Source organism: Mesoplodon bidens (assembly GCF_964165515.1).
Source record: "Mesoplodon bidens genome assembly, chromosome: 9".
NCBI classification, from domain to species: Eukaryota; Metazoa; Chordata; class Mammalia; order Artiodactyla; family Ziphiidae; genus Mesoplodon; species Mesoplodon bidens.
The window spans coordinates 77,131,968-77,276,146 of record NC_138166.1 but is presented as its reverse complement, the minus strand read 5'-3'; the positions used below and the strand labels follow the sequence as shown (position 1 = coordinate 77,276,146).

At 38.2% G+C, this 144,179-nt stretch overlaps 2 protein-coding genes across 4 annotated transcripts in view; one reads left to right on the top strand and one right to left on the bottom strand.

The window, feature by feature from the left end:
• Window positions 1-35,868: 35,868 nt before the first annotated feature.
• TSPAN12 (tetraspanin 12) lies at window positions 35,869-101,306 on the top strand. 3 transcript variants are annotated; one of them, XM_081243864.1, is made up of 9 exons: window positions 35,869-35,887; window positions 36,129-36,297; window positions 37,270-37,405; window positions 48,796-48,878; window positions 50,323-50,458; window positions 72,186-72,260; window positions 76,004-76,111; window positions 81,822-81,965; window positions 99,696-101,306. In XM_081243864.1, the coding sequence occupies exons 3-9, from the start codon at window positions 37,340-37,342 to the stop codon at window positions 99,999-100,001; spliced, it is 918 nt and encodes a 305-aa protein (XP_081099990.1). In that variant the 5' UTR covers window positions 35,869-35,887; window positions 36,129-36,297; window positions 37,270-37,339; the 3' UTR covers window positions 100,002-101,306. The 3 variants fall into 3 exon arrangements, with proteins under 3 accessions (XP_081099990.1, XP_081099988.1, XP_081099989.1); XM_081243863.1 differs by lacking the exon at window positions 35,869-35,887 and adding an exon at window positions 35,939-36,031; XM_081243862.1 differs by lacking the exon at window positions 35,869-35,887 and having other exon boundaries at window positions 35,931-36,297.
• A 30,186-nt stretch (window positions 101,307-131,492) lies between these two features.
• The window catches only part of KCND2 (potassium voltage-gated channel subfamily D member 2), a gene marked incomplete at both ends in the record, with an annotated part of 483,187 nt that continues 470,500 nt past the window's right edge, over window positions 131,493-144,179 (bottom strand). The window contains 5 exons of the mRNA XM_081243947.1: window positions 131,493-131,670; window positions 133,335-133,582; window positions 136,479-136,571; window positions 137,651-137,746; window positions 143,756-143,918. Of these exons, the coding sequence (XP_081100073.1) occupies window positions 131,493-131,670; window positions 133,335-133,582; window positions 136,479-136,571; window positions 137,651-137,746; window positions 143,756-143,918 (778 nt within the window). The remainder of the gene's footprint in view (window positions 131,671-133,334; window positions 133,583-136,478; window positions 136,572-137,650; window positions 137,747-143,755; window positions 143,919-144,179) is intronic.

The following is a 144,179-nucleotide window of genomic DNA, read 5'->3' as shown; positions in this document are numbered from 1 at the left end:
TAAGCTCAACTTCATCATTCTAGATTGCAGTGCCTACTTCACAGGATTGCAAAGAAGATTACATAAAGGGTGGCTTGCAAAATACTCAGCAAAGTTCCTGGCACAAAGTCAGTGGTCTACATATGCTGGCCATTAATTATATAAACTATGTTCAGGGCCATTTCTTGAAGCCACTGAGCTAGAAAAATTGTTTTATTCTCTTTCTGTATGCTTCCATTTTCTAGGTCCAGTAGTAAATTTAAGAAAATAGATTTAAGACCAAGGTAATTTAAACAAAATGATAGCTAATTCTCAGACCAATTAGACCTAGGGAAATTGTGACCCTGAAGTAAACATAATGGAAAATACTCTTCAGAACTGCCATGGTTCTTAAGAAGTAATCAAAGGTGAGAACATCAAAAAAGAAAATATTAACCCAGAGAGAACTACTCTTGCAGCTTCTGAAAGACAGAAATAGCAATTGCAGGTAATTTTAAGCAATCGTTATTTTTAAAAATAAATTTATTTATTTTATTTTATTATTTTATTTATTGTTTTTGGCTGTATTGGGTCTTGGTTGCTGTGTGCGGGCTTTTCTCTGGCTGCAGTGAGCGGGGGCTACTCTTTGCTGTGGTGAACGGGCTTCTCATTGCGGAGGCTTCTCTTGTTGTGGAGCATGGGCTCTAGGCACGTGGGCTTCAGTAGTTGTGGCACGTGGGCTCAGTATTTGTGGCTCGTGGGCTCTAGAGCACAGGCTCAGTAGTTGTGGTGCACGGGCTTAGTTGCTCCGCGACATGTGGGATCTTCCTGGACCAGGGATTGAACCCATGTCCCCTGCATTGGGAGGCAGATTCCCAACCACTGCGCCACCAGGGCAGACCTTAAACAACCTTTAAATTCTCTTTCTTGATACTGCCACTATGAGGAGTGAGGAAATTGTTATGAAGTACTTTTTTTTTTTACCTCTGCCTCTAATGGCTGGTTGTTGTGAATCAGGGAAAAGAGGCAGGAGAGGTGATAAGGTAATAGGAAATTATGGAAGGAGTGAGGGGAAATCTTTATTAACTTTGTATTGTTATAAATAAGTTTATAACAGCAGCTTCACTTTTTAAAAAGTGCACAAGATTGAAGAAAAAGAGAAGGAAAAGAAGCAGTGTTTTGTTTTTTTCTTAACATCCTTATTGGAGTATAATTGCTTTACAATGGTGTGTTAGTTTCTGCTTTATAACAAAGTGAATCAGCTATACATATACATATATCCCCATATCTCCTCCCTCTTGCATCTCCCTCCCACCCTCCCTATCCTACCCCTCTAGGTGGTCACAAAGCACTGAGCTGATCTCCCTGTGCTATGCGGCTGCTTCCCACGAGCTAGCTATTTTATATTTGGTAGTGTATATATGTCCATGCCACTCTCTCACTTCATCCCAGCTTACCCTTCCCCCTCCCCATGTCCTCAAGTGCATTCTCTACGTCTGTGTCTTTATTCCTGTCCTGCCCCTAGGTTCTTCATAACCTTTTATTTTTTTTTAGATTCCATATATATGTGTTAGCATATGGTATTTGTTTTTCTCTTTCTGACTTACTTCACTCTGTATGACAGACTCTAGGTCCATCCACCTCACTACAAATAACTCAATTTCATTTCTTTTTATGGCTGAGTAATATGCCATTGTTTATATGTGCCACATCTTCTTTATCCATTCATCTGCCAATGGACACTTATGTTGCTTCCATGTCCTGGCTATTGTAAATAGTGCTGCAATGAACATTGTGGTACATGTCTCTTTTTGAATTATGGTTTTCTCAGGGTATATGCCCAGTAGTGAGATTGCTGGGTCATATGGTAGTTCTATTTTTAGTTTTCTAAGGAACCTCCATACTGTTCTCCATAGTGGCTGTATCAATTTACATTCCCACCAACAGTGAAAGAGGGTTCCCCTTTCTCCACACCCTCTCCAGCATTTATTGTTTGTAAATTTTTTGTTGATGGCCATTCTGACTAGTGTGAGGTGATACCTCATTGTAGTTTTGATTTGATTAGTGATGTTGAGCATTCTTTCATGTGTTTGTTGGCAGTCTGTATATGTTCTTTGGAGAAATGTCTATTTAGTTCTTCTACCCATTTATGGATTGGGTTGTTTGTTTCTTTTGATATTGAGCTGCATGAGCTGCTTATAAATTTTGTAGATTAATTCTTTGTCAGTTGCTTCACTTGCAAATATTTTCTCCCATTCTGAGGGTTGTCTTTTCATCTTGTTTATGGTTTCCTTTGCTGTGCAAAACTTTAAGTTTCATTAGGCCCCATTGTTTATTTTTGTTTTTATTTCCATTTCTCTAAGAGGTGGGTCAAAAAGGATGTTGCTGTGATTTATATCATAGAGTGTTCTTTCTGTGTTTTCCTCTAAGAGTTTTATAGTGTCTGGCCTTACATTTAGGTCTTTAATCCATTTTGAGTTTACTTTTGTGTATGGTGTTAGGGAGTGTTCTAATTTCATTCTTTTACATGTAGCTGCCCAGTTTTTCCAGCACCACTTATTGAAGAGGCTGTCTTTTCTCCGTTGCATATTCTTGCCTCCTTTATCAAAAATAACGTGACGATATGTGCATGGGTTTATCTCTGGGCTTTCTATCCTGTTCCATTGACCTATATTCTTGTTTTTATGCCAGTACCATACTGTCTTGATTACTGTAGCTTTGTAGTATAGTCTGAAGTGAGGGAGCCTGATTCCTCCAGCTCTGTTTTTCTTTCTCAAGATTGCTTTGGCTATTCGGGGTCTTTTGTGTTTCCATACAAATTGTGAAATTTTTTGTTCTAGTTCTGTGAAAAATGCCACTGGTAGTTTGATAGGGATTGCATTGAATCTGTAGATTGCTTTGGGTAGTAGAACCATTTTCACAATGTTTATTCTTCCAATCCAAGAACATGGTATATCTCTCCATCTGTTTGTATCATCTTTAATTCTTTCATCAGTGTCTTATAGTTTTCTGCATACAGGTCTTTTTTCTCCTTAGGTAGGTTTATTCCTAGGTAGTTTATTCTTTTTGTTGCAATGGTAAATGGGAGTGTTTCCTTAATTTCTCTTTCAGATTTTCCATCATTAGTGTATAGGAATGCAAGAGATTTCTGTGCATTAATTTTGTATTCTGCTACTTTACCAAATTCATTGATTAGCTCTAGTAGTTTTCTGGTAGAGTCTTTAGGATTCTCTCTATATATACTATCATGTCATCTGCAAACAGTGAAACTTTAGTTCTCCTTTTCCAATTTGGATTCCTTTTATTTCTTTTTCTTTTCTGATTGCTGAGGCTAAAACTTCCAAAGCTATGTTAAATAATAGTGGTGAGACTGGGTAACCTTGTTTTGTTCCTGATCTTAGTGGAAATGGTTTCAGTTATTCACCATTGAGAATGATGTTGGCTTTGGGTTTGTCATACACGGCCTTTATTATGTTGAGGTAAGTTCCCTCTATGCCTACTTTCTGGTGGGCTTTTAATCATAAATGGGTGTTGAATTTTGTCAAAAGCTTTCTCTGCATCTGTTGAGATGATCATATGGTTTTTATCCTTCAATTTGTTAATATGGTGTATCACATTGATTGATTTGCGTATATTGAAGAATCTTTGCATTCCTGGGTTAAACCCCACTTGATCATGGTATATGATCCTTTTAATGTGCTGTTGGATTCTGTTTGCTGGTATTTCATTGAGGATTTTTGCATCTATGTTCATCAGTGATATCGGCCTGTAGTTTTCTTTCTTTGTGACATCTTTGACTGGTTTTGGTATCAGGGTGATGGTGGTCTCGTAGAATGAGTTTTGGAGTGTTCCTCCCTCTGCTATATTTTGGAAGAGTTTGAGAAGGATATGTGTTAGCTCTTCTCTAAATGTTTGATAGAATTCGCCTGTGAAGCCATCTGGTCCTGGGCATTTGTTGCAGTGTTTGTTAGTCAAATAAAATGTGCTAAGCACTCAGCTAGGTGCTTTGTATATACATATAAAATTTACTTCATCCTTTCATTAATCTCACAAAGATGTTTTGTCAGGATAGGTTAGGTTATCCTATAAGAACAACTCTCAGTGGCTTAAAACAGCCTAGATCTAGGTAATTCTCAAAGGCAACTCCTTTCCCCGTGTCTGCTCAGACTTGCAATTCCATATCATATGGAATTGAAATTGAAAACAAAGATACTTCTGTAAAGTTTCATAATGCCACTTAATGTTTCTTCCCAGAAATGACATGTTACTTCCACTCACATTTCATTGGTCAAAGCAAATTACAGCAGCATGTGTCACTTCAGTGGGGAACAGAATGTAACTTCCTCATGTGCCTCAAAGCAGGAGAGCCAGAAATTCTGGTGAGCAGCATTGATGTCTATCACAAAAAGGGACTTCTTATTTTGAACATAAGGAATCTGAGATTCAGCGATATTAACAACTTAGGCAAAATCACCCTCTTCCTATGTGATATGTTGGAATGCAAAATTCCTAAATCTATATTCTTTCCATTGCAACACCTTGCCTCACATATATTCACTATCACATTGGTATCAATGTCACACACAGAACAAACATATTTTCTACTTACATCAAATTAGAAGTGAGCATTATAAGTTATCCCGTAGCCAGATAACACAGAGAACTGTGCCAATTACTGTAAAAACTACTAATATCATAATCATAGACTTTGGAAGGAGTTATTCTTATCCAGTTTTGATATTGAGGTCCAATATTTTCGATCTTGCAGTGTTGGTGTATTTTTTATTTGTTCTGGTTTTTGTTTTCAAAAGGATTTTAGCACTTGTGTGTCCTGAAGGAACTTCTGTTGTGCACTTACCGCCTGGTAAAATCCATGGCATGCAGTTCAAAGAAAGTGCACCAATTAGGCTAAGAACATTTTCCAGATTCAAGGAAGCCTTCTCCACATTTGAGCATGGTCTATGGATCAGTGAAGATAGTAGTTCAAAGGGACTAGTCACTGTAGTAAAATAAGTACCCTTGTTACCCATTAAAATTGCCTTTGTAAATAAAGTACAGTGAGTTTCCCTTTGATCTTAGGAAGATAGTCCAGCATGCTATACATAGCACAGAGATGAAAGTAGACAAGGCTGCTTAAAATGAAATATGCCGCTGAGTGATGTAAAGCTTTCAAACTCTTTTCAGCAGAAGCAGAAGTAATCTTATAAGTAATGTCCTTGCTTTGCAGTATTTTCATAGGGCACTTGGCACTAATTTCAGGTGATTTTTTATTAATATGAATAAACAATGGGTACTGCTGGGAAAATATTATAGAACATTAGGCACAAATATGATCAATGATTTATGATAGGCTGCATATATTTGTTTCCATTTCTTGAAAGTTATATCTAGTTTTTGTATTATTTCATCAAGAATTCCTTGTCATTCTTCTCTCTGACCAGGACATTACATTTTTTTAATTTAATAAAAATTCCTGTATACTCTTACATTTTTATCTTCCCCTGGCTGGTTGACATGACTTTTCTTATCATTGGTAGAGGATGGTTCATTAAAAATTAGAAAATAGGTAAAGTTAGATTGTTGCATTTTCCTTTTTAATGACTCACTCCTAGCTTCTAGTAGATTTCCTCTGGTTCACTTCTCTCCTCAAATGTCAATTTTTATACTAGTTTTTAACAAATCCAAGCCGAGGTTTTTGCTACTATTTAGCTTATATTCCTAGCACTGGCATTTTAATAGATGTTTTGAACCCAAAGGAATGAATCTCTCTTGGAAGAATTTTTGACACAAGTAATAGATGGGGTGTAAGAAGTGGTCTGAGTAGGGTGTAGCAATTGGCTCTCACTGGCTTTCTTTTCACCCATTTGGAAAGCTAACCCTGGTTGAAGTATATATATAATATGTACAATAATTCTTACTTCAGCTTTGTGGCAGTTTTGTTATATCATCTTTTTAAAAGTTTGTTGAAGAAACCTTATTTTATTAAATCCCTAAATTATCTATAAAGTTTGGGCTTTCAGTATTTTTGTGATTGAATTTTTCTTTGGCAATTAAAAAAAGTACCTATTTTTTGACTGGGTCATTATCATAAACAATGTTTTCCATTTTTTGTTTAGAAGTTATTTTGAATAAATTCAAATTATGATCACATTTGATGATGTGCTTTCTGAAGATTAAAAGAAATTTCTCAATATATCTTTTTAAAAATTAGAGGAAAATTATATATGGATAAACATAGAATGACCAGAATTACATTTCTGTATCTGCAAGCCAGCTACTCTAGGTGGAATTATGGCCACCTAAATATGTCCCTGTTCTAATTCCTGGAACCTATGACTATCTGTGTTATCTTACATGGATAAAGCCACTTTGAAGATATAGTTAATCTTAAGGACCTTGAGGTGGGGACAATACCTGGATTATCCATGTGGGCCCAACCTAATCATCTGAGAGCTTGTAAGACCCTCTCAGACTGAGGAGAGAATCAGAGGGCAAAATGGTTAGAGAGATGGAGGAAAGAGGCTATAGGCCACCAAGCATGGATGGTCTTTAGAAGTTGAAAAATACAAGGAAATGGATCCTCTTGTAGAGCCTCAAGAAAGGCATGCAGCCCTGCAAACATCTTGATTTCAACCTCGTGAGGCCTGTGTTGGACTTCTGAGTTTCAGTGTTATAAGGTAATAAACTGGTGCTGTTTTAAGTCATTTAGTTTGTAGTCACTTGTTACAGCAGCAATAGAAAAACAATACAGATTTTGGTACCAAGAGTGAGGTTTGAACCCATGTAGCATATAATATACCAGATATTATTTTTTCTTTAACCTGAGAAAAATACATGTTTAGGAATACAATTTAATAATAAATGTGAAAAAACAATGCTACATATACAATTTTATTTAATATTTTTTGTGTACAGGAGTTATATTTCTTCTTGGTTCACAATGAGAATTGTGCTCTGTTGATTTTTCTAATTATTTTAATAAGAACAATTCAGAAAAAAACCCTCCAAACATAAACAAACCAAAAACATCTGAAGTCTCACCATCTGGAGAGATCTTCTATTGATATTTTAATGATTGTTATTTTACACATCTCTATTTTTATACATACACACTCATAGATAAAATTTTACATAAATGGAATCATTACACTTACCATTTTTATTGAGTAAATTATTTTTAATTTTGAAATGTACTATTCATACATAAAATACTAAAACATATAACTAGTGTATACATAATAACAATAAACATCTCTGTACCCACAACTCAGATTAAGGAATGTAACATTTAACTGTACTTGAAAGTCCCCTGTGTTCCTCACCAATTGCATTTCCCTTCCTCTACTCCCAGAAGTAACCACTTTCTTAACTTTTATATTAATCTTCCCTTGCTTAAAAAATAAACTCAGCACCCATGTATTTATTCCTAAGCAATTTTTTTTGCTTTGAAAAACTGAGCAGCAAGCCAGATTTACCTGTAAAAAGAAAGCAATTACTGCTATTAAATGAAGGTTCCCCAGAGCATGTAAACAGAAAAGAACCTCTCTGTCTCATGGTGGAGTTTTATCTCCACAGAGTCTATTCAGTACTTCTCTTATGATTTGGGACAGTGGGAGACAGGGTCATCCTTCCTGAATTTGGAGTTGAGGGAATTAAGATTGAAATATAATAATAGATCAGAGCAGAGACATGCAGAGTATTTTGAAAGGCAGACTAGCTCTCAGGCCCATGAAGCTTGACATCAACCTGATTTTTTATATTAAAAGAACTTAAAAAAATACTACAGGTGAGAAAAGTGATTGATCTTCAGTAGAAGGATGGGAAAATGGGAATCTTTCTCATGGGCTGTACCCATCCTGACTCCATCAGAGGTAGAAGCTGTCCTGATCCAGGTATACAACCCTTTCCCGGCCCTTCAGCAGAGCAGAGCAAGCCCTCACATGGAGGTGGGTATTGCCAGGGCTTGCAGGGCACTTATTCCCTATTCCATATGTAGAATTGAGAAGGATTCCCTAAGAGAAACCCTGTTGGCCCTTCTTTTCCTTGTTTACTTCTTCTCACAGGAGAAGAAATGTCTTACCTAATAAGTGAAATTTGGAAGAGAAAGATGTCTCTCTTCGTCCCCATTTCTCTTTATATATCTCTCTTCCCTATATGGAAACCAACCTTCCCATAGTATACATGCATTTTGGTCTGTCTACTTCCTTGTAGTCAGACACCTGGCTGTGGCAGTACCTAGGATTGAGCAGCTGTACCAATGACAATGTCAGTTGGTCTAATTCAATGGAGAAATATTATCAAGTGCACTTAGTTGTATAGCTAAAGCTGTGTCTCCTTTCTAGCTTTTATCAGTAATAGAGCTGATATTTTGAGCTCCATCTGTTTGACTCCATATTTGCCTTTCAGTTGGTACCAAACTTACAGGGTAGAAAGGGATGCTATCTATTAGGCTCCTTTAAACCCTAGCAGGTATATCAGATTGTCCTGTGCTGATGTCCTTAGTTATACAAATCATATACTTAATTCCTCTTGTTCTGATTCTGTACTCACCAAGCAGCCTTCAGATAAAAGCTCACCTCTTTATGAGGCTTGTTTATAGGAAAATAATGTGTGCACCAGAGGATTTTACGTGCGTGGCTTCCTTACCAGTTCTGTTTCTCCTTGTAAATTAATACATTGGCATTTTGTTTTGACACTTTACTTTTGTGAGCCTGGTTAATATGCATCTGCCCTTAAGAGATGAGTCTGTCAATAGAATGACCTTGGAAATTGTGAGCAATAGAGTCAGACAAGGCTCCAAGACATTTCAGAATTCAATTGAATGTGTTTTAATACTGGGAACAGTTGGGTGGTTTGATTAATATGAGAAAATGCAGGATTGCCTTACAATCCAATGTCATTATACCTAGACGTGAATACATTTACTTGTCTTAAGAACTCAGGAAAGTAAAATCCAATTTAGAGGTATGGCCACCTGGGTGGGAGTTGGAGACCCTAACCTGACTTGAAAATTAGATAACGATGTAATTCACTTCTAATGGATATGAGCCACATGAAGTTTTCTTCTTTCACAGTGGAAGTCCTTATTATAGGCTGCTACAATCTACAGGGTTCGGTACATTCCAGCCCTGTCACAGACAGGATCCAGGTTTATCCAAGGACACACCTGAGGTCACTGAGCAGATTAGAAGACAGCTCCAAAAATCATATGGGGAAATAACCCCTAAAATTTTGTGAGATGATATGTTTCCTTTGTGGGAAAGAACTTTTCATATCTGAAAGATTTGGAATTAATTGTAGGAATATTCAAGAGAACCAAAATATAATGTTAATTTTTTACATTAATTAATGTGTGTATATTTGCTAAATTAAGTATCTGTAATGTATAAGAGGCATTACGTGTTAGGAAAACAGCTCAAACTTGTAATATTGTTTTTAAATGTCTAACTGAGAAGTGATACAGAATCATGTGTCTAGGCTGAATATAATCAATTTTATAATATTGGGTCGGCCAAAAAGTTCGTTGGGGTTTTTCCATATGGAAAAACCCCAACGAACTTTTTGGCCAACTCAGTAGTATTTGAAGATTTAAGAAAACTTGAAACCATTTTTAAAGTTTCATTTATTAATTTTCTAAGTATTCCTCAAATACTTGATTAAGTTTGTTAGATAATTCATGTATGCATAGAAAAAAATTGAGCATATTAAATGCATTAGTGCAGTTTAAAATGTTTAAAAGGAGTTTAATTAACAAGACTTATAACTGGTTCCAGACAGTAACCAAAGACCTCCTTTAAAAGGACTGTGAAAATGTGTTAGCTTTCTACATGGGATAATAGGTTTATAAAATGACTGAAAACTGAAAAGAAGAACTAATCCTTTTTTACATATAACTATACTAAACTGAATATTTTTTTAACTAGTAATCTATTAATGATTTTTTTTCCACATGAAAACCAATCTGGAGGAACCCAAATTCTCATTTAGTAGGAATCACTTGTAGTATTAGACACAGATCAAAACTGTGATATCAAAAAGTCGATGTCAGTGTCTAGATTAGGTAAATTCACTAGAGAATGCTAACCTAGAATGGCCTGTTGAGAGTTAGGCAACTGACCTTGAATCTACTACATTCTGACCACATTATTGCCAATTCCCTTCCTTTTCTGGAACATCTATGACTTTTTTAGTGCTTTATTAAAATACGCTGTTTCCTTAAAGTACTGAATATTTAAAATATGACACATCCTTGTGATTAAAGCACACACTTTAAGTAATCATTGGTTTTTATGTTTCTCAAGCAAGTCAGCTCTGGTAATAATGAAGACAGACTTGTAACCTTAATAATGGAATTTACCTAACTTCCTAATGACTTTTCATGAGTTTGCACTTCAAAAGAGCTTTTGCCCCTTCTCTAGGTCCTATTGTGTGATGCATGAATAGATCTCTAGTTATCAATGGCAAGAGCATTAGGGAACCAGACAGATCTTGGTTTGAATTACAGTTCAGCCTTACACTAGATCTGAGACCTTGGGAAAGATATTCAACTTCTTAGTCTTCTCATCTATAAATTGAAAATGATGATATCTATCTTATAGGGTTGTTGAAAAGCTTAGAAATATTATACAAAAAGAGTTGGTACACAACTGGCCCTCAATGGAATAACAGATGTGATTTTTATAGGTAGTGTAAAAACAAGGGTGTGTATGTGTTGTTAGGTGAGAAAGGGTTAATTTCTGCAGTGGGCTGAGTGTGTGTGTATGTGTGTGTGCAGATCAAGGACCAGCTGCTTTGACAATATGCTGCTGTGGTGAATCATGGCTGGCTGCCAAACAGAGGCTCCAAAGACCCTTGTGCAAAGTTAGGCGATGATCTGCAGAGTGTAAATGATACCCTGCAAAAACTCGAACTTCAGACTTTGTGGGATTGAAGCTCTGCCCTCATACAATCTCCCAGAGATCACATATCCTATGCCCCATTGGAGTGAGAAAAATCCCTAAGCCCAGCAATTGTCCCTATTGATTTTGGGTTGCTTACTTAATTCCTTAAGGTCTCCTTCACTCACCAGCCACATGCCCTAGTGTTCATTTTTTTCATACAGCCAGTAGATGCTTGTTTTTTTTTTAACCACCCCTCCCATGATCATTTGAGGCAAAAGGTCAGACTTTAAAACTTGTGGAAACTATAAAAACGGTTGTCTTCTACGTACTGGTGTGGCTGCTGAAATTCTGAAAGAGGCATTTTATATCAGGCTCCAACTCTAAACAATGTTAAAAGAATCAAATAGGATGATCTGAGAGAGAGAGAGAGAGAGAGAGAGAGAGAGAGAGAGGGAGAGGTCAAAGATGGTGACAATATTTGGATGCAAAAAGACTGAGGTCTTTATTTATTATTATTTTTTTTTGCGGTACGCGGGCCTCTCACTGTTGTGGCCTCTCCCATTGCGGGGCGCAGGCTCCGGATGCGCAGGCTCAGTGGCCATGGCTCACGGGCCCAGCCGCTCCACGGCATGTGGGATCTTCCCGGACCGGGGCACGAATCCGTGACCCCTGCATCAGCAGGCGGACTCTCAACCACTGCGCCACCAGGGAAGCCCAAGACTGAGCTTTTTAAAGAGAGCTCTATGAAAGGGAAAAGATCTCCTCCATCGACAGTCTTACTGAAATTCACTCTTTTTCAATTAAGTCTTTGTCTAAAGCACCTTTTAAATTGAATAACAGAGATGTGTATATATATATATATATATATATATATATATATATATATATATATATATATATATATATATATATATGTATGTATATACTCATGTATGAGTTTTCCGGCCCATTTTAATTTCAGAGACATGAAAAGTATTCCTCTGGTCACTCTTCCTTTAAATATAGAGTAGCAGTATAGTTTAGTAAAAAGAATTTAAAATTTGAAGTAGGTAGATACATTTTGTAGTTATATGGAATGGGATAAATTGTTGAGCTTCTGGCATGATTCACCTGGCTTAAAATTCTAGCTCTAAACTTTATTGCCATGTAGCCTTGGGCAAATTTATTTACCATCGGGAAACTTGCTTCCCTTTTCTGTCATAATAGGACAGTAATTCCTACTGTATTTTTATGGAGAATGGATTGAAGGGAGCAAATATTAATGTGCCAAAGGCTGAGGGAGTAGTCCAGTTGAGAGACTGCAGTTTTTTTGACTAGGTTGGTGGCAATGGGGACAGAACATGAGATGGATTTGCAGTATGCTTTGCAGTAGAATTGATAGAACTTTCCATTAGAGTGAATACAGTGTAGATATAAAAGAACAAATCAAGGATAAAATCTAGATTTCTGGTTGAAAAATGGTTCGAATCAATGGTGATCCCACTTAGTACTTGCTCAGAAGTGGTGTAGTGTTCCATTGCTAAGAGTTCCATTTTGCACACATGAACTTGACATAACCTGTATCTGGTTGGATGCTAGAATCTGGAGTTCCCAGTAGAAGTGTTCTGGGCTAGAGATGTACTTATAGGAGTCGTCAAGATATCAATGTAATTTAAAGCTTGAGAACTAATTGAGATGGTACAAGTGTAGGGTGAGACTGGCGGGAAAGAGAAGGAAGAAAAATAACAAGAAGGGGCAAAGTGGGCTCAGGAAATGCAGCTGTTCCACATTCCATCATCTCCCAGTGCCCTGCAGGGAGAAAGAACCCTTGAAACTAATCCTGCTGTCTCCTTACAGGGTTAATTTAGAGGAGTAGGGAGGGGACAGTAGAGACATATATGAAAGCCTTAAATAGAAGCAGCTGCTGACTCTTCTGGGTAGTAATTTGATGACTATTTATTTAGCTTCAGTGGAATAATTTTGTGGAATAGATGAAACAGTTTAAAATATTCTTATGCTGACTGTGTATACCTTTATGTCTTACCAATTTTTAAAAATTGCATGGCTAGATTTACAGAAGGGCATTTCCAGGTAGAATTGAGATATTTTAAGGGTATAAAAATCTTGGGTATGACATATGTTCAGTTTGAGTTAGCCCAATCAGTAAATATTACTGTTAAAATTCTAAAGCACTATATACCTGTTAATGATGGATGACCATTTCTATTTGTGCTTTCCACATGATTATAAAATAAAATAAAATAATATTGGCAATTTGCATCTATTATGTCTGTGACAGTAAGTGCTTTTTTGGTTTGGTATTTAATGGAAAGCCATAATTTAATAAGCCAATGAGAGTTTTGAATGATTATTTTATGAACTAAGAATCTTTTTTTCATTCTCCTTATTCAGCATGTAAGCTTGGGGATTCTTTTTCCTTTCTTTCTTTCTTTCTTTCTTTCTTCCCTAAGGAATGAAAGAGTTGAAAATCTGAAGCATCCCTGTTATGGTCTGCACCGAAGTTACTACGTTAAAAAACAAGTTCAGCAAGTTTTAAAGAAAAGACCTGTTAGTTAAGTAGAAGGCAAATATTTTCATTAGTGCTGAGTGGAAAAGGGAAAGTTTCATGTGACACATCAATGTTTGATCACTTCTCACCCAAAGCCCTTTTACCTCAGAGAAGAGGGAGAAAACAAAATAATGAATTCGAAATGAGGAGAGTTTGCATCAGCAAAAAAAAAAAATTTTTTTTTCACAACATGGAGAAAGAAAAGATGGTGCTATTTTATTCAGCACCTCAGTACTGTTTCATGTAAAATAGAAACTCAAACAATTATTTTGGATATGTTTTTGATTAGGATGGAGCAATTAAGAATAATAATTGAGAAGATGCTAAAGGTAGTAAGGAAGGTAGGGAAAGGAAGTACATTCCTGTAGCCTGACCCATTGTGTGCATGCGGTGGAGATCAAAACGGCTTTTCATCTCCTGAACACCATGTCACACCTAGATGGCGCCAAGAAGGCTTCATTTACCTTCTGGAAGCGATATGGTGCCCTGACATGGTGGAACTGAACCAAGGCCTTTGGGATGCACCTCTGGAGGAAGGAGGGGTTTCTCTCAACAGTGGTCCTCATCCCAGGGAACTCAATTTGAAAAGGGGAGAGCAAAGCTGTCCCATTTTAGACTTGTCAGTGTAATTATTGGTGAGAAGAGTTGATTTCTGTTAGAAGTGCTACCTTCAACCCAGTTCCAAAGGAAGCTTGCCTCAGGAAACTAAATAAAATAGTCACATGAAAATTTGCACAGGAAAATACTGGGGTCACAAGCCACTCTGATCGCGAACCTCTTAAAAGAATTGTTACACTGGCTGGAGGAGGACTGGCTCAGCCCTCCACATGCATATCCTTCTTCTACTTCAACCAAGGGAGTAGTGGAAAAAACCGTGAGAAGAAGGGAGGCACAGTGACAGTGCAGTCATGCCTACATCACCAGCAGCAACAGCATACTGAAATGGAACACAACATTGGCAATGGAAGTTGAGTCACCGTATTGGTGCCTGTATATAGAACAAGTTCTAATGATATCCAGGGACAGGATGAGATAGGCTGGCCCTCGTTGAAGGAAATAAGTGTGTAAAAGCTTGCAGTTTAAAAACAAACAAACAGAAGACTATGGTTATCATATCACTCCTTCCCCTGCAAACATATTGTCTCCTATTGATGAAAAATTGCAGCATGTGTTCCATTCAGAGATTGCACTTAAAATACTTAATGCCATTATGGTCCAGACAACAAACTAGAATGGCTGTTCAATAGTTCCTAGAGGGCAAGTGCTGCCCCAACCTTAATGCTTTGTTTTCTAGATGGTCAAAGATTGTGGGAGAGTGGGCCAAGTGGGTGGGGAGCCAAGGGCTCAGAGCAGCAGCTATTTCAGAAGCATTTCATATTTTAATGACCAGTAGAGCCATATCCATGCTTGCCAGATAAATATAAACTCCGATGAAATTAGATGAGTTCCCAAATGTTCCCTCCCTCTTGAAAACTTGAATCACTGGTGTGCAGCATATTTTTTAAAAATATTTTGGTTCAATAATGAATCTGAGCATGCTTCCTTGATCATTCATCAGGTATTTATTTTACTACACATTAATTTTGGTGATAGAAAAGATTTTGGAGCTACTTATTTTGAGAGTCACTTTCTACCTCAGATCTCTAATCAAAACTGAATTATTATCAAATGGTTTTTATAGATCCAAATCAAGATTTCATTCGTATATAGAAACAACGTTTTAGTGTACGCATGCACTTGAACTATCTCGGCATCATTATACGTAAAGATTCGGGAAGAACTCATTTAGCACAGCTTTTCTAAGCATGGTTTTTAAAAAGGTAATCAGCAAATAAACTGCCGACCATAAATTATTTTTAAAAGTACTAATAGGAAAGATTGATTAAAAAAAATTTTTTTGCCACTGAGGCGAACAGGGGAAGAAACTGATTTGGATACAAGTCAACTCTGCCTGCCTATCTAAATGGAGTGGATATCCAAAAGAGAGTACACACATTAAGTTGCTTTCCAGCACCCAGATTGTTTGTTCCTACCCTCCTACTAGCCCTCTGTTGATTAAGAGCCACATTTCCAGAGGGCAGCAAGAACTCATGATCCTGAGAAACAGGATAGACTCTCAGTCCAACTGGGCTGCCCGGAGTTTCCTTGGTTATGGAAGAACAGAAAAAATTATTAGGGAACTTGGAGAATTTTCTGTTTTGGAGAATTATAGGCAGAATTTAGTCCTATCTTCAGGTGTTTTATCCCAGAGAAAAAAAGGATGACTAAAAAAAAAAATCTGCTGCCAGGAACATAGATAGATAAGTAGATAGATAATTTTAAAAAATAGGCTTGGCTCACGGATGAGCGATATGAGTGCAAAACCATCTTTGTGTTACTGCTTCTCTCCAGTTCAGCCATCTCATTAACTCTTCCTTTTCTGATTCTTCTTTCTTTCTTTTCTTTTTTTTTGCGGTATGCGGGCCTCTCACTGTTGTGGCCTCTCCCGTTGCGGAGCCCAGGCTCCGGATGTGCAGGCTCAGCGGCCATGGCTCACGGGCCCAGCCGCTCCGCAGCATGTGGGATCTTCCCGGACCGGGGCACGAGCCCGTGTCCCCTGCATCGGCAGGCGTACTCTCAACCACTGCGCCACCAGGGAAGCCCTCTTTCTTTCTTTTTTATTTCAACCTCCTTGCCTCTCTCCCCTTCCCCCTCCTCCCATACCCTCCCTTCCCCTCTCTTTCTCTTCCTTCTCCCCTCAATATCTCTTCCTCTTCTCCCCCTCCCTCCTCGTGTCCCTCCCCCTTTCCTGCTTCCTTCCCTCCCTCATTCCCCTTCTGTTCTAACTCCAGTCACACAATGCTTCCTTAATCCTTTCCCTCCTCTTTTAATGCTTCAGCACAAATAACCAAGCACAATGTAGGAAACTGGTCTGGGGGAGTTTTGTGGGGATAGGAGCTAAGGGTATATAAGAAAGATTTTATGATGTGGGTATTGTAAAAGGTTTAAAGTGGTAAAATATTCAGATCTTCTATAGTTAAGATCATTAGAGCAGAGTATATAAAAAGGGCACAGATTAAATTAAATGTGCCTTAGTGCTGCTAACTAATTAGACTAAGTGAATACTCATGATTTGTTTTATCATTTTTACATTAAGAAAATTTCTCAAATGGAGGATAATTACAGCCAAAGCCTAATTTTAACCATACTCTTCTGTTCTGATGCATTAATGATTTCTTTTGTGTTATAATTGTTGTATTCATCAGGGCTTGTTAAGTGTTTCCTTTTCAGTATTCATGTAGAGGATGCAGAACGCAAAGTGGGAAGTGTGTCTTAAGAATGAGCCAGTTATTGAAATGAGTTTGATATTTCTAGTCCAATCGTTGCAGTTTTATTATCTGCATGGCAAAAAATTCTAAAACATTTGGCACTACTATTCGTTTTAGCAGAAAACATCTTTTGAAAATCAGAACTTTCCCTCATTCTATTCAATTGAGAATCTCAAATGTACTTATACTGAACTATAATTGATTAATGCTGTACTAATTATTTTGTGATGACTATTAAGTCATAAAAATCATATAATATTGTCATTTTTATCCTGTAAATGAAAGAATAATGGGTTAAAATGAATCATGATTTATGGTCTTGAATCTGAATGAACAGAGGAAATTAGTAACTACTAATTAGCGCAGATTAATAAACTACAATTATGCCTTCTATGAATGTCCAATGTTCAAAAAAATTATAAGATTAAGTATGAATGTGGGTGCATAATACCATTGTATGTTTTAATTCACAGCCATTTTCAAACTTGAAAGATAAAAGAATAGAAAGAAAGCAAATTTAACACTTAAAATGCTAGATACACCTAGAGGAGATATAAATATTTGATTTATGTAACATGAGGACCATTTTAAAGCCTCTGAGAAGCAGGAGATTGTTTTTTGTTTTTTTAACCAAAGATAACATGTAAACTAATGTTGTAACTTTGAACTTTAACAATTGAGATGTGATTTGTCATAATAATATCAAAACGCTGAACTATTGTTATCAATAGAATTGAAGGACATTCTCCATATCAGCACTTTGTGTTTTGATTTAAGTAAAGGATGTTAGGTCATGAATATTTTGCCTCTAAAGCACCTACTATTGCTAGTAATTTTTGTCAGAACTCAAAAGGACAGAATTTTAAAATGTGTGGTCCAATTGCTTGAAGTTGGAACTATAATATTAAAATGAAAGAAGTTAATAGAATGTTAGGGATGAAAAACTCTTTCTACTTTTCCAGGTGGAGAGCCATTAAACAACTCTAGGTTTCCTGGATCAGAAAAAATCTGGATGAGAACCTCAGTCTTCTGCTTCCCAGTTCACTGGTCATTTCACTCACCAGATAGGCTTGAAGTAGCTCAGAACAAAATTAGATTTGGAATATCACAATCCACAAAAAGTAAATTTTCCTTCAAATATTTTCTCAGAGACTTTTTTCAAAAGGTTATTTCAGTAATACTTTCATGACATGACCAGAGTTACTGATTTTAGAACCTTAACTACACAGAACATAGATGGATAAAACACATACATGTGCACACGCACGTGCACACTCCTTATGCAAAAACAGACAACACGAAATCCTTACACTAAAGCTCATGCATTTTTCTAGACTCCCATTAGAGTATATTTCCTCTGACTCTGAGCTCCATTCTATCATCTTGCTTCTCCTGATTTTCTGCTCAAAGTAGATTAGAAGATTTCTTCCTTTGCTTTTGACAGGAAAGAGAGCAAGGTATAGGCAAGGGGAGAGCTATGTAGCTTGTTGCAAGCCTGCTACAACCAGCAAAAATAACAAACAAACCAACAAAAACCAGCCTGACAGTAAGGAGACAGTTATGTCACAAACTCACTCAGGAGTGAAGCTAATAACCTGCTTACTTCCATAAGCTGTGAGATCAGTCCTGAAAAGAGACTTTAAAATATTCACTGTTTGGGCTGCCATTGGCTCTGAATAAAGGGCCAACTCCTTAGCCCAGCATTTAAGATCTTCCTAATCTGGAAACCAGAAGCTTTTGTAATCTTAATATTATGACTCTTAAAAGTAGAAACTAGGGGCTTCCCTGGTGGCACAGTGGTTGAGAGTCCACCTGCCGATGCAGGGGACACGGGTTCGTGCCCCGGTCCAGGAGGATCTCACATGCCACGGAGCGGCTGGGCCCGTGAGCCATGGCTGCTGAGCCTGTGCATCCGGAGCCTGTGCTCCACAACGGGAGAGGCCACAACAGTGAGAGGCCCGCGTACCACAAAAATAAAAAATAAAAAAAATAAAAAATAAAATATTCACTGTTAAACTCATGCAACTTTAGGCCAAACACAAAGACACAGAAGCCATCAAATCTTTACAGGTCAATATCAGAAAGAGCTGGGGACAGTGCCCCAGCTCTAGGGGTTGAGGTACATGCCTGAGGGGTCAAGGCAGACCCAGACTTGCTTCTTGCAGGTTTTAGTATCAAAGAAGGTCGAACAATGTGTGTGTGTGAGTGTGTGTATGTATGTGTGTTGGAGGGTGCTGATGGTGATGGGGAGCTGATGGGTGTGGGGGGATCTCGAAGAACATCGAGAAGATTCCAAGTTGAGCAAGTTGGAGCACTGTAGTGGTTTAAGGGTCCATTCCCAATGGGTCCCAGAAAAGTAAGAAAGCAAATGAAATATAGGGAGCTAGGTCTAGCCTCTAGAGAAAGAGATTAAGAATAGTATTAGGGCCCAGCCAAGAAGATAGGATTTAGGGAAGGATTTCTGACTCTAAATAAGAATCAAAATTGGAATGTCAGGTAGGGAAAGAAGGCAGGAGCTCATAATTAGTACTGGACCAGCAGTGTCGGGAAAATAGGGACAGGCCACAGCTGGGGGACAAAGGGAATCTCAGAAGCTCTGGTAGCAGATAGGCTTGGCCTTCCTGTTATACCATCTGCACTGTAACTTCAGGCTTGTTTCAGCACCAGAGTGGGGTTGAGAACTCAGAAGGGCATCAGGAACTTAGCAAGTAACTGCTAAGGAAGATAGGGGCTGGTGTCAATATCTTTGATGAAGTAGACAGGGGAAACCCTTCCTCCCTTCCTCTCTTCCTCCCTCCCTTCCTTCTTTCCTTTCTATTTTATAAAATAATTACTTTATCACCTATAGTCATTTCCTTAGCCTGTTATAGTTTTGCTCCCACCCACCTCCTTCTGCTGTTATTGGCCAACATATTACAATAATATTTCTATATGTTATGGGACCAACAACACATTACAATAATATTTCTATATGTTATGGGACCAACAACACATTTCATGGATATAATGTGTTGTTTTATATATATATTTGTTTATATGAAATGTATTTATATGTATAAATATAAAATGTATCATTGAGTCTAGAACACTTAAAAACATTTGGCTTTTATCATTTGTATCATTTTATTGATGTTATCTATATGACGTGACACTGCCATCCCTCCTTCCTGCACTTCTCTAGTCATACTTCCTTTTGTTCTGTGAGCATATTTATAATGGTTACTTTGACATCTCTTTCTGTTAGACCCACATCAGGTCGCTGTCACAAGCAGTTGCTGTTGTCCTGCTTTTTTTCCCTGGTGTATGAGTCACACTTTCCTGTTTCTTTTCAGGCCTCAACATTTTTTTTGTTGTTGTGGGAAACTAGGTATTTTAGATAATTCACTGTGCAACTCTAGGTTCTGGTCACTCCCTCCCACTTTGGGGCTTGTTATTGTTATTTGCTTCTTTATTTGTTGAGCGATTGCCTGGATCATTTGAGTGAAGTCCATTTCCCAGCACGGTGTTAAGCCTCTCATGTTGCTCCTCAGGATGGCACAGCTCTGGGTGTGCCCCCGCCAGCCTGGGGTGACAATGGGACGGGTAAGGCTCTCTTCTACTCTGTCCTTGACCACAGACAGCTGGTAAACTCCACGAATTGGCTGCTGTTGCCTATACTGTTTTCAGTAATGCCACCAGGCAAATAGTCCTCAATAACCTAATCCAATCAAAATGTAGCTTCTTGGAAGGAAACTTCCAAGGTCAGGGTCTGCTATTTGTTCTGATCCCAGAATGACTCCTCCCAGCTATCTTTTTTTTTTTTTTTTTTTTGCGGTACGCGGGCCCCTCAACTGTTGTGGCCTCTCCCATTGCGGAGCACAGGCTCCGGACGTGCAGGCTCAGCGGCCATGGCCCACGGGCCCAGCCGCTCCGCGGCATGTGGGATCTTCCCGGGCCGAGGCACGAACCCGCGTCCCCTGCATTGGCAAGCAGACTCTCAACCACTGCGCCACGGGGGACACCCTCCTCCCAGATATCTTAATCCCAGGTTCTCCCGAAAACTGTCTATACTCTACGCTATATCTTAATCTGATCTGCTAATCTCTTGCTAAGTTCCTTGCATCAGAATTTCTGTTAGGAAGAGAATTGTCTGAAAGCTGAGACCTCTAGAGCAGAGTTTGATAGAAGACTATAAGACAAAAAAGATAGCTATGTCGTCTGCATGGGAAATGACTAGGAATTTGTGATTGGAGTATAAACCACTGAGGGGGTCAGTCAACATGGAAACTTCAGGAAAAGTCAACCAGGAAGAAATAAGTAGTACTAGAATAGCCACAGGATTTCTAATATTTGTTTCTGAGTTGTTTGTGTTGCTGCTACAAAAATCGTCTCAGATTCTTTGAGACTTCAAAGGCAGCTACGAATGGAGGCTTGTACTGGCAATACTTGGAGAGAGAAGGGATCTTTTTCTGAAGGTCGTCACCCTTTAGAGAAAAGAATACATGGGGCGACAAGGTGACCCGTAAACTGATTCAGAACTTTAGAAGTACTGTTTCCCATTCTTTTCCCATCTCAAGAATCTCCATAGGGATGACAAGGGGAAAACAAGTTTACCCACTGCTTGCGGGAAAGAGGCTCAGCCTATTCTACTTAAACCTCAAAGGACAGTGTGACCCCAGCTAAATTTAGGCCCCTCACATATGACATAATACTCATGACCACTTTAGGAGGTAGGTATACAGATAAAGAAACTGAGACTTATGGAGGTGAGATCATTTGCTCATTATCACATTACCAGCGAGTGAGAAGCCAGCATTCCAATCCGGGTCTGACTCTAAACCTCTGCTGTTGTTGGTTATATTATTCTTCTGATCACGTCAAAACCCTTCAGTGGCTGCCATTGCCTCTGAATAAAGGGCCAACTCCTTAGCCCAGCGTTTAAGATCTTCCTAATCTGGAAACCAGAAGCTTTTGTAATCTTAATATTATGACTCTTAAAAGTAGAAACTAGGGGCTTCCTTGGTGGCGCAGTGGTTGAGAGTCCGCCTGCTGATGCAGGGGACGCGGGTTCATGCCCCGGTCCGGGAAGATCCCACATGCCGCTGAGTGGCTGGGCCCGTGAGCCATGGCCACTGAGCCTGCGCATCTGGTGCCTGTGCTCCGCAACGGGAGAGGCCACAACAGTGAGAGGCCCGCGTACCACAAAAAATAAAAATAAAAAATAAAATAAAATAAAATAAAGTAGAAACTAGAGGAATTTCTCTGGGACTGTGGTTCTTGTTCTTGAATCATGCTTTTCTAGGAACCTGCGTTCCTCTCTGTGGACCAGCCTCACCGACTGGGCCTTGGCAGAGAGTAGCTAAATCACCTTGATGTGTGGGGGGAGGCAGGTCCTCTTCTTGTTCTGGGAAACTTTTCGTGATTTTGCTGCCCAGCTCCTGTGCCACTGGGTTCTGTCTGTCTGCCAGGGCACCTGCCTGTTACCATTTGCTGGGCCTCACTGACGCTGCCATCTGTCTTCCTGCTGAGATTTCCACCTCGCCCTTGCCAATACATTCCCCTCATTCTTGGTTCCGCTTGGCTGCCTGAATTTACATTGCCCTTTGATGGTTCTTCACTCAAGTTCCAGTCACACCCTAATTGATTGGTCTAATTTTCAGGTTCTGGCCATCCCTGTCCACTCCCATAACTGAATGAGGCACGTTTGTGAAACTTTGGATGTACAGCAAATACATTAAGTTCATGGGATAGTTGGCGACACCGGCCTGAATAGAGTGAAGTTTGTGGAGGGGAGGGAAGAGGAGAAATGATTATAATGTTCTTAGTACATGTGCAAGTTGGGGACCGTAAAAGAAAGAAAAGGTCGAGACAGAGAGTAAGCTTAAGTAACATAAGCTTTCAGATGTTACATTCTCATTTTTATGTCTGATCTAAGGAATGGATCTTAGGACCTAGTTAATTAAGTTAACATATGGTCAGCCTTGCAGCCCATGCTGGTTGCTGCCACATTTGAAGCCACTTTCTCTGAAGTGAGAACCAACTCATTTCCACCTTGGCAGACTTAGAAGTTTCCTTTCTGTGACCCAATGCTAAGGTGACTGGGGCTCATAAAACACCATCAGTATAAAACTCACAAGGAAAACACATAATTCAGTTCCTACTAGTCATTTTGGAAATACGTTTTCTAAAACAAGCATATTACATCCCAAGTCTTTTTTTCTAGTCAGTTACAGTGAGGAATATTCCTGATAATGCTAAGAAATAAATTAAGATAATAGAAATTCTTGTAAGTTATTAAAACTACCTGTATGAGTTACGTATGGATGACTTATGTCCCTGTCATGATATCTTTTCCTTTATTACTGTGAATACTAGCTATCTGAGACTACTTTCTAAGAAAGAATAGTGATAATACAAAGATAGTAAAACATAATGGCAGTTGTTAGTTCTTAGGAATGAAAAAAGAAAAAGCAGTATCATCACTGAAAGAAAGCAGGAATGCTAGCTTTTTTTCTTATTCATCAGTCAATCCTTCAACATTCACACCATGAAATATGAAATGAAAATTCACTACATCTCTAGTCTGCCACCCGTGGTTATGGCTAATACACATACACACAATAATAACATAAAAATAGAAAGTCTAAATTTCAACAATAGAACTTTTGTAAAGGCTGAACTATAATCACAAAATCACAGTTGTTTTTGTTACATAAAATAGTTTATATGTGGTAGGTTGAGGACACTCAAGAGTTTGGATTAGCTGACTGCAAATAATTTTAAAAATTAAATATTTGTATCTAGCATAAATAAATAAATGTTTTATTAATGCCCTGTTGGAGTAAACTAAAAGTTTTAAAACATGGCAAGTGAATTGAAGAGGTAGCAGATGAAGACAAATGTCTAATATTCATGGTAAATATTGGTTTGTTTCTCCTAGCTGTTGCATTGGGGACATGATAAGAAGCTGATGTCATCAGATAATGGAGTTAACTCCTGAGGGATCTTTCTAAGAAAAGTAGGGTTTGGCAGCTGTTTGTAAATGGAAGTTATATTCCTTCCTTTTCTTTATAGTTTGTTTCAAAGAACTGTCAATTAAGACTTTTTATAAGGGGAACGAGTTCTTAAGTTCTGTAAGTTTCACTTTCTGAAGAGAAAGTATGCTGATGATGTTATAAGTTCTTTGAGAGTCAAAGTTAAGTTAGAACTTTTGCTATCTCCTAGCACAGTTCTGAGTTTGTAGTAACAATTCAATAAATATTTACCGAATAGGACTGGATTATTTGTACAAATGTTAGCCAGTGAAATGAATACAAATCTCTGAACTTTGTACAGAGGATGGGTTTGGATAAACGTTAAGAGGAAATTCTTCTAGGACTTTATACAAGAGTGCTAATTTGGACAATTGTTTTTTAACATCTTTATTGGAATATAATTGCTTTACAATGGTGTGTTAGTTTCTGCTTTATAACAAAGTGAATCAGTTATACATATACATATGTTCCCATATCTCTTCCCTCTTGCATCTCCCTCCCTCCCACCCTCCCTATCCCACCCCTCTAGGTGGTCACAAAGCACAGAGCTGATCTCCCTGTGCTATGTGGCTGCTTCCCACTAGCTATCTATTTTACATTTGGTAGTATATATAAGTCCATGCCACTCTCTCACTTCATCCCAGCTTACCCTTCCCCCTCCCCGTGTCCTCAAGTCCATTCTCTACGTCTGTGTCTTATTCTTGTCCTGCCCCTAGGTTCTTCATAATCATTTTTTTTGATTCCATATATATGTGTTACCATGTGGTATTTGTTTTTCTCTTTCTGACTTACTTCACTCTGCATGACAGACTCTAGGTCCATCCACATCACTACAAATAACTCAATTTCGTTTCTTTTTATGGCTGAGTAATAGTCCACTGTATATATGCACCACATCTTCTTTATCCATTCATCTGTCGATGGACACCTAGGTTGCTTCCATGTCCTGGCTATTGTAAATAGTGCTGCAATGAACATTTTGGCACATGACTCTTTTTGAATTATGGTTTTCTCAGGGTGTATGACCAGTAGTGGGATTGCTGGGTCATATGGTAGCTCTATTTTTAGTTTTCTGAGGAACCTCCATACTGTTCTCCATAGCGATTGTACCAATTTACATTCCCACCAACAGTGCATGAGGGTTCCCTTTTCTCCACACCCTCTCCAGCATTTATTGTTTGTAGATTTTTTGATGATGGCCATTCTGACTGGTGTGAGGTGATACCTCATTGTAGTTTGATATGCATTTCTCTAATGATTAGTGATGTTGAGCATTCTTTCATGTGTTTGTTGGCAATCTGTATATCTTCTTTGGAGAAATATCTATTTATGTCTTCTGTCCATTTTTGGCCTGGGTTGTTTGTTTTTCTGATATTGAGCTGCATGAGCTGCTTGTAAATTTTGTAGATTAATTCTTTGTCAGTTGCTTCATTTGCAAATATTTTCTCCCATTCTGAGGGTTGTCTTTTCATCTTGTTTATGGTTTCCTTTGCTGTGCAAAATCTTTAAGTTTCATTAGGTCCCATTTGTTTATTTTTGTTTTTATTTCCATTTCTCTAGGAGGTGGGTCAAAAAGGATCTTGCTGTGATTTATATCATAGAGTGTTCTTTCTGTGTTTTCCTCTAAGAGTTTTATAGTGTCTGGCCTTACATTTAAGTCTTTAATCCATTTTGAGTTTATTTTTGTGTATGGTGTTAGGGAGTGTTTTAATTTCAGTCTTTTTCATGAAGCTGTCCAGTTTTCCCAGCACCACTTACTGAAGAGGATGTCTTTTCTCCATTGTATATTCTTGCCTCATTTATTAAAGATAAAGTGACCATATGTGCATGGGTTTATCTCTAGGCTTTCTATCCTGTTCCATTGATCTATATTTCTGTTTTTGTGCCAGTACCAAAATGTCTTGATTACTGTAGCTTTGTAGTATAGTCTGAAGTCCCAGAGCCTGATTCCTCCAGCTCCATTTTTCTTTCTCAAGATTGCTTTGGCTATTCGGGGTCTTTTGTGTTTCCATACAAATTGTGAAGTTTTTTGTTCTAGTTCTATGAAAAATGCCATTGGTAGTTTGATAGGGATTGCATTGAATCTGTAGATTGCTTTGGGTACTACAGTCATTTTCACAATGTTGTTCTTCCAATCCAAGAACATGATATATCACTCCATCTGTATCATGTTTAATTTCTTTTATCAGTGTCTTATAGTTTTCTGCATACAGGTCTTTTGTCTCCTTAGGTAGGTTTATACCTAAGTATTTTATTCTTTTTGTTGCAATGGCAAATGGGAGTGTTTCCTTAATTTCTCTTTTAGATATTTCATCATTAGACGAATGCAAGAGATTTCTGTGCATTAATTTTGTATCCTGCTACTTTACCAAATTCATTGATCAGCTCTAGTAGTTTTCTGGTAGAGTCTTTAGGATTCTCTCTATATAATATCATGTCATCTGCAAACCAGTGACAGCTTTAGTTCTTCTTTTCCAATTTGGATTCCTTTTATTTCTTTTTCTTCTCTGATTACTGAGGCTAAAACTTCCAAAACTATGTTAAATAATAGTGGTGAGACTGGGTAACCTTGTTTTGTTCCTGATCTTAGTGGAAATGGTTTCAGTTTTTCACCATTGAGAATGATATTGGCTGTGGGTTTGTCATATATGGCCTTTATTATGTTGAGGTAAGTTCCCTCTATGCCTACTTTCTGGTGGGTTTTTAATCATAAATGGGTGTTGAATTTTGTCAAAAGCTTTTTCTGCATCTATTGAGATGATCATATGGTTTTTATCCTTCAATTTGTTAATATGGTGTATCACATTGATTGATTTGCATATATTGAAGAATCTTTGCATTCCTGGGTTAAACCCCACTTGTTCATGGTATATGATCCTTTTAATGTGCTGTTGGATTCTGTTTGTTAGTATTTCATTGAGGATTTTTGCACCTATGTTCATCAGTGATATCGGCCTGTAGTTTTCTTTCTTTGTGACATCTTTGACTGGTTTTGGTATCAGGGTGATGGTGGTTTTGTAGAATGAGTTTGGTAGTGTTCCTCCCTCTGCTATATTTTGGAAGAGTTTGAGAAGGATATGTGTTAGCTCTTCTCAAACTGTTTGATAGAATTTGCCTGTGAAGCCATCTGGTCCTGGGCTTTTGTTTGTTGGAAGATTTTTTTTTTTTTTTTTTTTTTTTTTTTTTTTTTTCTTTTTGCGGTACGTGGGCCTCTCACTGCTGTGGCCTCTCCCGTTGCGGAGCACAGGCTCCGGACGCGCAGGCCCAGCGGCCATGGCTCACGGGCCCAGCCGCTCCGCGGCATGTGGGATCCTCCCAGACCGGGGCACGAACCCGTATCCCCTGCATCGGCAGGCGGACTCTCAACCACTGCGCCACCAGGGAGGCCCCTGTTGGAAGATTTTTAATCACAGTTTCAATTTCAGTGCTTGTGATTTGTCTGTTCATATTTTCTATTTCTTCCTGGTTCAGTCTCAGAAGTTTGTGCTTTTCTAAGAATTTGTCCATTTCTTCCAGGTTGTCCATTTTATTGGCATAGAATTTCTTGTAGTAATCTGTCATGATCCTTTGAATTTCTGCAGTGTCAGTTGTTACTTCTCCTTTTTCATTTCTAATTCTATTGATTTGTGTCTTCTCCCTTTTTTTCTTGATGAGACTAGCTAATGGTTTATCAATTTTGTTAATCTTCCCAAAGAAACAGCTTTTAGTGTTATTGATCTTTGCTATCGTTTCCTTCATTTCTTTTTCATTTATTTCTGTTCTGATCTTTATGATTTCTTTCCTTCTGCTAACTTTGGGTTTTTTTCTTCTTCTTTCTCTAATTGCTTTAGGTGTAAGGTTAAGTTGTTTATTTGAGATGTTTCTTGTTTGTTGAGGTAGGATTTTATTGCTATAAACTTCCCTCTTAGAACTGCTTCTGCTGCATCCCACAGGTTTTGGGTTGTTGTGTTTCCATTGTCATTTGTTTCTAGGTATTTTTTGATTTCCTCTTTGATTTGTTCAGTGATCTCTTGGTTATGAAGTAGTGTATTGTTTAGCCTCCATGTGTTTGTATTTTTTTACAGATTTTGTCCTGTAATTGATATCTAATCTCATAGCATTGTGGTTGGAAAAGATACTTGATATGATTTCAATTTTCTTAAATTTACCAAGCTTGTTTTGTGACCCAAGATATGATCTATCCTGGAGAATGTTCCTTGAGCACTTGAGAAAAAAGTGTATTCTGTTATTTTTGGATTTACTGTCCTATAAATATCAATTAAGTCCATCTTGCTTAATGTGCCATTTAAAGCTTGTGTTTCCTTATTTATTTACATTTTGGATGATCTGTCCATTGGTGAAAGTGGGGTGTTAAAGTCCTCTACTATGATTGTGTTACTGTCAATTTCCCCTTTTATGGCTGTTAGCATTTGCCTTAGGTACTAAGGTGCTCCTATGTTGGATGCATAAATTTTACAATTGTTATATCTTCTTCTTGGACTGATCCCTTGATTGTTATGCAGCGTTCTTCTTTGTCTCTTGTAATAGTCTTTATTTTAAAGTTTATTTTGTGTGATATGAGAATTGCTACTCCAGCTTTCTTTTGATTCCCATTTGCATGGAATATCTTTTTCCATCCCCTCACTTTCAGTCTATGTCTATGTCTTAGGCCAGTCTATGTCTGTTGGTTGGAGCATTTAATCCATTTAAATTTAAGGTAATTATCGATATGTATGTTCCTATTACCGTTTTCTTAATTGTTTTGGCTTTGTTATTGTAGGTCTTTTCCTTCTCTTGTTTTTCCTGCTTAGAGAAGTTCCTTTAGCATTTGTAGTAAAGCTGGTTTGGTGGTGCTGAATTCTCTTAGTTTTGCTTATCTGTAAAAGGTTTAATTTCTCCATCAAATCTGAATGAGATCCTTGCTGGGTAGAGTAATCTTGGTTGTAGGTTTTTCCCTTTCATCACTTTAAATATGTCTTGCCAGTCCCTTCTGGTTTGCAGAGTTTCTGCTGAAAGATCAGCTGTTTAACCTTATGGTCATTCCCTTGTATATTATTTCTTGTTTTTCCCTTGCTGCTTTTAATATTCTTTCTTTGTTGTTAATTTTGATAGTTTGATTAATATGTGTCTTGGTGTGTTTCTTCTTGGATTTATCCTGTATGGGACTCTCTGTGCGTCCTGGACTTGATTAACTATTTCCTTTCCCGTATTAGGGAAATTTTCAACTATAATCTCTTCAAATATTTTCTCATTCCCTTTCTTTTTCTCTTCTTCTTTTGGGACCCCTATAATTCGAATGTTGGTGTGTTTAATGTTGTCCCAGAGGTCTCTGAGACTATCCTCAATTATTTTCATTCTTTTTTCTTTATTCTGCTCTGCAGTAGTTATTTCCACTATTTTATCTTCCAGGTCACTTATGCATTCTTCGGCCTCAGTTATTCTGCTATTGATTCCTTCTGGAGAATTCTTAATTTTATTTATTGTGTTGTTCATCATTTTTTGTTTGCTCTTTAGTTCTTCCAGGTCCTTGTTGAACGTTTCTTGTATTTTTTCCATTCTATTTCCCAGATTTTGGATCATCTTTAGAATCATTACTCTGAATGTTTTTCCAGGTAGACTGACTATTTTCTCTTTATTTGTTAGGTCTGGTGGATTTTTACCTTGCTCCTTCATCTGCTGTGTGTTTCTCTGTCTTCTCATTTTGCTTAACTTACTGTGTTTGGGGTCTCCTTTTTGCAGGCTGCAGGTTCATAGTTCCCATTGTTTTTGGTGTCTGTCCCCAGTGGCTAAGGTTGGTTCAGTGGGTTGTGTAGGTTTCCTGGTGGAGGGGACTGGTGCCTGTGTTCTGGTGGATGAGGCTGGATCTTGTCTTTCTGATGGGCAGGACTGCATCCGGTGGTGTGTTTGGGCATGTCTGTGACCTTTTTTATGATTTTAGGCAGCGTCTCGGCTAATGGGTGGTGGTACGTTCCTGTCTTGCTAGTTTTTTGGCATGGGGTGTCCAGCACTGTAGCTTGCTGGTTGTTGAGTGGAGCTGGGTCTTAGCGTTGAGATGGAGATATCTGGGAGAGCTTTTGCCTTTGGATATTACGTGGAGCTGGGAGGTCTCTGGTGGAACCATGTCCTGAACTCGGCTCTCCTACCTCAGAGGCAGAAGCCTGACACCTGGCCAGAGCACCAAGACGCTGTCAGCCACACAGCTCAGAAGAAAAGGGAGAAAAAATAAAAAAAAATAAAAAAATAAAGTTATTAAAATAAAAATTAAAAACTAAAAAATAATTTTAAAAAATTAAAAATTAAAAAGTAATTAAAAAAAGAAAAAAGAAGAAGAAAGAAGAGAGCAATGAAACCAAAAGCAAATCCACCAATGAGAACAAGCACTAAAAACTATACTAAAAAAAAAACCAAACCAAACCAAAAGAACAACAAGAAAACAGACAAACAGAACCCTAGGACAAATGGTAAAAGCAAAGCTATACAGACAAAATCACACAAAGTAGCATACACATACACACTCACAAAAAGAGAAAAAGGAAAAAAATATGTATATCATTGCTCCCAAAGTCCACCGCCTCAATTTGGGATGATTCGTTGTCTATTCAGCTATTCCACAGATGCAGGGTACATCAAGTTGATTGAGGAGATTTAATCCGCTTCTCCTGAGGCTGCTGGGAGAGATTTCCCTTTCTCTTCTTTGTTTGCACAGCTCTCGGGGTTCAGCTCTGCATGTAGGTCGCCTGAAGGCATCTGTTCTTCGCTCAGACAGGATGGGGTTAAAGGAGCAGCTGATTTGGGGGCTCTGGCTCACTCAGGCCAGAGGGAGGGAGGGGTATGGATGTGGGGCGAGCCTGCGGCGGCAGAGGCCGACGTGACGTTGCAGCAGCCTCAGGCGCGCCGTGGGTTCTCCCGGGGAAGTTGTCCCTGGATCACGGGACCCTGGCAATGGCGGGCTGCACAGGCTCCCGGGAGGGGAGGTGTGGATAGTGACCTGTGCTTGCATACAGGCTTCTTGGTGGCGGCAGCAGCAGCCTTAGCGTCTCACGCCCATCTCTGGGGTCCGCGCTGGTAGCCACGGCTCGCGCCCGTCTCTGGAGCTCGTTTAGGCGGCTCTCCGAAACCCCTCTCCCCGTGCACCCTGAAACAATGGTCTGTTGCCTCTTAGGCAGCTCCAGACCTTTTCCCGGACTCCCTCGCAGCTAGCCGTGGCGCACTAGCCCCCTGCAGGCTGTGTTCACGCAGCCACTCCCAGTCTTCTCCCTGGCATCCGACCTCCGAAGCCTGAGCCTCAGCTCCCAGCCCCCGCCTGCCCTGGCGGGTGAGCAGACAAGCCTCTCAGGCTGGTGAGTGCTGGTCAGCACCGATCCTCTGTGCGGGAATCTCTCCGCTTTGCCCTCCGCACCCCTGTGGCTGCGCTCTCCTCCGCGGCTCCAAAGCTTCCCCCCCACCACCACCCACAGCCTCCGCCCGGGAAGGGGCTTCTAGTGTGTGCAAACCTTTCCTCCTTCACAGCTCCGTCCCACTGGTGCAGGTCCCACCCCTATCCTTTTGTCTCTGTTTATTCTTTTTTCTTTTTTCTTTTGCCCTACCCAGGTATGTGGGGAGTTTCTTGCCTTTTGGGTGGTCTGAGGTCTTCTGCCAGCGTTTAGTAGGTGTTCTGTAGGAGTTGTTCCACGTGTAGATGTATTTCTGATGTATTTGTGGGGAGGAAGGTGATCTCCACGTCTTACTCTTCCACCATCTTGAAGGTCTCTCTCCATTTATATCATGTATTTTTTTTTAAAAATGATCCTTACAATAGCCCTATGAGTCATACATCATTAAGCATGAGTTCAAAGAGGCTACTAGAAAATAGTAGGTTGCAAGTTCATGTCTTCTGACCGAAATCCACTGTCCCAGTCCCAGGGCTACACTCTGTCCAGCCTTGTTTCCTTCCCTGCTCAGCTCTGAGTGTTCGGGAGATGAAGGACTCCACAGAGTTGCCGGCAGAGCAGCAGCCTCCAAAGTGCTGGCGTGATGAGTTATTGGCCCCTGTGACTCCAACTTCAAAACCCTGTCGAGGGGCAGAAGAGCCCCCAGAAGGGCACTTCTTCACACCGGCCCGCAGAACCCGTAGGACGGGCTGGGCAGAGTGGGGCACCACTGCCAAAACCTGCTTTCTCATTGAAATGCTCATGCTCGCTCCTGGACAGTTCTCTATTCAATCATATGGTGTACAAAGGCAAATGTGGGTACAGGATGTAAGCTGATGGCATGGGATGGAAATGATGTGATCTGGGTTTTCTTAGGGTTCTTCACTGTTGCCAGGAGGTTCCTGCTTCAGTGGTTCTCTCAGGAACTAAGGGCCTTTGCTGAGTAGTGCCACAGAAATTGTTGGCTGAGAGCTGGGTTGTTTCAGCAGTGAATGCGAGAGAAGACGGCAGCACCCATTTTTTTCTCTACCCCACAGTTCAAACAAAAATTGGATTATTTTCTATTATCTACCCTCCTCTGTTTGGCCGTGTGCTTCAGAGGAGAGTCGCTCCAGGCACAGGGAAGGCATCTTGATTGCTTTAAACCACTCATGGCTGACCCATAGCCTTGCCAATAATCCATGCATACATCAGTATATGACAGGGTTCTAGCCTATGAGTCATAACAGATAACCTGCTGCAAAACTTCTGGGAGAGGGTTCCTTGATCATAAGGAAGAGCCATAGGTGGGAAGCATTTCTTCCTTCTCTAGAAGAAGTGATAACTGTATGTAGTGCCTGGATTTGCACAGTTATCTTGTGAGTGTGAGAAGATGTAGCCCAAGGACATTAGTGGACACACTGTGTATATCAAAAGAGCATGCTGGAAAAAGAACCGATGTCATTGCTGACTGGATAGATTGCTATTTTTGAATACACTGTTATGTGAAATTATATATTTACTTATATCATTATTGTTGTAGTACTTTGAGTTGAATTTTCTAGTTTGCATAGGATTGTCAGCATTAGCAAATAAAAATGTAGGATGCACAGTTAAGTTTGAATTTCAGATAAACAATGAATAATTTTTTAGTATGTGTTTGTCCAATGTTATACTTTTCCCATGTAATATTTGGGACATCCTTATGCTGAAACATTGTTTGTTGTTGATCTGAAATGCAAATCTAAATGGGCGTCCTGCATTTTATATTTGCCAACCTTAAGCTGGTAGTGAGTGAAATCTATGTAATTTAGTGCTGAAAGGCTTTTCTCAGGTCTGAGTATACTCTTTCAGAAGTAAAAGGTGAAAGTAGATTCGCCAGTCATAGTTTGAGTATACATATTTGAAATTCAGCCTCATATGCTCAAGAAGTAATAATAATTGCCTGGAATATTTTTATTCTTGAAGCTTGTCAGTGAATTCCCACCAAGATTTGAAATATTATTGTAATGTAGATTAACAGTGGAAAGAGTCAGACCGATCTTAGAATCTCACTTTCTTTTCTTACTACCAGTATGGCCCTGGAGAAATCAACTCTCCGAGTCTCAGTATCCAACTGTGTCGTTATGAGGAATTAATAAGACAGTTTATGAGAAGCACCTATTATGTCAGACACATAGTACTTCTCAAAACATATTAGGTCTCTTTCCTGTGTTGATTGTGAAGGACCGTTGCAGGTGTACTGTAAGGGTATATACCAAGAAGCAATAGAAATTCAGCCATCCTACCAAATACCTATGCAACTCCTTCCCTCTGCACAACTTGAGCAGAATGAGTGCAATAAGATGGAGACAAATGAGTGAATGAGATGAGATTGCTCGTAAATAGTAGCTGCTATTGTTTTCTAAACGGAAAAGAAGAGTTTTGCCTTTTCTTGAAGGACGGGGACCCATCTTATTCTTAGTATCTTCAGCATGTGGCCACACACTCAAAGGTACTGAGTGAAGTATACATGGCCAGAGAACTGGGTTCCTACTTCATGGGCAATGAACAGACCATTCTGCCTTCCTAATGTGTTATTCTACATTCAAACTGTCATGCCCATTTGGGGATTTTTCTATCCTACCTTTGTGCACAAAAACGTTATTCTCACAGAGAAAAATGTAGAGCCGACAGAATGACAGCTGTGATGTCAAGTCTTACTGTGCTTCTACGATCCTAGAGAAGAGAAGACTTGGAGAGGAGGGGACTAGCAGCTGCCCTCAGGAGTTGAAGGGCTGTCATATGGGAGAAGGATTGCTCATGCTGTGGATTCCAAAAGGCAGAAGAACTAGAAGTGAGTGGTACCAGTTATAGGGAGGTATGGCCAGGTTTAACCTTAAAACTACCCAGTTCTGCAATGCCTCAAATATGGTGAGGTTTCCCCTGCTGAGATGTTGATCACAGACTTTGATATACCATTCTTCAGGAATATTAGAACAGTAACTGCAGCTCTGTTTTCTTCTTAACTTCTAACATAGGAATAATCCCAGGTATCAATTCACAGGTGAGGGATTTGATCCGACTAAACCTGAAGAAAACTCCTTTGCTCATTTTAAGACATCTGTAAAATGTTAGTTGCAGTGGTTTTCAAACTCTGCTGCAGATTAGAATCACCCTGCAAACTTTGAAAATTCTGGATGCCCAGGCCACATCTGCAGAGATTCCAATTTAATTGGTGTGGGTTATAGCCTGAGCATTAGGATTTGTCCAAAACTCCCTAAGTGGTTCTAATATACAGCAATTTTGAGAATCACTGAACTAGTTAGAGAGTATGATTCTGGATTTTAGCTTGGGATCTGATTTAACTAGAGGGGTAAATGAGCAACTTTTAAAACTTCTCTTGGCTGTATAGTCCTCATTTACTAAAAGCGGGCGGGGGTGGTGGGAGATGTACTTCTAAAGCATCTTCCTCTAAAATGTTATTATTCTAGGGCCCTTCAAGGTTTATGAATTAAAAGGTACTTCACTGCTTTCTAGAAATAGAAGAGGATCTCTGTTCAGAGACCTGGGAATGATTTGCACTTTCTGTCAGTTTTAATGGCAGTCATAGACTGCCCTCAATGTGGGGATTTTTCTGTCACTCAGAGGAGTGTGTGGCACCAACAGCATTCAGATGGTGGGTGGTTCCAGCAGCCCTCTGCTTGTAACTGGCATACACCCTAATTTGAGCAGTAACCGAGGATAAAAGTGGGTTTCTTTGCTCTTCTCTAGGACTCCAGAAGATACTCTGTTGCCAGAGGTAGTGTCGTTTGATGGATGAGTGGACATTTTTCTTGGTATTTGGAGTTGATGGCTTTCGGGCTCTTTGGAGCTTGCTGCCTTACACACAGCTTAGTGATGGGCTTGCCAAGACTTTTCCTCCCATAACCCAGGACACTCAAGTTCTCTTTGGGTCTTAATTTTACTTCTCTCCACATGAGAGTGTGTGTTTCTTCGTCGCCCTGGTCTTGTAGCAACTGACTCTAGACAGGAGGTGATGGACACAGGACTCCATTTTATTCCCCCCCCCACAAGGAAATTTAAGGAGGACTCCTATTATTAGGTTTTCTCAAAGATGTTGTTTATATTTCAAGTAATTCATATTTGTTAGTGAAGCTTTATTTGCCACACAATGCACACAGAAGTAATCAGAAATGTGGACTATCACAAGGCATAAAACATCAAAAGTCGACCATATTTTATGTCTGAAGTTTCTTACTTTCAAAAGGGAAGGTACTTTTAGAAGTGTAGTCTCCTACTATGAATACTTCCTGAATTTTTTGGTAAAAAAATTCAAAACCCATTACCATATACACAATTCAAGATAAATTACCCAGTGAAAACTCAAACAATCCTATTGGGAGAAAATTTGTGAAACTTTGCATTACTTGTGAAAGAGTTAAACATTCCTATTCTGGCCGTCAGATCTCCACACGTCTACCCTGGGGTGTAAGTAAATGCTATTAGTGCACCATGGAAGTGGGAAAGAACTGTTTTTTTTAAAATCAGGGAGGGCAACAAAGCAATCAGAAGGAGCACAGGGCACCATGTTAGTGACAAATCGCAGGAGGTGGTTCTAGAAAGGTTGTGAAAACTAGTTTCTCATTGCAGGAATCGGGTTGGGCCACTCCTTCACCCCCCTTCTCAAACACAAATATTTTCATATAATAAAAGCCTGTTCCCTATGGTTATAACCCAGCCTCCCCTCCTCCGACACCACCATTTTTAAGGGGCTTGCTGCGCGGACTTCTCCAAAGTCCCTAGGTTTTTTCTCCCTCTGGCCCTTGTAGAGGTGAGGCGTCCCTTCGGGGGCTCACGCCGCGTGAGGGGACCAGAAACACCCACTAGGATCCAACCCGGGCAGCCGGCGGCCCGAGCATGCGCTGAGAGTTCGTGCAGCTGGCCCTGGCTGCCGCCGCTGCCTCGTCCGGACTTGGCGAGGACTTGGGAGGGACAGCGGCGCTGGGAGGTGGCTTAGCAGAGACTTTCCAGCAACTGCTGCCCAGGACTTTTTTTTTTCCCCCTTTTCCCAGGAGGCGGCGACGGCGGCGGCGGGGGGAGAGGAAGAGAAGGAAGCTTCTCCAGTTGGAGTCAATGCAGCCCTGCGGCTTTCCAGGAGGAGCGTCGCTGCCCCGATGAGCCCCCGCAGTGAGTCCCCGACTGTCCCCCGGCGGGATCGGGGCGCGGAGCCCAGCGCCGACGGTGAGTGGCCGCGCGTCTCTCGTCCTTCCTGCCCGCTGTCCCGCCAGCCCGCCGGCGGCGGCTGCCCGCGGCGCTGTGTGCTAAACTACTTAGAGTGCTGGCTTCGGGGCTCCCCGGCGCCGGCGCTTCCCCGCGCGCCCTGCCGGGGGCGCGCGCCCGGGTGGCGGGGCGGCTGACCGCGCTCTGCTTTGTGCTCCTCGGGCGGCTGGGAGAGCCGGGTCGCGGCCGGGGCCGGGGCCGGGGGAGGGGGACGTGAATGACTAACCCGGCGTCTGCACAGCTGCACCGGCCCTAATTCCCGTGCGCCCCTCCCCGCTCCCCGCCCGCCGCCCCCGGCTAATCCATCATTCCGGGGCCCAAACATCATTTCTCGTGTTCTCCCGGAGAAACCCTAGTCTCCGGGCGGAATCCCAGCTCAGCGCTGCGCCCCCTCAAGTGCCCCGCGTTCACACCCGAGCTGCGGGATGGCGAAGGGGGTGCGGAGGTGGGGGGCCCAGGAACTGTCCCAGTGAGAGGGACACTCTCACCTTCGGTGTCGCCGGCGGCGTCTGTGACATCTCTGGGGTCGGGGGTGGGGGTGCGGGAGTGTGGTTTCCAACCTTCGGGACAGTTCGGAGCAGAGCTCTCCCCGAGGAGGGGCGTGGACTGAGGGAAGTTTTAAAGAGCGTCTCATCAGAATTCACAGGACACCGCCGCGTGTCCCCTGAGAACCCGAGTTTACTGCGCGCCTTCATTCATCCGGGGAGACAATCTTTTCTGTTCCCAGCAGGTGTTATCTGAAGCCTGTTTGGAACTTTGGGGAGTTTAGGTTACTATTATAACTTTAACAAATGATTTTCGATGAAGCGATGTCTCGAATGAACTAGGCTTCGGACCAGACCTGCACCCAGCTGAGGGCTGGCAGAGGAGGGATGGGCTGGGGGTGAGAAGCGCGGTGGTGAGAAGTCCCCTGTTATCCCCCGCCCTCTGCAGATCGCTGCTGTTTTGCCCGTGGGGGTAGGATGTGGTGAAAGGATGGGGCTTCTCCCTCCCGGGGCTCACAATGGCCAGAGAAGATTCTGTGAAGTGCTTGCGCTGCCTGCTCTACGCGCTTAATCTGCTCTTTTGGGTAAGTCAAGCAGTCCACTGCACCAACAGGTGGGGACGGCTGGACTCGGTTTCCTATAGCCACCACGTAATACGCCAAAGGGCGTGGCTAAGCATTAATTAATTACATGGGATCACACCCTCTATTTTTCAGAGAAGTAAATTTTGACCTTAAAATGCCTTTGATCTAGCTCAAGTTCCATTTGTAATTAGAAAAAAGAAATCCACCGCTGGATACTAGTGGCAGTAAAATTAGACTTGAAGTTAATCTGGGGATATAAATAAATGCACGTGCTTGTGCTTGTAGATAAGAAAATTTTGACATACTACTTAGGGGACTGCTTGTTTTCAGGAATTTCAGATAACTGTGCAAGCCATAAATTGTTTCCTTACGTCATCCTATAAAATCTGGTGGGGGCAGAAGTCTTACTATGTTTTTGTAGGAATTCATGCCCAGATATCCTATCAAAAGACTAAGTAGATTTTTCTGGGAGATCCCATATAGTCTGAAAAGGTGGTTTCCGTGTAACTATTTCTAAGTTGGCAAAGCTTTAAGGAATTTTGTGTATGCTTTTGGAAAATCCCATAACCATTTAAGGAAATAAAATACATAAAATTTAACAAGCTCATGGAAATCTTTATGCCCTATGAGTTAGTGACTTTTTATGCATTGCACCCAGGCATAAATTTTCATTAAGTGTTATTAATAATCACATTGTTATTTACAAAACTTTTGAGGAAACTAAAAATTTAAACGTTGAATGTTGCTTCAGGAAGCTGTCCTGCTTAAGCAGTTAATTTTTTTTTTTGCCAAATTTGTGTTCTATTAATAATTTATATTCAAAACACTCTGTTACAATTTTTAATGAGTAATTTATTTATTTGGCTGACTGGCTGGCATTTACCAGCTTTTTTTTTGTAGGGTTATGACATGTGGTCTCTAGAGAATGACATTTTGGTTGAACTACTCGTTATGGATGGCTCCATTTTAAGGTGACAAATTAAGCCTTACTTCAGGAAGTAATCTGAAAGATATCTAAACTGGCAACTTTTTTTCTCAACATGAAACTTAAAGCATTGAGTTGTTATATTCACCACTTGGAAATATAAAATACTGAACTGATCTTATTGCAGTTTTTAATTCTAAAAATGTACAAATTAAATGTACATTTAATTTAAATCTACAAGCTTAATTTAAGGTCATTAAATTACCTGCTTAGCTATAAGGTATTAAGATTTTGAACTTTGTTTCTTTAAAATGTGTGATAATTGTCACTTCTGTTTATTAGTTTTTCACTTTTCTACTTTGTTTTTAATTACAGAATCATCACATTTTAATAACTAAAAGGGGATTTAAGATGATCTGGTCGAACTTCCTTACTTTGGGAATGAGAAAACTAAGTGTAGGTTAGTGACTGGAAGCCAAAGGTCAGATGGCCCAATGGTGACAGTGCCGGGAGCAGAACTCAGCTTTCTTGCCCCTAGACAGTGCCTTTACATGGACGATTACTGTGTTCGAACCTTGGAAGTACTAGGACCTTTTTTGTGCAACATAGAATAACGTTTTGGAAATTTTCTTAAGAATTTGTATTATGTGTGTGTGTGGAGGGGAACCCAAATCACTTAACAAAAATATTACTCTTCTGAGTAAAGACATTTGCTTAAAAATGCCTATTCCTTAAACTCCTCCAGGGCTCTTTGTGTCCCCAAAGAATGTAAAATGTTATTTCTTTGTTCTTATCCTGTACTTCGACATTCTCACTTTCTGTGTGTTCTGATTTATTAAAATTGCTTCCCCCTTTCTCCAGCCCTCCTTTTCTCCAAATATCATCTCCCCGCCAACAAAATAATGCGAGTTTCCTGCCTACTCAGCATCCCTCTGTATTTTTCTTTATTTCATCCAAAGATGTGTTTACTCATACCTGTCCACGTATACCCATTCATGTACATTCATATAGACATTCATGACATTTTTTGCTAGGTTGTTTTTCTCATTTGGTTAGAGTTGCAGGAGTGGGATTGCTATGTCAGAGGATATGTAATGATGACAACAAAATAGCTAACATTTATGTCGTTTTTACTATGTTTGCCAGGCACGTTTAGTGTCTCAGTTTCCTAGTCTGCAAAATAGGAATGGTAGTTCCTATTTTTTAGAGTTTTTTAGAGTTGTTGGGGGATTAGAGTCAATATATGTGAAGTGCTTGAACAGTGGCACTTAATAAGCGCTATCTATGTCGTAGCAGTAGCAATGGTAGCTGTAGTACCCGTAGTCGTTACTACTACTACAATACTGATGCTCGCTAATAGTTTACTGTAATAAGTAGATTACCAGGAGATGGATTGATGAGTCAAAGGAATCCTTGTAGTAGTAATAGTAGTAATGCTTATTGTTGTGATTAATACTGCTACTATTGCTACTGCTCCTCCATTCCTTTGACCCAGTAATCCTGTCCTGGGAATCTATCCCCTAGAAATAGAAGCACTAATACGCCTCATTATATGTACATCATATACATTTAATGTTGCTGCCATCTCATTGGTGTTATGAAACTTTAAAATTTTTACCAATCTAAAAGGGTTAAAGTGTTATTTCACTGTTACTTTATTCTTTACCTCCCCCACTATCAGTGAGCTTGAACATCACTTTATATAAACAAATTTTTATATGTGTTTTTGGTAGAATTTTTCTCTAGAATTTTATATAATCTTTTTTTATTCTTCTGTTCTTTTAAAGCGCCTGCCTTTCTTGTCTTGATTAAGGTTTCTTTTTCTTTGAGATTATTTTATACAATTAAAATATCTGTCAGGAGTTTTTTGGAATTGTATGAAATGTATATGCTAACTTTGGGGACATTGGTGTTATTCTTTCAATGTTAAAGCAATGTTTGCTGATCCTATATTTCCTTACTTGTGCCTCACACATTCCTGGGCATTATCTATTTCTACTGTACTGGTACCCTCTCCCCTTCTCTACCAACAAAGATTTTAGGGAAAGAAAAATTAATTTTATTTGGTAAAACACTGAGGACCTATACAATTTTGTTTTTCTGTTCTGGGAGTTGAATATCAAACAGTGAATTTTTTTTCAGTAAAAACGTGTATCTTGCATATTTAATTTTTTTAAGTGGGAGGTATAGACCTGTCTAAGAGGAAACAATCCACAGAATATTCAAGATCACAGATGCACTGCATTCTTTCATTGCTGTGGATCCGGTCACCTTGATTTGCCATCTGTTGAAGTGGCTCTTTCACTTGTAAAGAAGCATGATCCCGGTTCAGCTCTACTGGGGCTGGCAGACAGATACTGGACCTTCGAGGTTTGTCATGAGTTTTATGGCTTTGTAATGGGAAAAGGCACATGAGACACAGTGCACGTGAGTAAACTGCCCTGAGAGCTCTTTGGAGACCATGATTCACATTCTGGCCACGATAGAGCAAGGAAATGGGTTATTTTTACTTCAAATGTATCACACTTTTACTTTTTAAATGCCATAGTATTTCATAAATGAAAGCTTTCCTCCATTTTAAAGACAACTTCTGTGGCTTTATGATGTGAGTGTTTGCCATTCTTAGATGATAATTTTCTGCTGTTGGAAAAATGGATACACATGGTTCTTTTTGGAAATTCCTGAAATTGGTGAACACTTAACATTCATCACGTTTGTTTATTATTTTCTAAAAGTATAATATCCCACCTGTAGTTTTAAACTCTCTTTTCTCACCAGCAGATAAGTGCCATTGTCTTTCACTTACCATTACCAAAGAGTAGCAAGAGAGAGGAGCTACCCTCGACAAAATATGAAAAGAAGCTTATAAAAGAAAGCCTAAAAAGCAGACAGGAAATCTGGTTCACACTTTTGGGATATATGCAAGCTAGATGAAGAAAACAGAAGACTCAATGTTCTATTTCTTTTTCTCCGGTTTTCTGTAGTGAACCTTAGGCGTCTGACTCCCGTAGACCCTAAAGAGATTCTTGGCAAGTGGGTATTTGCATTCACACAACATTTATATACTCATGTTAAAATACTACTTTTTAAATTGATGCTCTCCCCCTGCCCCCAACTTCGTACTATGAAAGGCATTCCAGTTTACTAAAGGAGAGCCCTCCAAGAAATGTTAGTGCTTTTTTTTTTTTTTGCGCTACGCGGTCCTCTCACTGTTGTGGCCTCTCCCATTGCGGAGCACAGGCTCCGGACTTGCAGGCTCAGCAGCCATGGCTCACGGGCCCAGCTGCTTCGCGGCATGTAGGATCTTCCCGGACCGGGGCACGAACCCGTGTCCCCTGCATTGGCAGGCGGACTCTCAACCACTGCGCCACCAGGGAAGCCCAGAATTATTTTAATTTGGAAAGTTAGTAGAAAATACCATTATCAGTAAGGAGTCCTGAATTGGTTGCATAATTTGTCCTTCTAGATTTAATAACATTAGGATTAGTTATTGAAGTGACCTTGTCTCATTTTAGCTTAGTTCCTTGCTATAGCATGCACTGTATTTGTTGTTACTGTTATTATTTTCTCAACAGTAAGTAAAATCACTCTTTGAGAATTGAACTGTTCTCAGCCATTTAATGTGGCTGGAAATAGGGTCATAATAAAAAGCAGTGTATTTTCAGAATTGCTTGTTTACTGTGAGATAAAGCTTTGTGTTGATATTATTTATTTCTACTGATGTTCTGTGCACAGCTACAATGCTTCGGTGACTACAGTGAAAAAAACAGCGGGGCTAAATAGAATGCAACATTTGTAGTTTAAAGGACTTTTGAGAACACTTAAGCCAGCTTCTGACCTGATATATAAATTTTTCATCATGTAATTCAGCAAGCATCTCTCTACTGGAAAACTTCCAGTGATAGAAAGCTCAGTTCTACCTAAAGCATCTCCTAATTTTGCTCAAGTTCTCCAATAGTTAGCTTATCTGGCAAGTTGAAATCATCTTTCTTTAATTATTTTCTCATTATTCATCTAATACGTATCAGGTCTTACTACTGGGCCTGGTACTCTACTGTGAGATGGGGATAGAGGCAGTGGTCTGTGTCCTCTAGTGGAATGAGATGGGTGGGTAAAAATAGGAGATGGTAGATAACTGCTCTGTGAAGTCTAGACAAGAGTGTTGACTCTGGGTAAGGAGGGAGCTGGGGGGAAAATTTTACATTCTAGCTGATGTTTGAGCTGGTCTTTAAGGATAAGGTTGCTCTGCTCATGATATGGAAAGGCTGGGGCAGGCTTGCATAACAGACAGAGGGAACTGCATGGGCAAAGACATAGGTTTGGGAGGTCTGTGTGGTGCATATCAGAGAAGCACAAGCAGGACTTTTGTCATCCAAGGACAGAATGTGTGTGGGAAGGAGTTGGCAGGAAGTAAGTTGAAGAGGTAGGTCAAAGTGTGACTGAAGAGGGCCTGTGTGTCCTGCTGTAGAGTTTAAACTTATTCTCTAAGAGAGAGTTGGGGGAAGTGGAAGTGAGAGATGGGGAGGGGCCACAAAGGGCAGCAATTTTTGCTTTATAAGCAGAAGAGCTTGATCTGTGTTTTATAAAGCTAACTGAAGGGTGAATGTGACGTGGAATCTGTGAGCTGGAGAGTTCTATTATAAGGTGATTATAATTGCCTGGCAAGAGACTGAGGGCTTGAACTAGCCAGAGTGGCAGGAAAGGGGGAGGAATTTATCAGGTGTGTTTCAGGAACAATCTGTTGGACTTGAAAGCAATTAGGTGTAGGACTGAGGAAGAGGGAGAGGTTCAGGCTGCTTGCCAAGGTGCCAGTGGATGTGACTGAAGCATTGATTATACCATTTACCGAGACAGGAAAAACAGTGGGAGGGACACACAGGTTTTGAGAAGAATGAAAATGAGTTCAGTTTTAGAGATGTCAAAAATAAGAATGGCTATGGAAGTCCAATAGACAGTTCTATCCAGAGCGGCTTTTCGCGTCCATTTTTAGACCTTCAAATATCCGAAGATTACATTTATGAACTGATTTAAGAGTTGTCTCCTAAACTGAGAAAGATTAAGAGAAAGGCCTGAGGTCAAAAGGAATAGGGAATATGTATAAGATAGTAATAGGGAATATGTGTAAGAATCCTACTCTTTTTTCATCCTGTGAATCCTCTATGAAGTTGGACTTGCTATTATAACATTTTATATGGGAGGAAACTGAAGCTTAGGAAAGATTAAATGACATACTCGAAGTCATATAGATGAAAAGGAGCAGAGGGGAATTCAAATTCAAACCAAGGCTTTTTGATTCAATAGCTTCTTATGGTCATTGTGGTCAAGACCATATGCCTTACAATGATCTCTAAGACCGTGTGTTCTGGCCCCTGCCTGGCTTTCCATTCTTGCTCCCTGCTAGTTTCCCTTCCTTGCACATATCATGCTGCCTTCCACCCTGGGACCTTTGCTGTTCTTTCTGACTGGTGTGTTCTTTTCAACCTCCCTTTCCCTAATGAACTTGATAATTATCTTTCAGATCTTAGCTGTCTGGAGAAGTCCCCTTGACCCCATGGAATAGGTCAGTCACCCCAAAAGAATTTTTTTAAATATTTATTATTTTTTTTAATTTATTTATTTATTTGGCTGAGCTGGGTCTTAGTTGCAGCACACGGGGTCTTCATTGCCTGTGTGGGATCTTCGTTGTGGCATGCGGGATCTTTTAGTTGCATCGTAAGGGATCTAGTTCCCTGACCAAGGATAGAACCTGGGCCCCCTGCATTGGGAGCATGGAGTCTTAGCCACTGGACCACCAGGGAAGTCCCCCAAAAGAAGTTCTTACAGCAACTTGTATTATTCCTTCCCAGTACTTATTACACTTTGCAGTTACACATTTGTGTCTCTGATGAGTTGACTAACACTTGACTAACACGTGATCTCGTCACTTAGTAAATTTCATCATAGGATTGAGCTGGTGCCTGTTATTGCCGATCAGTATATATCTCTAGCACATTGCACAGTACCTGACAAAGAGCAGCTGATCAATACATATTTTTTGAAAGAAAGAATAACTTCAGAACCCATGCTCTTAACTGTTCTACAGTACTAGAAATGTTTTGGAATATGCTGTTTTAAAAAATGACATTTTTGTTATGAATGGAAGTACTGTGTATATAATGACAATCACTGATACTGTGTTATGCAAAATGAAGAAACTGATTATTTATTGATAGCTGTCTTAGTGCTATGATATTGAAAATTGGCTAAACAGCCTGTGAGAAATTAAAGGATGGAGAAATCAAGATCAGTTATTATTTCGAAGAATGATAAAGAGAGGGGAGAATTATTTATAACTGCAAGAGAATTAAGGTAATTAAATAAAATAGCACATTAGTAGACTTTCCCATTCCCCTAAAGCATATAAGGTATTTGAAGACCCACATATAGCCAAGTAGAGGGAGACCACTTAGCCTCAGATTTAATCAAGCAGTCCATGGTCCCCTGCTAGCCCTGTGTGTTGTAATAGGTACTGTGATTATTGAGGTTTGGTTAGATCGACAGATCAGGAGACAACTGCCATTGAAAAGATAGTCTGTTACACTCACAGATCCCAAGAGATAGAGTACAGTTCTCCTCATGGTGGGGTCCATTGCGAGGCAGGGAGAGAGGGAGACTGAGCAAGTGCTTTCATAGGGGCTTCTTCAAGGAGGAGCTGGCAAGGCAGGATAAGTAGGTTTTGGCTAATTTGAATAGTTTCAGCAGCCTCTGTCCCTAGTTGTCTGGCATCTGGACCTTGCAGCGATCTGGGCAGGTGTAGGTGGAGTGGCCTGGAATGAGAGAGCTCAATAAAGGGGTGGTTGGGAGTGTGGGCTCCGGATTGGTTGGTTTGTATTTGAAAATGAAAACTGTGGACCCTGAAGAAGGACTTCTCGCAAGGGCGGGTGGAAGGTGGCCAAGGCAAGGTGACTCAGGCATATTATCAGTTTGTCCAGACCAAGGTGTGTCCAGCATAAGCATGTAGAACAGATGTTAAAGCATCAAGTTTACAGAAGCTAGAAGCATGTTTAATACACTGTGGCTGATCCACTGGGTAACTTTTATGAGGTTTACAATCTGTTCTTCATTCCCAACAGGAATGAGGATAGTAGTAAGTGGCCTAATTCTCCTCTGAACTGTGATCCCAGGGTTCTTAACCTGTTTTAAGCCATTGAGCCCTGAGCCCTCATTCAGCAAAGAAAGTAGTTCAGACATTCAGACTGAGCCTGACCCCTACAGAGAACCTCCCTCTGCAACCCCACCCCTCCCTTGTTTTAAGGAACCATGCATGCTATGCAGGTGCATCTCCTCACTGTTTGGGGAATATAATGCTCGTTTCTAAACTTGGAAGGTAGTTAGTGACTAACCCTGAAGCTTCAAAGATGAAGGCCTGGATTTGAATCCAGCTCTGCCATTTAGAATCTGCAAGACCTTGAACAGGTTACTTCACTTTTCCGTGCTTCTTGTCACTTTTTACAGTCTGTCATTATCTGGTTTACATATTTATTCCTTGTGTTCTGTAAGAAGCTCCACAAAGGCTGAGATCTTGCTTCTTTTATGCATTGTTGGGTCTGTGACTCTAGCACAGACAGTACAAGGCAGATGGTTGGTGCTGAGAAAATACAGTAGTTCCCCTTATCCTCGGTTTCACTTTCTGTAGTTTCAGTTACCCACGGTCAACAGTGTTCCAAAAATATAAAATGGAAAATTCCAGAAATCAACAATTTGTAAGTTTTATATTGTGTGCAGTTCTGAGAAGCGTGATGAAATCTCCCACTGTCAGGCCCAGGATGTGAATCATCCCTTTGTCCACTGTATCCAAGGTGTAGATGCTACCCGCCCATTATTATAGAAAAAAACATTAGTATATATAGGGTTTGGTACTTTCTAAGGTTTCAGGCATCCAGTGGGGTTCTTGGAAAATATCCCCCTCAGATAAGGGGGGGGAACTACTGTATTTGCAACTGGATGAAGGATGCGTGAATTCACTAGCTGCTTTTCCAGGCAGGTGGCCATGCTTCACCTGCTCTGCTGACCTGGGAGCCCTTATCCAGAAAGCATGTTTACAGCCACTCCTTGAGTCAGTAAAGACTCATTCCTATCTTGTATGTTCATTATTTCAGCATTTACAGAAAACCTGTAACATAATGGTAATCAATGTTCATTAAGATGCCAGAAATTATTAAAAATCAAATTAAGCTGAAATTCATTATACTGCACTTAAGAAGATAAGTATAAGGCACATTTGAGAAAAATTTCCATCAAAATAGGAAAGGCCTTCAGAACTTAGGGTTAACCTTCAGCTTTTAGAAAAGCCTCCCAGGAAGACTCATTTTGAATGTGTTCTAGATAGATGCTGTTTAAAAAAAAGTTTTTTTAAAATTATGGACAGTTAAAAACATACAGAAGTAGAAAGCACAGTATAATTAATCCCCAGTTACCAACACAGCCTCCACTTCTCACTTAACCCCCATGCATCGTGATTGTTTATTAAACCATTCAGCATGTATCTGTAAAAGGTAAGGATTCTTAAAAAAAAGTAATACTATTGTCATATCTAAAATAATAAACAATAATTTATTTTATGATGTCAATATTTTTTATTTTATTTATTTTTTTATACAGCAAGTTCTTATTAGTTATCTATTTTATACATATTAGTGTATATATGTCAATCCCAATCTCCCAATTCATTCCACCACCCCCTTCCCCCCGCTTTCCCCCCTTGGTGTCCATATATTTGTTCTCAACATCTGTGTCTCTATTTCTGCCTTGCAAACCGGTTCATCTGTACCATTTTTCTAGATTCCACGTATATGCATTAATATACGATATTTGTTTTTCTCTTTCTGACTTACTTCACTCTGTATGACAGTCTCTAGGTCCATCCACGTCTCTACAAATGACCCATTTTGTTCCTTTTTATGGCTGAGTGATATTCCATTGTATATATATACCACATCTTCTTTATCCATTCATCTGTCAATGGGCATTTAGGCTGCTTCCATGACCTGGCTATTGTAAATATTTTCAAATATCCAATATCGCCAGTCTTCTCATAAATGGCTCTTTGTGGTTGGTTCATTTAAATCAGGATCCAAACCAAGATCCTGACATTGCCTTGGACAATCTCTTAAATCTCTTTTAATTTATAACAGTTTTCCTTCCTTCTTTTTGTTGCACCTGCGAGCTTTTTAAATTGAAGAAACCAGATCATTTGTTCTGTAAAATTTCTTATATTCTTGATTTTGTTGATTGCATCTGCATGGTGACATTTAACAAGTTTAAATCTGTTCCCTGTATTTCCTATAAACTGATAGAGCTGGAGGCTTGATTAGATTCAGGTTTGACTTTTTGGTTAAATTAACCTCAAAGGTGTCTCTGAGTACTTCTGATTGCATCATATTGGGGACATTATTATATCCGTTGACTCTTTTTATAATACTAAGATTGATCAGAGCATCTGGTATTTTATGTCAAACTTATCTCTCCATTCTAAAAGTCCCCATCAGCCTTTCACTTAATGCAGTAGTTCTCAGCCCTTACTACCCATTAGAATACCTGTGGAGCCTTTATCCACTTTTGATGCCCAGGCCCCACTTCCAAGAATTGATTCAGGGTGGATCTGGGCTCAGTAATTTTTTTAAGAGTCCTGGTTGATTCTGATGTACAGACAGGACTGAGAGCCACTGACTTGATAATTTTGGCAGTCATTGAGGCTCTTTGCCAAGAGAGCCATTATTTCAGAAAAGACGATCAAATAGTGACATTCTGTCATGCTTTCTGTACTTATTAGCAGACATTCTTCCATTAAAAACTTTCATTAAGTCTTTGGTTCTTTTCTTTAGTTTGTATAGGAAAGATTGGATAAACATTGGATTCTTATCAGTTTTCTGAATAATGAGTTGAATATCCAACATCCTCCAAAGCTGGTTAATGAGTTTTGTTGAACTATTATTGTGAATTCATAGATTTTAGCATATTGGATGTTTTAAACTGTTGCATTTATTATTATTATTATGACTATTATTTTCATGCTCAAATTGTTTAACTTTAGCCAATGGAAGTCCTTTGAAGTTAGCTCCTGTGATGTTTTTGGACAACATCAGTAGTATTTGATTGCTCCCTTGCTTTTACATATGATGTGTTTTAGGCTTATGTTGTACATTGAATAATTTAGTTGTCCTGTACAATTCCTGTCCTGAACTACTGTATCTAATAGTTCCGCTACCTGTATACTGTTTAGTGACATTCTATTTAGTAGCTATGACATGATTACAAAACAGAATGGCAGATATTTATAGTAATAGTAAATTTCAACAGGTGGTAAATGGTAATTAGGAAAAAAACATAATGATTATGTAAACAAAATCCTTAATTTTTTATTATGAGCCCTGCAGAGCATGGTGCATAAATCCTTCGTCACCAGTTTGTATTTTTTTCCCCCCAGTTAATGTCCATCAGCGTGTTGGCAGTTTCCGCTTGGATGAGGGATTACCTAAATAATGTTCTGACTTTAACTGCAGAAACAAGGTAGGCTTTATAATTAATGATTGATTTCTTTCATCAGGGTTTCCTCAGACACTAGTTTCTAAGTAACATTGCCCTAGGCTGTTTAGATGGTAGTGCTCATCCACAATCGTTTGGAAAGTTTTTCCTGCCCATGGCAACACTTGCATTTTCCAGCATCTCATTAAGGTGTGCCACTGGTTCTAGAGGACACTTCTGGTCATGGTAATACCACTCGCCTGTCCTTCTGACGGTGTGCCAGCCGTGTCATATTTGTGTATAAAGGACGACACAGATACTTTTCCTTAAGAAAATGATTGCCAACTTCTTCTTGCCTTCATATTCCTGAGCTAATGAAAACCAAACCCCAAATGTCATTTTCTTACCCAGTTTCAAGGATTGGCCCACTAACATCTCAAGGGGCAAATTACCTAACTTCTCTGAGCCTCAGTTTCTTCATCTCTGAATGGGGATTGTATTATATACCACTCTGAATTTTCCTAAGGATTAACTGAGATACATTTCTATAAAGTCCTTAACACAATGGAGCTTAGTAAGCACTTTGTAGTGGTCAGTTTTTGGTATCTTAATTATTACTCGTACTGTTATGGCTCTAGTTAATAATTTTTTCATAGTCTTAACAGAAAGCATCTTCCTCCCTTCCTTTTAATTCAGACCAATTTCCCTTCCATAGCAGTATTTCACATATTTGGGAAAGGTCATTTGTTGGGGGGAAAGTGCACACTGCATATGGAATCCCAGACCAAAGAAGAGTAGGGAGAGTCTTCTCAGTTAAGAAATGGTGAAAAGGGTTTCCCTGGTGGTGCGGTGGTTAAGAATCCGCCTGCCAGTGCAGGGGCATGGGTTCGAGCCCTGGTCCAGGAAGATCCCACATGCCACAGAGCAACTAAGTCTGTGCGCCGCAACTACTGAAGCCCGCACGCCTAGAGCCCGTGCTCCGCAACAAGAGAAGCCACCAAAATGAGAAGCCCGTGCACCACAATGAAGAGTAGTCCCTGCTCGCCACTAGAGAAAGCCCGTGCACAACAACAAAGACCCAATGCAGCCATAAATAAATAAATAAATAAATAAATAAATAAATAAATGTATAAACAAAAAAAGAAATAGTGAAAAGTCTCATGTGGTTTCCTCAGGTTAAGGCTTCAGAGCTAATATTAGATCGACTTCTTACTGATGACCCCTATCTTATATTTTAAATGAGCTGAGGTAGGAAGGCTACCACTTGTATAAAAAACTAAACCCAACAAGACAAAAAATAAAACAAGCAAGCAAATTGGTGATTGTTCAGTGATTTTGAAATAGAAATCCAGTCATCAGCTTTGAGGTGTGATGATTTAAAGGATTATTAACACAAGTCAGTTGTGTCTTGTACTGTGTCTTGTACTATATCTTGGGTGCATTTTGGTTATATTTTATTTACAATATGACATTATTGTTCTTCTTTCAGGGTAGAGGAGGCTGTCATCTTGACTTATTTTCCTGTGGTTCATCCGGTCATGATTGCTGTTTGCTGTTTCCTGATCATCGTGGGGATGTTAGGATACTGTGGAACAGTAAAAAGAAATCTCTTGCTTCTTGCATGGGTACGGTGTTTATATCTATTCTTTATTGTGGTTAAAAAGACCAACCAGTAATGTATTATTGGTTCATCAGTGCACAAGATTACATGCTTAGGGAACTGTGATAGCGGTTCCCTAATCTGTGGTCATTGTTCAACATCCTGTGAGAAGGGAAGCGTTCTTTCCATGAGAGACGGTTTCAGTACAAGTATTTGCTGTACTCAGAAGATGAGGTGCGGAAATATGTACACTATTTAATTACTTCACTCAGGCCATGTGTTGACATTTTCATTTGAAAGTACGAATTCTTTCTAGTGTCACGGACCTTATTACCACTCCAACAGGCCCCTCGGGACTAGAACTGAGACGTCATAATGGAACTCTGTTTCTTTCTCTCTTTTCTTGTTTTAAGCAAACCCACCGCTTAAACCCATGTGGAAATTCAGGTGGTGAGGTAGCAAACAGACATCATAATCCCGGCACTGCCTCTACATAGGTTAGTGGATATGAGTCTCAGTTTGTATAGTTTTAGTGTTTTGTTTTTTTAAAAATTCTGGAACAGTTGGACTAAATTACTTCTTAAATTCCCTTCAGCACTCAAACTCTATGATTCCAAAATCTATGATTATGCCTTTAATTCAAAAATTAGCAAACCCTCTTTTAACATTAAAAACTTGAGTCAATTAAAAATACAGTTTACATATAGATTTTTAAAAAATTAATTAATTTATTTTATTTATGGCTGTGTTGGGTCTTCGTTTCTGTGCGAGGGCTTTCTCTAGTTGTGGCAAGCGGGGGCCACTCTTCATTGCGTGCGCGGGCCTCTCACTATCATGGCCTCTCTTGTTGCGGAGCACAGGCTCCAGACGCGCAGGCTCAGTAATTATGGCTCACGGGCCCAGTTGCTCCGTGGCATGTGGGATCTTCCCAGACCAGGGCTTGAACCCGTGTCCCCTGCATTGGCAGGCAGATTCTCAACCACTGCGCCACCAGGGAGGCCCTACATATAGATTTTTGAAGCTCATTGAGTGCATAAAATATTATATGTTAATGGCCCCAGGGGGTTGAGGCTGCTAACATGTAATTGCAGACATATCAGATTCCTAAAAAGTAATTCATTGAGTATATTCCTTTGTTTGCAGTAGTTCTCAATGGTATCTGTGCACTCATTTCTTGTAGGGAACTTAAAAAAAGGTTTTTTTATGGTGTGCTGATAAGCTGGATATCCGAGCAGAGAAAAAGCCCTGATCTGTAACATTTGAAGATTTCTGTGATGTAAATACTCCCAGCATGGTCGATTTCAGGCTACCAACTTGCCGTTACTGAATGCAGAGCTGGGGAGAGATGAGCACAGATTGGCTCTCAGGAGACAGCTCCCACACGCCAGGGCTTGACTAGCTCCCGTCTCAAGCCCATTAAAACAGACTCTTAGTGTGAAGCTGAACTAAAGCTTTGCATTTCACAGGAACAACCTGTGTTAATGTATCAGTTGGCTTTGTGGAGGATAACTCTTCAGGTCCATGATTGGAAAACAGAAAATGCTGCAGAAAACAAACCACCCTCAGAGAAAGGGGACATGCCCATTGCCTTACTTCTGTTCATTTTGGTATACAATGCTTTTGACTGTATTTTATTTATGATATGTCGTTAGTTTTCTTCTCTCAGGGGAGAGGAGGTGGAAGGGTTTGGAACCTATGTTGCAATTCAAGAAACTTGGACAATAATTTAAACAAACTAAAGGACTTACTTTATATGAAACTTACAGTTTAAAGGATGGATAGGTATTGAAACTCAAAAAAAAAATCTCAGAATCCTTTTTTTTTTTACATCTTTATTGGAGTGTAATTGCTTAACAATGGTGTGTTAGTTTCTGCTTTACAACAAAGTGAATCAGTTAGACATATACATATGTTCCCATATCCCCTCCCTTACAATGATATCCTATGTATAAAACCAATTTAAACATGGCTGCTGTTCTTCCTCCTCCCAGCTGGTATGATTCTGGATGGTCCCTGGACTGTGGAGGTGGGGTGGGGTAGGATTTCAGGAACTTCAAAGACTTTTAGGAACATATTTTGAAAACTATTTACACATTCCATTAGATTGCTTGAATGCAAGTGAAACAATTTGACAAATAACTAGGTAATTTGGGCTCTTCTTGGGGCAGGATGAATCATAGAGACTTGTGCATGGGAGCTAGTTTGTGATGTTGGAAAGAACCTTATGATGCAAAGGTGACATGGAGGACTGAGGTTCTAAGGGCCAGAAACTTGTTCATTCATTCATCTTCAAACATTTATGGAGAATATAGGCACTATTAGCCTTTGCCATCAGACCAGTGTATACACAGTGGATAGACAATTTCACTACTGTCTGACAAGACCTCTAACAAGGTTTATGCTGAGTACTGAGGCTAGAGAAGAGCTCCAAGCACAGTCCCAAGGGGTCAGCCTCTCCTCCAGGAGGATGACTGGCATAGATTGATACTGCTTTATCCCATCCCGCCCCTTTTGGTGGATGTACTCTTTTCCACAAAGTAGCTTTTGGTGCATCGCTGTTCCATGTGTCCCTGGCTGCCGTCAGCTCTTGGTTGTTCCTTCCCATTGACTATCTGTGGCAGTTTGTTCCCCATTCCCATCGGGCTGCCTGTCTCCTCCTAGCAAGTTCCTAGATGTCACTCTGTCTAAACCCAGCACAGCCTTTCCTTTGCTTGAAGAATGATTTGCGGTCTCAGCTCCCAATTACCTGTTGCTCGTAACAGATCTGCAACTGATCTGCTTCTCAGGCAGTTTTTTCTCTGCCTTTCTTTCCATAGCCTCCTTCTCTAAACAGTTGTCAAGTCCGGTAGGTTTAGTTCTACAATCTCGGGATCCCGTCCCTTCTTTTCTTATTTGGAATGCCCACGTTCAGGATCTCCTGACTTTTTTTTTTTTCCCTTAATTTATTTTATTTATTTTTAAATTTTTGGCTACGTTGAGTCTTCGTTGCTGCGCGTGGGCTTTCTCTAGTTGCCGTGAGCGGGGGCTACTCTTCATTGCGGTGCGCAAGGTTCTCATCGTGGTGGCTTCTCTTGTTGCAGAGCACGGGCTCTAGGCGCGCGGGCTTCAGCAGTTACGGCTCATGGGCTCCAGAGCGCAGGCTCAGTAGTTGTTACACATGGGCTTAGTTGCTCTGTGACATGTGGGATCTCCCTGGACCAGGGATTGAACCCGTGTCCCCGGCACTGGCAGGCGGATTCTTAACCATTGTGTCACCAGGGAGGTCCCTCTCCTGACTTCTTGCTGAAACAGTGCAGAGCCCTGTAACTAAACTTCCTGCCTCTGTTGTCTCCTAATTTACCCCAAACCAGTGCTGCCGGTTAATACAGTGCAACAGTGTACACATTACTCCTCTGTTCTGAAACCTTGAAAGATTTCTGGTTGGGTAATGAAGTGTTTACAGACACTTCAATCTTGCATCAAGCTCTTCTGCAATCAAAGCTTCATCTGCCATTTTTAGCTTTCTTACCCACTTCATTTTCTGACTGTTCTTTCCTGCTCTTATTCCTGCTGTCCCTTAGCTGAGAATTTCTTCTTAATGCTTTTGTTTCAGTACTACCAGCCCATTACAATTTGCCTGAAATGCTACCTCCTGAAATTGTAATAATGACAAAGATGATGATGATAATCAAAGTAGTTAACATTTCTCATGTGTTTACAAACTGTAACGCTTTCAGACTCGTAGAGGTTTAAATGAAATTTTTATATGAAGGGCTTTACCTTAATTAATCAATTTCAAGATAGATACTATTATTATTCCCATAATATAGATGAGGAAAGGAAACACACGTTGGCTCAGTGATTTGCCTGTTTGCATAGCTAGTAAATGGAGTATATGGTATTCAGATCATCACAGTCTAGTTCGAACAACATGTTTGCAACAACTTCACTATTTTACTCTGTAATTGCTGCCTTTTCTTAAATGCTTAAGTATCCTAGTATTATTTAATGATTAATACTTAGTATATCTTAAGGATTAGGTATCTCACATTGTATAAAACATTTTCCCTATGATCTTTCATTTTAAACTCAACAACAATCATCTAAGATAGATGATTACAACTGAGGTTCAGAGAGATTCAGTAATATGTCCAAGGTCACTCAGCACTAGCAGGTGAAGCGTTGATTCAGACCTCTGTGTTTCTGACTGCCAAGCCCATTCTCATTGGGCCTTTACTGATGTCTCCAACAGACATGTCTCTAACTTTTGAAGTCCAGTGCATTTCTCCTATTATAAATTTCCCTTTTTTTATAACCAGCCCAAACTGCCAGACTACAAACAACTTGATAATATGAACCATTCATCTTGCCTATTGCTTTAATAACTTTTTATGAAGTCGAGTAATAGACAGGAAATTAAACAGTGTGAGTAGAAGTGGCCAGCACATCAGATAGGGAGGATGGTGTCTGGAAGGCAGTGAAGAAGGTGAGATTTTAAGGGAGGAGCCTGGCTGTTACATAGGTTTTGACAACAGTGGCCTGTTAAAGGGGTGAGCACTAACGCAGGCTATGACAGGATGTTAGGTCTTTGGCAAATATTTGCAATGAAACTCACATGATTTCTTCCTTTGTGTCCTTTAGCTTTTTATCCTATTTTTTTTTTAATTAGGAGGTTCCTTAATTTGGATGCAAATGTTTAAATAAGCCCAATGCATTCAATCCAACTTGTCCATTTCCTTGTACTCAAAATTGCGCTTCACTTTTAAGACCTGTAAACCAGATTAGAGAAGAAAGTTTTTTTTTTTTTTTTTTTTTTTTTAAAAAAGACCACCAGTATCTCTGAGAGCTGCCACAGCTCTTGAATGATTACTAAGAAAAGGTCTGGTAACTGGGCTATGGTGCTGTTTAAGCAAAAGTCAAAAAGCCATTATTCATCAGACTGATCAAGAAAAAGTGAGAGAGGCTCAAAACAGATCTTTATAACCGACCTGCCTTCCCGTGCTCACCCCTCCAAATAAACAACTGCAGGCTAAGAGACCACCTGTAGGAAAACGTTTCTGGTGAATCTTGGTCATGAAGTTGACCCTTTTATTGAAATATAGATGCAGATTGCTAAAACACCCTAATTTAAGTTTCCTAAATAAACTACAGGACATCCAATTAAACTTGTATTTCAGATAGATGACAAATAATAGTTTGGTATAAGTTTGTCCCATGCAATATTTAGGATATACATCTACTAAAACATTATTTTTTATCTGAAACTCAGATTTAAATGAGCATGTTGTATTTTTATTTGCTGAATTTGGCAACCCTACCCTAACCAGATTTGTTCTTAATAAATATGAAACTGTCACAGAACAGAAACTTTTATATACATATAGGAGGATATTACAAGTAATTAAATTCTAATTATTTTGGGAAAACAAGCCAAAATGAATAGGAAGATAAGCTTGAATGTGCCATGACTTTCAAAGTAATTTCGGTAACAGAAATTCCTTTTCTCTTTACAAGAGAAATTGAAGCTAAATGGAAATTGGTTTCAAGCTTTAGATGGGTACTTCCCAAGGCTTTTAGCTGTAGACTAAATGAAATTCATTTGTTATTGCAATTCTACCTTGCTATTAACAGAGGCATTAGGAAAGCAGTGCCAGCTCAGGGGGAATGTAAACAGATTGAACAGACATGTTTACAATATCGACAACAGCTGAATGTCACCGTCAGGAGGTCGTCATTTGTCAGAGAGTGATGCTAATATATGCTCAGCTGCCAGCAAACCACAACTTGTCAGGCACTGGTCAGAAATTAAGTTGCCTGTGCCTTACATGTTTAAGATCAGTACCTTGTATTTAAAAGGGAAGGTTTTCTTTTTCTTTTTTTTTTTCACTTTTATTATCCCAGAGAATTTGCTCATAGCTAGTGATTGTGTGGAAGCACTTTTAAAGCTTTCTTAAAATATCCAGTGGTTGAACCAGATTTGAAATGATTCTCTTAAGAGAAATCAAGTACGTTTTTAATGGTCTAGACTAAGACTTTGGGGACTGAGTGGAAGGCAGCTGAATTCAGCAGACTTTGCTGAGATAGAATTTTTGCACATGATAATAATGTTTGTATTACTTGACATGAGGAAATGGGGTATTATTCAATATTTATGCGTTTTTCATCTAATAGAAACATATCCCTTCAATATATGCGTTTTATTTTGACATGTTAACTAGAATTCTTTTAGAGCAATAGCTTTAACATTTAGTTGTTAAACTCACAAAAATTTCAAGTAGAGGAAACTGAAGATGATGTAGGCATTTCTGCATCCAGAGGCTCAGCTTGCACATCTCGGTTTTGTGTGCGCACAAAGCTCAGGACAGAGTTCCATTAACCTTTCTGTTTCTTAAGTGATGTTGGTTTGACTGTCTCTAATTATACCTCAGAAAAACACATAAGCAGATGTCTCTGAAAGGAAATGTCATGATATTCATGCCCTTAGTGGTGGGTCTTTGTGACAGGATCTTGAGTATTCTTTGGACTTTTTGCTTACTTTAGGGTTTGAAGTATGAATATCTCAAGGTTTTGTATTTCTGGCTTTGGTATAATTTATGTATACTCTGTCATGGTAAGCATTTTAAGCTTTGTTATATATATATTTTAAGCTTTGGTTAAATATAAGCCATATAAATCTATACCCATTGATTTGGTGAATATCCCTAGTCTGTTCAGAGTTCAGTGACAGATATTTCTCTGGCAGCACGTTCTCTGAAAGGGTGATTCTGCTGTGGATGCTGGTTACAGGTTCAGCAAATGCTACCTTGAGGTTAATTCAGCAACTGTGTAGAGTTTTTGCTTCCACATCTGAGTCCAACATCTATTGACTTCCTTTGGCCAAGGTAAAACAGTAGCTATTCATTCAAAATCATATCAGTGTCTAGATGACTCAGGAAACAGAGTTAAATCAATAGACAAGCAAATGACACATGTAAAAGATGAGAGAATTAAGCTGCTTAAGCTATAATGAGGAAAGTAGCTTTCAGAAAACCTGTATAGAAAAATGATGTTGAATATTTACTTAATATGCAATATCTGATGAACTTGATGACTAAATAATAGCTTATGAATTAAAGGTTTTTTCATGAAATTTCATAAGTTAAAAACACCTACTTTTTCAGAATTGTGATCCATATATTTCCCCCTTTATTCGTAGAAGGGATTTTTTTTTTTTTTTTTTTTGACCTCGCTGCATGGCATGTGGGATCTTAGTTCCCTGACCAGGGATTGAACCTGTGCCCCCTGCAGTGGAAGCGTGGAGTCTTAACCACTGGACCAACAGGGAAGTCCCCATTTCCCCCTTTATTCAGATAAAGGGTTATTACAGGCTCCAATTATGTGCTCAGATTAAGATGAATCTTCTCAGCTCACATGACAGAAACACTAATTTAAATTTTATTTAAAATGTATAAACACTGTAGTTGTATCACTTAGTATTCCTCTTAAGCACTACGTTTGAATTATTCGGAAATAAGTGATTATCCCTGAACTTTCTTTAGTTTTAAAACTTTAAAATTTGGAAACTACAAATTTCCGCAGTATGGTTACAACTATGAAGACATTTTAGAAACATCTTTAAGAAAGTTGGAATTTTATTAGATGATACGTGCCAATGTAAGAATTGTTGCTAGTTAAGTAAAAATATGAATCTTTTCAGTGCCTCTTCTAGGAAACAAGCATTTAAAATATTATAAATTTTCAGGTTCTGTGCAGGGTTTACACAGCCGAGTTGAAGACACGGACTGATAACTTTTAACAAGACTTGGAGAAGTTTGCCTTTTGTAATTAAAATATTTTAATTCTAAAAGTTCTCTTTTGTGTTATTAAAGTACTTTATAAGAACTGTAAGGAACAATAGATAGCCTTGTTCTACCAAGAGCATTTAATAAAGAGACATGAGGAATCATTTGAACTGAGATCTGAGGGGGAGGGCAGAATTTGGGTGGCTGGTGAATCATGGGCAGAGGTGGGAGAAGGGCCTTTGCAGGGGAAGCAAGGGACTTGGAGGAATTGAAAGGCTAGTGGAGGGAGCAGTTGTGAAAAGACTCAGAACCTCATGGAGTGCTTGGCAAAGGGCATGTGTAGGTCACTGGATAGACGTGTGCCAGGCTTACAAGGCTGAGACTTGGCTGTGTGACCTAAGGCCAAATTATGGAGATGTCTTGAATATATCTTGTGCACATACTCTGCAGTGTGAAGTTTTGCGAGCTGCAGAGTGATGTGATATGTTCTTTTGCTACATAACCCAGGAAGCAGTGTCTGTTCTTGTTTTCTTCTGGGCCTTTTTCTCATTTACCTGGGAGAAGATAGCTACCTGGTCCTGCCACTCTGGGCTAAGGGGGCTTCACATTTAAAGAACCCTTTTTAATGATGGAAGAGAGAATGGAAGACGTATTTTATTCTAACAATGTGCCTTTACTGATGAAGGAATAAAGGTTTTCAGATGGGGCAGTCTAGCTAATGCTTTAGAATTTTTTCCCAGATGTACATTGTAAACACAATTTTATTAATCTGGATGTGTTTAATTCAGGTTTAATAGCAAAATTATAGTTAGTAAGCTAAAGTAGGCACCAGGAAACTGGGTGTGGGGCTAGGATGCCCTTAGGGAGACCAGCCAGCCAAGGCGTCTTGTGGAATGGTTAGAACAGTAGTTCTTTGGAATGCTGCCACAATTTCCCAGACTCAGGGGAAAAAAACGTTCCATAAACAATTGACTAGTAACAGAGGATTGTTGTAGAACTGCTTAACTTGTTTGAGAACAAACTTTTGAAGCATGTTAGAAGCACTTACCTACAGATAATGGATATGCTCCTTTCAAATCATCATTAATCTGTTTATAAAAGCAGGTCTTTAAGGATCTCTACTTTTCAATATTCTTATAGCTAAAATATTTGTTGTAACAAGCATGCATTTCTTTAAAATTGGTCTGTAATTCATGCTATTTAATTCAAATAATTTCTTCTACCAATTAGACTGAATTACTGATGTTTGGGCAACTTTGGTGACAATGTAGTGATTTTATCATTATTCACATATGGTTTCCTTTCCCTGAACATTAAGCATGACTGTGGATCAGCTTGTGTTCTTCTACTTTATTATTTTAGAAAAGAAAATACATATTTTTGGTTCAGGAAGAAAATGTTTTTGCTGGAATAGATTTATCAAGAAGAAAAAAAAAGAATAAACCTCTTCACTTATAATAAATATTTGTATTCGTGGATTTATAAAATTTAATGGAAACATTTCCCTTTAATACTCTTTTAACAAATAGGTTTGAGGTTTTTCTGGAGAATGTACAAAGGTAAGTTAAAATGTATATCTTGTCTGAAAATAAGGGTAAAACAAAAGAAAGTGATTTAGAAGATACTTTCACAAATATAGTTATAGCATGATTCAAAAGTTATTGCAGATATTAAAGTATGAATTCCCTTTCTACCTAATAAAATCCTTTAAAATTTCCAATTTCCTAATCTGTTGTCTTGTAAATGATGTCCTAAAGACGCCGGTGGTAATGAACTCATGCTCCTCTTGTGTTTGTGAGGTATCTGGCCGCGTTTGCGTCTGAGAGGCATGAGTTGGATCAGAATTGAGTCTGGTGTTCTTTGTGTTGCTTAGGATACTTCCTCTGTACTTTCCTGCCGAGGTTCTGGTGATGGGGACTCCTGTCTTGCATTCTGAGGAATAGCCCAGTAATACATAGAGACAACCTCTTCCGAGACCAGAAACACCCCGTAAATCTTTTGCAATGGGGCCGAGCATGCAGACTTTAGCTGACCTGGCTTACAAAGCAACAGAAGCTATATACATGGTGACCTGTCTAGCGTGTCCAGTTACTTTATTGCCTTACCCTTAATGTGTTACCTGTCACGATATACATCACTGACCCTGAGAACCCGTAGCCCCTGGCTAAGTCCCTCCGATTTTGGCATAATACGTTTCTCTGTCTCAGAGTTTGAACAGCATGTGAAGCAAACGCTTATTAATCTGAACTTCACCAACATCTTTGATAGAGAAACTAGCTCAACAAATTACCAGTGTAAATACAATGGGAAAGGGGAGTAAATTAAGATACATTATTACAAAGATTCTTCTATGTATTTATTCAAATGTAAGCATGAACAAAGGACCACAGCATACCGATACTTTCTTACTTTAGCTCACCTTTCTGCATGGGCTCAGGAATGCCAAGACTTTGTTCCTTCAAAAACTGGTTTATAGTTCTAGCTTTTTCTAAATTAGACTGAACTCATCTCATTTATAATTCTTAAAAGAAAGGAAATTTAATGCTGCCTTTTCTTGGAAAATTTTGTAAAGACACACAGAACATAGTGAATAATTGGCCTTCAGAAAGTACCAAGCCTGTGTCTGCTATGACATCGTTTTGAGACTTGGCTGAAACAGAGGCTTTGTGTGGATGTGTGTTCTAAGCACAAGTGCTCTTGGACTGTTAGTAGTTTAGTCCCGGTGGATTCTTAACAGAATGTCAGCCGTTCCATTATCTTGTACAAATATTTGGCACTGGAATTCTCTTATTTACTAACTTTCAGTAATATAATATTTTTAAACCTCCAATCACTGGGAAAGGAAAAATAAACAACTGACATAGAGATACTTAGCACTGAAAGCTTGCAGAGTTTAGCATTTGACAGGGTAGAGACTGGAGTTTATCATTTATCATTTAGTGAATGCAGGCCTTTCATCAAACTTTTTGTTTATTAAACGAGTTGGTTATGTAGCATGTAGGTAGGAGTCAAAAGGCACCGTGTTTTTAAAATATTCAAATGTCCAGTAAAGTATGTTATATTTTGAAATAGTTTTTATTTGTGGAGAGGTGAGTCTCAGGTTGTATTAATGTTCCAAGATAAGCAAATTTGACTTTTGTGGTTTTAAATTATGTTGAATTTTACTTATGAAAAAACAATCTGAGGTTTTAGTTATGAATTAAGAGACTAGCAGATTAAAATAACTTTTACAGTGTTTATACTTTTTACTTCTCACCCAGTGAAATATATTCTCACTGAGGAGGTTCTGTGATATGTGGTTTATTACCTGCTTTGCTTGCACAGAGAAACTTATGTATATAAGTGTTTCATGGAAGACATTACAGTTTTGTTTTAATGTAAAAATTCTTTTCCAGTTGGCATTTATACAGGAAAACAGTTTGGAGAATAACTGTTTTGTCTATTTATCATAGGTTGGATATAGGATTTTTGGTTTCCTTTAGAGAGTACATATCGCAGAGTCCTCTATCCATAAAACTGTATATGATGAGGATAAGTTTTATATCAATAGAACATAGTTCCTATTAAAAAGCTCTTAGTAATTGAAAGTATCTTTTCCTATGTTTCTCAACTGCTTATAAAGTTTAATATTCTCAATAAATTGATTGGCTTTGTTAGGGCAGATTGCTTTCTTCTTTTCATTAGATTGATAGAAGTTAGAAAGGAAAAATTTTAAATAAATCTATTTTCCCCAAAGTGAAAATTATTTGAAATATTTTGTACAAAACAAATATTACTTTCTTTGAAATTTTATTAAATCAATTATTAACAGTACATAAGTAATACTTATTTCATTTATTAGTGTTTTAATGAAAGTTCAATTTAATGAACTGTTAAGCACTCATTGGCTATATGACATTATATTTCATTATAAAAATTGTAAAATATGAATAAGAACAAAAGTTAATTTTACTATTAACTTTAAAAGAAGCTGATCTGTCTGACTTAATGTAAGCTCAAAACATAAAAAGAGATGGAATTATTGAGATAAAGTGTCAAGGAATTGGTATAGTAGTTAAAGCAACATTTGTGCCTTTAATTAGGCATTATTTGGAGAAGGGAAAAAGTAATTTTTTTGTCATCCTTAAAATTTTGATATTACTAGTAGTCTTTTTTTTTTTTTTTTTCCCTACTGGAAAAGGTCAGAGATGGGAATGTAGGTGTTTTAATTCAAAGACAAGAAAGGTTTTGTAAATACCCGTGTGAACATGTACTTGTGTGCATTTGTGTTCAGTAGTGGGGGGGTCTATAGATGGTGGATCGTGAGGTATTGCTAACACCACGGCCAGCATCCGTGATATAATATGTACTATGTGCCAACCACTATTGTATGTGCTTTATGTGTATTGGATCATTAAATTCTCCAAACTATACTATAAGGTTGCCACGATTGTTATCTCCACTTTATAGATGAGGACATGGAGACACAGAAAGGTTAAGTGATTTGCCCAACTACGAAGTGGTAGAGCTGGGATCTGAATCCAGGATGCTTGGCTCCAGGAACTGTGCTCTGAAAAACTTAGTGTTCTTTTGCCTCTCAATGTACCTAGCTCCATTTTCTCTTTTCAAAAATACAGCTAATAATATTTTTGTAATATGTTTTGGGGAATAACTTATGCAATGTATATATATACCTGTGACATAATAAATGCACGTACATACATTTGCACATACACATATATACCTATAAGAATACTTGATGTTTTACATACTTTTTATATACTTTTAATTTTGTATACTCACAATACTTGATTATATATACAAACGTGTGTTTCTTGAGCAAATAAACTAAATCCAAGCCTCCCTCCTTGAACGAAATTGCCCATAACATAGAGTTCTAAACTTCAAAATTTTGTGACTGAAGTGAATTCTCCAAGTTGGAAAATAATCCAGCTCACATTGATTTGAGCAGACTGCATGTGTGGTTTTATGAGCAATATTGCAGGAGACATTCAAATTTCCAAATAGGGTCTAGTGAAAGAGACCTTTGGGGTGGGGGTGGGGTGGGTCTGTAAATCACATTTAAGTATAAACTTTTTGTATTTTGTTAATGGAATCCCTATTTTCAGCTAGTGAAGGTACATTTAGGAAAAGGATGACAGCACCTGAGTATAAGTTTCCAATTGCCACCACCCCCCCCTTTACTCCCAATAACCATGAAGTGTAATTGGGCTATTTATAATTCTCAGCCTTTTTGAATAACCTTTTCTGTGTAAAACATATAAAATCCTCCAGCTACCAGCGTCTCTCTCTTGATTGTCGAGTCTTCGGGGCAGGGCTATTGTTTGTTTTAATTTTATTTTTACTTTTATCAGAGTGCTTCATACACAAAACGTAGAGTAAATTTAATTCCAAAATACTTCTTATGAAAAATAGTAGTCCTTCGCCTTTATCATTTTCCACTGCTAAGAAAGAGGCAACTGCTTTCAATTTTTGTTTTCTGCAGATTCTCTTGGAATTTACTTCCATATCTCTAAATCACATATTTATCTAACTCTTTTCATTCTTTCAGTTTTAAGCCCTATCCATTGATGTCTGTGCAAGGTGAGGAACTGGTATCTTTTCCTGCCCTCAGTGCGGCACCACCCCCCAGCCCCACCCCATGCATACTTCCTCTCTCAGCTCGACACAGATACGTTATCATTTTGGTGAGAACAGTGTTTACATGCTCATGACTATGTAAATGTTATCCACAGATGGGCCAGGTAAATTACCAGGTTTACTTTTTTCTTTCTGGAATAATACTTCGGTTTTTTTTTTTTTTTTGGAATTTGTAACTCTCCTTGTTTTCTATGTTTTTCTGTCTAAATCAACTCTAAACTTCCCCTGGTGTACGTTTTCTCTTCATATATTCAAATATTTGGGGTATTCTATCGATGATTTCTTTTTTTTTTTTTAAGAAATCTCTCAGCACGTTCTAGACCCGCTCCAGTCTAGACTGCTGAAGCTGCTGCCGTCTTGCGATATCCCCTTTACTACCATTCTGAGATTTCCTTTGCCTCCCTTTTGTTTTAGATCCCTTGTTTCCTGGAATCCAAGTCATTGTCCTACTCTGTTTAGTCTCTCATTTGAGGTAGCATATCTTCCAGTAGTTTCCTGAAAAACATACATAGGAAATACATTTTTTAAAAAGCCTGCATGCCTAAAAATGGCTTTAAATACCCTTACAGGTTAATTCCTTTTTTTTAAATTTTTAATTTTATTGGAGTGCAGTTGATTTACAATGTTGTGTTTGTTTCAGGTGTACAGCAAAGTGATTCAGTTCTACATATACATATATTCATTCTTTTTTCAGATTCTTTTCTCATACAGGTTATCACAGAATATTGAGTAGAGTTCCCTGTGCTATACAGTAAGTCCTTGTAGGTTATCTATCTTATATATAAGTAGTGTGTGTATATTTTTTTTCTTTTTTGAATTTTATTAATTTTATTTTTTATACAGCAGGTTCTTATTAGTTATCTATTTTATACATATTAGTGTATATATGTGTATGTTAATCTCAACCTCCTGATTTATCCCTTCACCCCACGTTTCCCCTTTGGTAGCCATAAGCTTGTTTTCGATATCTGCAAGTCTGTTTCTGTTTTCTAAATAAGTTCATTTGTATCTTTTTTTAAAAATTAGATTCCACATAGGAGTGATATCATACATAATGTCTTTGTCTGACTTAACTTCACTTAGTAAGATAATCTCCAGGTCCATCCATGTTCATTCTAATGGCTATAGAATTATAGGTTGGAAATCATTTTTTTTTCCTCAGAATTTTGAAGACATCCTCCTCTTGCCTCTAGCTTCCAATATTTTATTGAGAAATCCAATGCTCTTTTGGTTTTGAAACTTTGCAGAAAAGGTATTTAAATCTGGACTCCAATTCTGTTTCCTGTTATCCTCGACTATACCTAGTGTCCCCAGTCCTGAGACTCTGTTTTACTGTTTCCACAGAATAACCCCCTAACTTCTTTACTGGTAGGGGTGGGTAGTACCCAGCTACATAGTGTAGGGGAGGGGACCTGAGGGCTCTAACTTCTTCCTAAACAAGTTTTCAACAAATCATCCTCTTTTTAGCCCTACTTTCATCCACTTCCGCAAGTATCCAGGGCTTCCAGCTCCTAAGCATTTGGAGCGACTCTGTATGTGAATCAGGTTGTTCCCTACTTTCTCCACTACTGATTAAGCATTCAGCTTTTGGGGGACTGCTGAGAAATTTGCTACTCAACTGTTTGTTTTGTACCTTCCCAAATATACTTGCTGTTGTCTTCTTTCCCTTTTCCTTTATCTCTGGGTTTATGTCTTTGAAAATATCTCTTTATTGTTTTAGCGAAGCTTCAACAGGGAGAAGGGATAAGGGCGTGTGCTTAATCTACTTTCTTTAGTGGGAGATCCTGGGGAGTGGGGGAGGTGTCAGGGAAGCAGCTCATTTTTATAAATGAATGTTTCTTTCAGAAAAGACCTCCTGGAGATTTTATTCTTTCGTCTGTACACATATAATGAGATGAAATAATCTTTAATACGGGAAATGAATCCCCCTTATTTCTACTGGAGGATGCATTGACTTACAAGTCACCAAGGGTTAAGTAGGAAGGTGGGATTTCATGCCTTTACCTTCATCCTCAAATACATCCAGGAGACAAAGGGACTAGTTAAACTACGCCATTCTTGCCATTCTGTGGCCAACGCTTTATTTAAAATAACAGACGAATTGATTTCAGTATTTTCAAAAAAGAATTTGGTTTCCCACCCTCCACGCCCTTCCTGCCCTCGTTTCCTAATAAAGATCTTTTGAAAAATACCAGCTATTTTCTCACTGGACAGAGATTTTACTAAAGATTTTACCAAATAACTTGTGGGTTTAGAAGACTCTTTAGAGTGAGTGACACTAACGGTCTTTAGGAGGAAATGAACAGTTTTACTTGCTGTCATCCTCCAGTCATAGTTACATCCGTTCAAGAAATAGTCACTGAGTACATGTTCTATGCCAGGCAGTATGTTAAGTATTTAAAACATAATATCTCTTGTACTCATGGAGTTTATATTCTAATAGATACTACGATAGGGTTAATAGTGGCTACCCTTTAGGTAATTCTTCCTGTGGGACAGCACTCTACCTGGTTGAATCCTTAGTGCAACGCTGCAAGGCCATTTTAACACTCTCACTTGACAGATGAGGAAATTGAGGCTTAGTGGTTTGCCCAAGGTCATCCAACTGGTATGTGAAGGAACCAGAATCTGAAGCCAGGTCTATTTTATTTCAAAGCTCATGTTCTTCCATTTGTATAGTTGAAAAAAGTCAACAAAGCAATTTCACCTATAGTGTTTTATCTAATCTTCTGTTATTTAAATCAGTGAGGACACTCATTTTTGAACTGAAAGGTAATTATTCTCAGCTTGAGAGATTTGGTGAAAAAAAATCACTGATTAATTGCATCATTTTGAGGGTATATCTTATTATCAGCTTGCCTTACTTGATGCAGTTTTTGCATGAACATATGTTTAGGGATAAAACTTATTCATAGAACACAAATTTTAGTCTAATTACAGTAGAAGAACTTAGCTATTTTAAGAAAGTCTGTATCAAATAATTTTTAAAGCAAATAAAACAGTTTGTTAATGCAAATAATTGCATTCTAAGTCCCTTGTATAAACACACTTTCTCAGGCTTTATTTATTTAAAATGTTCAGTTGATAGTAGCTCAGGAAAGATGGGGAGAGTCTGCATATTGTTCCTTTTCGTTAACTATGTAAATTGTCTTATATGTTTAAAGGCACACTGAACTATCATACTATAATCCTCCAGAAAGACACACAGTAAAACAGAGAGACAATATAGTACAGAAATGTGTAAGCAAAGTCAAGGGGAGTCAAATGTTAACAAGAAACTCAGAGCTCAAATTAGTCAGAGAAATACAAGGAAACCTGAAATTGGTTTTTTCAGTTGGTAAGCTGATCATTATTTCCACTGACATTTATTAAATACCTGCTGTGTGACAGGTCCTGCTTCGGCACTGGGAATAAAATAATGTTTACGAACAAGATCCCTGCCAGCCAGAACCGATGGTCTGGCAGGTTAGTGAGCGCAGTGAATTGTGGGTGAGGCAGCTGACTGGTTTAAAAGCTGAAGCCTCTGAAGCTTGATATACAGGAGACAGAGATACCCTGACACACAAGGGGAAGGAGAAGGGTAAAATGGTAAAGAACAAGAGATGAGATACTGGAAAACAATGATGAAGAAGAAACTGCAGCACACTGCAGGGAATGAAGGTCAAATCCAGGAGGAAAGGGCAAGTCCATATTGGATTGTATTTCACAAACTAGTTCAGAGTTGCATTTGTATAATGCTTTACAAATTCAAAATTAAAAATTTTCCAAAACAATTTCCCATGTGTCAAATCAGCCTTGATGATCACAGTGAAGAAGACTTTATTTTTATCTTCATCAGACAGATGAGCAAACTGAAGTCAGGGCAGTTTAATGATTTTCCAGAGATCACAGAGTGTGTTACTTCAGTCTGCTGACTCCAAATTCAGAGCTCTTTCCACTGTTCTAGGGCAGCACTCATGGAGGAGAGGGGTGAGTTGCCCTGCAGACTAGCTTGGTACAGACCATCTCAGCAAACCACGTGTGTTGGGAAAGTAAGGACTTGACAGACACATACTGACATCATTAGGAGAGATATACACGTGTTTCAATAATGCTGAGGACAGCAGACGGTTTTGCAGTGAAATGTGATATGTATGTACCCTACCTGCCATAACAGAGCTCAACGGGAGTTGTTGCTTAATTCTTTGCTGGCTTTGTTTTATTTAAACTGTGGATTAACACCAAGTTTTATAGATGCCTCGCTCAGATCCAGCTCTTAAACTAGTGACTGAGTGATCCTCTGTGCAGTGATCAACATGAGGATGACTAGGACTCAGAGCTCCCTGAAAAAGAAAATGTAGGCGTAGGGCTTCCCTGGTGGCACAGTGGTTGAGGGTCCACCTGCCGATGCAGGGGACACAGGTTCGTGCCCGGGTCCAGGAAGATCCCACGTGCCGCGGAGCAGCTGGGCCCGTGAGTCATGGCTGCTGAGCCTGCGCGTCTGGAGCCTGTGCTCTGCAACGGGAGAGGCCACAACAGTGAGAGGCCCGCGTACCGCAAAAATAAATAAATAAATAAATAAAAGAAAAAAAAGAAAAAGAAAATGTAGGCGTAAATGCAGTTGATCTGTGTGTCTTGCATTAAGGATAGATTTGACAATTAAAGTTTTCCTTGGACTTAGACTGGATGTAGGAGGCTAATACAATGACAACAAAGCAAAGACAGCTGACCAGGAAGCTGCAGCACCATCTGTAAAAAAATATTTTATCTGAATTACATTTTAGATTTAATTTGCTCCAAGAAAGTTTTCTAATGTTGATGAAACTTGTATTTTCCATATCAAGGTCAAATAAATCTGTGCCCCGAGTATAAGTGAAATAAAGGCAGAGGAATTGTTTTATATGGCAGAACTTGTATCAAGTAAGACCATCAAATCTCTGAAAGATGCATTTCCCCAGTTGAAATAGTGTCCAACTCAGATGGATCTTACCCCTTATCTCCCATGATTGGTAATCTCAGTTTTGAGTTTGTAATGAGAAATTGCTTTAGATATATATGCTTTACATATACATCCCTGGAGATACTTAAGTTATGGTTTTGCTAGTCCATTGTAAAGCTCACTCTAGGAAGTCAAGGTGACATCATGCCTGTAGTTATTATACTGTTGTTTGGATCCACTAGCCTTGAGAGCCACTCAGGTATTGCATGTATTGTGTACATCAGGGCACTTACCCTGTCCTGGGGGCCTTTCTGCGGTGTAGCACAGGCATTGTAAGCCAGTCAGTAACTCCAATAGGCAAGAAGTGAGAGAGATGACTGAAATGGGATTTAAAAGGATTCAAAGTCAATCCAGAAATCTGCATGGTTATCCCCAAGGCAAAGTCAGGGTATGTCCTACCTTTTTCTACTAGTAGCACACATAATTCTCACCCATGTCCATGTTTCATGTTTAGAGACATCTTGCCTTTTCAGGCTGTTTTGGTTTTCATTGTAATCAGAAGTCAATTTTAAAAAGAATTTAGGTTGGAGACCTGAGAAAGCAAAAGTATCCCATAGTGTAACTTTTTTTTCTGGAGTCTCACTCTTTCCTAGGGTCTTAACAAAGATAAGAACATTTATCTAGCATATAGTTATTGAACATTTTGGGCTTTTTGTAACGTAAGTTGCAGATATAGTATTGTTCATGTCTAGACATCTCTTAAGTATTAAGGTGAATTTGGAGAAAGACTGACTTGGAGTACTGTGTTCACGAAATTTCTTCTAATTATTTTAAGGCTAAAATCTTCAAAGTAAGGCAATACTTGGAAAAAAGATCTGAGTAGACTGAAGCTGACCAGGAGTACTACATATGCTGAAAGTAAAAGGGCTTGTAAAATGAGATCAGCTCGGTGTTTTGTGACCACCTAGAGGGGTGGCATAGGGATATTCACTTTGCTATAAAGCAGAAACTAACACACCATTGTAAAGCAATTATACTCCAATAAAGATGTTAAAAAGAGAAGTAGTTCACAGAAAACTTTTCGAAAATATACTTGGAAAAATACACATTCGTTCATGTAACTATGCATTTAGATTAAATAATAAAAGGATTATAAAAATGAAAGAAAATATTACTTTATCTTCTGTATCAAATTATAATTTTAAGCATGTTTTTGTCTAAGAGATTTTATAGCCATATATTCTTTACTTTTTATATGAAGGAAGCATATTAAAACTAATAATAGTAATTTATATTTTTAAATCAGAAGGGATATATCATGGAAGTAGTAGAAAATCAGCTCAAATTTCTGTCTCTTTTATTTTTCCCTCCCCTTCTTTGGCAAAAATTATGAGCAAAGAAACAACATTCAAGTCTTGATGGCTCACAATCCTAAATCAGTCCATTTTTTCCCATTTCCCTGCTACCATCCTAATTCAGCAATCTTTTATTTAGTTGCACTGATCACACCCTTGCTTTCCTACAGGTGATTTTCCACAAAACAGCCAGAGTTATGTTTTCATAATGTACCTCACACCATGTCACTTGCTAATGAATTTCACGTAGAATACACTTAGAATAAAATCCAAAAGCCTTTCTCTGGCCCACGAAGATCTGGCTCTTTGTACCTCTCAGTGTCATGTGCTTCACCCCCTGTCCCCATCCCACCCGCTTCTGCATTTCCATTACCACTGAGTTCTTAAATTAACTAGCTCACCTGATAGGTGGCCTTGGTCTTGATCTTTCCTCTTCCTGGATTGCTTTGCCACAAATCTTATCAGCTTTGCCTTCTCTTGACGCTATTGAGTCATCTTAAAGGTCACCTTCATAAGGAAGCCTTTCCTGATCACCCAGTCCAAGGCAGCTCCCAGTCTCTTTCCATTGTATCACTCTGCTTTTTTTTAAACTTTTATTTTTTAAATTTTTTATTGAAATATAGTTGATTTACAATGCTGTGTTAGTTTCAGGTGTACAGCAAAGTGATTCAGTTATACATATATATGTATATATAGCTATCCTTTTTCAGATTCTTTTCCCTTATAGGTTATTACAAAATATTGAGTAGAGTTCCCTGTACTATATAGTAGGTCCTTGATTATCTATTTTATATATAGTAGTGTGTATATTTTAACCCCAAACTCCTAATTTATCCCTCCCTCTCTTTCCCCTTTGATAACCACATGTTTAATATGTCTCTAAGTCTAGTTCTGTTTTGCAAATAAGTTCATTTGTATCATTTTTTTTCTTTTAGAATCCACATATAAGCGTATGATATTTGTCTTTAGACAAATACTTCACTTCTGACTTACTTCACTTAGTATGATAATCTTTAGGTCCACCCATGTTGCTGCAAATGTAATTATTTCATTCTTTTTTGTGGCTAATATTCCATTGTATGTATAAATCACATTTCTTTATCCATTTATCTGTCGATGGAAGTTTAGGTTACTTCCATGTCTTGGCTATTGTAAATAGTACTGCTATGAACATTGGGGTGCATGTACCTTTTCAAATTATGGTTTTCTCCGGATATGTGCCCAGGAATGGGATTGCAGGATCATATGGCAACTCTATTTTTAGCTTCTGAAGGAAGCTCCATACTGTTCTCCATAGTAGATGCACCAATATACATTCCCACAACAGTGTAGGAGGGTTCCTTTTTCTCCACACCTCATTCTGGTTTGTTTTCACATATTCTTATCTATTCATATATTATGTAAAAAAAAATTATTGAGCACCTACTTTGTGACAAGGAACACAGTAAATTTCTGCCCTTGATAGAGCTGTCATTCCAGTGAAGAGGAATAATCAATAATCATCACTACCCGATCCTCCCACCCTGACTGGCACCATAAATGGAGTGGAGGATTCATGACAGCAGTGGAGTTGTTTTAATTCTGCTGAAATTGGTGGACTTTCAGAGAGCCTATTCTTTCTCACCCTTTTACTGTTTACTTCTGTAAAGTGACCTCCACAACTGGAGACGTGGCAAGGAAGAGCACAAAGAACATGGCTGCAGTGGTCACTTTAGGGCTCTAAAATTTATTTTATTATGCACATTCTTGAGCAAGTCATATTGTATACTTTTCACATTAATTTCTTCATTTGTAAAATGAGGTAGTCTTATCCATTGAGTGAATTAATTATGAAAGCATTTGATAAATGGAGCACTATCCAAATGACCCACTTAGGTGAGTATTGAATGTTGTCTGCTGATGTCTCAAAATTTGCTGAAAATTTCCCCATCTGCTCCCAAGGGAGGGAGCTTCTTGAATATGTGCCTCCGTTTTCTTGTCCTTTGAATAAACAACACTGAATAATATTTAGCTTGTCTCTGATGACCATATTTTACTTTGATTCTATCCTAACAGCATTCATTTTCTGTTCTTCTACAGTATTTTGGAAGTTTACTTGTCATTTTCTGCGTAGAACTGGCTTGTGGTGTTTGGACATATGAGCAGGAAATTATGGTGAGTTCAAAATGTAATATAACAACAATCTGAAACAATATTCATTCAGCCTTTTAAATCAGATACTCTGGAGTTGTTAGGCACATGATTATTAATTTGAATGTTCATGCTCTCTGGTAACAATGAATATTTCCAATACTTCTGAAATGTAGCATTTTCTTTTCTGTGTCTAAAGCATAGTTCCAAAGCATAATTTGTAATTTTTCATTTCCTCTATTCCTATATATATCTTTAATTCCACAGATTGCTTAAACATGGATAGAATAGACTAAAAATAATATATGTTCTAAAATAATGTTACCATCTTCTGAGTGTATAATAGGAAATATTCACATTTGCAACAGGACTTGAGAAAAGTTGAAAATCTACATGAAAACCTTATAAAATGCTGACTGCAGCTGTATACTGATGGCTAGGAAACATGTACCTTCTGTTTGCAGCAAGCCGAACCATCCTCCAAATTAAGAAGTGTGTGTTAGAATGAATGAGAATAAGAGTTTCTTAACCTTAAGATTTTACCAGTCATGTTCGGTATACCACTCACACTTCACCTCTGCTCTATTGGACATTATTACTTATTTAATGTTTGCTCACTTCCTTGGTGAAAATTGGTGCATTGATTATCAATGAGGTCGAGCACCTTTGCATGTCTGTGAAGTCTGGCTGTTTTTGTGGTGGCAGGTCAGATTTTTCCACTGTGAGCTTCGTAGAGTAATTCTGTTTCAGGAAGATGATGGTTTTTTTTCCCCCAACATGTAGTCTTTGGACTGTCTACAGCAAGAGTCCACCGGGATGATTCTTTAAAATGCATATTATAGGGCTCTAGGCCAGAGCTCCTAGATCGGAATAGAGGAAAAGGCAGGGACTGGGTATTTGCATTTGTGGCAAGTTCCCCAGGTCAGTCTTCAACATTTTAAAATTTAAGAGCTCTTAAGAAGCGAAGCAGATTCTTTTTTTTTCTTTTTTAATTTAATTTAATTTATTTTGTATACAGCAGGTTCTTATTAGTTATCTATTTTATACATATTAGTGTATATATGTCAATCAAAATCTCCCAATTCATCACATCACCACCACCCATGAAGCAGATTCTTTTACATTTGTTTCTGAGAGGCATTTTGGCAGTTGTGTAAGACAATTGAAGACATCTCTGGTACTGATGCAGTTATTAAAGATTCTATGGTGAATCTGCTACTGTACTGTGACACTGTTTTGAATACTAAGTGGTAATTACAGAATAGTGGGTACTCTACATACTTCAATTTACATGTAAACGATGCTTTGGCACTGCTACACAGCTGAACCCCTCTGAAAACACTCATGCTTTCAATGTGTGACAACTCTCAGTAAGAAGAGAGAATTTATGGTTATTTTTTTCTCTATTAAAAATTGAAAAGTCAAGGCAGGTTCTAACTAGTTTAATATAAAGTTAGACACTATCTTCAAAACAAAATCTCCTATTACAATAGGAATGCTCTTGTTGTCTTTGAGAATCATATTTTCACACCATCCCTAGAAACTTGGTATATTAAGGGAATGAAAAAGTGATTGATTCCAGGGACTCAGTTTCGGTGTCTTATTAATTTTTTCTAATTTCAAAAAACACATGGATCTCCTTAACATTCAAGCAATGAGTAGTAAATTATATAATTAATTCTTGATCTCCTCATCTCAGCTTTTGTGTTCTTTTTGGTAATTAAAAGGTTTTTAAAAATGAGTTTACTTTCTAGTGGATTTAAAAAATGCCTTGAACAGTGTTTATATCATACTAATATTTGATAAATTTCCTAAATTATAACAAGTTTGAAACGAATTAATTTAAGGTATTTGAAAGGAAATATTTTGACTCTAATATAATTCTAAGGAACTTGAGGAAACAGAAAGAAATTGATACTTTTTAGATACTTGCTTCTATTCTGTGAAGGGGTGATCTGCAAGTATTTTTTTAGTATCACAGTGGTACTAGATGGGTGTACACTGCCGTGCCCGCTGAAGGCATACATCATTGTTTTGCTTGTGTAAATCTCCCATTAAGTCACCAGGATAAAACAAGGGCTGTTTAAAAGTGAAATGTGGCAAGTAGTCCTTTAGGAAAAACGTTTGTCAGATTTTTTTTTTTATTGCCTTTGCACTAATAGCAGTGTGAATGAAAAGTGACCTTAAAGTTTATGAGCTGCGAAATTTTGCAGAACGCAGCCTTTGCGTAGAATGGGCTTTGTGCTCTTCTCTGTTCCATGCAAGGAGCCAATACATGTGTGTTTTCCTTTATGGCCAGAGCACTGTATTTTGTGCCCGAACCTCAGTGACCGCCTGTGTTTCTTGTTATATTTGGTTTCAGATCAATTGTGGTCACAAGTGGGAAACAACTTATATTTATTTTGGAAAATAAATTAAAAATAAGTCTGTTCTAATAACCAAATCAAGAGATTGGGCATCAGGCAGCCTATTTTCCCATTATTTCTGTTTTTTTATACATGTTCACCTCCCATTCATCATTTCTTCTCTAGATGAAATCTGTCAATAATGTTAACTGTTTCAGATTATAAATTTCTAGAGAATTTATTTCACTTCTATTTTATGTTCAAAAGGATATGAGATAATAAGAATTTATAGTGAATAGCTTGAACTTTGGTTAGTTCTCTGAACTTTGTTGGAACCAGATGAACACACAGTATACCCAGTCAGCCCATTATTTAGGGAACAAAGTTGTGTGCCCAGGTGTTGGGGCGTTTTCTTTTGTATTGTACATTTCCAAGTAATAAAAAAGAAAATTAACAAAGGAACAAAATGAAGACTTTCTGTGGCCAGGAATTTTTAAACTACTATTGATATTACTATTTTTAAAAATGAGATTTCAAAATAATATGAATCTTGAGTTCGTGTCAAATTTGCTTGACTTAGCCCAGTCAGTATTGCTCCATAGATCAGGTGTGGATGTCTGTCTAGTTTCCCAAGAGTTACTTTAATACCGCACGTGTGGAGAGACTAGGATTTGTGTGACCCCATTTCCCCTGTAGCACTGTACATAAAACATAGCATGATATGCTGATTAGATTTCTTGCCAACTGTTGTGTTGTGTACCTGAAGCTCTGTCATGATTAAACACTGCTCAGGGACATGGTGCTAGGTGCCTTGAGAGGCAGAGCACAAAAAAATGCTTTAATTTCAGAACAATTTTTCTAGAATTCTAACATGCCTCTAAAATCCAATTTTTGAAAAGTTTACAGACTTATTCTAGAGTGAGCCTTGGCTTGAGCTGAACTCATTCCCTTAATTCTTCTCCCTTTATTTTAGTACCATAATCTGCAATCACTTCAGAGAACCATTTCATAGCATTACGAAATCAAATGAAAGGGCATTTTGCAGCAGGGATCACTTGTTATGAGGAGCTCTTCAGGTGTATCTATAGAACATATAGCTTACTTGTTTGTGATTTCCTTAAACTTGATATCGGCATTAAGTGATTTTGCATTATTTTGCTTAATATGAAGTACTTCCTCATTTAATACAAAAATCTACAAATAGAGATTGTTTGATAAGTATTTAATAACCCTGAGCTTAATTTAAGCCACAAGCGAACACAAATTTAAGGTAGTGTTTGACAATGGCAGTACATTCCAAGTGTGAGTATGTGGATGAGTCTATGAGCGGTTGTGTTTGTGTGAATCTGTGAATGTATGTGTGTCTGAATGTGGCTGTTTGCACATTATAGTTGTTGATACTTTGTCTTTTTCTATCTCTAGGTTCCAGTACAGTGGTCAGATATGGTCACTTTGAAAGCCAGAATGACAAATTATGGCTTACCGAGATACCGGTGGCTTACTCATGCTTGGAATTTTTTTCAGAGAGAGGTAAGTGCTACCTTTTCTGAGGTAGAGGGTATGGAATAAATGGCACACTTTCAAAACAAGTGTTCAAAGCTTTGGCTTTGATCATTTTCCCTGTGCTGAAAAGTTAAACCGATGATTCAGTTACCACTGGTGTAATTCTTTATTGAGAAATACTTCAAGTAGCTCTATGCCCTGCTTTTCTTCCACCATTTCCACTTCATTTCCCATGGTTCACATATATTTTAGAATCTTTTAAAAGCCCTTTTGCTAAGCTAAATTTTCCTTTTTTAATGAGAATTCCTTGATAATTACCCAAGCTCTATTTGAATGGATAATTTTTCATGACTTTTAGAGCTATCTGTAATTTAAACATCATTTGAAAATTTAAAATAATGGGTCTCATTTGGAAATTAGGACTCAGTATATCATTAAAAGCATGAACTTTCTAATCAGAAAGACCTTCATTCAAATTCTGGCTCTGCTGCTTACTAATACATGAGCTTCTGTAATTTACTTAACTTCCTTAAGCTTCAGTCTCCTCATCTATAAAATGGGGATAATAAAGGTACCTATCTCCTCCAGGTGTTGAGAAGATTAAATGGGATCATAAGTTTGACCTCATTTAGCTTATGGTTATTATTAACAGTAACATTACAAAGTTAAGTGCTTTTAGCTTTTCTTACCTACCTTCCATATAGCACTGCATCCCATTAACCTCTCAAACACGGACTATATTTAGATGTTTAAAATCTGGTGACTTGAAGTTAACCATTGATTCAAACTAAGTTCTTCTCCCAAGCAGTTTCCTTGCGATTGCAGTGACATTCCCAGATGACCAAGTCTATCTCTTTCTTTTACTGGCATTTAAAGCTGGGATCCAAAGCATTTGAGAATCAGGGTTTGGACAAGAGATGTCCTGCTCCCTGCTCAGTTATTCTGTCTTGGATACAGGCAGAGGTTCAAGTCCAGGATAATCTCCAAATCTGGCTCTTTGTGTTACAGTTGTTGAGATGGTGAAAATTATCATTGCAGCACAGATTTCCTGTTTATTTAACTGCTTCCTGACTTTGTTTGTTTACTCTTCATTTGTACTAAAAACAACGTGAAGGGAAAATAACTGAAGCGTTAGGGAATTTATAATAAGCTGTGTTCAGCTACTGCCCGGAGTGGAAGCTTCCTAGAGCTCTTTATTTTCTGACAATTGTGATGTGGACCATGATAATCCAGGTTAAAAAGCAAAATGAGTTTTTTTCTAATGGTACAAAGAGGGCGCCACCCTAGGGAGACAATGTACAGCGCTACAAATGATAGCACACATATTTTTAGCTTTGTTGTATGGTAAGTTCCCTCCTTTATGTCATAGGCTTATTTCACTCCAGAGGAGGTGGTGAAGACCTCCGGGCCTCCTGAAAGAGTTTTTAAAAGCCCCTTGTATTAGTTTGCTAAGGCTGCGGCCATAACAAAGTACCACAGGCTGGGTGGCTTAAACAACAGAAATTTATTGTCTCACAACTCTGGAGGATGGACGTCTGAGATCAAGGCGTCGGCAGGATTGCTTTTTTCCTGAGGCCTCTCTCCTGGGCTTGTAGACAGCCGAAGTCGTCTCCCTGTGTCTTCACGTCATCTAACCTCTGTGTCTGTGTTTAAATTTCCTCTTCTTATAAGGGCATAGGTCAGATGGGATTAGGACCACTCTTATGACCTTATTTTAATTCCTTCTGTAAAGACCTTCTTCCCAAATATGGTCACATTCTGGAGGTTAGAACCTCACCGTGAATTTTGTTGGTGGGACGGAAAGACACAATTCAGCTAACCACCTTCTCCCAAAATAAATTGTAGAGCAAACTTGTCAGGCTGCAGTTTTCCTGACTCCTCGTTCAGTGCAGTTCTGGGCATGTACTTCACTTTAGTGGACTCTCACTTAAGCCCTAGTGATGTTTATCTAATACCTTTAAAAATACTGATGCTAAAAACTGTATTTATTTATTGATTCTAACATAGAGGTTGGAGTATAGGCTTGAGAAAAAATAGGCTCCACCGCCGGCTGCTCTGTGATCTTGGCAACTTACTTGTCCTGTTCCTTAGAGCCTCAGGTTCTGCTTACATAAAATGGTGGTGGAATTTTCCGGTTTGACAGCATGTTAGAAGAGTGGCCCCATCTCATAATGTGGCCCTAAAGGAGGCAGCAAGACTCCAAGGAGATGTAGACCATAGTCATGTGTGGCTGAAGAATGGGTTTGCTTAAGGGAGTTTCCAGGAAAATTTTCAGTATCAATTCAGTATCTTCTATTGATGAAGAAAAACAACTATGTAAAAAGCAACAATATCTCAGTGACTTATTAAAATAAAAAAAAAGCATTTGGCACAGAACATGCTATGCATAAGTTATTTGGAAAAGTCATTTGTGTGGAGCACCTCACTTCCTGAGAAGGCCACATAAATGGGCTGTTCTATTGTGGACGGAGTGAGCGTGTTCCAAGAACTGTCCTCCTGTCAGCAACACAGAAAAACACATGACATTAGAAAATGAGAAGTAGGTTTCTTCTGTGTGCAAGGATTTAAAAAGACTGACTTGGAAAGGTAGTAGTTTATGATTTTTAGAAAGTGGTCATTTTACTACATGTATTTTTTATGGATACTCAATGACTTATGTAAGATACATGATGTTAAAAATAAACAAATGGGACCTAATGAAACTTCAAAGCTTTTGCACAGCAAAGGAAACCATAAACAAGACCAAAAGACAACCCTTAGAATGGGAGAAAATATTTGCAAATGAAGCAACTGACAAAGGATTAATCTCCAAAATTTACAAGCAGTTCATGCAGCTCAATAACAAAAAAACAAACAACCCAATCCAAAAATGGGCAGAAGACCTAAATGGACATTTCTCCAAAGAAGATATACAGTCTGTCAACAAACACAAGAAAGAATGCTCAACATCTTTAATCATTAGAGAAATGCAAATCAAAACTACAATGAGATATCGTCTCACACCAGTCAGGATGGCCATCATCAAAAAATCTACAAACAATAAATGCTGGAGAGGTTGTGGAGAAAAGGGAACACTCTTGCACTGCTGGTGGGAATGTGAATTGGTACAGCCACTATGGAGAACAGTATGGAGGTTCCTTAAAAAACTACAAATAGAACTACCATATGACCCAGCAATCCCACTACTGGGCATATACCCTGAGAAAACCATAATTCAAAAAGAGACATGTACCAAAATGTTCATTGCAGCTCTATTTACAATAGCCAGGAGATGGAAACAACCTAAGTGCCCATCATCGGATGAATGGATAAAGAAGATGTGGCATATATATACAATGGAATATTACTCAGCCATAAAAAGGAACAAAATTGAGCTATTTGTAATAAGGTGGATGGACCTAGAGTCTGTCATACAGAGTGAAGTAAGTCAGAAAGAGAAAGACAAATACCATGTGCTAACACATATATATGGAATTTAAGAAAAAAAATGTCATGAAGGACCTAGGGGTAAGACAGGAATAAAGACACAGACCTACTAGAGAATGGACTTGAGGCTATGGGGAGGGGGAAGGGTAAGCTGTGACAAAGTGAGAGAGTGGCATGGACATATATACACTACCAAACGTAAAATAGATAGCTAGTGGGAAGCAGCCGCATAGCACAGGGAGATCAGCTCGGTGCTGTGTGACCACCTAGAGGGGTGGGATAGGGAGGGTGGGAGGGAGGGAGATGCAAGAGGGAAGAGATATGGGAACATATGTATATGTATAACTGATTCACTTTGTTATAAAGCAGAAACTAACACACCATTGTAAAGCAATTATACTCCGATAAAGATGTTAAAAAATAATAATAATTATCAATATTGGCTCATCTATTATCACACATGTACCACAATAATGAAAGATGTTAATAATAGGGGAAACTGGTGGGGGGTGCCGGGGGTAAGTACAGGGGAACTCTGTATTTTCTGCTCAGTTTTTCTGTAAAACTAAAACTGCTCAAAAAATAAAATCTATTAATTTAGATAACAACAAAAAAATAAATAAATAAAATAAAATACATGAAGTTAACTTATGTTTGACTTAATTGGTGATGTTTGTGGTATATTTGTGGATTTTAGAACAAATTTATAAGAGGGAAATACTAAACTTTTTAAAAAAATTTCTTGGAAAATCTTAGTATTACTCATAGCATCAGTATTTCATCATTTATAGTACTCAAGATGATCTTTTCCTCTTTATTTATTTATTTTTATTTTATTATTATTATTTTTTAACATCTTTATTGGAGTATAATTGCTTTACAATGGTGTGTTATTTTCTGCTTTATAACAAAGTGAATCAGTTATACATATACATATATCCCCATATCTCTTCCCTCTTGCATCTCCCTCCCTCCCGCCATCCCTATCCCACCCCTCCAGGTGGTCACAAAGCACCGAGCTGATCTCCCTGTGCTATGTGGCTGCTTCCCACTAACTGTCTATTTTATGTTTGGTAGTGTATATATGTCCATGCCACTCTCTCACTTCGTCCCAGCTTACCCTTCCCCCTCCCCATATCCTCAAGTCCATTCTCTAGTAGGTCTGTGTCTTTATTCCCGTCTCGCCCTTAGGTTCTTCATGACCATTTTTTTTTCTCTTTAAAAATTAGATATTTAAGCAAGTGAAAAAATGTAAAATCATTTTCTGTGTTTCCTTGTTTCATTTTACATAAGAAGTTCAGAATTCTTTAAAGTTTATTTTAGTTGAAATTTTGAAATGGTGGATTGTGATATTTTACAATACAGTGTTAATCCTGAGCACAGGTTGATTTGTTGGGCTACATAATTTGCAAAGCCAGTCACTCCTGGCAAAATTCTTCTTCTTGACTGCCTGTACATAACCCTTGTTTTTGACTATATGGGAGAGTAACCGCCCTCTACCCAAGGACAGAAAGTTTTCATAGTTAATTACTCTGAATCTAATCTACATATGTCCTTAAGCACGGTTTCTGAACTTTGACCAGAGAAGGTTTTTGTTAATAGTTGGTGAAATGAGACTGAAAAGAAACAAAGACAACATAGTTTGTCTTAAATCCAACTTTACTGACACTAAAGACACATCACTTCTTCTGAGATTATGGTGATAGAATATGACAGTTTTTTTTTCAAGTTTCTCACTCAGTTGAATAAAAATTTGTTGACCAAACCTATGTTTACATCTCAGAAATTTTTGGAAATTTACTGGTTAATGAATTGAGTTGGGTAATCTCTATGATGTGGGCTGTTGGCCAAAAATCTTTCTACAGAGATTACAGAAAGTTTTAATATAATATTTGAATTTGTTAAGCGGTTAAGTTGGTAACTAGGCAATATGCAAATAGATTGATCAACTATTCCCTAGTAGCTAGAGGTTTAATGTTAAATATAAGATTTCAGCTATTTGTTTTGTTAGTGTGTATTAACTTTGCTGCTATATGATCACTTGTAGAGGATTTTACATTTGGGGGGAGGTAAGACTCAATCATGCCTGATCTGTCTTCATGTGTTATGGGCATTATTTTTCAGAATTGTTCCATTATGGAGTCCTCTATTACATTTCTGTTGTCAACATAAAATGTGCACATATCATTAGGTGATGACAGAAGTGACTTTAGCTCTGGGTACAAATATTTAAGAAATCTAACGTTCAGTCTCCCATAAGTTAAGAAAATATTTTTGTTGTTTCTGAGCCTGACCAGTCATTCTTTTGCAGTTCAAGTGCTGTGGAGTTGTCTATTTCACCGACTGGCTGGAAATGACAGAAATGGACTGGCCCCCAGATTCCTGTTGTGTTAGGGAATTCCCAGGATGTTCCAAACAGGCCCACCAGGAAGATCTCAGTGACCTTTATCAAGAGGTAAGGCCATATGTCATTAACTTATCATGGAAGTAAAGAATCAACAACATGCCAATGCAATTTTCCTCTTCTGTCTAAATATGAGGGACCCGAAAACTTTTTTCCTCTGAAATGTGGAGAAAGAGGACAAAGCTAAAAGTTAATATAAAAATCTGAATACTAATCACATTTTAACAAAGTAAATTTGGAAAGACTAGGTTTTAGAATTAACTGGATTTTGAACTGTATTGTCTAGAACCAAGCTCTATTGCCACTTCCTAAGAGCGCTTTAAAAACAGACATGCAGAGTGTGTGACTAACTCTGGACATTCGGGAAGACAAGGTTTGCAGTTCTTGAGCAGACTGTGTATTTAGGGCTTCCATATAGACTAAAACATGGGGGTGGGGGGTGGACAAAAAACCCAAAAAAAACAAAACCCAAAAAACCCCCAAAAACCCTTCTACTCTCCAGAGAAAATGCTGTCCTCGTCTCTTCAGGTCCCCCTGCTGGCTAATGATCAGTGATGTTAGTTTTAGCTGATTTAATGAAGTTAGATGCTCAGTGGGATTAAAGTCAGTTATCAAATGGCTAAGAAACGTGCATATTTATGTTTTTGGGGAGAATTCATCAGAATCATCCGTTATTCCTTTGTTAGCAGAAGTTTTCCTATTCCTTCATTTTTAATGGTGATTTTCAAACTTTGTTAGCAGAGGAATCCTATTTTCAAATTAAAATCTAGAACTACACCATTCCAGTAGAGTAGCCAATAGCTACAAGTGGCTATTTCAATTAAAATAAAATAAAATAAAAATTGCATTTCCTCAGTTGCACTAGCCACATTTTAAGGGCTCAACAGCCACTTGGGACTAGCAGTTCTTGTGTAGGCCAACACAGATATAAGACAGTTCCATCTTTATAGAAGGCTTTATTGTAGTCTTGATCTAGAATGGAAGCTCAAAATGTAAATCAGGTGGAAGGAAAGCTGCTCAGGCTGATGGGCTGGGATCATTTCCCAGATACATCACCAGTCAAGTATCTGGGTACCACAAATCATATTAACATAAAGTAACAATTTACACCATTCATAATATAATACACACACACACACATCTGTTTTTCCCTAGAAATACTGTTATTGTTCAAAACATCTTTTAGGCTGTCTGCCAAAGTCAGTTGTAGAGATGCACGAAAATCAGTTTTATTAATTTATAGTGTAAATTAATGAATTTGAAAAAGATGCTGGATTACCCACACAAATGTTTCATTTCATTCATGTCTTAGAGATGAATAACTTTTGACTGTTAAAAAATTCATCTTAGAGGACAAGCCTTTGCCACATTTAAGGATACCCAAAATAAAGTGCTTTGGGCTCTGAAGGCAGGCCACAAAGAGGAGTGCCAAAAATCTTTAAGAGATTCAGAATTGTGTTAGTCTTTCTAGGGCAGGAAAGTACCACAAAGTGAGTAACTTAAACAACAGATATTTATTGTCTCACAGTTCTAAAGGCTGTAAGTCTGAGATCAAGGTGTCAGCAAGGTTGGTTCCTTCTGAGGCATATGAGGAAGAATCTATGCCTATGCCTCTCCCTCAGCTTCTGGTGGTTTGCTGGGAATCATTGGTGTTCCTTGGCTTGTAGAAGCATCACCCAGATCTCTGCCTTTGTCTTTACATGCCATTCTCCCTGTTTGCATCTGTCTCCAAATTTCCCTTTTTCATAAGGACACCAGTCATATTAGACTAGGGGCCCACCCTTCTCCAGTATGACCTCATCTTTACTAATTATATCTGCAAGGATTCTATTTCCAAATAAGATCACATTCTGAGGTACTGGAGATTAGGGACTTAACATACGAATTTAGAGGGGATGAAATTGATCTCATAACAAGAATTGTTGAAGCAACTGAATAACTCAGGTGTTTACTTTAAAAGATAATCAAAATACTTATAGTCATGCCTCACACTACTGGGAAGTATTGTGTTTGGATGTTAATTTTAAACATATTATGCTTAGTAGCATTCTGGCTTTGAATGAAAAGAAATATACAAGATATTGTATATTAAATGAAGGATTATTGAGTCAGTGTCTCTGAGTTCCTCAGTGATTATGTTACATTTTTTTTTTCTGAGTGAAGGGTAAATATTGGTTGGTGTCTGTAGTAGGGATGGTTACCTAACAAGTTCACCAGTTAAAGTCCTATTGATTTCATAAAACAGGAAATCAAGCTTAATATTTCTAAGATAATATTAGATGCAGATGTAATTGTGGATATTCAAATACATTATAACTTACCACTAGGTTTTAAAAAACAGATGATTACAGACAGATATTTATTTATTAAGATGTAAGCCCCAGGGAGAACCTCCTCCTGGGATAGTAAACCATTCTGCAGAAAAATACAAAACCAAAAAATCCCAGAGGATTACAGTATAGCTGGAAGTGTAGACATGTGAATTGAAACCTGTCTACTTTCCTAGTGTGAACTTTAATCCGTTTGTTAGTTTTTAGGAGTGGCAAGTCAATATGGGGAATTATTGGGCTACATATATAATAATTTCTACTTCCTTTAGTGATTCATACTGGTAACATGATTATAACCAGTATTGATCCTGAGAATGACAAAACATGAATGAATTTACCGTATCTTCCCACAAAGTCTGAGTATGGACAGATTCACTTCAGTTTTATTATTTAGTTGAAAAGCAGTCAATTAAACATTTAATAAAATTTTTTTCTTTAAAAATGCAATTCACTTTTGCTAGTAGTATTCATAATGAGACACTTTAATTTCAGGATGTCTATAATTGCTTGTTACATGAATTTTAAGATTAAAAGAAACCACACTATTGTGCAAGTGCAAATTGATGGCCCATATTATCTTAAAAGTTTTCTCATATTTTCATCAAAAGACTTTGAAAAGCAAGCTGACATTATCAGTTACGAGATGTTCTTTAGACAGACTTCCAACAGAGACAGAGGTTCATTATATCAGAGTAATATGCTTTTGCATTTTACAATTAATAACAGATGCTGATATTGCTAACATAGTACATAATTATGTGCATAGCTGACTTACAAAAGTGGATCACTTAGTAGCTTTATGGCAAAAGTACAATTAAATCTATCATTAAAAATAAGACTTAATTCCACTTTGCCCAGGAGAACATACGTTTCCTCATTGCAGTGTGCCCAGAGATCATCCACCTGAAAGATGAGGGGTTTGAAAGGGTGAACAAGTGAGGGACAGCTGTTGGTATTTGGGAAATTTATTCTGAAGTAGCAAGTACTGAAAGGAGATATTTTAGAGGCCTTCAAAAATTTCAAAGTTCATCATTCCGAACAGGAACTAGACTTATTCATTGTTGCTCCAAGGGCCAGAAGTTACAGGAAGGAAATTTTGAATCAATAGACGGAAGACCTTGCTCATCAAAATCCGTCCAGTTGTGAGAAAGGTTCTCTTGTAAAATCGTGAGTGTCTCATCACTAAAAATATTAAAGTCAAGGTCAGATAACTATGTCATTGGTGGGTAGAATGGATTTTTAAATTAAGAGTGAATCTGGACTAGATGAACTTCAAGGTCCCTTTTATCTTTCATATTCTGTAAGCTTAGAGATAAGAACTGATTTTCTTCCTGTAGTCTTTCTTCAGTAGTCTGAAATCAAGGAAATAAATCATTCTCAACCATCTGGTGGCCTGCATGGTCCCTGACCCATATGTCATATTTTATGACATATTTGAAATCTGTGAAAAATGACAGAGTGGAAATATAGCAACAATCGCACATTTTAAAAATATTTCCATCAGTGGTATTGTTGGGTTTGGCACACAGCTCCTCAAATATCCATAATGAGCTATCCACTTGTATAAAAGTATAGATTTAAAAGTATAAATTGTATAAAATCTCGTATAAAAGTATAGATTTAAAACTCCACAGATAAAACTATCTCTGACCCTCAATTTAGTTCTATCCCATTCATTCATTCAAACAGTTTTGAGTACCTACTGGGTTCCAAGTGCTATTGTGAACGCCGAAGATACCATGGAAAATATTTCAGACAAAAAACTCTCCTCCAGTATAACTTATGTTCTAGTTAGGGATATAGACATTTAACAAGAAAAAAACAGCAATAAAAAATCATTTCAGGTGGCGGTAAGCACTTTGAAGACTCTGAACAGGGTCATGTGCTAAAGAATGGCTTTACTGGTGAGGGAATTATTTAAGATAGGATGTTTAGGAACAGGCTGTCTTAGGAGGTGACATTTGAACCGAGACCAGTTGGTGAGAAGGATCCAGCCATGCAAAGATCCACTGAAGAGTATTTTTTTAGCCTAGGGAACTGCAGCGTAAAAGCCCCCCTGGAGGTGGCCTGGACCAATGATTCCTGACTGCTTCCTACCCTGCAATTTGGGACTGTTTGTGTAACCACACTCTCTAAATAGTGGGTGTGAGACTTGGCTTCAGCAAAACCGCAGACTCAGAGTTTAAGTTGGTAAAATACAGGACTGAGATGCGTCTCTTCCTTCTTTCACCTGCCGAGTTTTCCATCCTATCAGTTACTAAAGTTCTAGACTTGATTGGAGAATAAAAAGAGAGAAAGAATAAAGAAGCCTGGTAGAAAAAAAGTTTTGGTAGAACAGGGACTTCTAACCCCTTGCCCATGGACCTGTGTTCTTGGATGGGCTTCAAGAGAAAAGTGGTATTGTTGAAATTGTTTTTGATGTTTTATATGCATTTTTCAGTGAGTAGGATCCATAGCTTTCATCAGCTTTTCTTGGGGCTCCATACCTAAAAGTGTGAAGAACCACAGTTGTAGGGAATAGTTGCAGTGTTTGCTCTCAGATAGGAAATGAAGCAAAAACACCTCCTCAAAGAAACTGAAATGGCACTTTCCTCCTCTGTATACCACCTCAAGAAAAATAAATGGATGTAAACAAGCTCACAACAGGCCCTACTTCAAATGGACCAACTCAAAATGTAAAACCAAGAGGGAGAGAGTCAAATAAAATATACTTCCAAAACCACATTTCTTTGTTTTGTAGTTAGGAGAAAAACTACTGTTAAAAGAGATTGACTGCTTCTTCAGAATAGTTATTCACAGAGGTTATGTAAGGGCCGGTCAGAAAGATGGTTTCTACGAAGCTGTGTGCCTTTGGGACACTTTTTCTTTGGATGCTTAGTCTTGATATGTTCCATGGTGTATTGGGTTTGAATATCAAATACTCTTTTTTTTTTTTTTTTTTTTTTAGATGTTGGGGGTAGGAGTTTTTATTAATTAATTAATTTATTTTTGCTGTGTTGCGTCTTCATTTCTGTGTGAGGGCTTTCTCTAGTTGTGGCAAGCGGGGGCCACTCTTCATCGTGGTGCGCGGGCCTCTCACTATCGCGGCCTCCCGTTGCGGAGCACAGGCTCCAGACGCGCAGGCTCAGTAGTCGTGGCTCACGGGCCTAGTTGCTCCGCGGCATGTGGGATCCTCCCAGACCAGGGCTCGAACCCGTGTCCCCTGCATTAGCAGGCAGATTCTCAACCACTGCGCCACCAGGGAAGCCCTCAAATACTCTTAATAATTTCCTTTGCGGCAAATGATTTTGCTCCACACCATTTCTGCCTCTTTAGAAGGTTGTTTATTTCTTTTCTGAGTAACAGAAAACCTCTACATTACAAATAAAGAGATGAAACAGGGCAGGGGTATGAATGTGAAGGGGATGTGATCTTTCTGAGTCCTGACTTGCCGGATGAAGAACCCAGATGGTGATGGTGTGTATAGGTCTCCAATGCTCACAGATAGTAAATGGACATGCAGGGGTGCTCCCCCAGGTTAAAGCTGGGGGCAGCTCATGGTGACCATGTGGGATGGCTTGTCTGAGGTTTTTATTCTCTCAGTTGTGTATCAACCTTTCTGTGAGCTGAGAGTTAAGAATTCAGCCTTCACCCAGGTTGGAGGTCCTTCCTCACCCATCTCCTTTGCATGCTGCTGTCTTTGGCAAATGATATTTGTTTTATAATCCATGTACAATTTGGGGAGGGGGGAGTATCTCAGCCCTCAACACTTTTTATTAACACTTTTCCCCTGTCAACATCTTTGTTAGAATTAGAAAGGTGAGTCAGTACTATATGTCTGCTTTGACTAATAGAAACAACTTTTATTTTATAATTTTCACACACAACATCCTACATGTAGAAATATTATCTCAGCACTTCTGAGCCAGAGGAAGAAACATGACAGAGTATTGTGGGTACAAAAGGACATGGTGGGGAAATGGGGGTGTGGCCTTATGGCAATGTCTACCTAGTTGTGGGATGGATTATTTTTCTCCCAGGGAATCCTGCTCTTAAGCTGCTAGTGAGATTCTTCTTGGGACCAAGTAGATTTCCACACCCCAAACAAACAAAATTAGGGGCAAGTGTTGAAAGAGAAGCCCAAGGCAGGAAGCAAGAGGTAACAGCTTAGGCCCCTGGCCAGGTACCATCCAGTTGCACTGATGTGAGGTTGGTCACATCTGCATAGAAACGATCCTCACTTCAGTGGCTAAAAGAAGAGGTAGGCATGAGATGATCTTGACTGGGACACAGGAAGGAGCCTGACACTGGGTGGGCAGTCCTTCATTGCCACTGTCTTTGCGATTGAGATGTGCAGTGAAAGCACACAGAGTGGGTAGTAGTTCACTGGGCCTCCAATCTTAAAGCTAAGCAGGTGTTAGCCAGTTGCAGAAATCATTTGGGGGGTTATGGGGCCCAAAAGGGCATTTCAGGCAGAGGCAACGGTGCAGAGTTAGAGCTGGAAGCAAGACAGCACAGCAAGAGCACAGGCCTGAGGAGGGCTGGACAGGGAAGATGCTGGCTTATGAAGAGCCCTGTATGTCCTGCTAACGCACGCATTTTATCCTGAAGTCTGTGAGTAGTTGCCGAATGAAGCGACAAACAGGTTCACAAATTTGAGACATTGTTAGGAAAGTAAAACTGAGAACAGAGTTGTCATGGGATTCTGATTTATTAATAATGAAGCTCCATTCTCAGATAAACACACAAAGAATCTCCTGCCCAGATAGTGAACCATAGGCAGCTTTCAAGCCCAGTGGTTATTTAGATGGAATATACCTAAGAAGTTCCATTCTCAAGGTTCTTTTGTATAAAGGCAAAGACCCTCCCTCGTGCCTCTCTGCTGACTTCATTATCTCCTCCGTAACTGCTGGCAGGGATCAGGTTGACTCAGACTTGGGGTGATATCTGTTTTATCATCTGAAGCCCTGTAGGATGAGTTTGGTCTTGGTGGAGGGGGGATGAATCCCTTTCATATTCAAGCTTCACTTGATCTAATCAGGCCTTGAACTATTCTGCCAGTTTTGCTTCAGGTATACAAACGCCTTCTTCTTTTCTTTCATTCTCTTTCTCAACATAGTTCAGTTGTGAGCTTCCTGTTACCTATTCAGTATTCAAGCAACTTTTCCTCTTGTGCTTTATTAGTAGAGACTTGCAAACTTTGCCTTTAGAAGGTACTGATATGAAAGCCATTATAATGTTTTGACCTGAAAAAGTACTGCACAAAGTAACAATTTTAGATCTGTGCTTAAAAAATCATTAGGTCGGCACTGTGGAGCATAAGTTGAGGTGAGAATTGGGTCTTGACGGGGGGAAATCAGGTGGGAAACTGTGCACGTAATTCACTGTGAGGGATTGTAAGGGCTGGAATTCAGGTGTGCCACTGAGGAAGGCAAGGAGGAGATGAATATGAAAGATATTTAAGAGGGAGAATGAACTGAATGATGATTGGGGTGGGTGTGGGGAGTGAGTGACAGGGAAGGTACAAGGACAAGGACACCTGACATTGACTTGGACCCTAGAGAGATGAGAAAGCTGTTCATTGAGGGGAGTGATAGGATTTGATTAGTTCTATTTTGAAAATGCTGGGTTTAGGGTTCCTGTCAAGTCCTCCATGTGCAGAAAACCAGTAGGAAGTATGAAGCTCAGGAGACAGAACTCCGCCAGAGATCTGGGGTTTGTGTGCACTACTTAGGAAAGTGCTAACTCCAGATACAATGGCTTGGATGAGGTAGGACTCTATTTCTCTCTCATGCACCACTCAGCTGGTCCAGGCTGCCAGGCAGCCCTGCTGCACAAGTTCACCCAGGGACCCAGGGGTGAGATAGTGTCACCTTTTATGACACCTGTCTTTTCCAAAGTTTCCCCTGTTTTCCTCCAGTTCCAGTCAATTGGGAGGAGGAGGAGGTAGGAAGGAGAACATCCAGTGCCTGAAGCTCTGCCCTCAGCACCTCTGCTCACATTCTCTTGGCTCACATGGCTGTGCTTAGCTGCAAGAGAGGCTGGGAAACGTGGCCTCTGGCTAGGAGGCTGTGTTCCCCTAGAAAATGCTACCTACCGTGAAGAGTAGAGAACAGCCTAGAGCAGGTGGGGGAACTGTCAGTTTACAGGTGTTATCAGTGTGTATGAGGCTATACATGCACAGGAGGAGGTAAGACCACACAAAGAGATGGTGTAAGGTATGCAGCTGAGGACAGAAGTTGGAAAATGGAAACCCGTAAGGGCAGTGGAGAAGGCACCTATTGTAGGTAGAGAAGGAATGGAAAGCAGTGTCCTGAAAGTCAAAGAAGGAGAGGATTCTAAGAATGAGTTTTCCTTAGTGAGGAAACGTGGTTCAGACGTTAAGGCTAGGTTCCAAAAACTAGACTCTTTGGGTTAAACTTTCCCTCTACTCATTAGGTGTGTGACCTCGGGCAAGTTTTAAACCTCCCTGCTTCATTTTTATTATCTGTAAAGTGAGGATAACCAGAGTACCCATCTCAGGTTGTTTGGTGAGTGAATTAGCATGTTTACAACCCTTAAAATAGTGCGGGCTTGTAGTGTCTACTACAGTAATAGCTGAGAGTTAAAGTAAATTAGGGATTGAAAAGTACACGTTGGATTTCTCAAATAGGAGACATATACACAGCTCTGTGAGCAGCATTTTACATACATTACATCCTTTCAGCCCTAAAACATTTCTATGAAGGTACAGTATTATTATTTCCATTTTACAGATGAGAAATGTGAGGCACAGAAAGGCTCGGTGACCTAGTCCAATTTCGTAGAGCTAGTAAGTGTCTAAACTCAGATCTATTTGATTTCAAAGCCCATACTTCAGTTAGGTACTAAAATTTCAAGATGTGGAGCACATGGTGAGAAGCAAGCTGAGTGTTTATAGATTTTTTTTCACTTCTAAACCTCAATTTTCTTGTCTATTAAATGAGATAATAATAGTACCTACCTCATTATGGTTTTATAAAAATAAATAGAGCTACTTAGGAAACCCTTAGCAAACCACTAGGCACATAATAAACACAAATCTTCAATGCATGGTGATAGCTAATGACAATAACAGGAACTTATTAACATATTTATTAGAGTAAATAGAAAAATTAGTGATCTATGATTAGATTCTTAACTAACCAAATTGCCCAGAAACTTGCTAGTAATACAGGAAAATACGCATTTTCTAGTTCTATTTGTGTTGGCTGAAGGTAGAATTTAGGTCAAGGTTTTGGGGACTTCATGTAGTTTCCCACTTTGCTTGTTTTCACACCTTCCCACTTCTTAAGGACAAATATTTAGGGGACAGAAGGGCCCAGTGAGGGACCTCTGATGAGGGCTTTGTACATGTTCTGCTCAGTGAGGCAGGGAATGCCTGCCCCTGGACCTCACCTCCCTAGGGAGAATACCACCTTCTGAGTTTGCTGAAGCTAGTTTCTTTATAACCACATATCTTTGGTGAAAATGACAAATGTTCAAAAAACACAGTCATTTAAACTTGAGGATCGTGCTTCTCTAATGGGGAACTTGTGAAGATCAAATGAGATGTGAGGGCCTGTTGTTTTTTGAGATACATGAAGACTTTTTCTACTGCATTTCCTATGTATGGGTTTGGCTAACTTTACTCTTAAGAGAACAGAAAATCCTGCAGTGAATTTTATTACTTGCTGTTGAATTTTTCTTTTGTAAGGAAGGATTTATTTCCCTGCAGAGCTTATGATTATCAGTGGAGAACTTTTGTTCCAACCTCTTTAAAGCTCATGAACTCATGAACTGCTATCAATTTTAAAATAAATGGGTCTGAATATTATATATTTGTACCTGATAATTAACACAGTCATTTCAAACTTGGGAGTTATGTTTATTATGAAAAATCAATGACAGGAATATCAATACTGGCATGTATTGGCACCTAGATTTTGTTTATACTTTATCTTCATAAGCACATTAGAAGTCTGCCTAATTTTTTGATGTGGCTTGTGAATATTGAGTACCGAAAAGCCACGGGGGTTCTTCTAATTTTAGAAACTCATTTTGGAGACAGATCAGAGCATAATTTCAAGTGTATAATTTCCTCAAGTGAAATGAGGCATCCTGACATGCCTTCAAATAGATTCCAGGAAATATGGGGTTTAGTGATTTTTCTCTGATAAAAAGGTAGTGTTGTTATTTACAGTTGACCAGAATTTTAATATTGCAGCAAGTAAAGTAGACTAGCTAACTTGTCTTATTCATACCTTTGAATTATCTGAGGTTATTAATGTGGCTTTATCTAGGAAGAAAACATATTCAGGATAAATCAACTCAGAGTATTTTATTTTGAGAAAAGCAAATAAATGCAATTCTGTTCCTTCCTATTTTGAATTAAAAAACCTTTGTGAAATGGAATGCAGTTTTGAACTCTAACATTTCTATTTCCCCTTTTGACCCGCTCAACAGAAATGTTTGTTTATGCAACTAAATATCTATGAACAGTACAATAGATTACAGAGACATATTTCCATTTTTTCTTCTCTAGACTTAGTGTCTTGCTTTTCAACAAAAACTTCCGAGTTTACAGTGAAAAGTGTAAACCTTATGCATGATTATTTGACTGGCTCAAAATAAGCTCACAACTTGTGTTCAGACTGAATTACTTCAAAGAGGGTGATGCAGAATGGACAGTAAACCCTGGAGCTGCTTCTACGAAGAATTTAAAGAGTGGCTGAGGCAGACAATTATTTTATACACAGAAATCTGGAAAAATACTGTCTTCTCAGGAAGAGGAATATTCTTTTGGAAAGTTAATCCTTAACTTTAAGTAATTGTGTAAATAGTTCATTGGAATTCAGCATGATACTTAGTATGCTGCAAGTTTCTACAGTGCCTCCTAAGTCACCAAAGAAATATCAAATTGTGTGCCGTGTAGAGAGATTTGTGCTTTTATTTATATATTTATACTTTGTATCTGTTTTTATTAAAGGATTTAATGCAACATACAACAAAAGGATACAATGGATGAATAATACAAATAAGTAGCACTGGATAAGATAAATAAGTACTAGGGATGTAATGTACAACACGATTAGTATAATTAATGCTGCTGTATGCTATATATGAAAGTTGTGAAGAGAGTAATCCTAAGGGTTCTCATCACAAGGAAAAAATGTTTCCTCTTTTTCTTTTATTTTGTATCTATATGAGATGATGGATGCTCACTAAACTTATTGTGATAATCATTTCATGATATATGTAAGTCAAATTATTATGCTGTACACCCTAAACTTATACAGTGCTGTGTGTCAATTATAGCTGGATAAAACTGGAAGGGAAAGCTACATAAAGAGCAATGGAAAGTCAGGATTAAGGAAAGAGTAATTAGACATGCTTAATGTGAAGGCAAATGGGATAACTGTGGTTGACTTTCGTATTTGCCCCTGAGCTTTCTGAAAGCCCAGGTGAAATGACACATAATCACCAGCATCATTTTTAATGTTTGGAGGGCAAGTATTCTAATTTTTCAAAGGGAGCAAAATCCAAAAATGTTTTTTTCAAGTGGGATTTTATATCTACTACTCTAAGTTATCTAGGAAAATATCTTCAATATTATTTTCCACAAATTTTGTAGAGAAATTTCTTATGGTGTTCTTCAGTAACATTAAAATACACTTCAGTGGAAAATAATATGCAAGGGCACAGGTTAATACATTCCAGCGTGGCAGAATTTGGTGGTCTGGTTTGACATTTGGATATAATTTAGAGTACCTAGAGACATCAATTTATTTCATTTATTTTAAATAATCTGTAGATAACACCTCTTTCTGAGGAGTTCCTGATGGAGAATAATAAAATATAATGTAATGAATTCTGATAACAAACTTAGTACTAAACTAAATACTAAAATTCTGTCTTGTTTGGGAGTGATCTTTGTAAACTAACTGAGGAAAGAATAAGACTGACTTATTTATAAACACTGAGGAGCCTAACTATAACCTTTGCTTTGAATAAATGACCCTTGCCCACCTCAACAGGGAGGCAATCTTCAGGCCCGGTGATCTCTAAGGAGGCCAGGTCCTGCTGAGCAATATTGATACAATCCCACGTCCACCCTTCTGGTGGAACTGAAAAGATTTTTTCACTGGCATCCAAACCCATTCACAACAGCCTGGATTGTCTTAATATTTCATTGCATTTTCTAGTTTCTTAGAGTTAGAAATCAGTTTTATTTTCAAAGAAACATTGACAAAATCAACACCATCCAGAAAGAGATCATCAGGATGATGAAGTGTATATATTTGGAAAACATGAAAGAGCTAGGAATATTTAGCCTAGGGAAGTGAGTGGTTAAAGGGAAAGTGATGACACTTCAAATATGGCTCTCTACCTTATGGAAAACCAGTCACTTAAGAGCAGAATTAGGACTAGTGCATCCTTATTAGGAAGACAGTTTTCAACAGGGAAATGCTTGTTAAGAATTAGTGTTGTCCACGTGTGGAAAGGGCTGTCTAGTGAAGCAGGGAGTCCTTTTCTTTAGAAGAGCTTTTTTTTTTTTTTGATGGCTTTTGTGTGTGTGTGTGTGTGTGTGTGCGCGCCATACATTTTTGTTTCTTTGTATGTGTTATAATTCTTGTTGTTGTTGATAACTGGACATTTAAAACAATATAATGTGGCGCTTCCCTGGTGGTGCAGTGGTTGAGAGTCCGCCTGCCGATGCAGGGGACATGGGTTTGTGCCCTGGTGCAGGAAAATCCCACATGCCACAGAGCGGCTGGGCCCGTGAGCCATGGCCGCTGAGCCTGCGCATCCGGAGCCTGTGCTCCGCAACGGGAGAGGCCACAACAGTGAGAAGCCCGCGTACCGCAAAAAAAAAAAAAAAAAAAAATATATATATATATATATATATATATATAATGTGGCAACTTTGGAAATCAGATTCTCCCCTCTCCCCAAAGTTTGTTGTTTGCTCATTAGTTACTTTTCTGAACTAATTCTGTGAAGTCTGTACTCTCTGTCCTGTGTGGCCACTGAAATCTTGGCTCACTTAGCTTAGTGGTCACTTAATGAATGAACTGAAGTTTCCTTTAGATACCTGGAACCAGTAAGTCTCCCAGCCTTTGCCAAGGGTGTACAGAGCCTCAAGGTTAACCAGAAGTGAGATCTTAGGGCCTTTTTAGGTCTTTCCTGAGCCTGTGCACAACCCTGGGCTTGAGCAGAGCTCTACTCACATGTGTAACTTTCTAGACCCCCACAAATATGTGAGAGCTCTGCCAAACCCCCTATGGATTTCACATTCTCCAGTTTTTCCTTTTAAACTTTTGACTAGCCCATTGTGTGCAACTCTTATCCACTACCTCAGGCAGCCTCAGTGTTGAACAGTTACCTCTAAATGCTTTTGACAAATATTCCCAGGGGAAAAGGCTGTCGCCCTGGTTGAGCTGCAAGTCAAGTCGAATAAAGACAGCCTTGCAAGTGAGCTCTTCCAGGGAACCACCAGATAGGACAAATAATGACAATTCTCTGAGAATGGGGCTTTGAAGGAGCTCCAACCCTACTCTGTTGCCTTTGGTGGCTGCCAGACCACGGGTTTTTACCATAATCGTCAGCTGTTTATTTTCAAGGCTCCTGCAGAGCTGGGGAGGGGAGATGGGAGTAAGGCAAATTAAAATGCCACAAAGCTTGCTGTTCTTACTGAGGTTCAGGTGCTTTTCTTGAATAAATGCTCCCCAGATTGCTGCAAGTGTTTGGATAATTTCCAGAGTTCTAAAAATGTTGATTCTTACAATTTTTGCTAGTGCTTTCACTGTTTATGTAGGGGAGAGACTATTCAGAGGTCATTTCTCTGCCAGTTTTGTGGATGGCACTGTAGAAGTGCTTTTTAGCCATATTTTTACAAGTTAGAAAGTTGAATTATTGACTTCCAAGTTCCCCTCCCACTCTAGAACATTCAGTGTTATCTAATATATCACATTCCCAAACCATCCTAGATGATATTATTTACTGTGCCTTTATTTTGGGTAAACGTGATTGTTTAAAATAAAATTGAAAGAGACTTTACCTGATGCCAAAATATGAAATACAGTAGACTGTAGCTTAGTTATCAATCTCTGCTTTGTTTTAGTCACAGATTAAAAAAAATATTACCTTTTCTGCACATTCAACTTAGAGTGAATTAGTCTAAAGGGGTGGGAGATCTTATACCAATAGGAAGAACTATATGGGTAAAATTTAAGCACCAGGGACTACTGAAAAGGTAGAAATCAAACAATAATTGACTTACAGGATTTCACAGGGTTGAATCATTAGCATATGTATTCCATGAGTAGTTTAGCTTTAATTGTGGAATTTATTATTATTATTATTACCAACATATTGGTATGCCCATGCTGATTCTTTATCCATTAAAGAACCATCTTTGTAATAAATACTGAAAACATAGTTAAGGAATCAACTAAACAATGCAAAGCCATTTTATATCAATTTCTTTAAAGATGGATTTGATGATCTGGTGCTGCATTACTTAGCAACGATGTTAAATGATAAGTTAATATAAATTAATTTCCCAAATGTCTGAAGCTAAACTCTTTTAATTAAGTATTTTTGGTTGCCTCTTTTCAAACTATGTTAAAGATTTCTCTGCTTCATGACGAGGCTCATGATCTATCATCTCAGTGGCAAAAATCATTTTGGATAGTTCCGTCACTGTCTTGAGAAAGAGTGACTGCCACCTTGGCTCTTGTGGGCAAGGACTGTTTCATTAATACTCGGTGGTGACACAATGCTGTGCTTTTGGTATTTTATACTCTAAAAAGGTGTTGTACTCCTTGTCCATTAATACCTGCTTTTCATAGATTTTGCATCTCTTTTAATGTGTGCTTTCTAATCTTCTGTGGGCTGACGTACCAGTTACATATGATTCCTAGAGCTCTTACCATATATGAGATCACATTCTAAATGTTTAAATGTGCTTGTTCATTTAATTCTCCCAACATCCCAAACAGGTAGGCACTATTATCATTCATGTTTTCAGATGAGAAAACTGAAGCACAGAGAGATTAAGTAATATTCCCAAAGTCACATAGTTTATAAGTAGCAGAGGATGGATCTGAATTCACAATTCTGACTCTGCAGCTCATGATCTATATGGTGTCCTATAAAGATGCTTGTTGGAATTACACATAAGCATAAGAGTGAATGGGCTCTGAGAGACTACCTGAGTGGATCTCTTTGAAAAATATTTGAATTTTGGAGATTGTGACATCTATTTTGGTTTCCCACAGTGTGTGTGTGTGTGTGTGTGCACACACCCATGCACACACGTGTGTATGTATTAAATAGGTATGAAGACCAGAAAAGTGATTTTATTAAACCAGTGTTAAGTAGTATTAATTATAAATATCTTAACTTCGTTTTTGGTGAAATTGATAAAACTTTGTTAATGTTTTGCTGTTAATTTGCATTACATAGTATACCAAAAAAGGTAGTTATTGAAATGGGTCTGTGACTAATTCTACATGATTTTTATTTCTTGAGAGTAATGGCTTATTAGGGTACACTTACTGATCAGTGTCTTTGGAAATCTAAGAATTACATATTATTCATTCCTCTCCTCCAGTATAATGCACAAATTAGCAACTGAGTCAATAGTCTTGCTTTCCTAGATTTAGTTACTTATGGAATCTGGGGAATAAAACAAGGAGGCAGTTATTTCAATAATTGTCAATTTTCTTTTATTCATGTGACTGCCTCAGCAGGGTAAGTAAGCACTGAGTCACTTTTACCCCAAACTCAGAATAAAAGCTTCAAAACGTCGAGTTCTTGTTGGGAGATAATTTTCCATGGGTCTCTTGCATTTCTGTGTGTCTTACAAGCAGAGACACTGGCTGCCTTTGTTCTGGACTGTCTTTTCAAGGGTGTTTGCATAGAAAAAAGCCTTGAAGATAGACAGTGTCTCCCTTCAGAGAAGAGGGCAGGTTTGTTTACTGTCTAGTATAATGAAGATAATGTGTCTCTCCAATATAAGGAGCAGGTGCACTTACTGCCCATTATAAAATATTAGGGTTCCCTAAGCTTGGAGTTCCTTTCCCATAATGTAATCCTCTGTGTGTGCAGGCATCATCTGGCCTTCTTCATGTTGCCCTTGGGACTTGAGGAACTGACATGTACCCTGGCTATTGCTATTGCTATACGTAATAAAGCCCTTTGTCTCTGTCTTCTGTAGCATCCATGAAACTGTGGGAGGCTAATTTGTTATCATCCAAATAGAGAAAAATCTCAGAATCTACAAAGTTCGTGAATTTTATTATAATTTTAACTTTTTCTAGATTTTCACTTTAATTTAGAATCAGCTTCCCTTTTGAAGGGTGAATTATCTTTTCTATGATGTGGGCTCACTAGAGACAGGGCAAGTATCCTATGCATTGGCCACCTAATAGGTAACTTATGACAATTGTTAGTCCCATTCTACCTTCTTTTCTTTGCTTCCTCCTGCCCCCCATTTTCCTCAGTCATGGCTCTTCTTTCTCTTACTTTTTTTCCCCTCCTCTCCTCTTCTTTCAGAATTCTCTTCTATATCTACCATAGGCACTCCTTAGCCTTTGTACTTAAAACTAAGCACAAACAGAAACCTTGCTAATCTTTTGAAGTCAGCTGTCTCTAGCCTGAAGGGGAGCTAAAGATACCTTTCAAACCCCTACCTGGTAGAATTAAAACTTGGTGTCATGACAGAAATTCCCCCATGTGTATTTCTTCTACAGGCAGTGGACAGAAGTGTGTGCACACATGTGCAGTAGAAGGAAGGCAACTGATTGATTTCCACTCACTGGCAAGTTTCAGCAACAGACTGGGGAAACATTCTTGATCTTTGAGGAAAAAATCTCTGACCAAATGAGCTATAATCAAACAGTGAATACAAATAATAATAATAACGACACATTATTTTCAAAAATTTCAGATCAGTCTGTATCAGGGGGTCAGCCATCTATATGGCCTAAGCCCCAAATCTGGCCTACTGTCTTTTTATCTGTGAAGTTTCAATGGAACCGAGGCACATCCATCCATTTACATACTGTCTATAGCTGTGTCCTGTTACAGTGGCAGAGACGAGTGATAGCAATAGAGACCGTGTGCCCTGCACAGCCTAAAAGATTTTCTGTCTGGCCTTTTACAAAAAGAATTTTGCCAACCCCTGCCCTAGATGTTGTATTTTATACCAGTGGTTCTCAATTTCAGATTGTGAGGAAGCCAGCAGAAGGAATAGATTCTTCAGAATCACATGGGCAGGCTTTTCAAAGAGTGCACACCTCTATCTCTCCTCCAGCTGCTCATAGGGGTTCCCTGTTGAGAGTCACTGTCTTCAAGTTTATAACTCAAGTCGTTCGGTTCCACTAACTGATACAGATGATTTGCTTTCACTATTTTGACCCTCTGTAACACATCCAAAGTACCATTGACTGTGTTATTTCTTTTACAGGGTTGTGGGAAGAAGATGTATTCTTTTTTGAGAGGAACCAAACAACTGCAGGTGCTCAGGTTTCTGGGGATCTCCATTGGAGTGACACAGATCCTGGCCATGATTCTCACCATTACTCTGCTCTGGGCTCTCTACTATGATAGAAGGGAGCCTGGGACAGACCAAATGACGGCCCTGAAGAATGACACCACTCAGCACCTGCCTTGTCACTCAGTGGAACTGTTGAAACCAAGCCTGTCAAGGATCTTTGAACACACATCCATGGCAAACAGCTTCAACACACACTTTGAAATGGAGGAATTATAGGGACTGTCAAAGAAGGAAACCACAAATTTATTTTATTGGACTTGTGAATTTTTTGAGCACACACTTAACTGTTTCAGAAATGTGTAGAAATAAAAATGTTGCCATAAAAGGATACCCAAGCACATAATGTTCCAGCCTTTAAAAGAAAGTGGGAAAAGTATATATATATTATAAGGCACCACCTGGACAATAGTTGATGCCCTTTATAATGCTGAGGACTGATCTAATACCCACTTTATAGCCTGTGTAAGATTTTTACTGGACACAGTTATGATTTGAGGTTTATGCTTTGGCATAGTTCGACCAGCATTTCTGCATCCATGTAAACGAGCCATGTTATTGTGGGATTGGAGCTACAGTAAATTTGATTCACTTCCATAAGCTTGCTAGTATATAAAGTTCCAAATAACTGCTAACATAGGAAGTTAGACAGTACTAATGACTTTTATTACTTGGTGATATATTCTTTTGAGGGTAAATAGACTATACATAAGTACACTCTGAAGACTGGTGACTACCTAAACGTGATTTTTGCTGGTTAATAAAAATATTCTTACTACTTACAAGAGCAAACTTAAACATTGTCTTAAACTGATCAGGGATATATGTGTATATGAGTCTGTGTTAAGTCTGTATAATTCAGTAGATTTCAGTTCTTATAACTTTAAGCATAACAATTGTGAAATGGATACAATAGTCCTGTATAGAAGCATTGTTTTTAACCTTTCCTGTTAATAGAGCTTTAAAATTCTGTCTTGGGTTTATATTACATACATAACTGTTAATTTAAGTACTTAACCACTAATTTTGAAAAATGACTAGTGTGATGCAAAGGAATCATTATAATTCAGAATGTAGTCTGGTCTCTAGGAAGTATTAACAAAAAAGTTTACATATAACTTAGTTCATTCAGCAAAGACCTGGATATTATCTTTCTGCCAAACTGAGACTCTTTTTGACACTAAACACTTTGTAAAGGAACTTATCTTTGCTTTCTCCAAACAAGAAGTGGCAGTCTCCAAGTCTCAATATAATTCTACAGAGAATAGTTTTCCTTTTCCCCAGCAAAAAGTTGAGAGAATCATAAAAATAAGTGACAATTTAGCTAGAGATTTTCTTTGCCTTATTTCACTGATTAAGATACTATGGTGAATTACACAGATTATTAAATTTTTTATAAGAGTAAACTATATTTATTTGAAATGGGAAAAGTGCATTTTACTGTATTTTGTGTATTATGTTTATTTCTCAGAAAATGGAAAGAAAATTAAAACGTGTCAATAAATATTTTCTAGAGAGTAAAAATTTGTGTCTAATTTTTATACATTGTAAGCACTTTCACCATTCAAAAATATTAGCAAGGGGGAACATATGAGAAGAAATGATTGAATAAAGTAATAATAACTATTTCCAAAATCCAAAAGTAATCTATAAGAGTATGTGCCCTCACTGAGAAATGACAAAGGGGTGCCCATTTACATTTCAAGTTTGGTTTTTGAGCTAATAGATAATGTAGCTGTCTGATACAATATAAACATATGCCCATTTATGTCAATTTATCTTCTCAATATTTTCATATCCCAGTTTCTTAAAGTAATTTTTAAAAGAAAATGAGTGTAAGGAATACAATATTTGAAATCAACTGCTAGATTTCATCTCTTCCATAATTTAAATAAAAATTGAGTAGATAACTTGCTCGATCAGAACCAAAAGCATCTCTTTTTCTAATTTCCTTAACAACTCAACTTCCCATAATTTCACCTAAAATGCCCAAGTAATTAAGACAGGTGTGAGTATTATTTGAATTATTTGGATAATTAGTCAAATTTGGCTGCTTCTCTTTTGACATATCTTATAGTCACAGAAAGAACAAGCATATACTGTATTGAGATCAGTAAAAAAAAAAAAAAAAAAGCCCAAATTATAAATAATGTCTACATTTTTAAATTTTTATTTTATTTATTTTTTATACAACAGATTCTTATTAGTTATCTATTTTATACATATTAGTGTATATATGTCAATCTCAATCTCCCAATTCATCCCCCCCCTCGCTTTCCCCCCTTGGGGTCCATACGTTTGTTCTCTACATCTGTGTCTCGATTTCTGCCTTGCAAACCGGTTCATCTGTACCATTTTTCTAGATTCCACATATATGCGTTAATATACAATATTTGGTTTTCTCTTTCTGACTTACTTCACTCTGTATGACAGTCTCTAGGTCCATCCACGTCTCTACAAATGACCCAATTTTGTTCCTTTTTATGGCTGAGTAATATTCCGTTGTATATATGTACCACATCTTCTTTATCCATTCGTCTGTCGATGGGCATTTAGTTTGCTTCCATGACCTGACTATTGTAAATAGTGCTGCAATGAACATTGGGGTGCATGTGTCTTTTTGAATTATGGTTTCCTCTGGGTATATGCCCAGTAGTGGGATTGCTGGGTCATATGATAGTTCTATTTTTAGTTTTTTAAGGAACCTCCGTACTGTTCTGCATAGTGGCTGTATCAGTTTACATTCCCACCAACAGTGCAAGAGCGTTCCCTTTTCTCCACATCCTCTCCAGCATTTGTTGTTTGTAGATTTTCTGGTGTTGCCCATAAATTTCTACATGTTTGATATATCACCTGACTTAATACTGTCTAAAATAGTCAACATTAATTTAGACAACCATCTCATACATTTATACGCTTGCTTAATGGGAACAAATGACATTTATAGCAGTGGAATACAAAGGCCTCTAATAGTATCAGTGCACCTGGAATAATAAAACTGCAAGGGATTTTAAAAAGTGTATTTAATATAGTAGAGTTGAGGGAATTCACTCTTTGGGTACATTGCAAACAAATAACTGTTTCTTTGCTATTTTTAAAAGCTTTCTTTTGTAAAAATCACCATTTCTTAAAGTAAGAAATTATTTTCAGACTGGTGAAAATAATTGACTCAGTCAATTCAAAGGGCCTTGGAGATTCAGAGATGACAACAGGAGATGGTGTTTGTCCTCCTGCACTGTAAAATCTGATTGAGAGACACTCGTGCTATCCACTGATGAGATTAGTATAAGAACACTCAGCCTAGGAGTATGAGATGGAGGACAGTGGAATGAAGGTAGGTACATCGAGGAGACCTGAGTCAGGAAGAGCTTAGCTAGCTTGTGCAGAGTATTCCATGAGCCACTGACTCTGAGGTTAAAAAGTTACATTATTTGGGGAGTAAGTCCTGCCATTCAAGAGCATAGAAGGCTTGAAGAGATACCATGGGAAAGGAAATGAGTGAAATTTGGCTTTGGAGATTTTGTTCCGTAAATTCAATGTTGAGTCACTGAAGTATTTTCAGAAAGGGAAGTGATTTGTGTTTCTGAAATTTATCTGGATTAGCCAAGTGAGAAGCTGGGGGCAGGGGGACAGGTACATCCATTACACAGCTCTTCAGGGTGGGCCATCCTTTGGCTAGTCTAGGTAAGGAGCGCTCTGTAGTTACAGGACATTGGAGCTTCTGGAGGGGGACTGGCTAGATCGCTGTTGCTGTGGTCCGGGAGAGGGACGAATCCTCACCAGCGCAACGCAAGTCAAAAACATAGTGCAGAGCACAGATGAATCCACAAAAATTGACAGCAGATTGATCTTGGGGAGTGTGAGATGAGAAGCAAAAGAACTGAAATGTCTAGATTTTGTACCTGGGAAATTGGCAATGATATTAACCTGGACAGAAGACTGGAGGGGGAGCGGGTGTGTGGGAGGGTAATTAAATTGGTTTGGGACATGCTGGGTTGGACATGCCTGCAGGACGTGCAGACGGAGGTGTGTACAGGCGGCTGTAACTTCCAGTCTGGAGCTCAGGAGAGTTCACTGTCGAGCCTGAGAATTTTTATGCATTGCTTTCAGATCTCAGGAAGCCTGACAGAAAATGGGCTGAGAACCAAATCTTACATGAGGGGAATCTTAAGCAGCATGCTACAAGAGCTTCTTTTCGTCTCAACTCCCACTCCTGGAGGTGAGTCAAGGGAGGTAGAGAGAAATGAATACACCACTGAAACTTCTGTGGCAGAAGGAGCCTCCTCCTGTAGAAAAAATACTGCCAACTGCCATGTTGCCTCACCCGACGCCCCTTCCTATCATCCCATGATTTACAAGTGGATTTGTCTTTCCTATTAACTGAGTTATTTTCTCACATCCGAGCACCTCCTAGAACCACAATGGGAGAGTCTTTGATATCATCTTGGAAGCTCATTTATTTTCTATTATAATGTGTGATTACAACCATTCTTTATCTCTTGCATTCAGGGTGCCTACACATTTTTTTCTATGTTCTTCACAACTTTTTTTTGCAATCTATAGGCATCATTAACCTCATTTTACAAATGAAAGAGAGGGACTTGGAGAGACTGAGGAAGTATATTTAACTAGTAAGTGGGCTCAATCTTCCTCCCTCTCCATTTTGTGATGTGGCATCTTCACCAGCCTGTGGGGAGGCTCAGCTCATGCCTTACATAGAAAAGCCAGATCCTCCCACATGTGAATCAATATTTCCAGGGCAAATTTGTCTCCAAATTCTGCTACTTCTTCCCTCAAAATGAGTCTTTTGTCTATTAATTTCATTCTTCCCACTATTTCCCCAGAACAAGTCTAAACGATCTAAAGGTTTGTTTGAAGTCATAAATTGTTCTCCCTACCTCTTGTCTCCTCCTATTGACCTATTTTGCACACACAGCCAACTTAAGGTCTTTAAAAAATTTTATTGAGGATATATATATATATATATATATATATACACACACACACACATATATAACCTATTTTAAGTATTAGTTAGTTTTGACAAATATATATATACTCATAACCAAACCACAATCAAGATATAGCACATTTCATCATCTCAAAAAGTTCCATCATGCCCCTTTGCTATAAATTCTTCCAATCCCCACCTCTAGTCCCAGGCAGCACTGATCTGCTATATGTTACTCAAATTAATTCTTGTAAAACACAAGTTTTAGCAAGTCACTTCCTTACTCAGACTCTTCCAGGGGTTCCCTGTTTTAACTAAGACAGAGCTTCCCCATTCCTTAGTGTAGAAGTCACTTCTTTTTTTTTTTTTGGCAGTACGCTGGCCTCTCACTGTTGTGGCCTCTCCCGTTGCGGAGCACAGGCTCCGGACGCGCAGGCTCAGCGGCCATGGCTTACGGGCCCAGCCACTCCGCAGCATGTGGGATCTTCCTGGACCGGGGCACGAACCCATGTCCCCTGCATCGGCAGGCGGACTCTCAACCACTGCGCCACCAGGGAAGCCCTAGAAGTCATTTCTATAACACACCGGGTACATGAAGGTCAGAGGTGACTGGCCAGCCTAGGTCTTGCCTGGCTGGGGGAGGACTACAGGGAAGCAATAGTTCAGCACACAGGGTTAGCTGTAATATACAGTGACTTACACAACATAGAAGTGACTTTATATTTAATAAAACATACGTGTGTGAGTAGCCCAAGTCTTGGTTGCCTGAGGGTGTCAAGGACTCAGACTCCTCTCTGGCTACTCGGCTGTGCCACAGTGTTCTCCTATTCACCTGGTCTCAGGTGGCACATTCTACTTTCACAGTTCAGGCAGCAGGCTGGAGAAAAGTGGAAAGTGAAAGGGGAAGAGGCATGCCTCTTCCCTTTGAGGACATACCCAGAAGCAGAAGCATACACGGCTTTCATTCACATCTCATAGATGGAGGGGTGGGTGGGAAATAGTCTTTGTTCCAGATACCCACGTAACCCGTTAAACCAGGAAATTTGATGACAATAGAAAGAGGGGAAAGTGGGTATTGTGTCAACCAGCAATCTCTGCTGCATTCCTAATTACCTGCAGGATAAAATCTTCCACTTGAACTTATTCTTCCAAACCTATCCCCTAAAACTTTCCCAGTTGTCACTATACACCGCCAGATGAGCCAACCATGGTTCACTCATTGCCTCTATCATCCCACACATCCCGTGCCTCCTTGATTTTGCTTGCATTGTGGTGCTTCCCTGACATGCCTTCATCTCCACAAGTTTACCTTGCACTCAACCTTTTAGGTCCTAGCTCAGCAGCTACTTTCTATGTGAAGGTTTCCTCTACCACTTCACCCCACACCAACCTGCCCTCCTCTGAGCTCAGTATTTATTTGTTGCTAGTTTGGTCCTTGCATTTTCTATTTTATATTATTTTTCATTTATAGTATTAGTATTTTATCTTTATACTTCTGGTCTCTCTTGAGAGAAAATATTATGCCATTTCATATTCCACTCAGCATTTTGCATAATCCCAGACAGTGTTTCTTATGTATGCTATAAATCTATTCACTGTGTATACGACTTAATATATGCATGAATTGTGAGTTGGTTAAATGAATCAAAAGCTATTGTCCAAAATGATTCCAAGAAGGAGGAACTGCTCTAAAGGAGGTCACCTGTTCTTGAGTGAAATAGGACACTGGGTTATCAAAGGCTAAGTACTTTTTAGCTATAAATGGATGTAGATTAGATATGCAGAATGCATTTAGAGCTTGGCCAAGTCTTATAAATATCTGAGTGAACTATTAAGTTGTACCTGTGGCCTAATAATGTAATAGTGTCTTAGATTTATAAAATGCTTTTATACCTAACCCGCAATCCTTGAACTTTTAAATCTACATTTGTTTAACTGGGAGTGTACAGAGTAAAAGCTGAGTACACTTCCCTGAAGACATCTCTGGAGAGTTGGAGATTGGAGCAGATCACTACTAATGTTGCAATTTCCATGCAAATTCCAGGAAGTAACTTTAAAAAAATATGTGGTATCCAAAACTTTTTTGCTGAGTGGGTCAAAGTGTTTCATTTATTCTTCTCGTAATTCCAAGGAAGTCAGGTTTATAAAAAAGGTAAGGTAAGTATGGATCAGCAATGTTAAAGAACATGCCCAGAATTATAATGGGTTGGCCAAAAAGTTCGTCTGGGTAAGATGTTACGGAAAAAACTGAACGACATTTTTGGCCAACGCAATATAACCAGTAAGTGATTGCTGAGATTTTAACAGGTTTGTTTAAATTCAGAGTCCATGCTCTTAACTACTTTACAAGAGAGCTATTGTATTAACAAATTTCCTAAATTATTTTTAATTTCTTGGTCATGATATATTGTCAGTTTAATATATTGCTGGATTTTACTAACTTGTACTTCTTCCTGATTTTCTGTGTATATTCAAAAGTTATACTCATTTGTTTCGTATGTGTGTGACACATTCATTTCTAAAATATTTTTATTTATTTTTGGCTGCATTGGGTCTTCAATGCTGTGCACAGACTTTCTTTAGTTGCGTCAAGTGGGGGTTACTCTTTGTTGTGGTGTGCGGGCTTCTCATTGTGGTGGCTTCTCTTGTTGCAGAGCACGAGCCTTAGCTCACAGACTTCAGTAGTTGTGGCACGGGGGGCTCAGTAGTTGTGGCTTGCAGGCTCTAGAGCACAGGCTCAGTAGTTGTGGCACACGGGCTTAGTTGCTCTACGGCGTGTGGGACCTTCCTGGACCAGGGATCGAACCCGTGTCCCCTACATTGGCAGGCAGATTCTTAACCACTGTGCCACCAAGGAAGTCCTGACACATTCTTTTTTGATAGATATTATCTAAAGGACAAGCTAGAGTCCTTTAAATCTATTTAATTAAAATTTTATTTTAGTTTAAAAATTTGGAAGGTATACACCCTGTCTTTGTTTCTATAAGAAAAGAGATTCTTTAGTCTAACCCTATCAACATTAAGAGTGCAAAATTAGACTTCTACTTCCAGTCAAGATAGAATAACAGGGACCAAATTTACCCTCCTGCCTGAAATAAATAACAATAATGAAATATTTGAAACACGGTTTTTAAAACGCTGGACATCAAGCAATAAAGGATAGTGATCTATAAGAGACTGGTAACAAGTGAGGTGAGTGCTGTGGTTTTCCCAACCCGTTGCCTCGAGAGAGCTTCCAAGATGTGGTGAAAGAAGGGAGAATCTAAGTAGAGCCTAGAGAAGTCCATAATGAGAAAAGGTGGAGCTCAGAATACCAGGAGACCAGGGCAGTAAGAGTGTGGAGGACAGGGTGATGGAAGAGAGAGAGATGCACAAACAAAAAGCCCAATGGATATGTAGACTGTCCCCTTTGAGTGTTCAGAAGAGTACTGCTTAGCATATTCAAAAGAATTAGAGTAAATGGTGCCTGGTGCCCACATAGGACTGGGAATTGTGCTGTTTCACCAGCAGACTAGAAAGCCTCATAATTCACAGGGAAGTGGGTGGAGTACTCAGAAAGTCTCACCTCAGTAGTGGAGAATAATTAGCCTTCGAATAAATATGGCTCTACTGGCACCAAACACACTAAAAAAGTAAGACCCTGGATTATCATATTTTTTCCACATAGTATAACTACATCTAAAACAAAGCTCAAGAATATTTAAGGAAATATAAACGTTTCCTTGATGGAGCACTCAACAAGGGAACATTCATAAAATCTGATATCTAATCAAAGATTATCAGCTAAAAAGCAAGAAAATGGGACCCTTGATGAAGAGAAAAACATAAATTGAAATAGATCCAGAATATGTGTTAAAGTTAGCAAAGATATTAAAAGAATAATTATTGTGGTAGTCCATGTGTTAAAAAATTACATAGAGCTAGGGAAGATATTTTTAATAAAGACAAATTTATAGAGATGAAAACTATAAGTGTGACATGAAAGATATGTTGGCTAGAACTAACAGCAGATTAGCCACTGCAGAAGAAAAGACGAATGCCTTTCAAGACATAGCAATATAAATTACACCAAAAGGAAGCCAGACAGAGGAAAAAAAATCAGAAACAGTGAAAAGTGCATCATCGAGCTGTGACCAGTTCAAATGGTCTAACATACATGTAACTGGCATCCTCAAAGGAAAGGGGCAAAAGCAGGATTTGAAGAAATAATGTTAGAAAAATTCCCGTTTGATTTTAAAAGATCCAAGAATATCAAAGGACCCAACCTTGATATTCAACCAAAACATGAAAAAAAATACACCAAGGCACAATATAATCAATTTGCTCAAAACCAGTGATACATAGGAAATCTTGAAAGGAGCCAGAGGTAAACAGTCTTATGTAGAGAAGAACAAGCATCAGCATGACAGTCAAGTTCTTGACAAAACAATGTATGCAAGATGGCAGTGGAACAATATCTGGTGTTGAAAGAAAACATCATCAAACTAGAACTCTTTACCCATAAAAAATATCTTTTCAATGGTGATAAAATGAAGACTTTTTCAGACATACAGAAACTGAAAAAATCCATTGCCTGAAGACCATACTACAAGAAATGTCAAAGGATAATAGAGGGCCTACTGCGTGAGTAAGTATATAAGAATTTTTTCTTATTATACAAGGCAAGAAAAAGAAATAAAAGAAATCCAGACTCTCTTTATTTGCTGACCACATGATTGTCTCTGTAGAAAATCCAATGTAATCTACAAAAGAACTACTTAGAACTAATAAGCAATTTTAGTAAGAATGCAAAATACAAAGTCAATATGAAAAACTAAATTGTTTTCTATATACTACATACAGAAATTGAAATTTAAAAGTACCATTTACAATTACATTAAAATACAAAAAGTTAAAGATATTCCTTGGAATAAAAAATGATGTGAAAGACTTATACATTGAAAACTATAAAACATTTCTGAGAGAAATTAAAGAATACCTAAGTAAATGAAGATATATAGCACGTTCATGAATCAGAAGACTTATTATTGTTAAGATGATAATTTGCCCTCAATTGATCTCTTGATTCAATATAATCTCCATCAATAGCCTAGAAGGTGCTTTTGTAGAAATTGACAAGCTACTTTCTCAAATTCATATGAAAATGCAAAAGAATTAAAATATTTTTTAAAAGTTGACACATAAGAACAAAGTTCGAGGATGAATAGTACCGGATTTCAAAAAATATTATAATGCTATCAAGACTATGTGGTACTCATGTCAAAACAGACAAATAGAGCAATGAAACAGAATGAAAAGTCCGGAAATAAACCCTACATATAAGAACAGCTAATTTCTGACAAAAGTGCAAAGGCAATTCAGTGACAAAGTGCAAAGACAATTTAGTGGCAAAGACAGTTTAGTGGTAAAAGGATAGTCCTTCCTTTCAAAAAATAGCACTGAAAAATTTAGGTATCCATACACAAAAACAAAAAAAACCTCCCCCCAACCCTTCAACTTTGTTCCATACCTTAGACCATGAACAGAAGTAATTCAAAATTGATCACAAACATAAATATACAACTAAAATGATACTTCTAAAAGAAAATATAGAAAAAATTCGTAACCCCAGATCAGGCAATTTCTTAGATATGGTACCAAAGCATATTCCTTTTCCTAATGTGTACCTATGGATATTCAAAACAATATCGATAATGATCAAACAAATTATTTTCAGTGAAAGAGGCCAAACTATAAATAGTGCATACTATGAGATTCAATTTATATAAAACTCTAGAAAATGCAAATTAATCTGTAGTGACAAAAGCAGATCAGTGGTTGCTTTTGAGAGGGTATGGAGGGAGGGAATAAAAATGGGCATGAGGAAACTGTCATGGGGATGCTAGGAAATTTAGGAGGTGTCTTAAGCTCTGACAGTGTTTGAACCCCATTTCCCATAGACTCCATCTCTACTGGCCTGTTTGGACTGTCGTTCACTTCTTACCTTTCTCCTACTTGAACTGGATGTTCTCAGTCCTGCCCTGAGTTTTGCTGACATTTTCTTTGTTAACCATTTGAGCAATTTATGAAAACTAGTGTCTAGTCATTAATAGTTTATTAGAATTTTGCATATTTTCTCCTGTCTTACTTCAAGGTAACTTTGTCTGGACAGAGCTGAATAAATCAAATGTTGAGCCTGCTCTTAAGCTTGGTCAGTTAGGACCTTGCAATGATCCAGCAACAAGCTAGGCAATCAGATGCAGCATCTCTTCCATTCCTCAGGGATTTCATTATGCTCCAGCCCAGAACATTTCTATGGTGCTCTCAGAATATATTCTTTTTCTTATACTTAAAAGAAGGTTTAACAAAAATAGGCCTATAAATAAAGATCTTTGATTGATCTAGTAAAGAAAGACAGAAAGCATCTGTTACTTACTGAGGAAGGAGAAAGTTCCCCCTGTTTTAGAATTCATTGTTTAAATGCTTGTCAAAGGTCAGGGTCCTGTAGCTCGAACAGCTAAAGGGGAAAAAATAGATGCATTTTCCAGAATTAAAAATTAAGCCTTGGGCTATTACCTTTTATATATTATGGACTAAGTGTGCGAGAATTTAACTGCCCTTGTGTTGTTAAGTTCTCCACACATGCATAGCTTAGAAATCTATTTCCCTCTGGAAAGCTGTGCTCTGGCAAAATTGAAGAAAATTGCTGTGATGAAGGTATAATGTGCTATTATTCTGCTTGAGGTTCAGTATGAATCAATCTGACAATCAGATGTCTAATGATGGTTCCTAATTTCCTTCTATTCTCTCCTTGTTTTCTTTGGAATTCATCTTCTCATTTTTCTCTTGCCAAGTTTGAGACCAATTCAATTCAATTATAGTGAGATCCATTGAACATCTGCTATGTAGAATAAGTTGCACTGGACACTGTGAAGATCAGAAAAACAAAATAAGTTATAATCCCTGCCTCAAGGAACACACAGTTTAAGTGAGAGATAGGCAAATGGACATGGAATAGTTAACCAGTGCCTGGTACAGTTCCTGGCAACTGAAGGTACTCATTAATGTGTGAATTGAATTAAAACCCCTGAAAAATAGTGTAAGGCTAAATGCAAAGTGTGTGGTACAGATACAGGATTTCAGAAATAACAAGACATCAAAGTAGGCTGAAGTTTTGGCGCATCATGGAAAAATTGTACTTGTGATGAGGCAAATTTTAACGAGAAAAAAATGAGAAGGATATTTCAGGTTAGGGTCATTAGAAGGAAATCAAAGAGATGGGTGTTAGCATCGTGTGTGTCCACCACAGAGAGAAGCCCTTTATGACTGGAGAAGATAAAAACACAGAAGTAGGTTGGGGTCAGATAACGGAGGGCCCTGTACAAATTTTGGACTGTATTCTGAAGATTCTGAGGACATGGAGAACCCCACATGGGTATTTATCAGCAGAGCCTTATTTTTGAAATCTGCATTTATATAGCATGGAGGATAGATGGAAAGAAAAGTACTCTGAAGGGTGGGAGAACTGAATGTAGAAATATAGAAACTGGGTAATGACACCTTGCAGTATTATGTGTCCAGCATCGTTGAGAAAAAAGAAACCAGTCATGGAAAGTAGAAAACAATGAAACTCACAAATTGTGAAGAAGAAATAAAATTTGACTTCCTGACATGCAAGTCAAAAATTCAGGAGAATACTGTCCCAGAGACAGAAGAGAAAACTCGAAGGTGGAACTGATGTAAAAAAGATTTTGTTTTGGATTCAAGCTTGAGATTGTCATGGCGAAGTCAGGATGATACAGGTTCTTAAAGGAGAAGCTCCAATTAGAGATAGATGTTTATTAGTGATGAGCTTAGAACCTTGGAAACAGCTGGATTATCTTCTGTCAACTCAGCAGCGTCTCTGTTTCCTCATTCTCCTATGTTTCATAGGAAATAAGTCTGGAGATCATTCCTCAAAATTTCCTTCTTATATGGCTTCTGGGTAGATTATTCCAATGAGAGCTATTTTTATGATGTTCAGAAAGCTCAGTCTTCACTTACACCTGTGGCAGCTGTAGTTTGACTTCTCACTGGTGGCCTCATTGCTGTAAGCAATCACTTCTAGACTTCTGGCCACCTTCTGGCCTTACTTCTGCTTCCTCTAGCCCTCAAGTTGGGTACGCTTCTAATTCCCTGTCTTAAATCCTTTTCTACTCAAAATTTCTGAACGGGAGTCCTCTTTCCTCATAAATTCTGACACAAAACCACATTCCACGTGAGGAGATTATGAGCAATGACAGAGACTGAGCAGTATTTATGTGTATGTTGGAGAAGAACAACCAGTGAAAGACACAGAGAAGCAATGGTCAGGAAATTAAGAAAAAAATGAACACATTTTGTAAGAGAGGCTACTTAAGGAAAAATTGTGAGGAGAGACGTGATTTTTTTTTTTTAATCAGGTAAAGGGAAAAAGTAAAGAAAAGGGATTGCATGCTGAGAAAATGGTGTCATATTTGTCAAGGTGAAGGACAACTTGCAGGAATTCAGTTTCCCTGTATTAGTATTCCCACACATTTAATTACAGGGTTAATGAGAATGATATTACCAAAATAGCAGGCCAACATAATGTTTGGTTGGACAAACCGATGACCAAGATCCCTGGAACTTGATTACCACAGAGAAGCCAGAGTCTTCAAAGCCCTGAATTAATAAATGGAATCTATAGTACTACCCTGCCATATAAAAGCAAATTGCTTCTTTGGTCTTTACTAATTGGTCTAGAGAAAAAGCATTTAGCAGATTTAATATCAACATGCTATTAATCACATTTTGACCAACAGTGCGAGAGGCAACACTACTTGATTATAAAAGTCCACGTAAGTCTACAAGATCCATGTGTCTTTGGCATAGGCCATGTAGGTGAATTAAATGGAGAGGACACTATCAAATTTGATAGTGGCACTCAACTCTGACATATTATTGGTGACCTTTGAAGGGAGGGACTATTCCAACCACTGTCATTTGATCCTTCCTGCTTTACAGTCCTTACTCCTTGGATCAAAGAGCTACAGTGGATATATTTTCTGTTGTTGAAGCATGATTTACATGCAGAAGCTGCATAGGTAAGCACAGGTGAGTTCACACACCCACTTGGTCCACTGTGAGATGGACTCTGACTTTTGCATTCCTTTCTCTGTATTATAACCCATTTAATGTAGGTCACTGACTTCCATAAGCCCCTCCTCTGAGTACTGGGATGCATAGGATCTCCCCAGATTAGCGTTAGCTCAGAGCCAGTTCAATAATCTCTGAAGAGTCTGGTATTCCTCTTTCCCCAGTGCACAGCCACACTAGTAAATGACTGCAGGTACCTTTGGGAAACTCAAGGAAGAAGCTTTACACAACTTTCTTGTGGTAATGGGGCAAGGGGGATCCTTAAGGGAATCCGGTTCTCCTTTCATTATGGGGCCACGTTTACCAACTGGCTCAAATCTGGGAACTGAGTGACAAATTGTGATTCTCCATGGTGTCAGCGAAAGTCAAGACTCTGCTCACAAGAATTAAAGATTAAAAATGTTTTTCTTATATTATACAGTGTCCAAATATATTTGTTCTAGGAACACCAAAGATCTCTGTGGCTTAAGTGGAGATCAATTAACCACTACCGAAGATCTCTATGGGTTAAACTATTTTGATGACTGCTCTCTAATCCTGCTGCCCAGGTGGATCGCCACCTCCAGCTGTCCCTTAAGACTGTGAATCAGGGAGCCCATTTCAAAGGGAGCATCTCTCAACATCATCGCTGGCTTAAAGCACCCTGAGCTTTTTAGGATGTTGGTCCTTTCCTTACCAGTATATTTCTCCATGCATTGGTAAATGTAGTATTTTCTGAACACTCCCTTGCACTAGACTTATTGGGTTGGTGAAAGGGACACACATGACAAATTCACTCCAAATTCCTGCTTCCCTAAGCATTTGAGTGTGTCTATCTACAATATACCAAAGACATTCTGGCATCTCAACTTCATTTAATTTGTGTGTGTGTGTGTGTGTGTGTGTGTGTGTATGTAGAAAAACTATTGATATGTAAAGGGACAGTGTAACTTACAAATCGCAGGTAAGTTTTGTGCCTGAAAAGGGAAGGAGGAAATTGGAATCTGAAATGCTTCACCTGTCATTTTAATGCTTCATTTCTTAAAAATATCTGAACCAAACAAGGCAAAACATTAACATTTGTTGGGTCTTAGTGGTGAGAACACAAGTGTTTGTTTACTCTTCCTATTTTTCAGTGTTTTAAAAATATTTCATATTAAAAATATTCTAAAATCTCAAACAATCAAGATGAAGCCAACGGTTGCAAGTCAACATGTTTGCAGCACAGATCACATCACAGGGGTTTTGGAAAAGTGATTCTTAAAATAAAGGCCCTTAAAAAGAATTGATTACAAAAAAATTAACTAACTAAGAAGACAAAGACAAAAATAGATGAAATTTATGTTCTACTTTAAAATTTTTTATGAAGAAATGCTAATTCTCCATGTTTCTTTGATTAGTTAGATGGATCAATCTTGCCATTATGATGGCTTTATTCATTCATTCTTGGAGATCAGCAGCTTCCCCTAGGAATGCCTTTTTCCTTTATATTAAAGGTTAGGAAAGGAAGAAGCTAATAAAAAAGAAAAATTTAAGTCCAACGCCACAGTTATCTCAATAACCAAGCATGAGCACATATATTTTGCTTATACACATTTCATCTCAAAGTGTGGGTTTTATGTGTAAGTGGCCTTTAATACAATCATCTGCTTACCACTGACTGCTATGATTACTATGATTTTTTTGATGATTTTAACAGAGAGAAATGGGAGTAGAAACTGATGCTGAAAACTCTAGTTAACCCGACTCGGAACCGACATCCCTTCCCTGAGATTTTCTGTGTCTTTAATTCGATAAAAATAGTTCAGACCAAGAATTATCAAAGAGTCTCAGAAAGAACAAAGCTTCTAATAATCATTTATAAAAGAAAAATAGAAGAATAGCTGAATCAGGTGCATGAAGCTACATGGAGACACTTCGGTAGAAATGTGTGCTTTGGAGTAAAATGTGCTGAGCTCATACAATATATGAACAATTTGAAAGAGGAACATTCAGGGTCACCTGAATAAATGTATTCTATCCTCAAACAAACCACTGACCTCTAATCAGCTATTTTTATCAACACACCACTAACAGAGGGAGTAGACAGGATTGTCCTAAAACCTTGTCATTTGAAAGGGCTTTGCACTTATTTTATTTTATTTACTCCTCTCACCTCTCTGGGCAGAAGTTCATTTCAGAGATGTACACATTGAGACGCAAAGGCTGGATACATTTCCCAGGTCTCACAGCCGGGTGGTGGTAGAGTCTGGGCTTCTGGGTTTTTCCTTTCCATCTCCCCGACTCTTCACTCTCCTTACTCTTTCCGTGTTTTCTTGGTCTTCACCTTCCAATTTTAGGGAGATTGGGAAACGTTTAAAGCAGTTCCTTTTGGGAATCCTTTATGAAACACAGTATATTGACCCTATGGGGTTGTGTTTCATCACCAGAAACACTGATTCAGGTAGGTAGTACTTTGACCAAAAATAGCAGAAGGTGGAAGATGTTGCCCACACATGGATCCATGCCACAAGGGTTCATTTCTGTGTGGATAAAAGATGTTATCAATTCTGGTCCCTCCAAATACGCTTAGCAGATATGATTTTTTTTTTTTCTCTTCAGAGTAAAGCAGTAAGAACAGTAGAGGGGAAGCTTATTACACACAGTTACACAGCATTTTCTGTCTTCTATGCTGAGGAATTAGTTAACTATTGTTTCCTAACATGCTAAGCACAAAACTCAGTCAGTGGCTTAGTTACCAAAGGGGAAAGTGGGGGAGGGATAAATTAGGGGTTTGGGATTAACATATACACACTACTACATACAAAATAGATAACCAACAAGGACCTACTATATAGCACAGGGAACTCTACTCAATAGTTTGTAATAACCTATAGGGGGAAAGAATCTGAAAAAGAATATATATAAAACGGAATCACTTTGCAGAAACTAAAACAAGATTGTAAATCAACTATACCTCAATTTTAAAAAAACGTAGTGGGGGCTTCCCTGGTGGCGCAGTGGTTGAGAGTCCGCCTGCCGATGCAGGGGACACGGGTTCGTGCTCTGGTCCGGGAAGATCACACATGACGCGGAGCAGCTGGGCCCCGTGAGCCATGGCCGCTGAGCCTGCGCGTCCGGAGCCTGTGCTCCGCAACGGGAGAGGCCACAACAGTGAGAGGCCCGCGTACCGCAAAAAAAAAAAAAAAAAAAAAAAAAATCCAAAAAAAAAAAAAAACGTAGTGGCTTAAAACAACAAATATTTATTATCTCACAATTTCTGAGAGCTGCTCAACCGGGTAGGTCTAGCTCAGGGTCTCTTATGAAGACATTGGATGACAAAGCAGTTATTTGGAGGTTTGACTGGGAACAAAGTATCTAATTCCAGGTAGGTTTACTTAAATGACTGGCAGGTTGAGACCAGCTGTCCACTGTCCTCTCTATGTCAGTCACCTCACAGCACAGCAGCCAGCTTGCTTCAGGGCAAGTGGCCTGAGAGAGAGTGAGAATGAGCGAGAAAACTCACCCAGGATGAAACTCTCATCCTTCCCTGAGAGTTTCTTCTCCTTTCTTTGCTGCCCCTCCTTCTCTGTTTGCCTTCAAACGCTGGACGGTCCCCAGCTACTCAGAGCTCTGCTTTCCGTGCACGCTCACCTTCCCACCATCCTCTAGTACCACGCTCCAAACCCCATCCCTATTCTCAAAATTCTTATGTTTCTGTCTTCAGCCCTGACCTCTCCTGGTAGTTCGGGTTTTATATATCCAGCTCCTCCTTCACATTTCCACAATGATCCCAAGAGTTTAAAACGTACCATGGCTAACAGAAGTCTTGCTTTCAGAGTTCTCTCCCAGCCTCCCCGTTTTCAGTAAATCCACCCAGTTGTTTAAGCTTTTCCCCGTCTCATGTCTAAGCCCTCAGCAAGTCCTGCCGGCACTTCCTTCAGGGTCTTTCCTGGATCTACCACTATCTCCATCTCCACTGTTCCCACTGTAGCCTGAGATAGCTCTCTTCTCACCTGGACCACTGCAATGGCCTCCTAAGAGGTTTCTCTGCTTCTTCTCTGATCCTTGTAAGTATTCTCCGGAGTCCAGCCATGGCGGTATTTTGAAAATAAAATCAGTTCTTGTCACGCCTGCATTTAAAACTCTTATAATGGCTTTCTATTCCACTTAGAATGACAAACCCAAAGTGTTTGCTCTGACTTAGAATTTTCTACATTTTCTTGTCTCTGCCTACTAGCCAGCCACACGGGTCTTCACCATACACAGTACATACACCATACACCATACACATACCCAGGTATGTCAGCATACACTGTGGGCATCTGTGTTTGTGTGTGTTTGTGTGTATATGTGTGTTTGTGTGCATGTTCTGTGGGTGTGTATAATGTATGTGTATCTCGATATGTTAGTGCGTGTCTGGGAATGTGTCTTAGTGTGTGTCTGAGTATATGTACATGTCTGTGTGTGTGTGTGCGCACCTTCATGTGTGTATGTGGTGTGTCTGGTGTATACAGGGCCATCTTGATTGATAGACAGATTAGGCAGAATAGACGGCTCCCTTGAGAAAACTCAGGGATCACAGATATCTTCTCTCTCAATATTAATATTTCTCTAGAGATACATTAAGTTTAAGTGGTTTCTTTTCAACTGCAAATATCCTGGGAGTTGCATCCATCATCTGTATCTTCTTGTGAGTTATGATTAATTAGACTGTGTTCCACCCAGCACTTGCTGACAACAGCCAGAGGTAAGAGTGAGTGCAGGGGTCTCAGAAAAGGAGACCCAGGGACCCTTGGGTGGTGGGTGGGTGGTTTGCTGACTCAGGTGACATCTCCTGAATTATCTCCCTGGATCACAGGGATTCCTTCTCATCTGTAGAACTGGGCCACTCTGGGGAATGAAAGAGAGCACAGAGAAGGAAGATAGAAAAAAAAAAAAAAAAAAGAACAATGCAAAAGTCATTTGTTCCCAAATTTTGCTGAGTGCTATCCGTGCCTGGTATGGTTTTGTGCTTCAGAGATTTCTGGGTGCTCTTTAGAAAGTCATTCCTCCTTTTATTCAGAACAATGGAAGGTCAAGCTTGTTCCCATGAGACACAGCAATTCCTTGGGGTCCACAAGAAGAGGACAGCGAGGGAGCATTTTCCGTCACTATTCCGTGTCTGTCACACATGGGCACCCAGGGAAACTTTCAGAGAGGTGCCCATTGGTGCCCCAGAGGAAGCCGTCCTGCTCCCATCCAGGGCCTGGTCCTTCTCCTGCACTCTGACTCCATGCTTCCCTTTCCTCACTCTTTACATTTCTCCTCTTTTTCCTGCAACTTCAACCTTTGTTTTTCTATCTACTAGATATTTCTTACCAAGACTGGAACATGTATTATATCCATTTAAGCTGAGAAAATTAAAAAAACACCTCCTTTTACCCCATATTCCTCTTAGAAATCTCTTCATCTCTGAGCTGTGCTTCGGAGCCAAGCAGTTCCAGAATGTTTTCTCCAGTTCCAGTCTCTAATGCAGTCTACGTTTTGCTCTCACCACGTCACATCATGTACTTTTGTTCAGTTCAGTGATGCCCACTGTGGTACCAGATCACCCAAACTCTTTCTCCTCTTACCTTCCTAGACATTCCAGCAGCATTCAGTGAGTTGAGCCTTCTTTTCTTCTTGAAATCCCTCTACACTCAGCCAGCTTCCTCCTGTCTCTCAGGCTGCTATTTCTCAGACTACTTTGTAGCTCCTCCTGGATCATTCCAGGGATCCCTCTCTTCTTCTACACTTTGTTCCATCCCCTTGAATTTAAATACCTCCTCTGTGATGTTGATTCCCCAGTGAATAACTCTGCAGTGAATCCTCTATTGTGCTGTGTACTCTGCTATCTGACTGCTTACTTAAAGACCAAAGAGAGAGATCCCTGGAGTTGTTCAGGCTTCATTGTCGGAGTCAGAAAGTTGGGGTTCAATCCCAATCTCGCAATTTATTTGCTGTGTGACTCTGCGTAAGTTTGCGACCATTCTGTGCCTCTGCTTTTTTGTCTATGTATACTTTATAGGGCTTTTCTGATGATAAATAAATAAATACATTTAAAGCACTTAGAAACTGTGCCTGGCATATAGTAAACATTTAATAATATTTACCAATTCTCCTTCTGACTGCTATTATTTCTACTGCTCCTTACATGATTCATAACATGTTCAAAGCAAAACTCCTGATTGTCTCAGCAAATGACACTTTCTTCCACTCAGTTACTTAAATCAGAAATTGACAGCTTTCTTAGAATTTTCTCATGCTGACACCAGTTATTTCCAAGTCTCCTTGACTTTTTTTTTAGATTTTTTGTTTTTGATGTGGACCATTTTTTTAAGTCTTTATTGAATTTGTTACAATATTGCTTCTATTGCTTCTGTTTTGGTTTTTTGGCCTCGAGGCATGTGGGATCTTAGCTCCCCAACCAGGGATCAAACCCACACCCCCTGCACTGGAAGGCAAAGTCTTAACCACTGGACGACCAGGGAAGTCCCAGGTCTCTTTGACATTAACTCCAAAATGTGCCTTAAGTTTTCCAGTTCTCTCAGACACCACTCTAAATCAGCCACACCTCGTCTCTCACTTGAGTTACTGAAATGGGTTCCTAATTGGTCTTCCTGCTTCTTTCCTGCCCTCTTCTCCAAATGATTCTTCAGCACACAGCAACTAGAGTGATCTTTAAAAAGCACAAAGTGGATCCTGTCACTCTTCTGCTCAGAACTCTTCATGATTTCCCATTGGATGGAGAACAAAATCCAAAATCCTTAAGTGGAAGGGCCTATAAATTCAGACATGTCTTCTGCCATGTCCAATGGCCAACCTGTGTTCACTCCCCCTGTCACTCACTGGGGCTCATCCACACAGCCCTTCTAAGGGATTTTCAAATGTTTCAAGAGCTTTACTCTCTTGTGCATTTCAAGTTTGCTTCTAGGGACTGCCTGGAATGTTTTTCTCCCCTTTTTTGGATAATTCCCACTTCTCTCTTTTGAGACCCAGTAGATATGTCCTCAAAGAGAACTTTTCTGGACTTTGAATCTTAACAATTTGCAATTATATATTATCTGTGTCTTTATTTGCTTAATGATAGTCTTTTCAACTAGATGCAAACACTGTGATGATGGGAATCGTATTTGTCTTGTCCGTTGTCTTATTTCAAGTGTCTAGCACAGCAGTGCTTAATCAGTATCTGTTGAATTAATGAAGTGAATGAATGAACTACGGCTGATGCAAGTACTTCTTCATTTCAGGGACGAAAACACAATGCAGAGATAAGCAAGTCACAAGCTGTTCCTAGATCGGTTGCCTTTAAGTGATGAAATCCAGAATTGTGAGTTACATGCAGATTTGATACTATTTAATTTTACTGTTAACAAAAGGAGAGACTCTGTTGGAGGGAGGACGTGCACGTGCTTTGTAGCCGACCTGGGTTTAGTTCCATCTTAATCATTCACTGGTGCTGTGGCCCAGGCCTAGTTAGTTTCCTTGCTTGGAAAATGTTTTTCCTAACTCCAACTCCAAAGCTGTTGCAGAGACTTGAAATGAAGTGAATGGCTCATGTTGCCTGCTTCATGAATAAATATTAGCTGTCATTTTCACTGAAAGACCTTTATTTTGGCACTTCACTATGAAAGGGAAAGAAATAGGAACCAAGAATGATAAACTGTTGATTTCCTTAAAATACCCAGAAAAATTTCACTCCCGGATCATATAAAGGCCTGAAATAACAGGTAGTATAAGGGAAAAATTAAAACCCATGAATTTTACTGAAATCAAATAGATAGGTTCTTGGGGCTTCCCTGGTGGCGCAGTGGTTGGGAGTCTGCCTGCCGATGCAGGGGACACGGGTTCGTGCCCCGGTCCGGGAGGATCCCACATGCTGCGGAGTGGCTGGGCCCGTGAGCCATGGCCGCTGGGCCTGCGCGTCTGGAGCCTGTGCTCCGCAACGGGAGAGGCCACAACAGTGAGAGGCCCGCGTACCGCAAAAAAAAAAAAAAAAAAAAAGAAAAGATAGAGCCTCCAAAAGCAACTCAATTGTCATCATTTCTCCTCCCCGGGCATTTCTTCAACTGGGGAGGACTGAGTCTTGTCACAGAAGAGGAGACTAGAAGTCTGCCCCACATCCAGACACACTTTGTCATAAACGATCACCACTTCCATCTATTCTTCTAAGGGCCCATTTATCTTTCCTAAAAATCGTCTACTGTCCCCTAAGAGGCCTACATCCCACTCCTCTCTTTCCCTATTAAGGTGGTATTTAATCCTGAATTCTAGGCCACCTAGGGGGTTCACTCATTTTCTCTGAGTATCTCACATATATACATGAGGTATACTGTTAAGAAACTTCTTTATTTTTCTTTGCTTGCTTTTCTCTTGTTACTCTATGTTTTGTTACAACGGGTCTCAGCCAAGAACTCAGAAGGGTAGAGGGAAATGATTTTTCCATCCCTACAATACCAACAAGAACAGGATCTTGTCATTGTTTTATCCCAGCACCTAACACACTGTCTGGAACGTACAATGTGCTCACAAAGAAAATGAATGAATAGAATGGCTACCTCGATAGCCTGAGAGTCATTATGCCTCTTTGCAGAACTGTTTTTGTCATAGCTGAAGTATAATGCAAGAATCATTCCTTAAAAGACCCACTTCTTTGTTAGAAAATCTCTTGTAATTTATATCATTTGAAGCTATGGCCATTAAACTATGCATTAAGGGGTCTTCACACAACTTTCTTGAGTTGCATCTTCACTGTTTAATATTCAGGATGCATTAACATTCCCTTTGAGTGAGGGGACTTTTCTTCCTGCCTCTGAGTGTGTCCACAGTTCTCCACATAGTGTCATATACAACGACTAACGTGGACTGGAGAATGTGGGCATGTGTGTACATCTGTGAACCTTATAAATTATAAAGCCCAGATAAATTGGCTTAGCCCCTTGAAAAGTAGGAAGAATAAGGCAGGAGCTCATAGATACATTTTGAAAACAAGAATTTGAAGTTCTTAGTGTCCTTTTTAATTTCATGGTAATACAATAGAAGGATAGTTTGCTTTTCACAACCTCAATATCAGACGTAATTACTTAAAGTTTAAAATAAATTTAGCTAAGAAATGAATTAAAACATTAAAAAAACCTATCTGTTGCTTTACTTTAAAGTAACCTAAAAAGGGACAGATTCTCAATACATGTGCAAGTTAATAAGCAAAGGGTTTCTCTTTTTCATGTGTATACTCAAAATCTGCTATCTTATTTTCCCCTGTTCTAGCTAACCTGCAGTTTCAGACATTCTATGCATTGAAGCTTTAGAAAAAAGACAATGTTGTTTGGTAATCCTAAGAATGTTTCTTTGGTTGTTCTTTTCAGGAAGATTCACTTAAAAAGCCTAGACATTACTACATTATAATTTCTACAACCAACAGAGAAAAAAACACCTGAAGAAACGATTACTGTCAAGAAAAAGTTTCCTTCCACATTTCATTAAAATACATCAGGTAGTAAAATAAATGGAACTCCACATTCTGCCTGTGTGTGTGTATGTGTGTGTGTGCTCACTCTCTCCCTCCCACATTTTCTCTCCTGAGTTTTATCTGAGACACAAAAGATTTCATAAGAAAACCACTACATAAATTTCATAAGAAAACCACTACATAAATTGATTAAAAATAGAAATGTATATATAAGAAATTTCCTAAGAACTTATATTTTCATATTACTTTACATGTTTCTATTATGAGAAATGCACTGGATGCTTAAGTTAACTTATTTGTTTGACTTTCCCTTATATTGTGAAAAACTGTTTGTTGAGGCTGTGCTCTAAAGTGTGTTTTGGTTGTTGAATATATTTTTCTCTGTTATGAGAAGAAATAACATAATTTTTCTCTATTAGGAGAAGGGAAGTACAGCTAATTAAAAATGAACGATAGTCACTCTGAAGTTCATTTGTATTTAAATTTTGACTATGGTCAGGGATTATTATAGAAACATATTCAATCAGAATCAGAGACACTCAGACACTATAAACTGAAGCATTGATAACCTCACTTTTTGACTTATGGCCTTAGCATTATTCTCTTAAATTGAGTTTATTATAATCATTTTAACATTCATTCTAAATTTCGGTTGAGATACTTATTATAACTTGAGGCTATAGATGATGGGGGAAATGTTTTGAATTAATTTCAAATAATCCTACAAAATTGATAGTCTATATCTAATAGTAAATAACTGCAGTAATTGAACTAAATTCTTAGAATCTTTACCAATGACCTGAATTCTAGGTAAGATAGTGAAAGAAACTGACATGGCGTTGAATTCTTCTGGTCTTTCAAACTCTATTATCTTTCAAACCGTATACAGTTTCAGGTTCCTCAGTCACTCATGGCCCCATTTCTTTCTTAGTCTCTCATTAGTGGGCTCGTGCACACTTGGATGAATAAATGCATTTTGTTTTAGATACTAGTGGAGCTGTCTGATACTATATATATGTCTCCTTTTCAAAATATAGCTTGACTTTTATATTTGAGTTCACCTGCTATATATTCCTACTTTGGAAAAAACAGAAATGAGAATTTTTATCCTCCTGTAAGACAATTTGGAGAAATTTTACTATTTCATGGAAGTAAATTTTTATAATTTATCATGTTCAGTAGGATTTGAAAATGATAGGCCATGTGTAATATTAATATTCCTATACTTTTCTTTTTAATAATAATTGTACATTAATTTTTCATGTAAAGAAAGTTTTGGACACAACATTAATACTCCCAGGGAGTAATAATATTTACCTTTTGAGAAATAGGAAAGGAAAGATTGAAGTGGAAGGTAAAAAGAAATTATTAATAGGCCAGTGTTATTTTGGAACATAAAACATGCAAACGATGAAGCCCAAAGAAGTTTTATGACAAACAGTTATATCCCAAGTACCATTTTAATATCCCAAGTACCATTTTAAAAGGTACATTAAATTTTCTACAGTTCAATATAAATCAAATGTCTGTGTTTACACCTTTCCTAAAGCTTTCTATTTTATTAGGAGAAAATAAAAGCTATCAACTACCTACAGAAAAAGTTTGGAATTCTTTGTGAGGATGGAAAAATCCAAAAATATTTTTAATCGTATCATATTAACTTGGAATACTGATTTATGCCATCACTTTGCCTATCTGAATATTTCTGTGCCTTATTTTGTATGTGGTATTAAATGTCAATAGGCATTTCATTATCGTCCTCCAGAGTTTTTGCCTGCAGGAATTTGAGGAAGATACAAAAGATAATGAAGGGTGGGAATTGCGGTTTTGACCTTAATTCTAAAATGTTCTGTTATTATAAGCCTCTGGGATGTGGACTATGGGCCAATTAGATGCTGCACATGTAACTACAGCCCTGACCAACAACCTTGAGAATTTTGGCAAGCCTTGTTCAAGAAGGGGAGTGAGCAAGAGATGATGTATGCTCTAACACATAATTCTCTCTGTTCCTGGAAAATTAACTCAATATGTTTGCTATGCTGATACGGAGTTGTTAGAAAATCTTTGTCAACTAGGACAGCACTATATTTCCCAGCTGGGTTCCATTTTTATTTTAATTCACCAAGAGTCAATCAGGAATATTTACTAATAGAACATTTTTCAAGATAAGAAAAAAACTTAGATCAAAGAAAATGGAAAGAAAAATTGATCGTCTTTGATAACGACATTCTAGCCATTAGAGCAGGGATATAATTAGACTTCCTCCTACCTCCATTTAAGAAAATTTCTCTTTTACTCTAGGAAAAGAAATAGCATCAATATTTCTACAAAATAGAACTCTGTGATTTAGTTTAAAATTTTATATTATTTGAACTAGGAAAACCCAGATCCATCAGTTTTCAGTGTTAAAGTTTTCTCAACCAGAATGTGGCCAATACAGAGCTTAGATTAATACATGTAATTAATGGATTGATGCATGTAAAGTGATTAGCACAGTGACTGGCATATATTTAGGACTAAATAAAAATTATCAGTCATTATTATTGTTATCTTTTCATGGTTGTTATAATCATTGTTATTTAGTGCCCATTTTGAATCTATAGAAGAAAGAACCTGTATATTGAAAAGAATGCATTAGAATTTTTCCTCTATGGTTTGTACATTGATTTCTTACGAGGTTGGCTGAGAATAAAAATAAAGCACATTAAGTCCACATTAAGCCCTATGTAATGTTGTGTGTGACATTTTTACTTTTGAAATTTTTATATCCAGTGCCTCTGATAAGGAAATCGAACAGATTCATCTATCCAAGGTCAAGGTCCATGCTTCGGCTCTTTTAGCTCTCCCATTTCTTAGTATCAGTTCCTTACTCTGCTATTTGAGGGTTTCATTCTCTGTTGTACAGGGAGCTTGGGAGATCTCCGAGCAATTTATCAATGTTTAAATATTAGAAACTGATAATAGGTTAAGATAAATACCTTTTGGTGTTGTAATGTGTAGCTCTAACAAAGGAATTAACTTGATCAAACCCAAAAAAAATGTTGAATTGTCAATTAGAATCAAAACCCAAGGATGCTGCTCTATCACCTTGTAGCCCTTGTCAATGCCCCCAACCCTTGTCTTCTAGGGTTCCTCCAAATCTCTGTCTACATCTTTGGTCCCATCCTTTAATACCCTTCTTCAGCCAGCCCCATGTTTTGGAACTAACATAGACCACCTTGGCCCACCTTTTTGGTGAGTGCCACTAATTATAAACTTCCCTTTCTTTCTAGACTTACTGCTCTGTTGTGCCATTCTCACACACATCTCAATGGGAATAGTCAGATGAACTAATTTGAGGTGTGGTGTTAGGATTCACAACAGCACTGTGTGGTACTCTTCCCGTAAAACTGTTTTTTTTTTTTTTTTTTTTTTTTTGTGGTACGCGGGCTTCTTCACTGCTGTGGCCTCTCCCGTTGCGGAGCACAGGCTCCGGATGCGCAGGCTCAGCGGCCATGGCGCACAGACCCAGCCGCTCCGCGGCATGTGGGATCTTCCCAAACTGGGGCACGAACCCGTGTCCCCTGCATCGGCAGGCGGACTCTCAACCACTGCGCCACCAAGGAAGCCCTGTAAAACTGTTTTAATAGCTTTCTTCACACCTTTTGAAACTATGGTAGGAAGAGCAGAGTGGATACTTGGAAAAGGCTGTGTTTTTACAATGCTCAAATCATTAACGTGAAGTTCTACCTCCTTTTCTGTTTGCTTTGTCTTGTCTTGCTTTCCATTCTTTAGAAATACTCATGTGCTCTTTTTTTGCTCCTCCTCCCCCCATAGAAAGAGGACCATAGCCTACAGAATGAGGATTTTAATGACATGATGGGGAGATTTTAGAAAGTACTTCAAAGAACACCATCTGATGTAAACTCTGTTGAAGAGATATCTTCAGGAGATTAAGTAAAAAAATGACTGTCAATATGACAGAAGGGAGAATACCTGTCGTGTAGGATTCTGAATAGCAAAGTGAAGCAGAGAGTACTTCAAGCTGCTTTCCCCTACATAAGTCCTTGAGGAGGATTTGGTCTGGATTCCTGAGTGCTATTTCTCCAGCACCTATCACAATCTCTAGTCCATCCTATGCACTCAATAACTAGAGTTATAAATAGAATGAACATTAGTTACTTATTGGATTTCCATAGAAAAAGCAGAAAGGAAAATGATTAGGGGAAGAGGGAGTAAATCTAGTAAAAAAAATGATTAGTGCTTGAAGAGAAAGAAGGTAAAAGATAAGGTGGGCAGTAAGGAACACAGGATTAGAAGGTACATTATGGATCTATATTATTTCCTCTAAAAGCTTTTTGCTACATATATATATATATATATATATATTATAATTGTCTTAAGCAAATGTGGTATTCAAAAGTCACAATTCTCTTACTTATGGGAGACTGTTTTACCACCCTAAACACAGCCAGCTCAGGTGGATAATTTAAACTCTTATTTTTTCAAAAAATTACAGTCACCTACATGATTGTGTTGACAGTTCTGATGAAGTTTACACAGTGCTGACCAATAACCATTCTTGTACCTGTGAGTTAACCAAACACTTTAATAACACCCTAGGGAAGAGGAGTTGGCTTTCTTATAAAACTCAGAGGAGTCATCTATCAAGAACCCTTTTTATTCTTTTGAGCAATGTTGTCGGCAGTCATTGATATAACTCCCTGGAGGCTACTTTCAGATCAAATCTATAACTAAGTTGAAGGAATAGGGAGTGTGTTGAACCTTTTTAATGCAAGATTGGCATCTCAATAAATCAAGGACTGTAAAGGAAAATGATTAATAAGAAAAAAATGGAGACTATCCACTCAAGAGACTCACTAGTTATCACTAGTTAAAAGCACTCTCTGTACTAACTAAATGACTTACTCTTTCTCCTTCTTCTAATAATCTCTTAACATTTTCTTGCTTTTGGTCCCCTGTTGAAGAGAAACCATCAGTATGTGTATATTTTTAAAAAAGGAATAAAAAATCTGTGTGTATGTGTATAAATATAAATAAACAAATACACACACACATATAGCTAGACAAATAAATTGCCTGTTTCCAAAGATAGAAAAGAGTCTTTGACTAAGAATCTAATTGGGTTCTGACCAAAGTTATTACCCCAGAGCTTCTCTTTGCTTAACTCAAGCAGTGGTGATCAAGAAGTGTATAAGTTTCAGGTATCAGCCTTACTTCTCTCTGGTCGACACTGTGCAAGAGGCAAGCGGCGTTTAGGGTACAGGCTAATAACTGTGGGTCACACACTGAAGAAAGCATTCTACTTGAAAATATCATATATAAAAAAACAACTGATTTTAACCCGACTATCTTTTTTTAATAACCAGTAAAACCTTGCAATACACTTTATATTATCATAGTTAGTAGCTATGGAGGTGTAGTTGCCAAGATATTTCCAAAAATGACTATTTAAAGCAGTGGCACTCTTTTATCTTTAAATGATATTAACTTCCCTATTGAAGTCTCTGCTTAAATTCCCATTGTTGGCAGAAAATTATTATCTCCACCATTTAGAGTAGATTTGTGTCACACACGATGGATGGGTTCTTTGAGTCTGTCCATGTTACAGGCTTCTCCAAAATATGCATGAAGAGTGTAGTACACCCTAGATTTTGGAAAGGAAGGAAGTCTACAAAAAAAAAAGGGCAACAGTCAACCCTGTCCTGTTCAAGCATGCACATGTTTTATTTAAGTATTTTCCAAAGGTCTATTTTTTCCAGCATAATGCAGATATTATGCTATCCTTTGAAATAAGATATACGAATTTCAAACAAAATTGTCAAAAACAATGACCTTGGTTACTCCATATGGCACACAGAAATAATTACATTTCACTTACAATACAGATGCACTTAGCACAGTCATCAGTAGTCATTCACCACCAACACAGTATATTTTTAAATCACCTAAAACACCAAAAATTTTTTTTCTTTTCCGAAAGTCTAAAGAAATTAATAGTTCTGGATAAATGATAAGTTGAAAAGGAGGCAGAATTGCAACAGAAATAATCTAACTGCATTTTTAAATGTAATATTAAGAACATGAAAATAGAACTTTTCATTGGGAATCAGAGGACCTAAGTATTCCTGATTGAGTTTTCTTTAGCCTACTTTAAAAAAAGTTTTTCAACAAATGCCATCAAAGAAGTTTCACTATATATTTGCCCTAGAAGCATAAAGTGACATGAGGCAGGTGTTAATATAATTATTAATATTCACGCTTCAGGAAGATTAGTAACTTTTAAAAAGACATACTAGGAATAAAGCCAGTTCTTCCCGTGAGATAGTAGAGTTTATCTGACTTTCACTCAGCAAGTGTTTATAAATCTACTGTGTGCACAGCATTGTTCTGGAAGCTAGTCTAGAAAGGGGAAGCAAGAATTTCTGGCTTTACTTGAAAATGGTTGGATTATTTCCTTTTTATGATAAATTATGACAAGCATTTTAAAATCTCTATAGTAGAGGGATAATTATTAACTCTTTCCATGTATTGAAGCTAAACTTTATTCCTTACAGTGGTGGTTTGGAATGAACAAAACTTTTCACTGGACATAAAACTTTTTTACACTGTCACGTGCAGACATGTCTGCTGATATATTTTAAAGGTGAAAAGATATCAAGACTTTTCAGTTAAATGTACATAGAGCTCAATTTTGCATCATCAAACTCCTGTCCTCCTGATTTAGAGGAGAAAATTGCTCCTTGCAATATGCAGGAACCTTTCTGAGACAAATCTGTGCTGCCTTCCCCAGTGGCGTAGAAAGCATGCTTTCAACAAATATTGCTGCATAAAGCACTCCAGATTATCTCTGCATTTCAATTCACGCTAGTTATTCTCAAAATGTATTCAATATCTAAAGCAAAATAAATAATACATCCAGTGAGATTCTGGGATCACTGATCCTGTGATACTAATCCCAGCCAATTCTTTTCATGAAACATACAATGATATATCCAGTATCTGGGCTTTTCCATAACAGCAGAAAGGTTAGAGATAATTCATAGATGTCAACTCCTTTTTTTCCTGATTTTTGACAAGGGGATTGATGATGATGATAATCTACTTATAAGATAACTTGTTGGAGAATACAAAAGTAGGAAAGTCCTTTGAACTACAAAACATTAGTCCAGCTGATGATGATAAATCTAAGAGAAAGGTGCTATAGAAATACAGGAACAAATAATGCACTGTCACAGGAATACAGTGGACCAAAGAATATTACAGAAAAACATTTATGGCACAAGGGTTTTGGATTAAAAAGGTATCTAAAACCTGGCGACACGAGAAGTTTTTCTATGGAATGTGGGTCTTACTGTATCTAAGAAGATCTGGAAATACAACAACAAAAAATCCTGATTCCTGATACAACATGTGTACAATGAATTATTGCAGTTGTAACAGTATCTAGGTGCAAGGTAAAACAATAATTAATACTGAATTATCTGAACACTTTAGATTTACTAGTGAGCATCCCCATGAGAAATACTGCAGTTCTAAAAGGAGTTTATTTGCACAGCCCACCATGGAACATGAACAATCAGCTTGTTGTAAGTACACAGAAATTCCCTCTTTCTACAATTATAGTTTATCATGCCGATTCTGAAGACAACGTAAGGAAACTGAGATCACGGCTCCAAAGAATTCTAGCATGCATTATGATGGTTTCCTTTAGTCAATACAAACGTGTTGTATGAGGTTTTTTTTTAATGTGTAATAATCTTCATCATAGCCAATGTTCATGGTTTTAACAGGAAAAATTTTTATCAAAATGTTTTCCGTATTTTTTTGTTTTGCATTCAACTGGAACATTATGTTCAAAGATTTATTTTATTTATTTTATTAAAAAAGAGTTCTGGTCATAAGAAGCATCAATAGGCGGCATTTCATTGTGCTCATTCACAAAGTCAAAGGGCCACAGACTATTTCTCAGTTTGACAGGTTAGACTCCATCTAGAAATGCCATTTGGTGGTTTTATTTCCATCCTCAAGTTTGGAAACTTTGTCTTTGTTTCACTACCAACCTCCTTGCTTTGTTGTTTTCACCTGCGAAACGTTTATTGTTTCTTCTTTCTTCCACATTGGGATTCTTTCCACAGCCAGGGCTCAAATTCTCTTGGACCTGATTCCAATTGTCTTACAGAGCAGACACTCTAACAATGTTGCCTCCTGAGTACTCAGGAGACTCTGGCCTGTCATCTCCTTCGGGGGTGGTTACTGGAGGTGTTGGGATGCTTATTATTGCTGTAGTCACATAAGGTTGTTCACAGTTTAGTTTAACACACTCTTCCATTTTGGCATTTAAACTGGATCGGCTGATGAGGAAAAAATAGATTTAAGAAAGTGAGTTGTTTACTTAATTTTTTTTCCCCAATAACGGAGGATTACATGTTTTCATGTTTATAAGTAACATTTTAAATGGCTAAGAACAATCACCAAGGTTTAAAAAAATGAAACACCAAACCTTAAGATAAATTAACGTGAACATTAGGGCATTAACATCGAATAAATGTCTAAAAGCCAGCTGAATTTGGTTCAATCAGTATTTCTCAAAGTGTTTTCTACAAAAATGCAAAAAAGAGGAGCAGGTGAGCATTGGAAAGCCTAGGTTGAGCAAAGTAAAACAGTTTTCTTTCAGACAGGACCTCTGAGAGGTTTGAGATACCATCATGAAAGGGGCATACCCTGTGGATAAACCTCGATTCTTTTGACCACAGAATCTCTTTACTACCTTGTCTCTTTGGGATATATGAGGCCCTTAGGCTCTCAGCTTAGTGACAACCAAATGTTAAGAACTCAAGTTTGTCATTACTAATACTTAAACATTTTCCCAAGTGGTATTCTTGAATGAGTTATATACTGTGTGTAGGGAGGGGGAAAGAGGGTAGGAGTAAGGAGGGTAGACATAGGAGCTTTAAACTACTTTTTTTCCATAGAAAACTTAATTAAAATGTTTGTCCTAAGATTTTCTTTATAAACACTTCTTCATTTTCTACTTTGTTTTGGAAAAAATGTAAAACAACATACAGGTAGAATATCTTAGAGACAGAAATCTTTCATTGCTCCAACATTTAATATTGGAGCAATGAAATAATAATGGAATAATAATATTCCATTTAATCCCAGAGACATCTGATTTTTTTCCACAAAGGTTGTTGGATGCCCACAAAGAAGTAGCACTGAATTAATAGATTGCTAATCTGAAAAGATAAGCTTTTTAATTTGAAGAACAAAGGAAAATTCTTTGGACAGAAATTCATCTTTATAATGAATTATCTAGTTGAAATGTACTATTGATACTTATTATTACACATGTATGATTTTGGTCAAAACAAGCAGCACGTAAACGGAAGCAAAGGGAAAATACCAATAGAAAAATTTCACTTAAATTGTCCACAAACTCACCAGAGGTAAATAATTTCAGCATTTTGCTTATCTTTTTTTTGATACTGGATTGAGTTTTGTGTTTGTTGAGGCCCCAAATACCTTTATGATCAAAACTGTATACTGATTCAAAAGATTCCTTTGGGCATAGTTTTATTTTTCACTGTGACATTGACTACGTTGAATATTTTTGGGTGCCGTTGAATACCTTTCATTCATATCAATGTCAATTTAATTTGTCTCTTTTGCTTGTGTTGACTATCATTTCAGGCCATGTGTGTTGACTTAGGGGACTCCTGAGTGTAGAGGTATCTGCTCAAGAAAAAGTTGTGAGGTTGAAGAGGTAAGAATACATTTGTGTGTGCCTGACCTTCTTATCTTCTTTCTATTCTTTTAGTACTGATTCAGCTACTACCTTTGACTCTTAATGAATATTACAGTAGATTAATTTTCCTACTTGTTTCAGACCAGTTTTGCCTCATTCTAGACCTGAGGAACTAGGATTTAATTGCCACAGAGGCAACATGACAGTAGGTGGAGATGTGCTCTGAGAAGCAGCACAGGCGTGTTATGCACACAGATTAATCTCAGGTACCTGTTAGATAGCGGGGTTCTCTCCACACATCTAATCTGAATCGTGCTGAGTTCTTGCACACTGCCTCGGTGGCTTCCTGATATGTTGGCGTTTGGAATGCGGAAAGTTTTTTTGTGTCGTCTTGAACAGCAAGTGCTGGTGACGCCTTGTTGTGAAGAGACAGAGGGACTGTGACTTGAAGGACGATTAACTGTTGCAACTTCCATGCAGCTTTCTTCAAAGACTTGTTCATCCACAAACTCGTGATTCTGTTCCATAGTGGTAAGAAATGTGAAGAGAGCACAGAAACACATTTTAACTTAAAAAAATGTATTTATTGTTTTTCCTGAAGTATGGTTGACTTACAGTATTATCGCATTTTACCTCTGAAAAAAAAGATGTGAATAGTTTTCTTTTTAGAAATGAGATATGCCCACGTACATTTACACGATCTTATGGGTAAAAAAAATCATTTTCATAATTAGAATATCAAAGCTTCTTGTTGGCCTTTGTGTGAAAATAATATCCCTCTAGTTAGACCCTGAGATTGATATACACACACTGATTTAGTATCCGTTTATAGACTAACTTTACCTTGAAATATCATTTATTAAGTTAAATATAAAATCTGGAAGTTATCAACTAAATATTAGAAACCCTCAAAAATGAATACAGATAATACCCATGGGGAATGTGTAAATTCACATGTACTTTATTTTTAAACAAACTGACAGACTGAAGTTATGAGAAAGAGATTATTTTAATAGAATGTTCCAAGTTAGATTGTCTGTTATATATTAGCAAATATTTTCACATGGGATTGAAAATATTTTTTAATTAGAAAATGAGATAACTAAGACAATTCCCATTCCTTTAGATGCTCCTCTAAAATTCCCAGTGTATAGAAAAATGACTTATTAAATAAGTAAAATAAGACATTCAATAAGTAAAATAAATTTATCAGAATGCATCACTTTATATTTGACCCAGAATGGGTTAGCACTGAACTTTTAAGGTCTCTATTCTTATCTTTGTGATACCTCACTGGCTGGACCCATGATCTCTGTCTATGTTCCTCTAACCCAGAAGCCAACAGTGATGGACATCATTTCACATACCACATCTTAGTGAAACACAGTGTAAAATTTGCTTTTAAAATATTTAATAAAGAATTGCTTCCTAAATTGCCTATGCCATACTCTTACCTCAGAAACATAAGGGAAAACATTTTTGGTCTGAACTACTAAGAATATCTTCAATTACTATTTTTTTTCTTTGTGTGCCTGGGAATAGTCTTATAATGGAAGGCTTTGTCCATGCCAAATTTCACTTAACCATCTCTCATCCTAAAATATTAGTAAAACAACTGAAGGAATTTACTGGCTAATGGGAAAAATATTGTTTTAGTTACTCATTTTGCCATTTCTTTGCTGAGACAAGCATTTTGAAGTAAATGAAATTTAACATTCTGTTTAGAGTCCAGAGGATAATATGATCAGCTAAGACAGAATTTCATGTTAAATATTAAACTCTATAGAGTTTAATATAGCTCACAATGGAGTCACAATCTGTTTTCTTCTTTTACAATGCACATTTCACATACATAATACAAGTCATAAGGCATGACATTCTAATTTATCTCATCAGTGATTGAAAGGGAAGAAGTCATTCTGTGGCTGGTTGACGTATATTTTTGCAGGTAGCTCAATTTAAACTATATTAATTAGTATTAAATAATTTTTGAAGAAAAAAGCCCTAAAAGGTAAAATAGTCAAAAAATAAAAATAGAAACAAAAAGATAGGGATACCTACATCTGATTATTGTTATCATTTAACTTTCAAAGAGTTATCCTAATAAAGTATAGATCTTTATTTAAGATACTAATATAATCTGTTTAAAGCCCTCAAATAATTTTCCATTTATTACGAGATAAAGATCAAAATTCTTTACGTGCCTCCAAAACACAAGGTAATCTGGCCACTGCCTTCCTCTGCTCCTCTGCTTGTGCCATGGTACCCTCTTTCCTCTGACCACCCTCAAGTTATTTTACTTCCTCTTAGGCCAAGTTCCAGTCTTCCTCAGGTGCTTACATCAACTTTTAGCCCCTTCATTTCTTTGCTTAACTAACTCATAATCGTCCTGTGGTTCTTAACTCAAGTTCCACCAGGAAGCTTTGCCTGATCTGGTACCCTCTTGCTCCACCCTCTTTGCCCCCAGTCCACTGGGGCCCCATTTTTGCTTCCCCTGCTAGTTGTCCTTCTCCAGTAACATCCATGTTTTGTCCCAAACTTGCAGCTCAAGGGGGGCAGAGGCCATACCTGACTTCACGGTGTATCTTGAGTCTGGCTCACTGTCTGGCACATAATAGGCAAGTAGTACATGTTGGTTGAAAGACTATATAAGTATATGAATAAGTGGATGGACAGTATGTCAGAATTGAGAATACATATGTGTGTCTCTGGTGAGTGAACAAGCAGACTTGATTCAAATACGGTGAAAGTTTTATTCTGCTCTGTGGTCACAGGCTGTGATCCCTTTTGACAAGCTAGTAGGAAACAGATGCCTTTGTTAAAGAGGCGGTCCAACTGGGAGCTTACAAGTGGAGAAATGCAGACTGAATCCTCAGCCCCAAGGGGTATGCCAGTAATTAAATGCGTCATTTTTCTTATGAGAACAGATAGTTTTTATTATCAATCTCTGTTTATTATACCTGTGAATGAAAGCAATGCTTATATTCAGTTATTCTCTATTTTGTTATTGCTATTGCTATTGCTATTCCCTTTATCCAGATGTCAGGAACACTTAAACTTCATTATTTTTATTTCTGTTTAATCAGCATTTTAAGAATCAGGAGAAGATATTTTATAGGACTTGTAGTCAGCTATTGGAAGACAATTTTCCATCTGCATTAAACTGATATTTTAGCCTAGGGTTAAGATTACCACCAAGGATGAAAACATTTTAATGTCTCTAAAATACTTTCTAAGTTGAAATGTCACTACAGTCTTTCAAAGTAATTTCAATCATTGTGGATTTTTTTGGTTTTTAGTATATTTTGCAGTAATACAGATGGTGAAATTGTGCTTGGATGTATTAAATATTCACAAAAACCAGTGGGATTACTCTCTGAGTTGCAGGGGCAGGCAGTTCTGCCTTTTCCTTACCGTGGTTTTTTCCAGGCAGTGAAGCAGGTGGTGGTGCTGGGTTTCAAAGCTGGAGCCGGATTTGCTAACAAAGGCTTGCTCATCCTCAGAGGACTGTTAACAGGGAGAAGAAAGGGTTTTCTATTTTATTTGCAAACAATGAGAACCTCGGCCACATATTTCCACAGAGAGATCTTGCCCATTTCCTGAGATTAAATGGCAGCATTTTATTTTTTTTAACTAAAATGGATCAAATGAAGAGTTGCTTTTGAGTTTGATAATCAGCATTTACGTTTTCATCAAATTAGCGATCTGGCCTTTTAGACTTGCCTCCATGAACTGAAAATTTAATTTTCTTTTACTCATTCATCTCCCAGCTACCTTTGAAAGCCTGGGATAATTATATTTAATCTAGTACTTAGATAATCCTGAAACCACCATCATGCTTACCTACACAAAAGCTATTATGTAAGTAAAAATGATTGGAATCCTACAAATTAAAAGAGAGTTTTGAGGTAAAAGTAAAGTTTCTCAAATTCTATTTCATACCATGTGAACTTTATAACACAGAATGGTGTTCCCTCTTCAGTAAGAAGTAAAACAAGACAGGATGTCAACCCTCCCACCGCCACATCGCCACTCAAATGAACTTTAAGGAGCGTACATAATTCTGAAATTAAAAAAAAAAACTAGGTATTTGAGTCGTTGAGAATTTTTGACTTTTCCCAAGTTTCTGTGAGATAGTGCAGAAATATTGCCCAACCATGAATGGGAATCATGATTCACTGGCAATATTTCATAGCCCAGCTTCTAGCCTCCAGCCAGTAAGATGGTCCAGGGTGACAGGCATGGAATTGGCTATTTTTCCAAGGAGTCCTGGTTTGTTTTTGTGGAAATATGGTATTATAAACCATAATATGTATACTAAACATACATAGTCATTGTATTCCACCTGGGATGCCACTGTTAGAAAACAATTTTCGTGGATAGTTCTAGTAAAGACACATTTTTTTCCTCTTAAAAAAAAAAAAGAGAAAAGATGTTACAGGGCCAGGTTATTAAAAGATGACACTTTTGTTGTTTCATAGCCATTTTCGCAATTACCCACAATAAAATTATATGGTTAAGTAGAACTAAATCAATATTGCACCAATAATTTGAACATTAAAGGAAAAGAAATGTTTGACTTGTACCTGCAGTTGGTTACTGAGTAAGCCATTCCGTTTGCTCTGCATATAAGCGTTTGCACTTCCGCTTTTGGCTGCCCGGATCCTGGCCAGTCTGGCTTTCTGTAAGAGAAAAAGAAGCAATGTCCTATTAAGATCTATGACTGGATTTCTTAAAACACTGAGTGCATTCTTATATAATCCTACTGTCAGCGTACACATTTTTAAAAGCATACCAGCTTCTCACATGTAACTACTGAAAAGTAAACTTTCACCATTTAAGTGCTTTATTTTAGTTAACGTATATCAGTGAGATTGATGAACTACTCTGGATTTGGGTTATACGTTTAAGAATTGTAATTAAGTCTTTACAGTAAGATCACGTTATTTCAGTGTTGTTTCTGTCAATTGTATCAAGAGAAAAATAGCAGTACGGCTTATATTTTCACTTATCCCAATCTGAGTAACTTAATGAAATGAAGACCCAGCAAACCAACAGCCAACTTCTTTTCATTTAAACTAATGTTCTTTTTAAATTTAGTAATTAAGTTCCAGGAACCTACTGCCTTTCTTTTTTTTTCTCTTTCCTCCTCTCTTCCCTACCCCTCCCCTCCCCTCTCCTCTCTATTTCTTACCTGCCTCCCTCCCGCTCTCCTTCCCCTCTCCCTTCCTTCAGGCCTTCCTTTAAAGAAAACTATTCAGTTGTATCTGCATCCTCAAATATCAAATTCTGTTTTTTGCAATTCTTTTGTTAAATTGGCCAGTGTAGACGCTGTATAACATGTGCTCTCTAAAAAAAAAAAAAAAAAATTTACCACTACCCTAAATTTATCCACTTTGTCTACTGGTTGGACTTCTGATATTCTGTTCTACTTTAAAACTGCTGTTGTATATTTGCCCCAGACTGTCATGGTATGAGTCTGGTTTTCATTTTCTGGGAAGCACTATTTTGGTGACCATTCTGTTCGTGTGACACATATAACGAGTGTATGTAAGGAGGAAACTGGAGTGGCTTGGGTAAGAACTTACTTGTAATGACTCCGTCTTTTCCCTTTCTAAACAACCCAGAGGAAGACTATCTCAGTCTCTAGCCCTGAAATATTCTTTTTTTTTTTTGCGGTACGCAGGCCTCTCACTGTTGTGGCCTCTCCTGTTGTGGAGCACAGGCTCCGGACACGCAGGCTCAGCGGCCATGGCTCATGGGCCCAGCCGCTCCGTGGCATGTGGGATCCTCCTGGACTGGGGCACGAACCTGTGTCCCCTGCATTGGCAGGCGGACTCTCAACCACTGCACCACCAGGGAAGCCCCTGGAATCTTCTTTTTAATAAAACAATTTTAATTATCTAGATTTTTTAAATGGAAAATGAATATATACATATGACAAAAATTTTGAGACTACAATAGTACATGAAAAACAAGTAAGTCTCTCTGGACTTACCTACTCCTGTTCTTCAGAGTCAACCAGAAATATTCTAGACATATAAAAGCAAATATATATTCCTATGTATATACGCATACATTTTTACTCGGGAGAATATGCTGCACACTCTTCTGCACTCAGCTGTTTTCATTTAGTACAAGTGGGACTCCTCCCATATCTACATAAAGCCACCTCATTTATTTAGGGTTGTGTAATATACCACTGTAGGAATGAGAAGCATCATTTAGCTAGCAGGCCAACCACAATTAATTTTTAAGGCATTTTTTGCTACTACAAGCAATGTTGCCTGCCTGGAACATCATGATGAGCCGATCTGCAAGACAGATTTCTAGAAGCAGCATTATTCCTGGATCAAAGGGCGTGTGTGTTTGTTTTGTTTGAAAGGTTTTACCAAACTTCCCTCCACAGTTGTACCAAGGTGCCCTTTTACCCACACCCACAGCATTTGACAGTAGCACAGAGAGTTGGAAGGACTCAGAATAGCATTAAGATATCATCTGGCTTCAATCCCATCCCTTCTCTCTTCCTCTGTGAATTTCTTCTTCGTGTGTGCTGATTCCAGGTTAAAATAAAACTCTGTACAAAGATCATATTTATAAGTGATGGGAAAAATAGACAAATTTCACTCTTGGTTGGCACGATAGTGTTTAGATGACTCAAAATACTGAGACAGTACTGGAGAATGAAGTTGGAAGGTAGAAAATGCTTAACTTCAAGCTGTATGGTGCAGCCAGGATTTCAGAACAGACCCAATAAAACAACGGGAAGTGACAAGCACATTTGGAAATGACTTAGAATTGACGTAATAATTCAGAAATAAGTAATATAAATATACATTTGGTTTCCAGAAAGGGGCATTGTTGAAACTTCAGTCCTAAAGTCTCACTGGGCTCCTGGAACATTCAATGTCTTTTTTGGTTCCCTTCCTCCCTCAACCTTCCCCTCCTCCCCCCCTCCCCTCCTCTTTCTTTTTCTTTTTTTTTGCAACCACTGCATGTAATTATATTGCCTATATCAGAGTTACTAGTCTCACCTATGTCATTCTCCAAGCATTTAGCCTCAGTATTAGGAAATATTACTTTCTTTCATAAATGAGACACGTACATTACCGAAAAATACTGTCCAACAAAGGAAAATGACATATTTTCCATAATGGAAAACCTACATATTATGGCAACCACTACCACAGAAGTAGTTCTAAGTTTAGGGAAAAAGAAACAGTTGTTTTAGAGACAGAATAGCCATTTTGCTAAGTCATGTACTGTGTTAGAAAAAGAACCTCCCATCTCAGTTTCATTCACGGCTTTTCTTCCATTTTACTACAATACTATATGAGTTCATTGGTTTACTTGGTCTTGTGGCACACCATGCCAAATGTCTGCTGAATGCTGGCCTTCAACCAGAATACCAGAAATAGCAGATTAAAAAATGGAAATAAGTATAAGGCATTAAAATGCGAGACATGGTAATGCTCTCAAGATATATTAAGCTTTGGCTAAGAAGATAATACTCATAAAAAGATAAAAGTCAAAATAAAGTCTAACAGAATTGCCAAATAGAGAATAGAGATAGCAAGTGACGTAAGATTTGGGAGGAAGAGAGAAATGACTATGAGTTGGTCTGTCAAGGGAAAGTCACATTGAGGATGCAGGACTTGGGACATAAGATTCAGAAATTTGAAGAGAGTAAGAAAAGAGACTAAATGTCTCCATATTCTGCCATTATATTCTGGTGTGTGTGTTTGTGTGTGTGTGTGTGTGTGTGTGCATGTGTAGAAGAGGATTTTTCTTCAGATACTGAACACTTGCTATTTTAATTGAAAAGAGCAAGTGCAGATATGCAAGACTGTCTTATTTTAATTGTGTATAAGGTTTTGCTTGAGCTTGGTGCTGTCAATGGGACTAAACATAAACAATTCTGGTCTAAAAAAGCATTTTGTAATATTTATTATTCAGCTTGACTGACACTTTTACTGAATGGACATCTTGCTTGACTGAATTAACTGGTTATTTTTGCATAACTCTGATATTTGTCAAATCGCCCATTTCCAGATAAATCGAAACTATCTTAGCCAAACAAATGTTTATTAATTTTTAAAAAATTTCTTGGGAAGGAAAATAGAAAATATCCCTTGGTAAGTAACTTATTTATTTCCATATCTACCTTTCTTTCTTAGATGGCTATGTTCAGTTTTTGGTCACAGGCTATTTACTGGACATATCACATTAGGTTATTATATTTGGCTTTCTATATACTAGTAGTCACAATATTAAAATTCATTGCATTATGGCAGAAACTTAGAATACAGGAGATACTTTAAAGATAAAAAATTCATAAAACATGCTTTTCAATTTAGTGTACTTTTTAAATATCATATTTATTTATTTTTGCATTCTAAATTTATTTAGACAAAAAAGCTTCTAAAACATTCTAAGATTTTCTATATTGATTTGCTTGTGGCAGATGACAAAATTTAAAAAAAGAACAGATATTTTGAAGACTGGTTTATTTGAAAATCAGATTTGTACTTTGAACAGTTTTCATGCAGGTAGCTTTTTTTTTTTTTTGGCATTGAGAAAATGAATGATAGGCGGCTCATATTAAAGAAGAAGTTTCTAGACTGGAGAAGGATGGATGCTGGAGAGCTATGCTTTTTGTAGGATTTCTGTTATTTTTAAACAATGCACTTGTGTGTACCCAGTAGAGAGACTGTAGTGTGTGGGCAGAGCCACAGCTGTGGTACATGACAAGCCCTGATGGAGGCCAACTGTGGCCAAAATTCCTCCATCTCTGCTTGTGAAAGTATGCCCTGCCTGAGACTACAACTGCCCAGAGGGTGCCTTGTTTATTGGATTATCAGTTTTATTTATTATTATTCTCTACAATAATTAGTTAAAGGCTGGATACTTGTCCAAAAATGGGGCATTCCATAAAGCAAGAAACTACAAGGCTAAAAGAGTGATTCTTTGCTAAAGGAAGCAGACCTCTGACAATGGATGTCAACAAATTCTCAGGACAACATGCTGTGTGACCACGTTGATTAACCTGAACTTTCCAAAGAGTTACTTTATGAGGTTTTATATTTTATACTGTATGAAGTATAAAGTATACTTTTTGCTTTACTAAAGAGATCAACATTGTTTGAAAGCATGTTTAAAATCCTGTTTAGAACTACATACAAAGCCAGTTATGAACTGTACCAAAATCTCTCATGATATTTTAGAGTTATACCTGTACTGTACATCCACTTTAGTCATGGTTATGATTGTTTTTTTTGATATTAAAAAAATAAATCTATTCTTAAAGGACATGATACAGTATCCATGAAGAATCCTGGAAATCTAGCACCATAGCCTTAAGGAAACTGTAAAAGAGATTTCCATAATTATTTTTAAGTAACAAGGGCCCTGACTTTCAAGGTGATTATTTTGACAAAGAATGGGGAGGGAAAGTGTGCTGACATTTAGTCAGTTTTTCTTTTTTTTAACATCTTTATCAGAGTATAATTGCTTTACAATGGTGTGTTAGTTTTTGCTGTATAACAAAGTGAATCAGCTGTAGTATACATATATCCCCATATCCTCTCCCTCTTGTAGTCAGTTTTTCTGAGAGGCATCTATCTTAGTGTTCAAGTGTATGAACCTGGAAGCCAGATTGGATTGAGTGAGAGTTCTCCAATTTTTTAGGTATGCAACCTTAGAATTTCTCAAATCCTGGGTAGTTTAGAATTCTCATCTACAAAATAGGAATAATAATGGTAACTAACTTCTAGGCTTGTTGAGAAGACTATATGAATTATTTTAAAAAATCAAACAAATACCTGGCACATAGTAAGCCACCAGTAAATGTTAAATCTTGTTAATATTATGATATGCTTATATATATTTATATACAGTTACATATAATCTTAATCTTATTGCGATGTAGGGATTGTTTTCCTGCTTTCACAAATGAGTATACAACCTGTTTACTCTGAGATTAGTTCATTGATGTGAAGTTCAGAGAAACAGTAAACTGCTGGGCCAAAAATAAAACTCAGCTACTAATGATCAAATTTCTTCTACTTCCTGTGTCAACTATGTTGGATATCTGAGACATATTTTGGTGCCCTTTAATAGCCCCTGTCTACTGGAACCAGCTTGATCCCTGATGGACAGAGACTAAATGAATCAGATCAAGAAATCTGATTCTAATAAAATTTGCCAAGAATCTATCTTTGATTTTACCACTATCATTAGTGCTGTTCACCAAATATTTCTTTCCTTCTGTCTCTGGTTGCACAGGAGGATTGTCTTTTCCTGCCTGTTTTGAAGTCACACACGGCTATGTGACTTACTTTGGTTAAGGCAGTAGAGATGGGAGTGATTTGGCCCATTTCCAGGAGGAAGTTTTAGGAGTCAGTGTGTGATTCATCATGTCCTTTTACCCCTGCTTGAATGATTGCAGATGCACATTGTCAAGATGGAGTTTCTATCACCAGACCAATCTGTAGCATGATTAAGAAATACTCCTTGTTGCTTTAAGCCACTAAGGTATTAAGGTTCTTTTTTACTATAGTATAATTTAGCTTGTGCTGACTGATGCAACTATCGACCAAATCCACAACACTGAATAGCCAGTAGGGGATTTTAAAGCTTACTATACAAAATGGGAGACACTAAATCGTGGTTGCACAGAACTGAATACACACCTTTTGTGCTCTCCGTTTGTCTGCTCGTTGATTTTGGTGGTAGATTCGACTGAAGTTGGATACAATCACTGGGACAGGCAGAGCAATGACCAAGACCCCGCTCAGCGAACAGATGGATCCAAAAATCTTCCCTGCTATGGTTTTTGGTACCATGTCACCATACCTTGGGTTAGAGAAAAAAATATATTAAGTCATAGAAAGTTATTTCTATCTGCTACAAATAGTTTTCAGCTTTAACTCAAATGATTTTTTGGACCAATGTATCTCTACTTCATGGCTAAAATATACATGGCTTAAGACTTCAATAAACTAGACATTATGAATATCTGAGTATAAAAATTACCTTTCAACTTTGCAGAAATTGACTCTAACATTTACAAATTGCTTTGACTGGAAAATATTTTAAGCTAGATGATGTAATGAG

What these genes read in the sequence shown, in the direction of transcription:
- TSPAN12 (XM_081243864.1), top strand. Translation starts at nt 37,340, where the DNA reads ATGGCCAGAGAAGATTCTGTGAAGTGCTTGCGCTGCCTGCTCTACGCG. An exon ending in CGCTTAATCTGCTCTTTTGG is followed by an intron (nt 37,406 to 48,795) that starts GTAAGTCAAGCA and finishes TTTTCCCCCCAG; the next exon opens with TTAATGTCCATCAGCGTGTT. An exon ending in CATATGAGCAGGAAATTATG is followed by an intron (nt 72,261 to 76,003) that starts GTGAGTTCAAAA and finishes TTCTATCTCTAG; the next exon opens with GTTCCAGTACAGTGGTCAGA.